The 104,523-nt window shown below is 37.8% G+C and overlaps 3 protein-coding genes across 9 annotated transcripts; 1 reads left to right on the top strand and 2 right to left on the bottom strand.

Annotated features, from left to right (window-relative positions):
* The first annotated feature begins 11,817 nt into the window (after positions 1-11,817).
* Positions 11,818-41,508, top strand: LOC108274105 (CDP-diacylglycerol--glycerol-3-phosphate 3-phosphatidyltransferase, mitochondrial). Of its 4 annotated transcripts, XM_017483975.3 has the most exons (11): positions 18,625-18,780; positions 28,158-28,344; positions 30,323-30,400; positions 30,617-30,713; positions 31,000-31,189; positions 31,834-32,012; positions 33,509-33,921; positions 36,138-36,213; positions 37,988-38,136; positions 39,018-39,182; positions 40,322-41,508. In XM_017483975.3, the coding sequence occupies exons 1-10, from the start codon at positions 18,665-18,667 to the stop codon at positions 39,135-39,137; spliced, it is 1,605 nt and encodes a 534-aa protein (XP_017339464.2). In that variant the 5' UTR covers positions 18,625-18,664; the 3' UTR covers positions 39,138-39,182; positions 40,322-41,508. The 4 variants fall into 4 exon arrangements, with proteins under 4 accessions (XP_047015269.1, XP_053540957.1, XP_053540956.1 ...); XM_047159313.2 differs by lacking the exon at positions 18,625-18,780 and adding an exon at positions 11,818-12,288 and having other exon boundaries at positions 39,018-41,508; XM_053684981.1 differs by having other exon boundaries at positions 18,624-18,780; positions 39,018-41,508.
* Positions 13,538-16,792, bottom strand: socs3b (suppressor of cytokine signaling 3b). Its single transcript, XM_017483973.3, has 2 exons — positions 16,531-16,792; positions 13,538-15,829 (listed from the first exon to the last, which is right to left on the bottom strand). Exon 2 carries the CDS (start codon positions 15,668-15,670, stop codon positions 14,999-15,001), a length of 672 nt encoding a protein of 223 aa, XP_017339462.1. The 5' UTR covers positions 15,671-15,829; positions 16,531-16,792; the 3' UTR covers positions 13,538-14,998.
* A 9,264-nt stretch (positions 41,509-50,772) lies between the features above and the next one.
* cyth1b (cytohesin 1b) lies at positions 50,773-99,779 on the bottom strand. Of its 4 annotated transcripts, none has more exons than XM_017484158.3 (13): positions 99,628-99,779; positions 64,776-64,858; positions 60,962-61,026; positions 59,621-59,687; positions 59,272-59,390; positions 57,880-57,960; positions 57,580-57,692; positions 57,091-57,239; positions 56,789-56,901; positions 53,468-53,546; positions 53,236-53,307; positions 52,989-53,143; positions 50,773-52,101 (listed from the first exon to the last, which is right to left on the bottom strand). In XM_017484158.3, the coding sequence occupies exons 1-13, from the start codon at positions 99,644-99,646 to the stop codon at positions 52,023-52,025; spliced, it is 1,194 nt and encodes a 397-aa protein (XP_017339647.1). In that variant the 5' UTR covers positions 99,647-99,779; the 3' UTR covers positions 50,773-52,022. The 4 variants fall into 4 exon arrangements, with proteins under 4 accessions (XP_017339647.1, XP_017339645.1, XP_017339646.1 ...); XM_017484156.3 differs by lacking the exon at positions 99,628-99,779 and adding an exon at positions 89,374-89,937 and having other exon boundaries at positions 53,468-53,544; positions 56,790-56,901; XM_017484157.3 differs by lacking the exon at positions 99,628-99,779 and adding an exon at positions 72,550-72,811 and having other exon boundaries at positions 53,468-53,544; positions 56,790-56,901.
* Between the last annotated feature and the right edge of the window lie 4,744 nt (positions 99,780-104,523).

The raw sequence follows: 104,523 nt of genomic DNA, 5'->3' as shown, positions 1-104,523 counted from the left end.
GCAATGATTCAGGACCACAGTCAGCCATACAGGTTGCGGTTGTTTGTGTTGAATCATGAATTTTTTTCCCCCTTACAATTTAACTACTTCCATCACTCTGTTAAAGGTTAATCTTCACCATTTCTGTCCAGAAAACTTTGTCCTCACACTCTGCAGGTTCCTTATCTATTTTTAACAAACTGTAACCTGGCTTATTTTTCTTGACACAGTAGTAATAATGGTTTGTAAGCCTAAAAACACACTGGTTTGTTCTGTTCTTTGTGGTAGTCTATGACATTTTGAGTTTTGATTTAAATTAAATGCAGTATTTCAACATACACTACAAATTTTATCTAATTTTAAAACTGAAATTATTATTTAGACTAGACTTGTTCAGTCCAGCCAATAGCCTTTTCAATCGACTATCCCAGCTGTTTGACCTCAGAGTAAACATGTACCGTCCTTTACGAAAATGGTGTCTCAATCCAGTAATGATCTATGACCCCTCACTCAATTTCAACAACAGGATACAGTATTTATACAGAGCTGTAGCTCTAAGATGAAGCAACCAGTAATAATAAACAATACATGCTTACTGAAACTTGGACCACAATCATGTGCAACTTTCAGTCACGGGGTAAGAGACAAAAATATGATTCAAATCATGATTATTTCACAGAACAGTGCATGACATAGAATACATACCATATATATTTTTAGAATAAAGCACAGTTTATGTCATAAAGTATATTTGCTCTCATTAAGACACTTTGGCATTCTCTAGATTCTTCTATATTACAAAAAACTGGTAACTGTAATCCATTACAGTTACGTCAAAAAACAAAGTAAATTTTGTTTAAAAAAAATAAATAAATAAAAAAAAAATTTTCAATGGGATTACTATCAGGATTACATTTTTTTCATTTAAAAGCAAAGAAATGAATCTTTTTACATAACACAATATAGACAGCTGCTTGATTATAGTTCTGGTTCTCTCTTGCCAGTCGTGACTCGCATGAGCAACCTCCTGGTGCATGTGCAAATAAATTTTGCGCAAAGTTAATTTGATAGAAATGAACACAAATTGTTCTCTGAAATGCTTTTTTTAGGGTGACCTTACGTCCTCTTTTTCAGACCTTAAAAAAGGGTCCTGCCGGGATTTCAAAATTTAAGAAAATGTCCAGGATTCGGCTTTAGTTTCATTATGATGTGCTTATGGTCGAATGCTACATCATGTGTGCGCGTGTTTGCATTGCTTTAATCCCTCTCTGTAATTGGTTGATTCTAAAAGGCTTGCAGCAACTATGGGCCAAATTTCTGCCTCTCAATCATTAGCCTACTCTCAGTGAACACACAAAGGTGAAGCGCTGTTGTGTACGACATCAAACAGTTGCTTGACAATAGCAGCTAATGACAGCTGCCCTGAGTCGAAACAATGCCCATGGCCATATAAGGTCATTTTTAATTTCATGATATCACATTGCTTCATATTACATGGCCATTCAAATGGCAGAAGGTACACTCGTGGCATTTAATATTCTATTTTATTCCATGAACATTCAAAAGAATGTAGGAATTTATATATATATATATATATATATATATATATATATATATATATATATATATATATATATATATATATATATATATATATATATATATATATTGTCTTGAATGCTTTTAAGACGGGGGTGGGTGTTTCCAGAATATGGTCATCCTAACTTTTGTGATGTAATGTTACCCACATCAGGTACAGTGACCTTTTCTTTATTCATTTATTTATTTCTTTTCCTAAAACAAATCCAAACATCGAACATTTTTTTAAGATCCAAAATGAGCTCGAAATAAACATATTTTAAATCATATTCCTTTTTTCTTGACTTTATTTACAAATGTGACTTGTAACATATTATATTTTTAAAGTAACCCTCCTATTCCTGCACACACACACACACACACACACACACACACACATATATATATATATATATATATATATATATATATATATATATATATATATATATATATATATATATATAATGTCAAGTCGCCTTGTACACACACAAACATACTTTTCCATAATTATTAACTGGGACTGGTCTGAAATTCCACAGTGATGTTGATGTTGTGAAAGGGTTTTAGTAATGACGCATGGTGTGCGCACATGGCGACTGAGTGTAGCGTGTGAGGACACATCTGCTCCTGAACATGACTCAGACCATTCTTGTTCTCTCCCGTAACCATTTAAAGTCTGCTGAACTTTCACGCAGTCCTGTGCTCATCTTCAAATTGCAAGTACTTTATAATTCTCAGAGAAACATTGCGAGGAAGAAATGGTCTTTCTTTTTTTTTTACTTTGCATACTTTAAGTTTTGTTGTCTTTAGTCTTTCAGCTCCCATTCCAGTAACATAAATAATCACGCTTTAGGCTGGTGGAAATTTTTCCACACTGCGTCAGCCTGCATATCTAAATAAGTGTAGGCAATTAGTTTGTGCGAATGAATAGATCAAATGTTCATTAAGCAAGTGGTTTAACATATTTCTGAGAGTCTTAATGACTATGTTCTTGCTGTTTCCTACTGTAGTGGTTAGTCTGAAGTTGCTCTGTAGGTTTAGATATAATCTGTACTCTACTATGCTTTGCTACAGACTGACTATGAATGTGAAGTTTATAGTGAGGTGCAACTGCTGGATCTCACGTGTGAGAGTGAGTCAGAGGGAGCCTGTGAGTCTGCCCCAAGGCCCCCACACAGTCTTGGCCACAACCTTGTTTCACCTTTGAATTAAAGCCACAATGTAAACTGGAGCCTGGTCACCAGCAAGGTGACAGACAGCCCAGTGTACCTCATACACTGTCCCAGCATTGTAGCTCAGTCAGTCTGGGAGGTGCTAGAGGGTGGAGCTAAAATATACTCAGTCTGAGCTAAAAGTATTAAAGTGAATCCATAGTTTTGCATTTATCTGTATACAATGCAATAGACTAATTCTAAAATTTATATTATAAATACTTTTTATAATTTTTAACTGAAAAGGTACGATTTGAAGACCTAGTTAAATACTTTAATATATTCATGCATGAGAATATTTACTGTAAATTTTAAGGTGCCTTGAAAGCTTTTAAGTAAATGGAGTAACTACTTCATTTACAGGTACAACAGCAAGTAACCAATTTGTCAGCTGAGCTCACTCTGTATGAGATACTGAGAACACATTGTAGGTAAATGATCTAAAACATCACTGGAGGATCCCCAAAGCTGGCCAATGATCTTAGGATAAAGGATTTAAAATTTTAGTTCTAAAGGAAATAGCACATCTACCTTATTCAACAACTAGCTTACAGACTGAACACTTTGAAGATGTGAGGAGAGTCTTAAAATCACCGCTCAACTGCTTCTGACAGAAATAAAATGTTAGATGTGGATGATGCCGTTGCAACTAAACATCCCAGGATTCATTCCTTTTTCTTTCTTTTTTTACTGCAAAGGCATGGATTACGCCCTTGCAGCATAACATCCCAGAATGCAATGCATTCTCTTTTTAATTCATCCAGCCTTACAGTGCGGGAAATCATGCATCATCCTGGAGCTCATTTGTGTTTCCGCTAACCCTGCTGTTGCCATAGAAATCATTGTTTTTTTTTGAAGGCTTCTATACATTTCCAGACAGATGGATTCGCAACTTATTCTTGGCTGTCCTCCTGCTACACTGACACTGAGAATATGGTAGTTTTGGCATTGCAGCAGCTCTCCAAAACCAAATGAGTCATCAGGGCTGTGTCCTGTGGTTTGCAGCTAAAGATGTGTGCCTTGCCTACCAAGGACCTTCACTTCATCCATTCAAAATATAATTAGTCTACCTTAAAAATGTGTTTCCATCAGACAGGAAATCATATAGAGTTATGATAATCCAGTCCAATGCCACAGCATGTGTACAGTAGCATGGCTAGTAGCATGAATGTTCTGTTGGTCCTAACATGACTCATCATCACCAAGGCCGCAGTGACCATTTAGCACAGCCAGGAAAATATGCCCTGTTCACTGAACAAGTCATTTCCAATGTACTTTGTTCTATTTTCCCAACAATGAGCTTCTCATATCTAAACAACTAACACACCCTCACTCCACAGGGAATAATCACTGACCTCTAGTCATTCTGTCCCATAACATCCATAGCATCTGGGAACATGCCTGACTGATAAATGCTGGGTAAACTCAGTATTTCCAGGAAAACTGTCAGAGTATCAAGTACTTACGATTACTAAATAACACATGTAAGACAAAGTTTGTGAACCCTATGGATTTACCTGGATTTCAGCATGAATTCAATGTTAATTATTGCATTAATTGTGATTAATCTTGTTCGTAATAATATTGTTCTTAATTAATCTTCTCTTCATAATACACCCATTTCACCTTTGCAGCATTATCCATAGTCTTGTCCTCAGTTTTCACTCTTATGCTGATAACACACATTTGATTTGATTACATTTTATTTATATACCTTTTTTAAAAAAAAAAAAAAAAAATAGGCATTATTACAAAGAAGATTTAATCCATACATCCGGGCGCATGGTGGCTTAGTGGTTAGCACGTTCACCTCACACCTCCAGGGTCTGGGGTTTGATTCCTGCTGGGGCCGTGTGTGCAGAGTTTGTATGTTCTCCCCGTGTTGTGGGGGTTTCCTCTGGGTACTCCTGTTTCCTCCCCCAGTCTAAAGACATGCATGATTGGTGTGTCTAAAGTGTCTGTTTAGGACACTTTAGGGCCCGATGTGCCCTGGGATTGGCTTCAGGTTCCTCTGTGACCCTGAAGAAGGAGTAAGTGGTAGAAGATGGATGGATAATCCATAAATCCAGGTAATTCCAAAAGGTTCAGACACTTTTTGTTGCAACTGAATAACTATATATTATATTAAGCACTACACTATTGTACACAACAATATACAGTGATTATCCATCAATTCCTAAGAGCCCAGTGTTATCCACAACAGTCTGAGTGCCTTTCTATTTTTATTGCAGTTTTTAGGGTGTATTTAGGAAGGAAGACACATTGTCATACAGTTGTTCCGTTTGCGTCAGTTGCTGCCTACATCCACACCAGCATTCATCAGCACTTTTTTTACACCACTGCAAAAAAAGAGAATATAAATTGTGAAATGTTTCAGAGGAAGCACGTCTGTTTTGTACATTTGGAAATGATTTCATGACAAGCAGTAAGAGATAAATATACTGTGATTTCAACAGTTACTTCTTGTCTAACTTAATGTGTTTGATGGCACATTTCTGATAGACATTGAATAGGCACAGACTTCAATTCAGTGAGCAAGCTCTCCAGTGATCAAATGGTTGGCTTGAATTCTGCTCATGCTAGCTGGACAGTGAAATGATACAAAATCCTAACCTGTTTTTTTTTTTTTTCTCTTTGGGAAATTATACCTATTTTAATGTTAATTCTTCAGATGATAAACCCTCTAAATAAATAAATCCCAGTTAGACTTGGTGTGCATATGCCTCTGAGATCAAATATATTTACTGTGCTTTGTGTAACCTTAAATGCTGTATATGATGCTCAGACCCAGATGAGAAAGTCTGTCTGCCAGAAGTACACCCTAACCATTCAACTCAATTATGGTTTTCAGGATTAAAAAATTCAAATAATACAGCTTATTTATATATAATGGATTGGTCAAACCAATGAGTGTTATGACAACACAATGACTATAGTGTCCTTATCCAAAGAAATGTTTCTGTGGCTAATATTTATACCGCTTTAGATATGCAAAGTCAACTATTCAAATGAATAATAAAGACCAGAATGTTACTTATGTGCAGAGTTCTTCAGTGGCACGAGTGCAGCACTGAGTACAACGGTGGTGTTTCACAGCACAGCCTGCATTGACTATGGCACATTACATCATGCAGCATGATTTAGTAAACGAATCACAAGGTGAAAATACAATTCACTAGAAAACCAGCAATGCTACTTAAGCTGGTTAATTCTAAAGAGAACTGGTATAATCATATGGTGAACAGTGATATTTTAGTTACTGTTTAATAAAGATGCATAAAATGTAGATATCTACAAGTTTCAAACTTCACTGATATGTTATCAATTGTACATTTTCTATGAACAAGGATAGCCATTCAGAGGATACACATAATATTTTTTTCAAGACATTAAGCTGTTTAAACATATCCCATTCCAGCAAACTATCAAGTATTCCTGTAAGGGATCAAGCTCTAGCTAGCCATCACATATATCTAGGAAGCAGCGCAGTGTTGCGGCTTCTCCATTTTCAGGAAATATGGGGGTTCAGATGTGGCCTAAACCAAGTTTTTCTTTAAAGCTGTAAATGGGGGTTGTGGTTACTGTTATATGAATATCTTTGGGAATGGGAGAGGAGAAAAACCGTGTCACATATCAGCTTGAATAGAAAAGCTGTGCACTACTCATTGAGGCAAGTTCTTTGTGTTCCAGTAAGCTGAATCACCCCCACCACAGGAATAAAGGTGAAGCAGATGTCAAACAAAAGTAACAGCTTGAGCACATACCACTTAATCAAGCCCCCTTTTCATTTATTGCCCTCTTTTCTCATACTGTCCTTCTGTTTTTGTCTTTTAAACTCATTTCTGTCTATGCATGTTACTGTGCAGGAATTCTTCGAGCATTATTTCACACACACATGTGCCTTCTGCAAAAAGGTGTGCATGTGTGTTCACTGCATCTGGCATTGTGCTTGTATACACATTTGCACTTGGTTTCTTGGTACAGCCAATGTATGTTGTTTTGATGGTGCTGTAGGTGTATGTGGTGAGTGGTTTTATGTTTATGTGTGAAGAACGTTACTCAAGCATTCAGGTGTTACCTGTTTCTTTTCAACTGAGCAGACAGGAAGCCTCTCTCATCTCTCTGGTTTCCTGTCCGCTCAAGTCTAGAATGCACTGTGTTTGCAGTATCTTTCTTTTTGTCTCTGCCAATTTAGTAACACAGCTTTTCCTGAATCTTGTGCTTTGATATTTTGTTTGCAACCTATAAGTCTGACTCAGGCCTTCTCACGGCTTTATATTGTTATATTGTTATATTTTTGTTAAGCTGTAACATCTCTGTTAGGTTGTTTGATAGCACATCATGGTTTAATATAATGAGCATAGTGTGAACAAAACAGAAATCAGTTTTGTGTTAAAGCAAGAGTATGTGTATGACCCTTTTTTAATCTGTACGTGTTCACAAAATGCACGCTGGACAATTCTGGTGAGTCTCTATGCAGAATCATTAGAGTATGTGACACTAGTTTGTCACTGTCAGAGACTTGATTTGTTTTTCCATCATGTGAAGGTCACAGGATTTTAAAATTTCACCATCATGAGTTCATGTGCTGTAATGCATTTACAGTGTGGAGAGTCTGTGCTGTTCTTCTCTTCATTTAAAAAATTTTTTTTTTTTTTTTTTTACCCACACACACCCGAGACAATAATGTGCATGTCTGTGTCTTCATACCTTGATTAATGATCATATCATTGATTTAGGTAGTCACATTTGATTACATTAATGGATCTAGCAGGGTTACCTTCTTGACAAATAGGAATAATCTTCAAGTGATGATACACACTCTAAAATGAAAACATATCCGTTGTCAGGACATTGTTCAAAACAAAATGAAAAGAAAGCAGGGAGAAAGGAAGAAAAAAAAGTGAGCGGTAAGGAGGGGGAAATGAGTTCTTACAGTAAAGGAACGTGAGTTAGAGCATGAGCTCCCGCTCTGTACCTCCCCTTCCTGCTTGTGTTCTCTCTCTCTCTCTCTCTCTCTCTCTCTCTCTCTCTCTCTCTCTCTCTCTTTCTTTCACACACACACACACACACAAAACACACACATACACATTTAAGTGCTCTCAAACACATATACTTCTTTTATTCTCTCTCTCTTTCTCTCTCGCTTCTTTTTCTTGCTCGCTTGTACAAATACAAATTATGTATACTTTAATCAGCCTCTCTTTCTCACAGGCACACAAACACAATATGCAAGCGGTAAAGAGTCAACTCAATTAAAAAGCCTCTTTCCTGGAAACCAGGCTCTGATGGCACAGGAGGTATGTAGGGAATGGGAACCATGTGTTAGTTGGGGAAGGGTTGGTGTGTGTGCGCGCGCGTGTGTGTGTGTGTGTGTGTGTGTGTCTGTGTGTGTGTGTGTGTCTGTGTGTGTATGCTCGCAAGTGTGCATTGGGGGTTGGGAGAAATTGAGAGACAGGTTACAATTAAGGAACGCCGTGAACGGCATGTAGATGAAGTAGGCAGGGAGTTTAAATGATGAGAAATAGGAGGAGGTAAATCATCCTCACAGTGTATGAGTAACGTGGACTCACTGTCACAGCTCTCTGCTACACGATTACATATAAAGTTGGTGTTCGAGCTATGTTCCTTGTTCCTTATATACTGTATATGTTCCTCCATAATGTGTCGTTTTCCCCGCCACACTCACATAATAGCCCAAAGACATTAATTGTTTGGCCACAGAGTCACTATTGTAAGTCTTTCCCATAAACCATCTTTCATCCCGGCCAGCACATAGTGACCTCCCACAGCACCAGCCCAGTCAACAGCCCTCACACTAGGATATCACAGGCCCCTGGGAATAAAGTGTTAAACAAGCCTGTTTTGGGCACATTAGGTAATTTATGTGTGTATTGGTTGTGTGTAGGTGTGTGAGTGTCTCAGTGCCTGTTTTGTCTGGATGGTGCCACTGAGTGCACCACTGCTTTCATAGCAGTTTCCTGATGCTGATGTCATTGAGTCTGCAGAAATGATGGTGAAGCTGACTTGCTTTGCAGAGTCGTATTAGCCACATTTGCATAAAGAGGTGGAGAGTAGACTAACATGGCTAAGTTTGCTGAATACTGCCTGAACACACTTTGTAATATTTTATGAGGTTCTTCTCACCTTAAGGCCACTGTCAATCTGCTCAGAAGAGAAACTCTAGTCTCTGTCACACCGAAGAAGAAACAAATTATATGGACCACCGATATCCAACCAGTCAAGACAAGGGGCATCTCTAACTACCAATTAAATAAACTCGGCGAAAAAAGAAACGTCGTCTCACATTCAACTGCTTATATTTCCAGCAAATTTCTTAACATGTGTAAATATTTGAATTAACATAAAAAGAGTCAACAACTGAGACATAAACTAAACAAGTTTCACAGCCATTTGATGAACAGAAATGCAATAATGATCAATATCAAAAATACCAGTCAGTATCTGGTGAGACCAACAGCTGCTTTAAATATGACAGTGCATGTCATCCTCATGGACTGCATTAGATTGGTCAGTTCTTGCTGTGAGATGTTACTCCGCTCTTCAACCAAGGCATTTGCAAATACTCGATCACGTCTGGGGGGGCCACATGGTTACATGTAATTTTCCACTGCAAGGACAATCAGCTGTCCTTCCTATCTCCCTGTAGCACTGTCCTAGGTGTCTTACATTACAGACATTGCAGTTTATTGCTCTGGCCACAACTGCAGTCCTCATAACTCCCTGCAGCAGGCCTATGGCATGTTCACGCAGGTGAGCAGGAACTCTAGGCATCTTTCTTCTGGTGTTTTTCAGAGTCAGTAGAAAGGTCTCTTTAGTGTCCTAAGTTATTGTAACTGTGATCTACCGCCTACCGCTTGTAGACTGTTAGTGTCTTAAGGACTGTTCCACAGGTGCATGTGCAATAATTTCTTATGGTTCATTGAGCAAGCATGAAAAACATTGTATAAACCCTTTCCAATAAAGATCTGTAAAACTTATTTGGATTTTACAAAATGATCTTTAAAAAACAGTCTCCTGAAAAAGGGAAATTTCTTCTTCTTTTTTTTTTTTTTTTTTTTTTTTGCTGAGTTTATTTATTTCAGTTCAGAAAGCTTCCTCTCTTGCATTAGCATTCAGATTTTCTAGCCATTGGTCTACCTGGTTGGGTATACCCAACTAGCCCTAACCATTATACTGTATAAATACACATGTTGGCAAAAAGCATGTTTTTCCACAGACTTGCGTTTTCTGCTGAGGCTAATTTTTTCAAGCAACATTTTGGTTTCTCTGACTTTTATTGTAGTTATTCTTTTTTAAATAATAATTGATTTGGATGGCACTGAATCAATTTTCTCTGAGCTTCATCATAATTCAAGAACAAGTCTACTCTAGCACCTTTAATTTACTTAATCATTTCTAACATTGTGAGTCACATGCCATGAGCAATTTAGCTTATTGGCTCAAATTATGTTCCTAGGAAGTAGGCTCTAATAAACCAAAGATGGCACATCCCAGAACCTATATTTACTTGTGAATAATGTTCCAGTGAGCAACCATACTGAAATGAATAGGGGCAAATGCTAACAACTCTCTGTGGTTCCTATAATACCTTCATGGTTCTAGCTTAGACATGTGTTCTGGGGGCATAGGTTTAGAGGGAACACTGAAGGAAGGAGTTGTATTTGTTTGAATATGCTGTTTCAAACTTCTACCAAAATCCCTGACTGTACCTTTAAACCATACAGTGTGGTGCATATACAGTGGATTTCTTCTTCTTTGGTGAACATAAATATGCAACACAAGTAAAGCATTCATGTCCATATACGTTCCACATTTCACACATCCTCTCACACTCTCGCTTATGTACATACAAACACACGCACTCAAAACACAGTCTTCCCTGAGCCTCTGCAGTCGTACAGGATGTATAAAAAACGACCTCACATTCCTTTCCTGTTAGGTCAACCACAATATGGGACTGACACACGAGAGGACTGGACTGTTTCCCAGCACACACCAGCCCTCTGGAGTCCTGTTACTCCCAGTCACTCAGTGAGGCTTCTACACACACACACACACACACACACTTTTGAATACACATGGCAAAAGTGAGAACACTGCTTCTTCAGACTCAAACTCTATGTACCCACAAACTTTGCATTATTCAACATTGAAATATTTCAAATTTTTTAAAAGCATTAACTTAAGCATTAACCTATTAAAATATAAAAATGTGTATATTTTGTACAATTTTAGAGTGATTTTAACAGTTTACATTTGGTTCATCCAAATACTATTGGATTTTTATAGTATATACAATATGTGTAACACATACAATATTCCATATAGAAGTATAGAATTAGACCAGTTTTTATTTCAAATCTAGTGACTAGTTTAAGAAAATCTCACCTTATGCTTTTAGTGCACAGAGTATGTGCACAGTATAAGTCAGTCAGTAGAAGTTAACAGTGATTATTTTGCTTATCTTGCACATTTATTGATACCACGTACAGTAGTACATTAGTAGAATAATATAGTATATCAAGCCTGACAGTGTGAATGTGATTACACTCATTCACATAGAACTTATAAATATGATAAATATCTGCATGAATTTGTGTGTAGCTTCAAGCGTTCTGACTTCAGGAAACGAGCACTGATTGCAGAGAACTTCATAATGCAATCTCTGGAGAGTGCAGTGCACAGCAGTAGTGAACATCTCCTGTCCCACTTACCGTAGGGCCCTCAGAATGGTAGAGAGCAGAAAGAGGTCAGTGAGCTGATTTACAGGAAAGTCCTGATTACACCTTGTGTTGATAGCTGTGCAATGTAAACTTCCTGAATTGCAGTTCTGCACATTTTTCTCTCTCTGCAGTTTCATTCCTGTCTTATATGTGGAGCAAAACTGGCTTCTATGCTTTAATATGTGTGTGTGTGTGTGTGTGTGTGTGTGTGTGTGTGTGTGTGTGCGTGTTGTGTACACAAAAACAATGCTGTATTTGTGAAATGGGGGGGTTGTCGGGAACTCGAAGGCCCTGGGGCTTTGTGTTTGGCGGGCGTTGGCTCTGACTACTTCAGCTGTGGACCCGGTGACTGCAGCTTTTGTTTCTGGACCTTGAAGGAGATGGATGGAGGGAAGGAGGAGCTTAAACGAGTGTATGGAAAAAAAGTAATTTCCCAAATTACATGAAAGGAATACACCAGAGGACAGTGTTGTGAGATGCTGCCATTATGTGGGTCTTCAGGACTGCATGTGAATGCCTCATTGGCCAAGCATTTCCCATAATAATAACCAGTTACTGAATCTACCTCTCATCCCTCTGTAACATCCCCCAGCCCTCTCACACACGCATACAAAAATATAAAACACACAATGGCTCTTGTTTGGATGTCTGGTTTCAAAGAGTATGGAATTTACCCATAATGCTCTGGCACAGACAGAACTGAAGAAGGAGACGAGCATTTCAACTATAGTTTGTGCAGATGGATAAGTGATGGCTCAAGCTCATATTGTGTAAGGACAATTTAAAAATTAGCCTCTGCCCTAATGCATGAATCAGAGAACCTACAGCTCTCTGCATCTAGACAGCAGCTTGTAAACTTGGTCAACACTGACAGAAAAACTGCACGCTTTTTCTACTGGATATACAGTCATGTGAAAAAATAAATACACCCATGGAAATTGTTGGTTTATTTGACATATTTTGACAAGCAAACATTTTGCCCTCTTTGAAACGGTGCCTATTAATAAATTAATAAAATATTAATTTTTTCACATGAATGTATATGTATGTATGTAAATATATTATTCATATTTGAAAACTAAATCTGTCTCTTCAGAGCTATTCACTGTTTCGATATCACACAGAGAGAGTAAAGCCTTGATGACTGAGTGAGTAAGCTGAGACTGTGCAAACACATTACAATTAATTACTCTATTGATTTAATTCTTCAAAAGCCCTCTTCTACGATGACACTGTAATAATAGCAATTGCTATGTGCATTTCACTACTAGGGAATGAATTTACCTTTTCATAAACAAAATAATAATTTGTTTTGCTTAAATTCTAACACTTTCTATGACCAAAGTTTTCAAACATCTGTCTTGATTTGACTATTCATTGTGGATCATTTATTTCATTTTCATTTTAACATTAAGTGGTTTTGCATCTGCTACTTCTTTTATGGTGTGTCAATTACAATAAGAAAAGAAAGAGGTTTAATAACAGCTTTTACTTACAGTGCAAAATAATCAATCAACGAGTTGGTAATCAATGAGACATTAAGAGCCCAGAATTGGAGTCTCATCCTTAGAGCTAATGCTATACAGAATCTCTATGTCCTGTGAACACAGTAAATTAAACCCATTTTATACTCTCATTTCCATGGTAAGCATTATAATAGTCACATTTATATTTGAATATTTTCACATTACACTGAGGCATTACAGCATGTGTGATGCCCAAGTTTTGCTATGATGTGGATTAAGCTATATTATCAGCATGAAAAGATGTAAAGAGCTCAGTTTTGAGCTGAACAGAATGTACAAGGTGACATCCTGACAGCACAGGCATGAAATGTGAAGGAATGAAGTGACCCTCAGTCTTTCGTGTATCATAGAGAGAGGCGATATGGTATATTTATCATTGTGTGTGTCTGTGTTTGTCATGAGTAGTAAATGGGAAGTATGGCAAGTACTTTTGTTTAAATGTGCATGTAATAAACATAGTAACCAACTGAATAAAAGTTAAGCACACAAGATCCATTTTGTAAAAATATTACTCTTTAATATAAATTATCGAAATATTTTATAAATATAAATATGTGCAAAGTTCCTTGCTGCATTTTCTGTTGTAATGCCATTGTTTTCAGGTTTTCTGATTTTCAAGCTTGCACTGTGGGTCATTAGACTAGACCTTAAGATGCCAAATCTTTATAAAAGACAGAGTACAAAAACATGTTGTCCTCTTGTGGTGACACATGTAAACATTGTCTCTATTTGACAAAATACAAAAAAGCGAGAAAGCAATAATAAGTTGAACCATAAAACCTTCCACTGACTTACAATACATTCATTTAATTGTAGACAGCAAGTGCTGTTGAAGAAATACTACGTCATTGTTACTGAATGAGGAATATGAGGCATGACTGATTACTTCTTAGCGCATACAGAAGGAATGCCTCTGGTTTGAGAGGAACACAATCCTCCATGTCAAACTCCAGGATGGGTAAATAATGGTTTTGCATACTGTGCTTGGCTTTGTTTCACAGTATATGAACTGTCAACTCTTGGAAGTTTGTGTTGTATTGTAATATCATCACCAACATGTTGAATGTTCTATTACCATCTGAAGTTTCCCAGCAAAAGAGTGACACTTTTCCTGTCAAAAATAAAGTAACAACAGTCCACTAAGCTTTCCTTCAGAGACTGCTGGAATATCAGAGGCCTCTTTTGTCTATGTTGATCCTTTGTATTGATGCATTTATAAACATCAGTCTTGTGTTGTGACCCCGCATAGTTGCCAGTGTTGACCCAGCGGTGCCAGTAGTGAGTAGCCACCCCGTTTACTTCCCCACACCAACCTATGAGGCAATTATGTTTGGCAGCCTGCAGTGGAAATCTATATATCATTTCACACAGACGACGCTAGCCACTCAATCAAACACAGACGTCCAAAACTCTTCTTTCAACAATCAGTGTGTCAACTGGGGATGAAACTGTGTGAGAGAGCTTTTTATTCATATAGCAAAGACTAAAACTCAGCCATAGCAGCACATTCAACCCTTGTACTGATCACCTATCAACTGTGTTAATATTCAACAGGGTTTCTGTTTTTTCTCCAAACAGACCCAAGAACAGACTCCAAAAGTAGGAGGCTAAAACACAACGCCTCTGATCATCTGCTTTCGGTCCTGGCTGCTCTGCTGTTCATCCCATTGCATGCGAGTCCATACTTTGTGCTGTCCATCAAACAGCAACTCCCTGCCTAAGGTCAAACTATAGCGGGTGAAGGCACAGTAGGCTACAGCTGGCCCGCAATTCTGATAGAGTCAGAGACCTTCTCAGAGCAGATGACTCATACACTTATTTAACTTCAGAGCTTCATAACACTGCACTGCTCTCCATCTTCCTGTGGGCTTTTGCTGGTCAATTCCACCACTACCCAGCATACAGTTCTGTATATCTGGTTCAGTCTCTGTGCTCCAGAACCATGTAATGGTTGTTATATGGGTGCATCATACTCCTCAAGGAACTCTTGGAGCGACTGAGGCAGCTGGTCCCGTTTACTAGACACATCTATATGGCCGTTAAGTGTCTTGCGGCAGAGGTGCTGCAGTGTGGACATGCTGGAGGCCAGAGGGCGCAGCAGCTCCAGTGGGATTTTCTCTCCTCCAGAGTAAATGAAGTATGTACTCCCATCTGCCCCACTGCTGCCACCTTCACTGTCCACTCCAGATGTGACTACAGACACGGCCCCTGCTTCTCTGGCAGAAGGCATATAATGATGTATGAGTTTCAGCACACAATCAAAACGTGGCACAGTTTGCAAGCTGCGTGGGTCTGTTTGCAAAAAGAAGGAGCAGGCGTCACATTGGATGCGCAGGTTCTTGGTGCCCGTGGCCGTTTTCACGCTTAAGGTGAAAAAGTGGTGGTTGTCAGAGCTGTCACGCACCAGGAAAGTGCCGGGTGGCTCAGTGCTCAGCAGAGCGCTGGCCTCCTTCCCACTCACAGCGTCCCAGTAGAAGCCGCTCTCCTGCAGTTTGCGCACAGCCGCCAGAACCATCTGATACTGCGCCCTGGAGCTGAAGGTCTTGTAGCGGTGGGCAGGCAGGCGTACTCCGCCTTGGAAGGGGTTGCTGCTCATGGCGCCGTCGAGCCTGCTGTGCGTTACCATGGCGCTCTGCCCGTGCCCCGTCCCGGCTTGGGGGTCCAGGGCCGCGGGCTCGTCCCAGCCAGGGTGCACAGGCACCACGCAGCACCAACACAATGCCCAGCGCTCCGGCACCTCCTCAACATCCAGAATCAAGGACGGCTCAATGGGTATGGGATGCAGCTGGAAAAAGAAAAGAGCAAAGTGTCAATATTTGCATATCTGATTGATGCCAGCACATCCTTGAGGGTGTCCTTAAGGCTAACAGCCATGGAGACAGATAAACTGGTGTGCAATCGACACTTTATTTTTAGTTAACTGCTGCAATACCGAGCGTGTACATCTGATACAGGCAACACTTCGATCGCACACAGGTTTTTGGAGAGAGATGTGTGAATGGGGTCCTCCAGTTCATTCTGAATGACCCATTTCCTCATTCGTGCCAAGCGGACTCTTTCTCATGTTGCAATGGAGATACTCTGAGCTCGACACAAAAGCAGAGAGGGGACAAGAGAGCCCCTTTTCATGCACTGAACACGAAGCAGCCGTAACGCTCTAGTCTTCCGAACCAATGGTGGTGGGATTTACAAACACGATCGCAGACTATTTCATTGAAGCGGCTTCTTATACCAACAGAGTATCTCCTAATAACACCACATTACATAGATACATGTACATACATACATACATAGTAACCGGTGTTTGTTTATTTATTTATTTAAACCTAATCTAAAAAAAAATCCGACTCTTCCCGAAATGTAGCACAATCTAAACATACAGTACATGCTCTTAAATACCCGCAAATATACAGTCCACCTGTATGATCCGCATACGTTTTTAAAATAGGACACAAAAAAGAGCAAAAAGATCAGCATTATAGTTACCTTGAAAGTCTTATCCGAGCCAATCTTGTAGTGGTGTTTAAACGGACGTCTCTCTCTCTCTATCTCTCTCTCTCACACACACACACACACACACACACACACACACACTTCTGGAGCGCTCCTTTCCCCGCTGTTAAAATGGGTACTGTCGGGAAACGGTTTTATGGCAGACGATGTTGTGTAGTGTGATAACGTTCTCACGTCTCCCCCTGATGAGGGGTTAGTGGAAGTCTTGCTCTCTTCATCGAGTGGGAGCCCACTGTATTTCTGAACGGCTCCACCCACCCCTTCTCTTTCCAGTAAGCAACACACACACACGCACACACACACACACACACACACACGCTTTCTCTCACTCACTTGGCGGATTGCCATAAATAATCAGCATGACCTTTTTCTACGAGACGATTCCTGGTATTCACACTCCTCCCTTCCCCCTCTGCTCTTCCCCGTCAGGCTACAAGGTGAAAAAAGTTGAAGCGCCCTGCAGAATTAAGCTTCACACGACCGCATTGATGTACAGTAACACACCGCTTCTTTTTGCTCTTAGTTCCCCCCACATGAATTTCTGCAATTTCCTTTTATAAATCGGTCGCTCCGATGTTTTATCGCTTGGATTACTGAAAAGCTATCCGATTCCAGGAAAGCAAATATGCAGCCTATTCTACAGACAAATAAATAATACAGCTCTGTGTGTGTGTGGGTGTGTGTGTGTGTGTGTGTAAAGATGATCTGAAGATGTTTTATTGTAAACGTTTGCTTGTCTAAACGCATATGGCTCCCATACCTATAGTCAGATTTAACATGGCAGCTCTGATTCCGTAAAACTGTCCTGTACGCCATCTATAGGATGGACAGCAAGAGGATGCGTCCTAATCCACATACTACAGCACTACATAGTGTGTCTATGTAGTACAGCATGATGCGGTTTCGGACGTAGCCATGGATACAGGGTCTTTAGCTTTTTTTCCTTTTGTACTGGCACACCCTAATATATATATATATATATATATATATATATATATATATATATATATATATATATATATATATGTATATATATATGTATATATATATATATGTATATATATATATATATATATATATATATATATATATATATATATATATATATATATATAATAAACATTGACTAATTTCAATTACTATTACTTATTTCAGCACTCAAAGTCATGAAAGAAAATATTAATCGTCCAAATATGCAGTAATAATAATAATAATAATAATAATAATCCACTACAATACATTTCAGCGTCCATTTTGAGAACTTGTCTCTATCATATATTTTGTTTCTATATATACAAATACAGCTTTCTTTAGTATCTTTATAATCTCTCTTAATCCTCCATTTTATTCTTTCCTTTACAGAGTTATAGGCTACATCTGGGAGTACTGCAGTTCTACAGGATGTTTTCTGTGCACTCTGGGACCTTATCATGTTTTCATAAAAGATAAGATAAAATGGGATTCGCACATGCAGAAATACCTTTTGGGTGGTTCTTAAATTTGAAGCCGTCACGTGGCCATCTTTTACCGTCACCCTCCTGCTATTTTTAATAAGCACCCAGTGTTCCATATTAGCAGTACCTCAGGCACTAACGGCAAGCTGTAATCTACCTTATTCTTGCTACCCAGTAATTGCTGATACGAGAAATACAAGAACTGTTTGTAAACTGTAGCCTTAAGCCAAAAACTGCCCCAAAGTAACAGTTTGTGCTGTACACTTATATTGTCACAGAGGTCTGTATTTCACATATGAAGATCTAAAATATGGATTAGGCATATTTTAGACCTTCATATGTTAAGGCACAGAAGGATAAATTTCAAGTTAATTAATGACTTAATAACCAAGTTATTAGATCATTATCAAGGTAAATTACACATAATTGCAACAATACACGTGGCTCTTAAAATGACCCCAAAATGATACCTTCTTGGTGAAATGCATTTTATTCGCCATGTAGTGTTTAGTGTTTTGTCCAACGCACCAAACACAGACAGGGGGGTTTGTGACTTTAAGCGCTAAGAAATCTACTCTGTACTTGCTGGCTGTTGTACCAAACAATCGTTCACATAAAGTTTCGACTCTTCAAACGGCTTTAGAAAATAAAAAATGGCGGCTCCCATGACATGGAGGAGACTTGTGTACTCTGTTTACCCCCCGGCTCTTTCCGGAATTTTCTCTAAAATTTCGGACAGGTTCTTTAGGACACGTGACAGAAGAAGAGGGTAATTTTAAGTTACTATTATCCAGCGTGTACTAGAAGTGTGTATTAAATGGCAGAATAGTCGTGAAGCTTGTTATTGGTTCTGTGCTGGTGTGTCAGTTTTCCTCGCAGTCAGACATCACACTCTGCTTTAGCTTCCAGAGCTAATTAACGTTTTAGCAGAATATTAGACCAAAAGACAAACAATGTGCGTGCTGGAAAGATCACTTACCTAGCGTAATTAAATAAATTACTTAGTTAGAATGATCAATGTTATTAGTTTGGGTTATTTATATCAAGTTGTTTGTTTTATCTGGATGTTTAATGGCTTATTCACGTTTTTTTATTATTATTATCAAACGTAAACAATTTATGGATTGTTTGTTGCTTTGCCTTAGCTTAGCGTGAATGTCCACTGAGTCTATTACTTATAAGAAGTAATGTATAAGTCTAGCATCTTTCTGAGGGTTATGGTGCTGCTAATAAGGTGGATGCAGTGCTCTTCTGTACTGTAATATGTTGTATAGACTTCTTTTCACTTTATGACCAAACGCGAAAAATAATAATTCAGTGCAGTATGTCATCCGAAATTCACCACGTGTTTAAAAGGGACACTAGTTGTGTTGACATAAAATACTCAGTCAAACGTCACTTGTATGTTTTAGATGCAAATGGTTTAGAAATCAGAATTTGCAAAATAATGTTAGGATAAGTTGGGTAGGGAATGGGGCAGTGGTAGTTCAGTAGTTAAGACACTGGGTTACTGATCGGAAGGTTTTGAGTTCAAACCCCAGCACCACCAGGCTGCCACTGCTGGGCCCATGAGCAAGGCCCTTAACTCTCAACTGCTTAGTTGTATAAATGAGATCAATATAAGTCCTTCTGGATAAGGATGTCTTTTAAAAACCAGATGCTGTTAAAAATGTGCTTTTCATGAGGATTTACATTTTAACACATGCAGTTTGGCTTGTCTATAGGTCTGAAAACATGAAATTGTTGAAAGTTATTGAATTTAAGTGTTTGCCACAGCAACTATTCTTGAAAAGTCTTGAACTTAGGACTATGTTCACCTGGACATGTTTTGGTGTGGAATGCTTACCACATTGAAAGGTGAATAAAGTGCAAGCTAAGGATGGTATAGTAGTACAGGCAGGTTTTAGTTTGAGGCTTTGAATCTTCATAAAGCATGTGGATAATGGAAAACATGCTATAAGCAAATTGTGCCAAGGTGGAAATAGTATTACACAAAAGATTCAAATTGCTGTCATTTGGCAAACAGTATTTTGGCAATCAAAAATCTATTATTGAATATGTTCAAGCAGTTTCTATTGTACAGTTTTATATCTGTCCTCAAACCCAACAGTTGGAAAAAGGAACAGTGATCAGTCACACGTGTCTATGATGGAGCAGAACTGCACTATGTGGCTGTAATGACTGTTTTACCCTACAGTGAATAAGAAGTTTTTTATAGGACACTTTTGTAGGACACTCCATTTAGGGAGCACTGTTATGATTGCATTTTCAAGCATTTGGTAATATTTAAGGATGAGATCCTGCTACAACGACCGGGTGAAATTGAGTGACTCATTTGTAGTGCATACCTGTGTTAGAGTAGTGAAATGGACTCTCAGTTCTTTTTTTGCCGCTAAACACAGGAATCTGTCCTTTCATAGCCACATTGTAAAAGCAACCTACAGTGCCCTCCACTACTATTGGCACCCTTGGTAAATATGAGCAAAGAAGACTCTGAAAAATTGTCTTTATTGTTTAACCTTTTGATATATTAAAAAAAAAAAAAAAAAACAATAAACAAAAATACTCTGCTCTCATGGATATCAAACAATTGCAACACAGGTTTATCAAAAAAAAAAAAACTTTGTTAAATATAGATGTGCAACAATTATTGGTACCCCTGTGAATTGATATCAGAAAAATATATTTGAAGTATATTCCTATTATATTTAAATTTTTTAGTACACCTGGGTGATCAGGAACAGGAAATTGTTCAACCATGACTTCCTATTTCACGGGGTATAAATATGAGGTAACAAATTCCCTTAGTCCTTCATAACAATGGGAAGACCAAAGAATATAGCTGTGATGGTGGCAAAAGGTTGTTGAGCTTCACAAAATGGGAAGCATTGAAAATGGCCATTTCCACCATCAGGGCAATAATTAAGAAGTTCCAGTCAACTGGAAATGTTACGAATCAACCTGGAATTGGACGCGTGTCTATACTGTCTCAACGCACTGTGAAGAGGATGGTTCGAGTGGCCAAAAAATCTCCAAGGATCACAGCTGGAGAATTGCAGAAGTCAGTTGCGTCTTAGGGTCAGAAAGTCTCCAAAACTACAATCCAATGTCACCTACATCAGCACAAGTTGTTTGGAAGGGTTTCAAGAAAAAAAGCTTCTACTCTCATCCAAAAACAAACTCAAGAATCTTCAGTTTGCCAGACACTACTGGAACTTCAAATGTGATTGGGTTCTGTGGTCAGATGAAAACAAAATAGAGCTTTTTGGCAATAAACACCAGAGGTGGTTTTGGCACACACAGAGAGGTATCCATATGGAAAAGTACCTCATGCCCACGGCTAAATATGGTGGTGGCTCTTTAATGTTTTGGGGCTGTTTTTCTGCCAGAGGATCTGGACATTTTGTTAGGATACATGGCATCATGGACTCAAATATCTACAGATATTAAATGAAAACCTGGCTGCCTCTGCCAGAAAGCTTAAAATGGGCCGTGGTTGGATCTTCCAGCAGGACAATGATCCAAAACATACATCAAAATCAACACAAAAGTGATTTACTGACCACCAAATTAAGGTCCTGCCATGACCATCCCAGTCCCCTGACATGAAACCCATAGAAAACCTGTGAGGTGAACTGATGAGAAGAGTCCACCAGCGGGGACCTCGATATTTGAAGCATCTGGAAAGATTTTGTATGGAGGAATGGTCTAGATTCCTTGCCATGTATTCTCCAACCTCATCAGGCATTATAGGAGAAGCCTCAGAGCTGTTATCTTGGCAAAGGGAGGTAGCACAAAGTATTGACTAAAAGGGTGCCAATAATTGTTGCACATCTATATTTAACAAACATTTTTTATAAACCTGTGTTGTGTTTGCAATTGTTTGATATCCATGAGAGCAGAGTATTTTGTGATTATTTTGTGATTATTATTATTTTTTAACAAAAGATCAAAAGGATAAACAATAGACAATTTTTCACAGCCTTCTTTGCTCATATTTACCAAGGGTGCCAATATTAGTGGAGGACACCGTACATCAGTTTTATTCTGCTCTAGACACTTATTTCAGTCCCTCCAGGATTTAGCATTTTTGTGATCGCAGAAATTGATGCAAAATCAAGCAAACTCCGCAATATACACAGGAGCTTGCAACTTTTCAAAATTATCACAGATTTGGGCCAAGACACGTCATGTGACATAATCACAACATGCATTCAGCCAAATCCCTCTTCAATTCACATGCGTTGTTCATGAGTACAGCTCTTCTACTCATTAGGAACATTTTAAATCCTTCTAGAACAAAAGGCAGCTCTGTGTATAACATGGGTTGTGTGTGCATTATGGTTGCACATAATGGAAATGAAGTTACTGTCTACAGTTGTGAACAGGTGAAATAGCTGACAGTCCACTGCCTTCATCCAAGTTCATATTTAAGGATGCTAAAGAACATAATGTGCACATATAATATGAAATTGCTTTTAGTTGATTCATGTGCACTGACACTACTGGCTGACTGAAATGGTTTGTTTAAAGAAATCATTGGCTAGATTTAAAAGGGACGTGTGTCTCATATTCTAACTGTGCCCACACGTTGGGTGTGTACTCTGAAAATTCATTATTATTGATATTTGAATTCACACACCTATTTAAATTACAGCATGTAATTCTGTAATAAACATCTGGAGGTTGCAGTGGACAGCTTTAATCAGACTGAATCTAATCTAATTTGAGGAACTTCTCTGTTTTTGAGTCAGTACAAATAGGCCTACAAAGAAACTATACCTGAATGCTGTAATGAATAAGAACAGGTATGATCACAGTCTCCATTGGTGGGACTAGTTTGTAAGCGAGTGACAGTTATTAGATAATAGAAGGCAGAAGTTAATAGGTGCAGGCAGAGCCAGTGACTCATCCGTGTCTTTTATTTTATTTGATTTTGTCTAGGGTGTTTACAGCACATACAGGGCCATGGTTTCTGGAAACATAAAAGGCACCTCCTTCCTTTTGTTTTGAGAGGAATAATTTGAATATGTGTGGTCGGAGTGGCTTTTGCCGAGAAAAACACGTCTGGGATTGGTTTGTGTGAACTCCAAATGACCTTGGTGTTTGGCAGAAGATCTGAGTATGACTGTAGAGTTAGACTTCAAGCCGTCTATCCCAGGCCATATTGTTGCCTTCTTGTTATGAGTACTGTAGTTTTTGGCACCAGCTCTTGTGCTGTGTTTAGGTAGCTGTACTGTGTTGTGCTGCTCCAGAGTGATATTGAATATACTGAAGGTTTAGTCCTCAGAGCTGATGCACTGAATTGACACTTATTAGCCCAAATAGAAATTCAGGACAAATTAGGACAAACACTGAAACCAAAACCCCAATTTTTTTTTTGTTTGTTTCTTATAGAGCTACAACTAATCGGTAAAATCATTAATAATCGGTTATGAAAATCGTTGTCAACGAATCTCATTATCAATTAATTAGTCTGCTCACGGCACGGGGCAAGTTTACTCACTGTGTTACTTCTGTTCTGAAAACCCACATCGTAGAGTACAGACTAAAGTTGCGTCCCAAATGACATACTAGCACATAGTGTAAGTGTATATGTACTCTACCGTCTAGTGTATGAATTTTAGAAGGGTAGTATTGTCTCAAATGAACACTAGCAGTTTTTACTAACTGGAAGTACAGTCATTTTTGACATATTTGGACAAGCAAACATTTGATCATCTTTGAAACGGTGCCTATTAATAAAGTTGATATACTTAAACGAACTCACGAAAAACCAAAGGAAAATTCACTTTTTCAATCATTTATTCAACAGAAAAACCAATAGATGTGATATTCTTCTGTGAAAAAAGTAAGTACATTCTCTGGCTCAGAAGCTAGTATTGCCCCCTTTAGCAAAAATAATTTCTAGTAGGTATTTTGCATAATTGTCCGTGAGGCTTGCTGGAATATTTAACCACTCTTCCATGCAATATTCTTTCAGTTGCAAGATGTTTGAGGGTTTTCTTGCATGTACTGCCCGTTTCAAATCCCCCACAACATTTCAATGGGATTCAAATTCAGGCTTTGACTGGGCCATTCCATAACCCTCAATTTCTTCTTTTTGAGCAGATCTGTGGTGGATTTGCTAGTGTGCTTAGGATCATTATCCTGTTGAAAGGTCCACTTTCGGTTCAACTTTTGGACAGATGGCCTCACATTATCTTCAAGCACTTTTTGATATGATGCACAATTCATAGTTGAATCAGTGAATGCCAACTGTCCAGTCCCTGTGGCAGTGAAGCAACCCCAAACTATAACATTTCCACTGCCGTGCTTCACAGTTGGTATGAGGTGGTTCTTCTGAAAAGCTGTCTTTGGTCTGTGCCAAACATGCCTGCTTTTACTGTGACCAAACAACTCTTTGTTTGATTCGTCTGCCCAGAGCACATTATTCCAAAAGGCTTGGTCTTTGTCTATATGCTCATTGGCAAACTGTAGTCTTACAAAGGCTTTTTCCTGGCATACCTCCAATGCAGGTCAAATTTGTGCAATCTCTTTCTGATTGTAGAAGCATGTACTTTGACACCAACAGTTGCAAGACATACTAGCATATCCTGTGATGAAATTTTGGGGTTCTTGGAAACTTCTTTTTGCATCAGACGGTCTGCTGTTGGGCACCATTTGTAGATTTTTTTTCCTTACAGTAAAATGATGTATTTCAAATAATTTGGAGATCTTTTTAAATCACTTGTCAGACTCCTAGGCATCCACAACCGTGTATATTATGTATGTATAATTAGTTGCAATCAAAATGATTCAAACCCCATTGCAAATCAGGTTTATTGTTAACATTTACAGACTTTCAGCTGTTTGCAATGAACAAATCAAACAAAAGCTATTGAAATAGTTCAACACAACGAATGCTTCAAGTGGTTTCCTCCAGTATCAATATTATTCAACCCCTTCATGGCAAGCATCTTTAGTACTTAGTAGAGCACCCTTTTGCTGTTATGACCTGATGCAAACGAGATACATAGCCCTAGTTTCTTAATTTTAGTAAACAAAAATGTTCCAAATCAAATGCTAAAGTTAATATCTTGGTGAGGTAAAAACATTAGCCTTAGCTACTAAATCATTTTGAGGCAGAGAACTTGTCTCTGATATCTATTTTGTTTTTATAGATAAAAATACAGCTTTATTTAGCATCTTTTGTGATGCAAGCCAAAGTACATTTGCAAATCACTTCTCTTTGTTTTCATTAGCATTTTCTATACTGTCCCAGTTTTTTCGGAATCGGGGGTTGTACAACTGTGAAACAGTAAATATATATTTTTTAAGTTTTTGTCTTTCATTTTTAATCAGACCAGCTACTCTGTGCACACATCCTTTTTCATCTGAATTACTGGTAATAAGGCAAGTAATTTATCCTCATATACCAACCAATTCTGTCTTCAGTGCAGTGAATGGCAAGTATGTTTGACTGGTGATACTTGGTTTATGGACTGTTTGTGGTGAGGGATCTCTAATGAAAGTGTCAAGGCCAATTCACACCAGAAACGTTTCTCCTACTAAAGCATTTTCACAATGTTTGTCAAGTCGGTAAAGTTAATTTTTCAACAGACACCCATTTTACACCATGGCACTGCTTTCAATACGGCCCTGTGTTAATCAGTGTTGGATTTACACTGCACTTAGCAAGTGTACATTTTCACTTCAGTTCTATCTCTGCTACATGCTGCATGCAGGACAAGTATAGGTTCTAGCTAGAAACTATACAGAATATAATATTCCTGCTACAAAGGCTGGGGGAGTAACGGAAACATGTAACAGCGTTATGTAATCGGGATACAAAAAAAAATTGGTAATCTGTTACAGTTATGTCAAAAAACAGTACTCCGATTACAGGTATATTTAGTAAAAATGGGATTACGATCAGGATTATAAATTTTTACATTTAAAACCAAATAAATTAATCTTTTTACATAACACAATATAGACTGCTGCTTGATTATAGTTCTGGTTCTCTCTTGCCAGTCGTAACTCACATGAGCAATCTCTTGGTGCATGCGCAAATAAATTTTGTGCAACGTTAATTTGGTAGAAATGAACATAAATTTTTCTCTGAAATGCTTTTGTGATGTACTGTTACCCACATGAGGGACAGCAAGCTTTTTAAAAAATTTTATTTTATTTTATTAAAACACATCCAAACATTGAATATGCTTTTAAGCTCTAAATAAACATATTTATATCATATTGCTTTTCTCTTGACTTTATTTACATATGTGACCTTGAAGTAATCAAAAAATAATCAGATTACATTACTTTCATATTGTGCTACTTGGATTACGTTACTGATTACACTTTTTATGAAGTAATTTGTAACGGTACATTTTTAAAGTAACCTTGCCAACCCAGCTACATAATTCCATGTAATTTAAACAGCACAGTGTAACGTAATGGCAGAACGTTGATGAGAGCATTCACATGACCTTCTACAATTTTGCTAATACATAGTAGCAGAGAGAAGAAATACTGTGTGCACAATACTGCAAAGTTTAGGATTTTATACTGGAATACCTCTTAAATCAAAATTCTAGACAAATCTTAAAGAAAATGCTTATTTAGGATAGAAGGCACCAAAATGCATGACAGACATTGCTGGTAACAAAATAAGTGTAAATGATAATTGAGAATGCAGAGCACACTTTTACAATTGAAATTATTTTTAAGGTGTTATATTTTTTTTACATTCTGAGAATCTGGGGGAAAATGGGGAACATAATTTAATGTATCATTTCTTTTCTTGTGGCCAAAATTTGGTGTCCCTACTTCTGAGATGTAATGTTATTTAAGTTTATTCATTTGGTCAATGCTTTCATCCAAAGCTATTTAAAAATGAAGCACAAAGCAGTAGCTTGTAGCTCAAGCATCAACAGTAGAGCTCTAATGTTTTTGAACTCTCACTCTTCCAGTCACTAGTGCAGATCCTTAATGTCTAAACTCCTGCTTCTCCACCAGTAAACACTAGCAGTCTACTCAACAAAAACTTCAAGTATTTACTTTGGGGGATGTGACACAAATCAGTATTGTGTCAGATATTTTGTAATGCTGTAATTTAGGGTGTCTGAGGTTTTCACAATACATGTTCATACTTTGACATTCTTTCTAGCCATTGTCAGCATTAGCCAATGTGGTGTTGAAAGATCTCCATTACATACTCAGGTTTAGGAAACCTTTCCAGAGTACATTCACTCTTTAGCAAGATGCTGACGTCACTCTGTATTTCAGAGTGTGAAGTTTCACTCTTTACTGGAAAAGAGAAGGTGGAAAAAAATGTGTGTAACTAGTTTGTTCTTGTTGATACTTTCACAGCTTTTTTGGTGTGCCCCAACTGAACTTTATCTTTGGTTCCAATGTAGGTCATGTGTAGATTAATATCCATGCATTGGTTTTAAATGGCTTTAATACATTTATAGGAATATTTTATAATCCTAACCAACAATAGAAACTGGTCTGGGGAAAAAAGTAATGGTAGAAATTTCCTAGAAATTAGCTTATTCAATTATGGGTAATATTGACATGTCATAAACTGACAGTTAACAATTCTAGAATTGTATGTATTTTTTTTCTAATAAAAGGTACTTGACAGAACTTACAGAGATAAAACAACCTCTATGTGGCATAATAAAAACTGTCCATTGAAGAACCTGAACAATTGAAGAAGACCCTCATGTGCAAACACTTTGGTGCCTTTAAAAGAACTGTTTCACTATGAAAACAACTAAGTGCATTCACGTTTAAAACTGTTATCTCAAAGTAAAACGAGCAAATCTATTGTTTGTTCCCCTTTTTAAACACTGCTTTCATCAAGATGTTGAAACTGGGGAAAATGGGTCTGAAGAAATGCATTAACCAGAAATTATCTCATTCTGGCTCATTGTCTCATAGGCATTTTTGAGCTTCATCACAATTTCAACACGTCCATGTGTACAGTTTTAGAAGGACGTGCATTTCCTTACACCAAGAGGCATTTTTCTATTTCATATTCTTATTTTTGTCATGACAAATTTACAGACAGTTTCTTTCCCTGTATAGGATTTGTGTTTTTTTAAGTCCATCTTTTCAGAATTATCTGTCCTCCCCACTTTGTTCACCCTGTAGGTCCTCGCTGCTGCTCCTGGCACCACTCCTGGCAGATACAGACCCTCTGGTGTCCAGACCGCCAGGCTCCACTGAGGGCCTCCAAGCTCACTTCCACTGGATTGCTGACCATGTGCCAGCATTCAGGGTTCCAGGGGGACGCATACACATCCTCCAGTCCCCTGATGAGTTCTATCAGGCTATGAAGGTGTGTGAGAGTGGGTTTGGGTTTGTGTGGGTTTGTATTATGGTGTGTGTGTGTGCGTTCTCTGTGCATGAATACATAAGTTGTAAGTTAAACATGTATCTACTATGTCATGCATTAATTTTTTCAAACCATAATTAGTGTATGAAGCCAGTGTGTCAGTTGAACAGTGGACTTTTGAGTGTGAGTTTCACCAAAATTAATGGAAACCAAATGTTAGGCTCTAATGTTGAGGAGTCGATCTTTATCCCTTCTACCTTGTTGGTACAGAGACTTGATACGCTGATTCTGTGAAGTGATTGTGTGACGAGCAGGTCATATTGTGAAAGAGTAGGGTCATTCCATTTCAAGTGGTCCAATGCAGTTTGCTCGACAGTTTTTAATTTTCCTAATTATATTTAGTGATTTATCACTACCTATTAGCTTTGCAAAACCACCAATTTTTTTTTTATAATTTTACTTGGTTTAACTACGTCGGCCATCTTTGTGCCATGGCACGCAACAAGTTTGGTTGTTTACAGAAACCTCAATATCTCTGCTCAGGATGCTCCTTGGAACAACAACTCTCTAGAGCACATTACAAGGTACATGTACATATATAAACATTTTACACATTCTTGTTCCTTAGACTTGGAACTTAAGACCAAATTTAATGCTCAAGATTGCTCACAGTTCCATTTTTAGGGTTAATTTATAATTAGAAGGGTTCATGTCTCAGTTTAAAAATTTATAGGGGTACCTAGGTAAGTATATGGTCAAGCAGAACATATCAGGTTTGAGACTTCTTTTTTATTAGGGGGTGAGAGAGTGCAATTTGTTTAAATAAAAAAAATAATAAAAAGCCCTCTTTCAAGTTGAATATCTCTAGTGGATATAGTGGAACCTGAAATTTTCACAGAAATAAGTCCTCTATAGTAGCATTCTGCTGTAAAACTTGTGAGTTTGAGATTGGAGGTATACTCTGCAGGACAGTGGGCCTCGAGAGCCAGATTTGAAGAACCAGCCTGATCTATCATGTCAGTACAGGTGTACAGTTGGTATGCGTGAATAGATTTGATCCAAATATGGAATTACAGTGTTCATTTGGGTGTTTTACAAACAGTGTCATAAACAGGGCTATGGTGGTGTTTCTCCTCTGATAAAGCTCCAAAGTGGAAAATTAAAAATGGCCACGCAACCAGCTTTGCAATTATTGGACCACTTGAGATGGAATAACCCAGTATGAAACATACAAATTTTATACTAATTAATAACAACTAATTTCATTCTCTAAAAAAAAAAGTATGGAAAATTGAGATCTGAAGCTAGAGATCCAAATAATTAGACTACTATAGAGACGCCAGGCAGACGTACACATAACAGGTGACTTTAAATGCGGGGACTATTAATGCAGCAGTTTGTTTGCTTCTTTACAATTGGTACTAGCTAGCAATCAAGGTAATTAATGTCCAGGCTTAAATAGGAAAGGAGAATGTTTTACAAATTACAAAAAAAGCCATGTCAATTTCTGCGAATTGATTAATATTTTTTTTTAATGGGATGAAATATACTTAAGACACCCAACCATCACACCCACATGTGCTTATTGAACATCCCATTCCAGAATTAATCTCCCTTTGCTGTTCTAATAACCTCCATGCTTCTGTGAAGGCTTTCCACTAGATTTTAGACCATGGATGTGGGGATTTGCTCATTCAGTCACAAGAGGATTAGTGAGGTCAGGCACTGATGTCAGGTGATGAGGCCTTGGGTGCAGTCAGCGTTCCAGTTCATCCCAAAGGGGTTCAGTTAGGTTGAGGTCAGGATTCTGTGCAGGCCACTTGAGTTCTTCCAATCCAACCTTGGCAAAACATGTCTGTATGGACCTCCATTTGTGCACAGGGGCATAGTATATGTAGTGTACTGGAGCACAGTGCCAATGTAACATTAAACACCACTGCCTTTAATATGTTGATCATGTGCATGTCTGTTTTTTATACAGGCACGAATCAAGACAGCCAGAAGTCGAGTGGTGATTGCATCCTTGTATCTTGGCACAGGACCACTAGAGCAAGATCTTGTATGTTTTCTACAAGTATTGTTTGTTTAACTTTAATTGTGTATGACTTGCCGGATTATTGTGAATAAATAATGTATTGGGTTAAACAGCAGTTAACAGCTAATGAATTAGCTTAATGGTGTTTGCAGACAATGGTTAGTTGAAATAATGCAATAAAATATTTCATTATATATTTAACAGGTGGTTAAAGAGTTATGTCTTGCACTTTTCTGGTAGGTTGATTGTATTGAGGAGGCACTCAGATGCTCTCAGGAAGAAGCTGCTGCTGATTTAAAAGTGTCTGTACTACTTGACTACACAAGGGGATCAAGAGGTTTGGAGTACTGGTGTCCCTGATGCTCTTGCTCTTTCCTTGTTCTCTTTATCTTTTAAAAAAACAGATAGTACATAACCAGTTTGACAGCGTGCAATTATTCTTCCTGAAAGAAATTAAGATTGTAGTGAGAAAAAACCCCATTCATCTTCCTACTACTTCTACTTCCTTTTTTGAGGAATGCTTTCAGCTGTCAGTGTGGAATGTGTGTGAGAGTATCTGGGTGGTTTTATTAGTGTAAACTGTACTATTGTATACAATATGTGTGGATTTGTGTTTGTTCTAGGAAAGAATAACTCTCGAACGATGCTATTGCCATTGCTGCAGCATTTTCCAGAGCAGATGAGGGTGTCTTTGTATCACACTCCAGACCTGCGTGGGCTGCTACGCCTCCTAGTGCCTGAACGCTTCAACGAGACTATTGGCGTACAGCATATCAAAGTTTACCTGTTTGACAACAGTCTCATCATCAGTGGGTATGAACTGCTGAACACACTCATATACACATTTGTTGTCAAGTGTTGCAATAAACTACAGCATGCTAAGATTCACTATATGTGAGAATGCACAGAGAGTATCCGAAAGTTGGTTAATGTATGTGAATTGTAATTGCCGTATTGGCCTTCACAAAACTTGTATTGTAGGATCTTGCAATATGCAAATGAACTCTAGGAAAAAATCCCATAATTTTTTGTTCTGTGAGCTATCTGACTTCTCAGTTGTTCCAAATAACCATTCTCTGTGTGTGTGTGTGTGTGTGTGTGTGTGTGTGTGTGTGTGTGTGTGTGTTTTTTAATTATTTGATGAAGCATAGCAATTGTGTGATTTTAAAAACAAATATTTTGGTTAAATTAATGCAGGCCGACCTTTAAGCATGCCACATCATGGGCTTGTCCGGGTGTTTTAATATATTATAAAGATAAGTAAGATGACAGTCACAGTTTGTGTCAAAACATTGGTTCAGGTTATATATTGTTCTTTTGTTATATGTAATAAACACTACTGGGTAGATGGAGTTTTATCAGTTCTATCAGTAAGGGTTGATCATTTGTATTATCTTGTCACCTCTAACCATGAGGCATCAATGGTGTTTGCTCATTCATATAATCTTCTTTCGCAGAGCTAATCTGAGCGACTCATACTTTACTAATCGTCAGGATCGTTATGTGCTGTTGGAGGACTGCCAAGAGGTGGCTGATTTCTTTGCGGAGTTAGTGGGAGCGGTGGGTGACATATCGCTGCAGCTTGCACCTGATGACAGTGTTCACATGATGGAGGGAATGGTGCACCCTTACAAAGGCAAGTGGTACTGTCCACTAAGCTGGATATCATTGAAATATGGCACCACAAAGCTACGTAATAGCTGTGAATTAAGGAAGTGCTTAAGGAAGATTGATGGCAAGAGCACTTGATTGTTCTTTCTAATGAATAATGCTTTGACACACCCACTAACATAGTTGACTGGGATCATCTAAATATAGTGAAAGATATTTCCTTGTAGTCTTTGCACTTTCCATATCACATCCCATTTCTGATCTATAAGGTTCAAGAGAAATGTCGTAGCCTTTCTTTTAGTTGTGTGTCTTGCATTCAGACTGCTCCCCAAGCCCACAGACAAGTGAATGAGTGATTACGCTGACTCCATAAGCTCAGATCTGTAATCCAAGCACCATCACGGAGAAGCCAGCGCCGGACCATGACATAACCACTGCCGAGCGAGACTACAGTTCATCACACATCCCAGATATAGAGTGGTGATGTCATCTTGCTGGTGGTAAACGATCTGCAAATGGAGGGAGGTAGGGAGGGTGGAATGGATAGATGAACGGGAAGGTGAGATCTAGGCCCTGCTGGAGTCTGCCGGGATAATAATAATAATATGAGAGGGATGAGCTGATGTGCTGAGAGTGAAGGAAGAGAGTGATAAAACAATGACTGGAACATCATTAACAAGAATAGCGAAAGATGACCAGTAGCCGCATAGAGTATGTAATTGTATTACTTTTATACCCTCACACATTACTAATAAATTAAATAGAGGAGCGAGAAAGCCTAAGCATACACCCTCCTTCCAGTGAACTGGAGAGATGGCTCATTGAGAACCCCATCTGCTGACTGTGCACTTCATTGCCTGTGTAGCTCCAGTAATCGGATCTTCCTGCCTGTCGGTAAAAGCAGCTGAACTCCACAGCCCTCTTAACTGGATGTGTTTGGTCCTCCGAGGCTTTAGAGGCTTGGGGTTTCTGGTGCACTGCCTGCGGGGAAAGCCCCTGCGTTCACCATTAAAGCGAAGCTTGTTTGCTCCACTCATTTTGTGGCTTTACTTCCTTATTGCATTTATCAAAACAGTCTTCCAATCAGCCTCTCCCTCTTCATTCTTGACATATCATCACTGTGGAGAATGCCACCAAACTGGCCCTGGATCAGTTAGATTTGCCTGTACGTTGAACTTATTCATTATTTACAGATTGCATCTCTTTCTCTGACTCACTGTGCCACATTATGTCTAGCAGAGGCGCCAGGCTTTGACAGAGCGCCTTTCCAGATGGTCAGCAGTTATTGACCTGCGTCTCTGAGGTTTGGATCATGCATTTGCAAGATCCTTATATGAGCAACAGCCTCTCATGGAGGGCCTATCAAATGAAAAAGTCATTTTGGCAGTGCTGTTTAATAAATATCTACATCAGTTTTGAAATAAACTGGACTGCTGAATTTCATGAATACAAAAAAGGGATGGATAAGATTCCTTACCTATTTGTATCTCTGAGATTATCTGTATTATCTCTGATTCTCAGGTAATCGAGTAGATTTCTCAAATTCAGCACAGCAGCGGATTATGGAAGTAATGAATTCAGCCAGGACACGACAGCATATGCTGGAGCTGGATTCCATGTCGAAAGTGGAAAGTGGAGAAGAGCATAGTGACACCTGGGTCTTCCCGCTTGTGCAAATGAAACCTTTGGGCATCCAGTTGGATGAGGTGGTAACACAGAGACTTCTGAGGGAGGCAGATGGGGACTCCACAGTCTACCTAACATCAGGCTACTTTAACCTGACACGAACCTACATGAGACTAGTACTGGGAGCTGCAGCAGATTACCGCATCCTCATGGCCTCACCAGAGGTCAATGGATTTTTTGGGGCCAAAGGGGTGGCAGGTGCCATTCCCGAAGCTTACATTCACCTTGCCCATCAGTTCTATAGTAAGGTGAGCAAATATTCTGTTTAGCTAGGCTTCTGTATTTGTTGCATGGCACATGTTTTCAATACAGTCCCCTCTGAAAGTATTGGAACAGTAAGGCCAATTATTTTGTTTTTGCTGTACACTGAAGACCTCTGGGTTTGATTAAAAAAAAAAAAATGTATATTTAATTTTCTGATATTTAAATTTTTTGGTGCACAAAAGTATAGGAACAGATAGTCTTAAAGTAAATAACATTTCGGTATAATACAGGTGTATCTCAAAAAAAGTACTTTAATTAAAAAAGTGGAACTTTCATATATTCTAGATTCATTACACATAAAGTGAAATGTTTCAAGCCTTTTTTTTTTTTAATCTTGATGATCACGGCTTACAGCTCATGGAAATCAAAAAGCCAGTATCTCAAAATATTAGAGTAAATAATTTCTAAAACAGAAATGTCGACCTTCTGAAGAGTATGTTCATTTATGCACTCAATACTTGGTCCTTTTGCATGAGTTACTGCACCAATGCAGCGTGGCATGGAGGCAATCAGCCTGTGGCACTGCTGAGGTGTTATGGAAGCCCAATTTGCTTTGATAGCGGCCTTCGGCTCGTCTGTATTGTTGGATCTGGTATCTCTCATAGAATCTCTATGGGGTTCAGGTCAGGCGAGTTGGCTGCCAATCAAGCACAGTAATACCATGATCAGCAAACCAGTTATTAGTAGTTTTAGCACTGTTTTTCTTTTCCTTTAGTTTCCTTTTCCTTGTCCTGCTGGAAAAGGAAATCAGCATCTCCATAAAGCTCGTCAGCAGATGGAAGCATGAAGTGCTCTAAAATTTCCTGGTAGACGCTGCATTGACTCTTAACTTGAGAAAACACAGTGAACCAACACCAGCAGATGACATGACACCCCAAATCATCACTGACTGTGGAAACTTCACACTGGACTTCAAGTAATTTGGATTCTGTGCCTCTCCACTCTTCCTCCAGACTCTGGGACCTTGATTTCCAAATGAAATGCAGAATTTACTTTCATCTTCCCAGTGATTGTGGTTATGTACTGAACCAGACTGAGAGATTAAAGGCCCAGGAAAGCTTTGCAGGTGTTTTGAGTTAATTATCTGATTAGAGCTATTCTCAGGTCGGCATTTCTGTATTATAAACTCTATATTCTAATATTTTGAGATACTGAATTTTTTATTTCCATGAGCTATAAGGCGTATTCATCAATGATTTGAATTAAATTACGGAAAAAAAAAAATACTTTTCCACGCTATTCAAATTTTTTTTATATGCACCTGCATTTGTTTGCATATCCCTTGCTTGCAGTAACTGCATCAAGACCCACTGACGTCACCAAACTGTTGCATTCTATGTTAATGATTCTTTTCCAGATTTGTATTGCAGCTTCTTTCAGTTGTTGTTTGTTTCAGGGAGTTTTTCCCTTCAGGAGGTGAAATGTTGCTTGAAGGTCTGGTGACCGACTTGGCCAGCCAACAACGTTCCAGTTTTTTCCCCCTTATGAAGTCCATTGTTGTGTTGGCAGTGTGTTTTGGGTCATCGTCTTGCTGAAAGAAGCAGCTCCTCCCAATAAGATTGGATGCATTTCTCTGTAAATTGGCAGACAGATTGTTTCTATAGACTTCTGAATTCATTCTGCTGTTACCATCAAGAGTTATATCATCAATAAAGATTATTGAGCCTGTTCTACAAGCAGCCATACAAGCCCAAGCCATGACACTACCTCCACCGTGCTTGACTAAAGACCTCATATGTATTCAATCATGAGCAGATCCTTTCTTTCTCCACACTTTGGCCTTTCCATCACTTTGATAGCGGTTAATCTTGGTTTTAGAACTTTAGTCATCTTTTCTATGGCCTCTATACTTTGTCAAACTGTGGAGTATCATACTTTCACCCCTGCCATGTGGAGGTGGTTGTTATATAACTTTACTTGTGGTTGAGATCCACACAAAAGCTAAACATATGTCAGTTCAGGAACTCCTGTTTTGTTTTGTTTTTTCTTCAGAACAAACTGTACGGTAGAAAATGTCACAATTATGCCATGTGATGAGTTTTCCCCAGCTGCCATACCTACCTAGAGACAGTTTAATCAACCATCCACCCAAATCTATGTACCTCAGTTGTGATGATCACAGGGTTGCTGTGAAATAATGGTGTGTTTTTATATCGCACTACAATGTATACAAGCTAATGCTGTAGTAATTTGTATATAGGTGTGTGAGCTGGGTCAACAAGATAGGGTCCACCTGCATGAATACCATCGGCCTGACTGGACATTCCATGCCAAGGGTGAGTGAAATTTATTATTTGCTCTGATTTATATCCTCACGTCACTGTATATTAGAGGCACTGTGGTTAAATAATCCCTGTAATTAGCCCTCTAATGAACACTACAGCCCAAGCCTATAAACTCCTCCCAGGATCTGTTTTCTGATGGAATGGCCTCTGATCTTATCATTCAAATTTACAGACTCGCTGCCAGACCCTTTTTGAGAGTAGGTGTATAACCCCGGTGTCCTGGCGAAATTCCCTCACTAACCTTTCTCCATCATGGCCTCCTAATAATCCCCATCACGAATTGGCTACATCACTCTCTCCTCTCCACTAATAGCTGGTGTGTGGTGGGCGTTCTGGCGCACTTTGTCTGCCGTCGCATCATCAAGGTGGATGCTACACACTAGTGGTGGTTGATGAGATTCCCTCCCCCATGCTATGTAAAGCACTATGAGTTTCTAGAAATAAAAGCGCTATATAAATGTAAGGAATTATTATTATTATTATTATTATTATTATTATTATTATTATTATTATTATTATTATTTTATCAGTAAACTAGAGATCAGATCTTTAACTTTTACTGACTCCTAAAGTAGTTCAGAATTTTAAATGCAATTCGGTAACATGGTGAAGGACAAAACCATTATTTAACCCTCCCTCCTGCTACTGATTTTGTATAGTTACTTATGTGTTTCACTACATATTTTAATACGTATTCAAAGTGTATGAAATGGCTTTAAACACTCCTAGGCTTGGAGAGATAGGAAGGAGAGAAACAAGAAAAGAGTGAGAGACTCCGAGTTCAGTAAATATGTGCAGCATCAGTGCAATTCAATTTCATTCTCCCGTTGAGAAGTCCCGCTTATTAGATAAAGCCTTGTCAATGCCGTCATTTCTAGTAAACATAGGAGCAGAAGTGGGAATAGACGGGGTGCAGAGGTCTTCTTGGTCAAGCAGGAAAAGAATCAATGACCATTAACTGGCATTCTGGCCCTCTGCCTACAATAGACCTATTCACCCCAGGCAGGGGCCAATGAGCTGGAATAAGTGATTAAGTGAGAGATGAACAGAAGCAGGGAGAGAGAGGAGAGAGAGGTTATGCGTGTGAGGTAGTAACTCCCTTAACTAGACTGTTTTCAAATTGAGTGATTTAGTTCAGGCACAGAGTAGGATCAAATTACCTCAAAGCCATTTGGGGTACATAATTAATAGTTTGTACATACAAGGAAATCCTGAGTAATATGATTTGAGTAGCTTCCCGTCGGTGGCGTTACCTGATATTCAACTACCTTAGGATAAACTGGTTCTCTGTGGTATTTCATGTAGAATTTTGTAGTGCAGTGATTTACATCATAGTTTGTTTAGCATTGTAAAATGTTGAAAATTTTGACATTTTGGATTGTTGACTGTTTCTATGTCTTTGCACTGAAGGCACAGAAGAATCTATTTGTTCTGAAATGCAAACGTATCATATTTCATGTTCAGAGTTTCCTGCAAGGGCTGAATAGAGGCCGTGTTTGTTGTTGAACTCACAAATCCAGTGCCAGCAATGAAACGTTGCCAAATTGAAATAGGGCAGTTTTAATCTGGATAATGTTCACACACATGCTGGTAGCTATATAGGCTTGTGATTTCTTAAGGGAAAACATAAACTGGCTTGAGTGAACACTGCATATGTCTAAATGTTTCTTTTAAAATTTGCTGCCTACTAATTCAGCTGCTTAGGTGTGTGTATGTGCCTGTGTGATGGTGATTAAGCTTCAGGTTACCTTCTCTGCCATTACAGGACTGTGGTACTACCTGGAAGGAAACGACCGTCCCTGTCTGACTCTTATAGGCTCCCCCAATTTTGGTTACCGCTCTGTGCACAGAGACATAGAGGCTCAGATAGCCATAGTAACAGAAAATGATGAACTCCAGACTCAACTGCAACAGGTCAGTGTCACTCATACATAAAGATATTTTGGTCGTTATATAATGGATAATAACTATTTATGTGCATTGTGTCTTATATAATCATACAACTGATAGGATCATATTACAGTACATCAGAAAAGCCTTTGCATTCCCTGCAGTTTACCCATAATATACGGTTAGACCATGTGAGCCATGTGAGCCTTCTGGGAAACCTGTATGTGAGTGGTAATAAAGCTTGAGTAACCATAAATGGGGTCAGATGCTCTTTAACTCTTTGGACAAGCTGAGGTTCCTGTCAGTCCTTATCGGATGGAAGTTATATAAGCTTATAGCTACAGCACTCTCAGCACTCCCCACACAAACCCCGTCACTGGATAACAAATGTGATAAATTCAGTCAGTGTAGACTAAAGTCCAATTTAACCTCCCAATTTGTTTGCTCTTCTATGCCAAATTCAATGCCAGTAATTTTGCTGCCAAATTATCCAAACCACCATAACCATGCAATTCTCTCCAGCTGTGGCTTCTTTGGGAAATGTTTTAATTGAAGAAGCAAATATAAATAAAACATTTGGCTATATCATGTCTGAAATGTCAGTTACTCCATATTAATTTCTTGTTTATAGAAGAGTTGTAAAAAAGCAATGTCACACTCAAAATCATGATGTTTTACTGAATATCAGCATGGCTGTAATTAGCTGTAGTCTATTCACAGTCGTACCGAACTTCAGTACAACAGCACTCTTGCTTGTGCTATATCACTTAATTAAACCACCATGAGACCTGAGTGTTTGTTTACTACTTTTAATGCATGGTATTTATTTATTCAATGCTGCCAGATTGGTTCAAGGTTCAATATTAATACAAAACCCTTCACACTGACATTTCTTTGTCCTTCAGGAGCAAGACATGTTGTACCAGAGGTCCACAGAAGTGTCAGGCTCCACCTTTAAGCAACCTAACCGTTATGTGAAGTTATGGGTGAAGCTGGTCACTCCTCTAATTAAGAACTTCTTCTGAGATACCGCATGCCTAAGTTGGTAGACTTCTTACAGTCCATACCAGGTTGGTTCATTTCTGACTGGGTGTGCTCACTACACTACTGAGGAGCCTATTCTCTTTACAAAAAAACAAAAAACAGCAACCTTGATTCAGTTCATGTGGTGATTAGCTAATGAATTGAATCTAATGGAAAACAGGCGTACTGTGTTCAACAGTCAATACTGTGCTCTGTTTACATCAATACCTCAATGGCCTATACTTTAAAGAGACCATGAATAGCTTTTGTGTACGAGAAGGCACAAAAACAGGAATCAGCATTTTTGTTGTGATTTTGGTTTGTCTGAACTGTTGTTCCGTTTTACTTAGCACATGCAAAGTTTCCGTAAATATAAATGCACACAAAGCCCAAGATGGCAGACAGTGGGTTCTTAAGAATCCGCAATGTCACTGCAGTGGTTCCCCAAGCCCAAATCCCGTCACATAGCCGAGTGTAGAGTAGTGTGGCCAGACCACAGCACAAACTTGGCTATATGCTATTCCAGTACTGTCAGTCTTTAGGTGCTGCCAGTGACCTCTTTTAGCCCTCTGCCGGTAACATCTGTGGCTGTTTTGTGCATGGTTTACGTATTTTAATCAGACATGGCCTATATTTACGATGTAGATATTGAGAATATCCAGATCCAAAAAGCACTCCATTACAGAAGGGATATTTTCTGAAATAAGTAATATTAAATATAAATCAAAGCAACACAACGCATAAAACGGGTAAATACTAATGAAATGCCTATAGTTTTTTTGTTTGTTTTTTTTCTTACTGAAATGCTTTTACACTGCCCCCTTGTGATTGTGTTGAAAAACTGAAACGTAACCATACCACAGGTTTGATATGTTGATAAGGTTTTTATTCAAAACAATGAAGGCATAAAACCAAATAGCAAATTAATTTTACTTGAAAGGGCACAAAAAATAAACAATTAAATAACAGAATTATGGATTAAATAAAATCACAAAATGTTTCTTCTCTAAGTTCTGTTGCAGTAGACACTGAGAAGCAGTTATACAGAAGCTAACACCCACTTAGTTGGTTTCTCTTTAGATTAAAGGTCCAAACATAGGTGGGCCCACGCATACGTGTTTTGTACACAGGACACTCATATATGTTCTTTGTCTCCTGGTGGTCCACGGGAATGGCATTAATGAAGATTACCAGCATGGAAGGTGTCAACTCCTTTAAAAGGGCATCAGCTATTGCACCAGAATGGATGTCCCAGCGAGCTCCGGTGAAAATGTTTCAAACATTAATGCTCATATTGTTTTATTTCAAAAGGACACCGATGTAATCCATGCCTGTGGATGGCAACCCTGAATTTATTATTAACTGTGTGCTGTTTGTACTCATGATCTGTTTCATAATTAGCTTGTGGATTGACCATGATGCACAGTCCAAATTTTAGAAAAAAGATATGAGAATGGGGTGATGTAGAAAGTGAAGATGTGAAGTGCAGTCTAAGAATTTGGGACATTTGGGGAACCTGAGAAAGTGGATGGGCTAAAAATTGAAGGTATTCTTACAAGCCAATGACAAGAAATTACCAAGACCATGTGATTGACAAACAACTGATGTCACCATTTCTTTGCTGTGCAGTTGATGTTGAATTTATAGTGCAATGTCTAATGTTGTTAGCAGCTTCATGTCTAAGACTACAAACTGCAGTCCTAATCTTAATTTAAAACATGAGTTCATTTTCTAAACATGAGCTGGATTAAAGTTAAGTTTAGTGTTACTGATTATGCTGCAGTTTATAGCAGGGAATACAGTTAGTTCCTTCTATTAGATCATGTGAATCTTAAGATTTTTAACTAAATATTTGCTTCATTGAACAATACCCTTCATATAGGAAAACACAAAATATCACAGATAGCCTTTAACATGTTGATAGGACATTTGATTTCATACATGGAGGGCTGGTGAATTTACTACACCTCAGTTAAAAAATGTATGAACTTTCATGTGTAAATGAAGAGTTGAGCAAATTTAACACAGGCTAAAGTTTGTAGCATGTGGGGAAGCAATTTCAGTGTTAGAGTCTGCAAGGTGTCATTTCAATAGCAATTTATAAATGATTATAAATGTCACATTGTTGAAGTTTAGCTTGTTTGAAAGAGAGCAATATGCAAGTTATGGAAGTGTTTGAAAGCCATATTTTGCCATTGCTTTTAGCTTTCAATGTTGATGTTATGATTTTCAGTCTGAGAATCCTTGATTTTGCACCAGTTCATCTAAACAGCCTTAAAGGTCTGTTATTTATATATTCTCCATGCAATCTAGCCTAATGTTTTTTGATTTATAGATGGTGTATTTAAAATAAAGGCTTGGATGTGTGTTTAATCTATGTTCCAGTATTGAGGTCATAAAACATGCGTCATTTCAAAGACTTTTCTCTTCCAAGAAAAGACCATAGATAAAAGCACCATCTCTCCGTGCGCTGGTCATGTCCTCCCTATACTTTTTGGTCACCCCTACAGTCATACACAACTTGTCGAAAGGCATTCATTTTTCCTGGCTGTGGACTGCATGATGGCAGTGAGGAAAGATTGGGGGTTGAAAAAGCCTGCAGCAGGCATGGCAAAGTCTCCTGTTCCTATAGATATAGTAAAGTATAACAGGAGAACTTGGATACAAATACTTATATGAGGTCAGTAACTTAATATTTGGGCTGAATGTGTAGCATGTACTGCACATGACTCTGCAAGTGTGGGGGTTTGGTACAACTGGTACAATATGCTGGGCCATTTTGGTAATGCAATGGTAGAAGCTTTCAAATGACAATTTATATGCTATGGGCTTAAAGTGCCCATGAAATGAAATATGGGCCCAAGTAAGCTATATATATAACAATGGAAATTATTTTGATGTCCTACCCATCCAATCTGTGCCTTATCAAATATTTTATAAAATGCTTGTCCCATTCCCATAAGCAAACTGTAGTCATGGCTCTACAGTAGCAGCAATTAGCCTAAAACATGGGTCATTCGTGTAGATTTGGTTGGGCAGCTTACCATTAATTCCTCTATCAATCAATCCCTTGTGTATTTAAAAAATTGTTGGCGTTTGTATCTATGTGCTTATTCCCTCTACAAAATCACAGGCTGCAAATGTGATGATCTGTGTGCTACACTGCAGTTGGTATACACCTACAGTCATGTGAAAAAAATAAGTACACCCCATGAAAAGTGTATATATATATATATTTTTTTTTGTTCGTTTGTTTTGTTTGACATATTTGGACGGACAAACAAAAATTTGATCCCCTTTGAAACAGTGCCAATTAATAAAGCTGTTACACTTACATGATAATCAAATGACATTTTGTAGTCATTTTCACAATTTAAATTAACAAAAAACAGATCAGTTATATGTAAAAAGTAAGTATACCCCTACATTGATCACAACTTCAAATCCATATAATTTGAATCAGGTGTTCAAGATCGGGTACCAGTGATCAGAAACTGCTTAGGGAGTGCAGGTGGAACCTGTCTTATTTATAAGTCTTGCAACTGTTGGTGTCAGTACATGCATCTACAATCAGAAAGAGATTTGACCTGCATGGGAGGCGTGCCAGGAAAAAGCCTTTGCAAGTCTACAGTTTGCCAATGAGCATACAGACAAAGATCAGGCCTTTTGGAATAATGTTCCCTGGACAGACAAATCTAAGATAGAGTTGTTTGGCCACAGTAACAGCAGACAGCTTTTCAGGAGAACCACCTCATACCAACTGTGAAGCACGGCAGTGGAAATGTTATGGTTTGAGGTTGTTTTCTGCCTCAGAAACCGGAAAACTTGCCTTCATTGATTCAACTATGAATTCTGTATCATATCGGAGTGTTTGAAGATAATGTGAGGCCATCTGTCTGAAAATTGAAGTTGAACCAAAAGTGGACCTTTCAACAGGATAATGATCCTAAGCACACAAGCAAATCCACCACAGAATGGCTCAAAGTCTCCTTACCTTACCCAGAAAAGTTTCCTTACCCAGATTCACATTGGTAAGCTTATAATAGTGATTTATAATTTGAGCTGTCTGGTTGGATTTTGCGGGAAACAGCAGTTTGACATCATTCATGTGTGGGGCGCTGAGGATGGTGGAGTGTTTGTAGCTTGTTTTTAGACTAGTTGCTTAGAATTAAAACTAGTCATCTAGATTGCTGTTTTTAATCTGGACAGTCGTAAACAGCAATCATTGTTGACATCTGGGGCATCAGTTGTTGTCAAAACCAAGAAACCTTGAACTGCAGCGAGCCTGCAGTCAAAAAGGGAAAGCGACAGAGCCCGTGCTAAAATGAGAATAAATATCGGCATGGCTTTTGAGAGGTGGTGACAACTATAAAGATCTGAAGGGCTTGAAGATTGACGCAGAGATGGCTTTTTTCCCTGCCGAACAGGTAAGACATTTCAGTGGCTCAATATGTAGCTAGCTAACATTAGCGCATTTGTTTGTTTGATTCATCTAGGTATCGAGGTTCCTATGGGTTTTTTTGTTAGTTTTGCTATGGTCAGTTTGGTAAATTGCACTTATCTTTTGCTAAGTATGAGAGAGAGAGCAACTCACCTCTACTCCAAGAAAACCATATCCGCTGCCACCTCTATTGTCAAGTACTGGAGCTAATGTACAATTCATGTGAATACCTCAAACAGTCAGATTCCTCCATGCAGAGGAGCAGTGCTGAAGCACAAAAAATAACTCCACAAGTAACTTGCAGTTATGTTTCAAACAGAGATGGTGATAGAGAGGCAAAAGTTCAGTATTGCAGCTTTAAATTTTACTGGAATTTTTATTATAATGTCCGAAATAATAAATAAATAGTCACAACATCCTTTTGATCAGTGTTTCTGCTCATACTGCAAGGGCACAGTTATAACAAAATGTGTAGGAGTAAAAGGAGTATAGTTTTAATCCTGTCCCTAACTCAACAGCCTATACAGACCTAGTGCCTCTACATCCATGGTTAATGGGTCAATTCCAGGAGAGAGAACGAAGAACATAGGAGTGGATGAGCTGCTCTCTTCAAACGCCACAGCAAACTCCACACTGCAGCCATCCACATACTTGGTCCCTAGCTTTGCTTCAACCAAGTTTCTGCAGGGTCCAGGCAGCATGTTACAGTAAATTTGCATTTACAAACATAATTCCTGAATCTTAATGAATTAAAATTCAATCTTAATTATGTCATTAAATAACACACTGAGATGCAATTATGTAATTATTTTACACAGTACTTGAAAATATGCAGGGTGTCACCATAGCACTGAACCACAAACACCCCCAACCAATTCTCAAAATGTTCCACATTTTTCCACAAGGACTTCCATATCACAAAGTCATTCCTAAGCATAAAAAGCTACACATAGATTCAAATTGAAGACCTCAAAGTAGCCCATCAGCAGCTGGCTTTCTATCTCAGTTTTTGGGGTCCTTCTAGTGTAAAGCCATTGAGGGTATGGTCATTTTCACGTGTTTGTGGGTATAATGGGCTTTGGGCTATATACTAGATGTACTGTAACAGACTTGGGACTGGATCCATTCAGAAGAGGTTTTATTACAAAACATCAGTCCACAATCCAATATTAAAAATGCAAAAAAAAAAAAAAAAAAAACAACAGTCATACAAAAAGCTAGCAAGGCTCGAAAGACAACACAATATATACTAAGAAATGGCTCAATGTACACATCAAGGTGTTATTGGTAAGGCTTTGATACTGTATGAGTGTGTGGCTATGTTCGTAATTATGTACTGTGACTGTATCTGCTGTATTCGATTCAGTACCTATTGCTCAGTCGTTGAAACGATATGTACTGATCAGTATAAGTGTGCAGCATGAATACTATCTGGATGTACTACATCTGCCATGTTGGCATTGTCATGTGACCTACAAGTTAAAAAGAGGCAACGCACTGCCTTCCGCCATTTTTGGTTCTGACCGCTCTTCTGCGCCAGTCCTGTTGCCTTATGGGATAGTGCAGTGTCCGTTGGTTCTACACTGGAGAATCTCACCGGAAGCAGTAGGTCATCCAGGTATTTCTCACATACTGTTTTATGAATACTGAGAATTCGTACATACTACTCCTTTGGCATACTGCTTTTCACCTACTGTATAGTAGGGTAGTAGGGATATTCGGATGCAGCCTGTGTCTTATATAGTCCATGAACAGGTAATGAGTGGAATAATCAAAGAAGTGTCCTAGAACTCAGGGGAGGGTGAACTCTAGTGGTGTGGTGGTGAAATATCCCTGACTGGTGTGATATACCTTGTTTAGTGTGTTCAAATCTTCTTGTGCAGCAAGCAGAGCAGGCTCAGCTTTGGCTACGTCCTCCCCACAAGACTTCTGCTTCTTACCTACCTTCTACAAATAAACAAAATGTAGTTTAAAGCATAATTAGAACTTAAGTCCTGTTCCCAACAGATTCATTAAAATTGATAAAAACCTTGCTGAAATATGTACCACTGATAATTGTGTTATTGAAAATTATTCATACCCCCCCCAAGTTACTGGGTTTTTAAAAAATATTATAGGCCACAGTTTTACCTTGGCAATAGCTTGAACTTTCAGCTCCTCCTCATCAGCAATGGCTTTCCCCTTGGATACCTTCTGTGTTTCTGTTGTTACAACTTGAATAAATTTGCCAGCATCTTCATTTTTCTGTTTAAGCTCTACTTTTTTAACTGCCAGCTTAACATTCAGGTCATTTACCTATGTTTATACATTCATAAATTCATGTATGTCCATGTAATAGACAAGTTGAAAATTATTTTTGAATCATTAGTAGTTATTTCTAACCTGTGCAGAGATAATTTTACCAATCCCTTCACTATTCTATCCATTTTTGATGGTAGTTGTGTCCTTTTTACACTAAGCAGATTCTGATAGAGCTTAATCGGTTCCAGAAAGGTTTTTGGGGTGGTGTAATTATAGCGGCGGTCTAATAGAAGGTAGCATTTTAACATGTCATTCACTGTGATGTGAACATGGGCCATAAACTGACTTAGGGAGTCTTTTTGATTTCAGGCTAGAAAAAAAGGTGGCAAAAAGCGATAACAGTAATTTACTTAAATGCCAAGTCCTGCTGCAACTTATTTTCTCTAAAGCAGAGAAAACATTTTCAGTAAAGTACATACAGTAGATTGAATACTTTCTTGACCTTTACCTTAATGCCTTCTTTCTCAGACAGGAAGCGCACCAAAGCTTCTTTTGGCCACTCATGGAACTGGTCTGTAGAGGGTATTGACGTCACTTTCCTGCCGGAACACGCCCCCCTAGACTGAGTGGCAAAACATCCAGCAAAATGGCTGGTTGTAATCAGGGAAGCTGCAAAAGCACTCATATAACTAACAATTATCAGCTTAAAGGCAGTTGGACTCGACAGTGACCCTTAAAACTTGCCCAAGAACCTGTGGTCCATGGACATTGGCATGTGGCCAGAAATTTTTCCCCACATTTATATGTAATTGATTTTAAGCAAATCCTGAATGCATACAAAAGCCCTCACACTTAGTCCTACTACAAGGTGGGATTTGTTGGAGAAATTAAACTGATAAGAACACCATTAAACTTTCTTGTTGTATGTGGACAGGTATTTACAAATATTTATATTTTATTCTATAATTTTATCTGGTAAACCATAAGCTAGCTAGTCCTAGTTTGTTTGTAGCTAACACTGCTTCCATTTACTAACGTTATATATTTATGAATATTTGTGCTGCTATTATTATTATTATTATTATTATTATTATTATTATTATCTGTTATAAATATATCATTCTTAAATAAAAAAACAAAAATCAAACCTGTACTGCTATGACAGATAACACTTCTACAGATATCCGATTGAACTCATCAAAGCAGCCCCAAGCTCCAGTCTGGGCCAAACCTTTGTAAATATCGCCACAAGACTTAAAAAAAATTAAAATATTCATTTGTATTAATTAATGTGACAATTATCCAAGAATATGTATACTATATTTTCATTTCTCATACCTTTTGTCATAATCCATTTGTTCAGAGCAATTGAACACATACACCATAATACCCAGGGCTCTCCCCAAATCTTTGGTTGTCTCTGTCTTTCCAGTTCCAGCAGGGCATATTGGTGCCCCTCCCATAATGAGGTGGAGAGATTGGGTGAGAGTAATGTTGCACCTGTTACAAAACAAAGCAAAAATCATCCAGATGGCAAAAGTGCATAGACAGGCTTTTCCTACATACAATATCATAATTGAGGTATACCTATCAGTTAACAGTGTGATAAAAAATTGAGGGGTGTTTCCTAAATATTCATATGAGTTTTGGATCTAGGCATAACCGATATTGGCAAAGCAGTGCTTTCTATCATTATTATTAGTTTTCATCAACAAACCTAACCTAAGATAAAACTATCATCTATCACACTTTTTCCATCTAATTATACTTTGCCATCTTTAGTTTGGATTAATTCGAACCTGTTATCTAATCACAAAGCTGCTTTTTGAAGAAATCTTTCATGGCATTTTCATACCCCTCTTCAAGTCTTGCAAAAGCATTACCCACCTCATTGGTCCACCAAATTTGAGTGCAAGCTAACGTGATCTAAATATAAAACAGCAATAATCCTGTAAAAACAACATGTAAAGGGTAGACATAGTACCAAAAGTTATATATGAATCTAAGTGGGAAGAATATACAGTACAGTTCTGTGTAAACCTGTGCAGCGGGGTCAAAGAGCCACTGTTCTCTGGGCTTCAATTCAGAGGTTGGGACAGCCTCTCTAAATTTAACTCCTAATGTTTCCACCATTCTTTCCAACACTCTGTTTAACCATGTCTCTACCTGAGAATAAAAATTTGTACAGGCAATACAGGTTATTCTTCAAAATTACTACAAATTATGACCATCAGTGTGCCTGTTTTTAATGAGTATTTACCTGTCCTGAACAGTCACATTCCTTATCAAATTTTAAATATTCATTTTCATTACTGTACATTCCAACACCATATATACCGCTAGCAATTATTACTTTCATATACCTCAAATTGGTGGCACATCTCTTTAAATTTTATTGCCTTCCTGCACTTAAAGTATAAATTATATTTAAACCAGTTATTAATATTTCTTATTATATAACGTGTCATTTAATTAAATATGGTATAGTGACAATGACTATTTTGCCTGTAATTGCAAATGGACTTCATCGGGAAGCTTCTCTCCATACTCTTTCAGGAATTCAATGGTGTCAATTCACTCACACAACTGTTACCATGTGATAATAAACTGCCCCTACAGATGTGGCCTTTAAGGATGTGCGTTTTTTACGCGGTATCACGCAATTCGTCACATGTGATCATGTGATCATACAGCAGGCACGGCTCTAAGAATTTAAATTCATCTGTTGTGCTTCACACAATAAAATATTAGGTTTCTCATCAAAACTTGTGATTAACCTAATTTAAACAAGTATCTAATTACAAGATTATGTAAAATATAAAGTGAGTGTGATCGAGTTTCATAGTTCAGGTACAATAGCTATAGTATTTAAGTTAAGGAGGTTTTGTGTTTGTGCTAGGATAGTGCAGAGGTAACATGCCGGTTTTCTGTACCTGTGAACGGGTTCGAGCCTCAGCTCAACTGACTGTTTTTTTAAAATGAACGGGGGTTTTTTCACTGTAGAAAGTTCATCGAGGTAACACTGAATGAATTCCGCGTGAACACTGACTGGAGGGCCATGCCAATTAGAAGCTTCAGGTGATGGACTATTAGCAAGTTATCGTCATTCATTCCTATAATCCCAACAATTGTTTTTTTTTTTTTTTTTTTTTTTTTTCAATATTTAGCTGTCTTTTTATTTTAAGGATCTAATAAACTGCATATATAAAATTACTTTCACATGTTTGTGATTTTTAGATTATTCACCATAGTACAGCTTCTGACCATTAAATCAAAACAGACCTGTGGTTTGATGACATAATGCTTATTTATTCAGAAATAGAAGTAACTAAATACAAAAATGCTACTTTAAATTTTAACTCTGACAGCGTGCTTTCAGTTGATGGACGCCCCATTTACATTTTTGATGATATTAAAAATATATATTTTACAATGACAGAATATTACATTAATATTTTACAAATGACAAAATCACTGACTATTCCATATGCAGTTTGACTTTTTCCATCTTCAGAACATTGAACAAATATTGTTCATGCTAGGGGAAAAATGTTACTATATTGTTTGCAATTTTATAATGAGTCTTATTGAGCAATTGATAATTTCTTACTGACCTATTTCACTGGCTCACCAGTTACAATTGTGACCAATATATTTTTTTATTATTATTTTAAGTTAGTGAAAGTACCATTAACTTTTTAAAACCTTTTTTAAGAAAAAGAATGCTGTTTGTTTAATTGCACAATTCAGGGAGTAAAATGCATATGCTGTAGTTTCAATAGCTTTGGATTTACATGCAAATGTACTGGGCAATTAATAAGCAATGATCATCTTTAAGAAATCTTATCTTTTGGCTCATCAAGTTGAAGGGGAGGAGCAGAAGCATAAAACTTGGAGATTCACATAAATTCAATCCAGGTCAAGTAATTTGTACGTATTTGCAGTCTATGACCTCGCAATAGAGGCAAACGCATTTTACTCAAAGAGAAGTGCTGCTGAGAGGTGATAATAGTTGGGGGGAAGGGGAGATCCACTTGTCAATAAGTAACTGGCAAAAAAAAGTTGCAGGATTCAACCTCTTCAAAAACAAAGAATATCTTTGTTGCTAAACCCAATCCTACGGAAGCCCTAAGCGGCCATGTATTCTTCTTCTTCTTCTTCGCTTTTATCCTTCCCGTAGTGAGTGTCCCACAACTTGTATACATGGTATAATTTTGGGGTATAAAAAGAGTATCTTAGAGAGGCAGAGTCTCTCAGAAGTAACGATGGGCAGAGGTTCACCCATTTTTTTTTTCGACATTAGAGATAGGACTTGTTTAGAAACAAGTTCGCAAGCAGTGCTTTTTTGGTATTGTTGTTACCATGTACCATGTCTGTTGTAAGGTTGATATTAGAATAGGGAAATGAGGATTGTGAAGGGTGCTAGACGATGACAAAAAGGCTTACTATAGATATAGCAAATAAAAAAAAGTTCCCACACTTCTCACGCAAATGTGAAAGTGCTTCTCAATTTGCAGTAACCAGATGTTTTGCGTGGACACGCGGTTTTTCGGTTTTTGAAATTTATCTGAGACCTGGCAACCCTGCGAAATGCTGCTTTCGCAGACCAGGTGCTGAAACAGGCCGTGGTTTATATTCAAATAAACTAAATTGAAAGTTATAGTGACTAAATAAATATATTTTTAACGATTTACAGGGAAAAGCCCTTCCTTAAAGACAGAATTTCCTATATTTTCAAAACACATTAAAAACCTAGCTAATGATGAACCAAGTATGCAACACAACACCAGATGTCCAACAAATTCAGTTTTTAGCTTCCCCCCTTTGTGTATGAATTTGTGACATGATAAAAATGTTTGCAATGGATGCGTTTTATTTTAGCTCAAGATTACATGACAACAGTGTGAGATCAAACTGATGAAGGTCGTCTCAAACCCATTTTTTATACAAACACATTCAGACAAAAAATACAATTTTTATTTTTAAATATATACAGAATTGATAAATTAACAATCGCCTTTTCTCATAGTTATCAGTGCACTTCAACAAAGAAACATGTTAAACACTGAAATATCTTGCACTAAAATTGCTAACCAATCATCGTTATTTATCACTATTAATAATAATAATAATTATAATAATAATAATAATAATAATAATATTATTATTATTATTATTATTTCACTTTAGTTTAGAATGCAACATTGTTATCCCAGATAAGTAAGGAATAACGTATGATAGACCGTGCTTTTGTATGAAAATAATGCTTTTCGGAGCCGAGAGAGCCGAAAATGCAAATCCATCTTTAAGTGTATCACTGGATGATGTCAAACAAAAACGCCAAGTAGATAAGCAGTCCCAAGTTTAGAGGAAAAAAAAAAAAAGAAATGGTGTCTTGTTTATACTGTAAATTACAGGATGTAAGGCCACTGTTAGAACGGGACATTTCATCTTTGTGAACGATAGTCTGGACAAACCAGTATAAAAACAATCCACTGCATTAGTCATGAAGGCATATAAAAATAGCTTTGGCAGATGACAAATGCAAATATCTTCAGTTGAATGAGCTTTAAAATATCACATCGGACAATACAAAGCAAATTATTACAAGCAAGCAAAAAGTCACTTGAATGTCATTAGGGAAGATGATGGAGAAACATGACTTATGAAATATTGAGGAGGATGTGTAGATAATTTACTTATCCTACTGTCTGTACACGTATCAAACAAAAACAAACAAATCTGACAAGTATGTCAGTAGCTTTTAATTCAGTTGCCTAGTACAGTCAGACCTGCTGATTTAAGATATACATAGAGTGATACAGGCTATACATAATGAATTTACACGCTATTATTTTGTAACATTTGTGATTTGAGAACCTCTGTTGTGCAATGCTATGAACCGTCAGTACATACAAATCCCTGACTTAGGATTTACGCATGTTTTTATGTTTACTCAAGAAGCATAAAGTCAGTCCTAAAGCAGTGTCACTTAAGGCTCACACAAACTCCCAGTGCAGTTAACCAGTTCCCCCCTTAAAACGCCAGGGCATTCCTGAGTAGGACTGATCCAGTCCACAGTTATGGCTTCTAGTTTTTATTTGTCCACTTGCCAAATCACAGGCCAGTTCTTACTTGGGCGTTCCTCACTTAAACTTGCAGTTATATACATGTGGACCCCAAAGATTCAAGGTGACGGGAAGATCTACTGCCTCTTTACAGATGACACCTTCTTCTTCCTGGCTGCGAGCATTTCATAGAAGGGGTCCCTGCTGATGGCAGCTCTGGAGACAGGAGAAAGTTCATTCTGTTACTTTGCCCCTTTTATAATCATTACTCCCAAGCTGACCTGCTTAAATTACTAAATCATAGTTTATCTGTTAAATTTCACTGCCACATCATTTACTCTAAACAGTACTGTACATTGTAGCAAACAAATGATTTCCAATTATTTCTCAACTTTACTTTTTCCAGTAAATCAAAATTCACATGATAAAGTGTACATATAAATCAATAAACTTATAGATAACAGCTCAGATTTGCAGTCTTTTGTTTTTGACCTCACAATACTCAAACTGCAACAGTTATCAATTTATGCAAGCTCACTGATAAAGTGTATACATTAACCCTTTAAAACTGGCATTTAACATATGTGAATATGAACTAATCGGGAAAATATACAATAGAGGTAAAGGGCAGGACTTTTTAAAATCCCATTCACGTATGCTCCTGCGGGAATTTTAAACAATTTCACATGCTCCCACGGATTTTTCCTAAACAAACCCACATGCTGCATTTTCTAACAAAGTATGCTGGTTCTGTTTACCAAGATATAAACAAATTACTAATTTAAACCTACATAAAACACTGAAAATTTATAAATTAAAACGGTTAATAAGTGGAAATGCACATATGTGCAGTGCAGCAGGAAGACCTAATACACTCCAATGATAACGAATGTGGCCTTCCTTCGTCCCTCAAGCTTCTGACCACCTGTCCGCAAAGTAAAAACCACCATAACTGTGATGAGTTTTGTCCCGTCTCTCTACTATGAATCCTTTACTATACAACGTAATGATTCGGGTATAAAACCTTAAGGGCCTTGAGCAGATTTACTCACACTGAGAAACCATACATAAATCCAATATGTGTGTTGAGGAAGACCACTCACTTGATACTGCTGATCCATTCGTCTTTTTCTTCAGTGGTTGGGGCTGAGATTCTGTAAAATGTGTGGTTTCCCTCCACCACCCGACCATCTGCCTCAGTCTTGCAGGCCTTGATTACTTGATCCTTATTGTCTGGGATGAAGAGCTCGAAACAGTTCTGTGAAGACAGTTATTCAAACAATTAAAGGAAATAGTAAAATATGTTCAAAGGCAGAAATGGGATTTGCTGTGGACAAACCAAGGACATACTGGTTTCTTTGAATCCTCCACTTCTCTTATGCTTAGATTTTCCAGGGGTATAATCCCTCTTGGCTCTTTATCCTAAAATAAAAGTTAATAATGAATCCAAAATAAAACATGCTCAACCATCTGCATGTTTATATTACATTAGTGCACGGGCATATAAGTGGTTTACTCATCACCCAAAAAAGTTCTAAGAATTGGAAATAAACAAAAACTCCCTAAATTATGGTTTACTTACAGTTGTGTATTCAAAGTAATAAAGGCAGTTATCGGTCAAGATAAACCATCTTCTTTTCCATGTTTTTACTCGTCCCCCTGTAAAATGTAAAAACGGTCCAGTTAAGAAAGCTGTATCCCACTGCTGATACTAAGAACTGGGTTAATGTTCAAGAGACGGCAACAGAGAAAAGCAGGATGAGATTTGGAGCACTGCAGCGGACAGACATATGCATGGTTAAGTTAAGTTAGTGCATGGGCGTATAACTGGTTTACTCATTACCAAAAAGTTAAAAGAATCCCACCAAAGGCAATAAAAGCAAATAATCAGAAGTAAATGAGCAAGGAAATATGGAGAGGGATGACTCGATTAAATTATTCTATAAAATACAACCTCTCATATACATATGTTGTTCACAAAACAATTTAAAACTTATTCTTATTTTGCTTCCAATCTTAAAATAATAATGAAACATCAATTCTATACTCACTTCTAAAGAGCATGCTTTAAATAGATTTTTTTTAAATGTAGTAGGTAATGTAGTTATACAAGGAGAATGCAAGCATGGAGTTTTTCTTTTACTTGATAGCCACAAAAGTCACACACCAGAATGTCAATCATAATGGACACATGTAAACATGGCAGAAGAAAACAACAAGTAATTCTGGGACTCAGCAGAGCTGTGTTAGACTGGAAGAATGAGACAGATCTGTCCTTTCAAGATCTGTTGCAGCTAAACAAAATAAACTGTAGAACATGTAAGGCCTTAATGCAGTTTTTGTCAAACCCTCTCTGATGTACATGTTTGAGCTTTCATTATGTTACAGAAATTGCACTCATGAGCAAAGACAATAAAGAAACCTGCAGCTTCCAGAGTTAAGGTTTATGGCTAATCTCCAAGGTCACAGCGATAGCATTATTATGGGGCTTCACACATTGTGAGCGAAATGTGCAGGAAATGCCACATTCCAGCATAGCGCAGTGTTATGGAACTAATAAGAAGCATAAAACATTTCATTTTTAAAAAAATGAAATATTGGTTCAAAAAAAAAAAAAAAAGTAGATAATGATAGCAAAGCACACCACATAAAGCACCCATTATGCAGAGCATATTGGCTAATGGGAAGAACCAGTGTACATACCTCCTGAAGAAAGAGAACATGAAAAAAATAAAGTGGAAAAAAGAAAAATAAATATGAAAATTATAATAAATAAAAATTTTATATTTGGGTGATGAAGCATTTCACAGCATTACAAAATTGACTGAATTACTGTAATTACGACACTTTCACTTCTATAGCTGTCCACCAGATGGCGACCGAAACAAATAGAAATACAGTACCCTCCACTAATATTGGCACCCTTGGTAAATATGAGCAAAGAAGGCTGTAAAAGTTGAATTTATTGTTGAAACTTTTGGTCTTTTGCTCAATAAATTCACAAAAATACTCTGCTCTCATGGATCTCTCATTTGGTTTATCCAAAAAATATATGTGCAACAATTATTGGCAACCTTTTAGTCAATATTTTGTGCTACCTCCCTTTGCCAAGACAACAGCTCTGAGTCTTCTCCTATAATGCCTGATGAGGTTGGAGAATACATGGCAAGGGATCGGAGACCATTTCTCCATACTGAATCTCCCCAGATCCTTCAAATATTGAGGTCGACGCTGGTGGACTCTCTTCTTCAGTTCACCCCACAGGTTTTCCATGGGTTTCAAGTCAGGGGACTCGGATGGCCATGGCAGGACCTTGATTCTGTGGTCAGTAAACCATTTTCTTGTTGATTTTGATGTATGTTTTGGATCATGGTCTTGCTGGAAGATCCAACCACGGACCATTTTGAGCTTTCTGTCAGAGGGGTAGTCAGGTTTTCATTTAATATCTGTTGATATTTGATAGAGCCCATAATGCCATGTATCCTAACAAAATGTCCTGGTCCTCTGGTAGAAAAACAGCTCAAAAACATTAAAGAGCCACCACCATATTTAACTGTGGGCATGAGGTACTTTTCCATATGGCTACTTCTCTGTGTGTGCCAAAACCACCTCTGGTGTTTATTGCCAAAAAGCTCAATTTTGGTTTCATCTGACCATAGAACTCGATCCCATTTGAAGTTCCAGTAGTGTCTGGGAAACTGAAGATGCTTGAGTTCGTTTTTGGATGAGAGTTGAGGCTTTTTTTATTGAAACCCTTCCAAACAACTTTTGGTGATGTAGGATTGTAGTTTTGGAGACTTTCTGACCCCAAGACGCAACTGACTTCAGCAATTCTCCAGCTGTGATCCTTGAAGATTTTTCTGGCCACTCGAACCATCCTCTTCAAAGTGGGTTGAGACAATATAGACACATGTCCAAATAAAGGTTGATTCATAACATTTCCAGTTGACTGGAACTTCTTAATTATTGACCTGATGGTGGAAATACGCATTTTCAATTCTTGTGCTATTTTCTTATATTTTCCCATTTTGTGAAGCTCCGCAACCTTTTGCCGCCATCACAGCTATATACCTTGATCTTACCCATTGTTATGAATGACTAAAGGAATTTGGCCTGTGTGTTACTGCATTTATACCCCTGTGAAACAGGAAGGCATGGTTGAACAATTTCCTGTTCCTAGTCACCAGGTGTACTAAATGGTTTTTATATCAATGGGAATATACTTCAAATATATATTTCTCATATGAATTCATAGGGGTGCCAATAATTGTTGCACACCTATATTTAAAGATTGTTTTAAATAAACTGGTGTTGTGTTTGCAATTGTTTGGCATCCATGAGAGCAGAATTAATTTTTTTAAACAAAAAGGTCAAAATGTTACAGTAAAAACAATTTTTCACAGCCGTCTTTGCTCATATTTACCAAGGGTGCCAATATCAGTGGAGGACACTGTAACTAGCCAATGCTCAAAGTCCATTGTGGCGTTATGTTCATATTCCTTATTTTCTTGATACTCTAAAGAAATTGTGTAGAATCACTGGTGATTTGTGGCTTCACTGTGGTGATTTGGGCTTGAGACACAGGCTGATACAACACTACCATGTACATCAGTAGCGTGATTGTGTCAACTATTTCAGAACTGTTGTAAAATAACGATAGAGCATCAGTGTGGTTTTCAGTGAAAATTGAATTGCATAATTAACAGATGTAATAAATTAAAACCTTATTAACAGCAAATATGTGATGTTTTTTAGTCTGTGATAAGAAGTTACACATAAGCTACCGGACTATTACTGAGAACCATGAAGACAGTTTATACAGACAATTATACTACACAAGGAATATATAATTTGCCCCCCCCCGACCCCCCCTTATCCAAAAAAGAGCAACATTTGCCACTCACCCAATTTCAGCAACCAACCCTCACGGTCTGGATTAAAGAATGTATGTGTTAGGTCATTGCCATCATCTTCTGGTATCTTAAAGGGCTCATTCTTGATACTTTCATACAGGTTCTGTTGATTTGGACATGCATTAAAGAGTCAATTAACACACTATAAGGTGAAAGCAAATGCATGCACTTAACAGCAGAGAATATCTGACAATGTGCGTGTGTGTGCGCGCAAAAAACATTATTATAAGTTGCAGAGTTCTGACTAATGATAGTGTTTGAATATTCTGGTAAATAAACCAAAAAATGTGACCCTGAGCAAGTCCTCTGGTAGGTCTCCTCCATCATTGATGCCTCTGTTCATGGCTATGAATCGCTCGGCTGAAGGCTTGTCCTTTACATTAGGGTTGTGCAGGCTTGTATTCAACATGATGACAGCAAATGAAAGAACATAGCAGGTATCTGCAGAGAAAATTAGAGGGCCATCTTTAATCTTGTGGTATTCTTTCCTTTGAAATGGAGATGACTGTGCATATATTAACAATTTAAAAGCAAAATGACCATAATGGATGTATAAAAATAGACCAAAGCCAGTGACACTTTCAGATATGTAAGCACTTCAGTCTCACTAAGTGCATGGTGCTTATGGAAGGTGAGCAAAAAGCTCATGTATGACTAACTGTGAGTAGGGGTAAAAAGAGTGCAGAGGGAGGTATGGGGTGTACTACTTAGGCAAGAAAAGGTTAAATTAGCTTTTGCAGAATTAAATATTACAATTGCTATGAAACAAGCTTAGACTTACCTGTGGACTGAAAAACACCAGGGTTGCACTGACAGTAACGCTGTGCAAAAGCTTCCATCATACGGTCTATTTTCTGGGCTTCACCAGGTAACCGGAAACTCCACAAGAATTGTCTTCATGGTCCAAGGACGGAAAATACACATAACGATACAGTAGCAAAGCAACAAAAATGGCAGTTTATTCATCACGTGTATCCAATTAACATCCTAATTCTAAGGCCTCATGTTTGATGCTTTACACATAACAATAATAACAACAATAATAATCAATTATTATTACTCCTACGTTTTCATATTTTACCTGAGTGCCTGGACCAGGTTGAGATCTGTGAATTCATGAAGCTCCACAAAAGCATGAAGAACCTCAATATTGAAGTCATCTCTGCAAGCAAGAGGATGAAGAATATGATTTAAATAATTACTCCAATAATGGATGTTGACTAAATATAAGATGACTGCACTAGGCACCACTAGCCAACATGAAATAAAAAGTTCAAGATCTGTTTTAGGTCATTTCTATACATGTCCTCAAAATATTTAACTGTATACTACAAAAATGAACAGCAATAAACTAGCAAGTTGTTTTTTATGCAATTATCTTAATGCTGCTCACAGATGGATTTCTTATTTTAATTTTTAAAAAATAATAAAAAAACAATAATAATAATAAAAAAGAAGATATCTGTATGTACCCAACACCTTCCCAGATGTCCCTCCAAGTAGGTCAATACTGACGATATGTCAAATGAACACATTAAGTCTACATGGAGAGAATGCTTCCATTTAACAGCGCATACCCCCCCATCTTCTTCATCGTATCTCCACAGGTCAGGATTATAGCGTAACTATGGTGTGTGCGCGCTCGCTCACCAATACCCATGGGAACAGAAAGAGAAATGGAAGTAATGGATGAAAAGAGGGGGGTGGACTTCAGAGAGTTTCCAGCGTACTAACTGGGGGTTAAAAAGTCTCAACTGCTGTGACTCCAGCTTCATTAACCTGGTGCTGATTACAGATTTACATCCATATCACTATACATATATCCAATAGATACACATGACTGTGCGGTATGTGCATGTGCTATCCTGAATAAAATAGATCATTACTTTTGCCGGACTGCAGGGTGTTTAGCGTGGATATACATAAGACAGATGATGTCATTCTCCATTGGGCACAGAGTCCAGGAACTGCAGAGCTGATATCACCACCAATCAATGAATATAGTATCTGCTCTCTTGGTCTGCACCCATAAAATACATTTTTATTTTCCCACCAGTAACTATGCAAATAGGAACAGACCAATAGAATTTCATGATTAAATGTTTTCATAAACCAAATGATAAAGTTTATGGATTGCAGACCAGCTGATAATGTAGCTTTTTTGTGTTTAGCATTGTATGTCTGTCTTTAAAAACATGTTAATTTAACTCACCTGTGCTTGACATAGAAAGCAAGGTTAATATAATTAATTTTGATGCTACGATATCAAGGAGCACATATCTAATGAAGAATGACGCACTATGACACGCTGACTACATTCACAGCGGTTAGAGTGAGACACTGTACACTGAGATGGTGGTTCTGTTCAATTTTGTTGTAAAGCTGAAAGAAAGACTAACACTTGGGGGAGACTGACAGCACTGCTGTATTTCACAACCAGATCAATTCAGTTGAGAAATCATGTCATTCTTACCTTTCGCCTAGATAATCTCCAATGGCAGTCTTGTTGAGGCCCTCACCCTTATAAAGGAACTGAGCGATATCCTCACAGGTGTTCTTCAGCAGGTCATTCTCTATGAGGAACTGGATCCCCTGTGAAGAGACAGCTCAGTAACATTTATGGATGTCCTGCTCCATTTCTTAACTCTATTGAGGTTTGCATGTGAGGTTATGTATGTGAATGTAGAATGAAAAAAAAAGTACAATTTCAACACACATACACACACACAAAATCATATGGAAAGGCAATTACTATAGACCTTAAATTCAAAATGACCATCACAAGGTCCAAGGAAAATAACAATAACAGACATGCTGTATACCTTTTTGGGATCCATGTTGAATTTCTTTCGGCCCATGGCCACCTGTTTATTCCTTTGCATGTTTTTCCTGTGAAAATAAAATGTGTTGGAGTTTTATCAGAGACACATTCCTAAAACTCATTCTATTAGTTATTGAGAAAATCAGTAAAGAGCAGAGAGGCATGGTAGCATGAACCTGTTAAAGAATGCACCTTCCTAACACACTATTTATGTAACAGCACCCTAATTACATCATTAATAACCTTAAGATCTCAGTGCATTAGCAGATTAGGAGTATTCCCCCTGAGCAGTGGGCAATACATTATATATTAAGAGAGGTTTCTTCCTCAATGCATCAGCTACTATATTACTATAATAAAATACTTCATAGAGAAAAGGGAAATGGGGAAGGAGTAATGAGATTAAAAGCCAGAACTGAAGCAGGGATTCAGGAAAATTAAATCATTACATTTCTTAAAATACTTCTTTTCCACCCTTCATATAAACCAGTCCTTGGTATTTATATTCACTATTACAATTCTGGCTTAAATTCAGTAAAAGTAGTAGTTAAACTAAATAAGTGCCGATTAAACCACATGAACTCTAAGTTCCTACTGTGAAAATAAATCATAAGAACGTCTTAAAAAAAAAAAAAAACAGAACAATGCTCATTATAAGATTGGTAAATAAAATGTGAAAATATCTATATTGAATATAATCTGAATTACACACTGGACCTACAAATATTAAAATATACAAACTACAGAATCAGCAGCCAAATATAACAAAGTCTCAGGAACCATATATTAACCTACACATCTCCAAAACTCTATAAGCAGACATTATGATTCAGTCTCATATTTCTATATATACTAAATCCTGTGGGATCATATTTCACTTATACCCTACTGACCAGATGAGCCATTGTAGCATGCAATGTGTGTATATAAATGTGTTCACATTACAATGCTAAATTTACGACATGATGTATAGAGTATATTCAGTGAAACAGTAAATCCTGGACTCTAATGGTCTTATGACTGAGACGGGTGGTGTGTGTTTCAGGAGACTTTTAAATACAGTAAGACTAATCATTAACGTTTACGCATTAAAGGTAACTGTTGTCATCATTCATCTCTGTTGTTTATCCAGACCTTTGTAACTAAAGAATTCTACGTAACTGGATGCTCATAAATTTTAGTTGAATACCTGATTTAATGCTTAAATGCAGGTGTGTGTTTAACAGAGTGCTATCTCTGTATGCAAGCGTATGTATTTTCAGTTTCAGAGGATCTCTTCTTGTGCTTTAGTTTGTTAATTAATGTCCATCAGACCCATTGTTTTAAGGAAAGACAGACAAACCTTTCTTCAGTGGAGCCCAGATTCTCAATCTCATTCGTCACTTCTGCTATCTCATCCTTGAGCCGCTAAAAGTGAAAGAGGAGAGAAAGAAGAGAGTGAAGCGAGTGATTAGCCAAACATGGAGCAGTCAATAAGATTCTTGCCTTCTCATGTTTTTAATTTGACAAGGAAAGCTGGAAAGGTATCAGTCCATTGCAACAATGATTTCAATATTATTCAGACATTTCACCATATGCGCCCCAGTCTGGCCCAAGCATGCAACAGGAATGGTATGAACACATAAGCTAGGGGAGGACAAAAAGGACTGGAAAGAAAAATGAGGTGCATGAGAAAGAATGTTCAAATGAGTAATGCTTTCATCTCTAATGAGTAGCTTGTGATACAGTATCTGATGAGAAGGGCAGCAGGCTCAGAGTCATGCTGCAGCCCCTCCATTTGCAAGTCACCCACTTACATAAATGCGGGAAAATATCACCTGAATGTGCGCTTGTGTACAGCTTGTAGGTGTGGGAAATTGTAAGCATGTGTCTGTGGCTACTATCATATAACCGTACTGCATTAGCAATTCATCATCTTCCAGCAGCTCAGACATAGATCAATACTACTCGTACAACAAAGCCATCCAGGACACACACACACACACACACACACACACACACACACACGCATTTGCCCGTCCACTTTCCACTCCTTTCTGTGCGTGCATTCGTGTGTGTCCTTCCAGACAACCTTACTTCACGGTCATGTGCAGTAGGTCATGTCTATAGCTATGTGCAGTCCTTATGTGCAGTACCATAAAGTATATGATACATGTGAATTATAAAGGCTTCCTGTTTGAAAGGACAAAGACCACACACACACACACACACCATTGTGGAGGGAGTGCAATTAGAAAATAAGGTATCTTAAGCTGATTTTATTAATAATGTTACAACCCATATTTACATACCAACAGTCAAAAAAGACCAAATAACACAAAAACAAGCTTTACAAATTGGTGAAACACCACATGCATCATGAACCCCACATCTCATACAATCAGTGATGAATTGGACAGGGTCAGTTGACCGCTGAACATTTCAGCCTGTTTTGCTCTGGAGGGAGAAGATAAGTAGATGTAACTGCTGAAGGAAAGGTCTAGTGTTGCTGAGACAGAACAAAAGAGAGCAGGTTAACAATGTTCTGTGTCAGAGTTTCTAGGCAATGAGTGTCTCAGAATGGCAATGATGAGCTGTCCATTTTCCATTTGCATTTGTCCATCTGTCTTCACCACTTTATGCTCAGATTTCCTTCTATAATGCTCACCCTTCAGATTGTCTATGCCACAGAAATGCTGACAGAGACAAACACAGAGACAGAGACAAACTGGGTAAATTCCACTGCTCTGTCTTCCTAATAAAAACACTGCATAAGAGACATGTTCAGTTTTATAGCGCTTTTATTAATAGGCCATCAAAAAGCAGCTTAACAGAAGTCCAGATGTAGAGTTAGATCCCTGATGAGCAAGTCAGAGGCGACAGTGGCAAAGAAAAACTCCCCGAGATGACGTGATGAAGCAACCTGAGAGGAACCAGACTCAGAAGATAACTCACCCTCTTCTTGGTGACACTGAATAGTGGGATTATAAATCATTACAGTAAACAGTTGTAGAAGAACAAAGTCAAACAGTACTAAGTGTGTTGAAATGATGTTCAGTATGAGGATATTGTGAAGAGGAGTCGTGAGATTAGTCAGGGACAGTCTTTATGATTACGGACCAAATACACATAATATATTACAAATCCTATCAGCTTTGCTGTATGAAAAGAAAAAAAAAAAAAAAATTACAGTGCTGAGTGTGTAGAGATGACTGAAGCTCGTCCCATCTGATCTGAGCTTTTAACTGTTGCTGAATAGAACACAGTAATACCTTAAATGATGGATGTGTCTATATTTTTAAATATTCGAGTTTTAAAAGTTGAATAGGATATTTGAGTACTATTTAATAGTAATGACAATAGTTGGATGCCCAGCATGGTCCATCAGTTAGGACTGCAAGTTATGAGCATTTTGATGTAGTTGACATGCTGCATCATCAAGACACACTCACAGTGGAACAGCTGCAGAGCTAATGCTCATTCATGTCTTATTTCTAACACTGTGTTGAAGTAAACGTGGAGATGACGTTCCCATGACTTAGCCGAACAAGATCACATCACAAGGCTTATCAGTTAAGCGCATGTAAAGTTCTAGCAGTAGTCTGGAAAAGCTCAGCCTGAAGGTCTGACTTCACTCTATTGCTCTGACCTGTTTTTTACCTTACAATACACCATTTAAATGCCAGAGCAACATACACAGAGCTGACACTGTTCTACTGAACAATATCTCTGACAATACTAGGATACAATCTAACCATATATAGCTCATCACAAGACTTCATGTGATTCCCAGAGAGTTGTTATAAATAACACAATATTAAAAAAAATGTATCAGCTGTTACACCAGTACAATTCCTCAAATATTTCCGTGATGTTGCCCAATGATGCCGGGAACACAGACATGTGAGCAGTGATATGAGGGCAATGTTGTGGTAACAATAAAACAATGTGAAACCAAGGAAAACAGAGTAAAGTGGAAAGAGGTGACCAGAAGAGGTGAACAGGGCAGTGGTAGTTTCAGTGGTTAACATGTTAGGCTACTGATCGGAAGGTCGTGAGTTCAAACCCCAGCACTACCAAGCTACCACTGCAAGGCCCTTAATCAACTGCTCAAATGTATAAATGAGAAATGTAAGTCACTCTGGATAATGGTGTCTGCCAAAATGCCATAAATGTAACAAAAAAAATACAATCAATCTTACTCTCTAAAGGAAAAAGAGTTTTCCCATTAATGGGTGCATTAAAGTATAATGTGACGCTCCAGAAAGCACATTTATCATTTGAGATGTTGCTGTCCTATTCAGCATGCATATGGAAGAATAGCATTCAGTGCAAAGGGGCATTCAAATGTAAAATAACTGCAAATGGAACAGAGGACAGCCAGCATGCAAGCATAAAGGATAAACAAACAAAATTGTATTAACATGTTCCTCATCTGATCAGGTTAAATGATCTACACATATGAAGGATTAATGATGAGCATTGTCAGTGAGTAATACAGTCAGTGTAACTGAATTTGAAACACCATCTGCTCCATAGTACACATTCCTCTCAAGATCTCACCTCATACTGTCGTCTTCTGAGTGATGGAAGTGTGTCCCACCCACTTTTCACTGGAAGTGCCACTTTCTTTTGCACCACTTGCCAAAAGCACACATTTGCCGCAATGGGATTTGTGATATTAACTCGGAAACTTTAAACTGGCATCTGATATTTGAATACAGAGCAAAATCTCCCTAAACGAACCTTCATCCACACACCCTAATCACATTTCCTAATTTGGCTGACAAATAAATGTCATCCAACAAATAAGACTTTCAGAGAGTTTTGATTGATTTGTAACAGGAACATTAAAATATTTAAAACAAGATGTAGTCCTAAGCTAGGTCACTACTTACTGTTGACATGATATAGATAAGAAAAAAAATATATGACTTCTGATTAGCAACACAAGCTGCAAAAAAAAAAATCAATGGAAATGTGTCCACTGGAGCTGGGAAAAGAGACAAAAAACTCTATATGGCTTGGGTTTTAAATAGTACAGATACAAGGGTAGAGAAAGCTGCTAAGAGAGAACTGAGGTGAAAATAAGGTCATAAGAGCATACTGCTTCTGTCAGTGTACATAAAGCTTCCTGCTGCAGAGGATATTTTAGAACAGGTAAAGAGAATCCCCACCTGGATGTCCTCAAGCAGCTCCTGCTTTCGGCGCCGTATATTCTCCAGCTCCTGCTTCTCCTCTGGCGTCAGGTCATCTGGCACTGGGTGAAGGGATAAGAGAATTATGAGTGTGTTGATTACGAGAGAATTATGGTAGGAACCAAACAAACAGTGTAACTGGCTCCAAGCTTGACTTTTGAAATGTGGACAAGAATGTGCATCGCAAAGCCTGTATTTGTTTTAGATACACAGTAAATGGACACGTGCACACAGTCATACACTAGTTATAAAACCTTTTAAAAGACCATACAGACAGAGTAACTAAAGGAAAGCTAGATAGAAAAAGAAAAATATAGGTAATCTTCCTGGGGCCCAGCTCACATACTCAGTGTCTTCTTTCTCAGGCAATCAATACCACAAAGAAACGGTGACATCATAAGGTAGGTGTTTGATGAACACCAAATTTTTCTTATACAGCACAAATGGAAATGTATCCTGTTTCATGAAAATCATAGGCTATGTTTTGGAACTGAGGCATTCTTAGACTGAAAAAGAATTAAATTCACATATTTTAGGGAAATCAAAGTAAATAAAGATGGCTTGCCATTCTTATTCGAGCCAATTACAACGATCAAGAGTTCTGAACTATTGTACTGACTACTGAGGGATGCAACTGTACAATCCATAAAGGCATAAGCAGGCTGTAGCCATCCACCTAAACTGCTCTGTTGATAAGGTATTATCCAGTACTGGGCTTAGTGCCAGCACCTCCGAATATAGCCAGAAAAATGGCAAAAAGACATTAAGTGTTACGACAATGGCAAATGTACAGTCACGATGTAACATTTGTCATATCTTGTCTTGTACAACAGTTAGTTCTGGTCCAGTGCAGTGGTCGTGCAGCATTCCATGCATATTTAGTGCAACCACACTGTGATGTTTCACTCTGTACATCACTCCACGTGTCTGCTCGCCACATAAAATTCCATTTCCTAGTTCGAAATTGTTACTACAGTAGCGTTAGTGACATCAGGAGACAACTTTTGAATTAAAAATCTGAAAACTAGGAATCCAAGTTCAATTGAAGCACCTTTAATGGTTGTAATGTACAAATCAATGTGAGCTAACTAGCCAGCTAGCTGGCGGGCTATAAAGTGAGTGCAGCTTATATAAAAAAAAAAAAAACAATACATTTGCCCATTTTGTATCCAAACTGTCAGTTACTCAATATTCATTTCTTGTTTATAGAACTGTAGTATAAAAACAAATATCGCACCAGCAATTGTGAGGTTATACTGAACATCAGCATGCCTGTGATTACCAATGGCAATCAGCCTTATTATTCAGTATAACTGATATTGCTAAAATATTCTGGCTCATACTACGGAAGCTAAACCCATGCATGCAAATTCATGTAAATCATGATTGTTCTGATGGGGAACAAGACTAATTGATTCTTTTTACACTCAGAACAGAAATATAAGGTGTCTCAGAATTTCAGTCATCCATGCCAACCATGTATGTGGGATTCATCATTTATAATTCATCTTTAAAAATTCCTGAGTCAGCCTTCATGGCCCCCTTTAACAAAATACCAGTTTACTATTCACACAAGCACATTCCTCCACAACTTGGTGCTAATCACCATGGTAACACACTAGCTAACATTGCCTTACAAGTCAGTGAAGAAAGAACTAGAGAAACTCACATACCATCCAACCCTACCCCCAACATCTCACAACTACCCCACTAAACTAATCTATGGAGCACAGAGATAACTGAAATTATATGCATCCATTACACAGCAAAGATGTCTTATTGTACAACAATAACTGCTTGCCATGACAGAACCTGCTGATACTACCCTATTTAAAACTTATTTCATCTCCACAAGCTTGGAGCATTACAATGTACAAAAAAAAATCATTATGAAAATTATAATTCTATACATTTTGTACATAACTTGAGTAACAGGATTATCATGGAAACTAAAAAAAATTGATAAGAATGATTTCTTCCTACTATAGAACAAAAAATACTCTCTCATGATGTTTGAGAAGAAAATGTTAAGATTGTCTGTAGTGTTTATTTAAACATAAGAAGAGTTGTTTTACTGAAAAGTTTTCAATAATTCTTGAAGACACTGTATTTCAGAACCTCATCTACCAAGGGCTTTTCTTGTTTTCGAAGACATTCTGAATCTGATACCACACAGAAAATGCAGCTAAAATAGCATGAAATAGGCTTTACACATGAAGCACATAAAATGCAATTTTATGCTGTTATTTATGCAATTACTAAGCTAACAGATCCTAAAATCTGGGTATGGATGAATACCAGCTTTGCCTGGGCATAGAACACCATGTGCCCATCTAAAGCAACACCAACTGTAGCAGAATGTCACATATCAGCCTGTTTGTGAGTGTGATGGACCGTGAAATAGACTACCAGATCAACTAGTGTTCTGCTTCAAGAATTTAAATATCAGTAATTGTGGGATTTGGAATTCAGACTCTCCAGTTTTCTAACTTCCATTGATTAACCTCAGACCGAAAATTTAGCCAAAACCAGATTACTCTAGGCCCCATTCCCACACAGATGCTGTTGTGTTCCAGAGAATCAACAGAATCTGTGAACACATGGTGTGTGAGGACCTATGTAAGCCACATTTCTGAGTATTTTTAGCAGGGGAAAGCTGTGCTCATGCATCAGTGTATTGAATGCAGTCTGGGTGCTACAAGAAGGAGATTCAGAAGCAGTTCAATTCCATGTCTATAAGGGAAAAGTTTACAATTTTGCTCATCTTCAGATTTTGGCTAAAAAAGTGATGTGGATCCCAAACAAAAAACACCCCCCCACTTAGTTTGATTAAATACCCAATACAGGTATATACAAATATTATCTAAGTGTTTTTATTTACTTTCATTTAATGCATGCGAATTGTATTCCACTGGCAACCCCAGATCTAAATACAGTCGATATGAAAGTATTGGAACAGCAAGGCCAAATGCTTGTGCAATGGTTCGGTTAGATTTTCCCTTTGTTCTCAGCTTCAAAATGGCTTACATTTCTCCCATAGACAGCTCTCTGGTCTTCATGTTGGTTTATTTTTCTTAACAACAAATGCAGTCTTCAGAGGTGAAACTGAAGTCTAAAACCAAGAGTAGACATTCAGAGCAATTCATTGTTGAATCAATCTATCTAACAGGGCACACCTGGACAATGTCAGTCATGTGTTCCAATATTTTTGTTCACTTGACAAATGGGTAGGTTCAAACAAATGTTGCCATGTTCTAAGCTGTTTAACATATTTAGGTGTAAATATCTAGAATAAATATCACACCTCGTCTTGCCCATCTTATACATTACCTTGATGACTAGGCCTAGACATGAAACTGGTGTGCTCAGAAAAGCAATGACACATACACTGCTAAAAGTCACCACAGCAGTACCTCTCCAGACAGTACCAGCAGTGTACTGTGCAGCCGTAGTCCTAAACAGTCAACAATATGCTACAGCTTGTTTGAACTTGCTGTGATTATAGTGGTCCTAAGGATTCATGCCATTATACATGGATAAGTAGAAGTGTTTGTGAGCCGAACTTGGCCAGTGCAACAAGACTAAAATAAATAGAGAAGACTGTATTCTCACTGAAAACGTAACATGTTAAAAGACTAACCATGCTGCAATGATGCATATCTTGACTTTGGCCTATTTGGTCTATAAATGACACCTTTATAAATGACACCTAAATTGTACATATCTTCAGTTATGATGTACAAACGTGTAGCAAGATATTAATGTCTTTAATTCCCTAAACAAAAGCAGCATTTATCGCTACCATAATGACCAAAGTCTCCCGTTCAGCCTATTCTTTACAAACATATACAAAAGTACTGTACAGTACGAGGCCTACTGCATACATTACTAATTTAACACAGTATACAGTCAATAAACCAGCCAATGTCCCTGGGAATATAATTATCTATAAAAACCTTTGATGTTTTAGTCTTATGGAATCATTTTATAGTTAAAAGGAAAATAAAATTTAAATACCAACAATGAACTAGTCAGAACTGTGATGTGTCAAATTTCACACTAAAGAAACTACTTCTCTGATTTTAGTGAAAACCAAATATGCGAACAACCTGCTGTTGTTGAACATAGGACAGAGAAGCCAGGGTCCCTGCACATACACTGATAAGAGAAAAGCCAACAAACAGTAGAAATGAACCAACAAACCACAATTGAGATACACACACAAAAGCCTTATCAAAGCACAAAATGTGCTTGGGTTTGACCCCAGAGCCCAATGTAATGTTACCATTCAACTAATGCACATGGAGGAAGTATGCACATATGTGCGGGTCTATAAGTGAAAAATAAAATGTATTTACATCTTAAAATGTCTTCAAGTATTCAGTAAATATTGTCCACAATGAACATCCACCTAAGTCCTTCTGCTTAGAGTGAGGACTGCAGTGAACACTTACTTTACTTCTTTATGGTAAGCTTTGGTCCAATCAGCCTTTCCACTCGGATCTGAGGGTCAGGATTAGCATCCCCCTACACAACCACGACCTCCCAACGTCTTTTAGTAATCCCTACTGAGCCATTCAATCTTTCAGAAGCTGATGCTAGAACAAACCGCTGCCCCAATCCCAGAGGGAGGAGGATGATGGGAAGGAGATGCTGGAGGAGAGTACAGGAAGTTGGCACTGCAGGCAATAAAGCTGTACTACAGCTAGTCTCTTTACTCTCTGTAATATATATGCAAAACTACTCATTGGTATAAATCCTCCTCTAGTCTCCTCCCTCCTCTCCTCCAGAGGAAACACACAGACAGGAGTGCGCTCGGCTCCACCTAGTGGTAATGCTGCATACTTACCGTGAAATGTTTTTGGAAGGGAGAGCTGAAATGAGAGAAGCTGCTCAGGGTGAGGCACACAGGAGAAGACAAGAAAGAAAGGAAATGTGTCAGTACCAGAGTTGTATAGATAGGGTGGGTCCATTGCAGATTTCTTTTTATCTCTTCTGTTTCAGTTAAAAACAGAGCAAACAAGCCTGTCCTTTATAGATGTATTTGTGTTCAGACAGATGTATTATCTCCTCTTATCCAATTCACTCTTTATGCCTGAAAATGCAAACAGACAGCATCAGACATGTACAATCTGCATACTGTTTGTGCCCTGACCCTGCACTAGAAATCAGTGCACATTAATAAAATAATACCTAAAATTAAACAAGATGCTTACATGACAAATGACAACTGTTATTCCGCATTCGGAAAAATAGTAGTGAACAAATATTCTCAGTTATAATAAAGACATAATTGAGAGGAGATTTTCTTGAACTCATTGGTTTGCAACCAAACTAACTATAGAATCAAGGTTAAAGAAGTCATTTTATAAACAGAACATGGCTCCGTCATGTATTATTCTGTACACTAGACTATATTTAATGTCATTTGTTACTTCCGCTTTGGGTATAATCTACCCCTAGAATAAAACTGCAGCCCATCTGTTTTTACATAGCTGACCAGTGCTCCTTTTAGTAGGATACAATTTAAATTTCAATGATACTGGCCTTTTGAAACAAGTTTGTTTACTTGCCATTAAATGGTTTTGGTCATTATCTAATAAACAGCAGCCATTGAAAGACATGCCACATGCACTCAGGTGACAGAAAAAGAGGAGAAAAAACAACCTATAATATCTTAGTAAGTGGTGGAGCCAGCATCAGGAAAAAAAATCAGGTTTCTGTCAAATGTGATGTGGTGAACAGCTAAATAGTTTGTTGTGTGTAAATGTTGACTGAGGAACAGAAAAAGTGCCTTGCCACAGCAAAACAGTAATAATAAGAAGTTCCTCTATAAAGATGTGACCCCAACCCTGCACTCAATTCTTAATGGGCCATGCTTCTGAGATTAGTAGATTAGTGGGGTCAAAGTTAATCAAGATAAGCACAACGTGAAATCAAAGCAAGTGGATATAAAATTAACTGTTGCTAGAGGTGAATCCCTATTTAATGAACCATGTCTTCTTCCACTCAAGTGAACAAGCTTTTTCACTAGGAGGATTTTATTCTCATATGGATCAAGTGACAGCAAAATGCTCGTAAAGCCTAATTTAATGTAAACCCCAGCTGGCCTGAAATAAATAAGTACTAAAGGATACTGAACAGAAATAGCATTGATCTCCTCCACATAATTCTTCAACATCTTCTGTTTTGGTCTCTCACTGAACCTTTTCTAAATACAGAATGTAGGTGAAGCAAGTGATAAGCCAAGTGACTAATAGCTGCTATATCAAATCAAGGAACTGATAATTTGCTGAATAATACTGGTTAAATAATGTGGAATCTTTGACACAGTCTTTCCTTCATACTAAACTGGTTAGTAAAAAACATTGCCCCTATTGAACTTCTATATAGAGGAGTATACATTATGCAAACATTTCAGATATACTATAAAACAGTAGTTGTACCATTTCTATTCAGCATTGTCTAGGCTTCTGGCAGTAAATTTGTCAATAGTGTATCTGCTGACACCAGAAGGGTATAAAGTTTGTGTGATATTGCACTGAACAGCTTCTGTCTCAACACATTCACAGCACAGATCACTAAAAGAGGGATGGAGGACTAGAGGGAAAAAGACTAAAAGCAGCAGCATTTGTTTACACTGTGTGATGGCAACTGAGAGTGAATCACCCAACCACTGAACTAAACCACATTTTCATTTCAGTTCCAGTGTGCCAGCAGAAGACAATGAACAAGAAATCACTTTAAAGGACACAGTTTATAATTTATCAGGTTGTTCACATATTCACACATTGAACTAAATTTGCTAGATAAGTTTCAATCACCCAGCCATCCTACTAGAGGGAAAGAAAATGGGAAAATGTTTTCACTCTCCCCCGACACACCATAGCAACCCTTTTAGCAGAACGCCTATGGGTTAGCTAGAAAGATCCGAGTGCACACTTAAAAATAGCAAATTCACAAGTGGGCGCATTACATGTGATGGTGTCAACCATCCCAACCGATGAACTAGATATCTTAATATACCACACGAAATAGATAGTAAAACAATCATGGATCTTTATTCATACAGACCTTTTTAGGGGCATTATTGGACTGGAACCTTTTCTACAATCTGAAGTACTTTGGCAACTCTTTCCACAGATTAAAACATTGTTGAAAACTTTTTAATACAGCCAAAACAGAAAACATGGCAAGCAAAATAGCAGAAAACTAAAATACAACTGGTAAGATTTATTTTAAGTAAAGAAAGCCAACCAACTGGTATGACCTCAATATTAAACACGGTGACTGAAAATGTGAATATACAGTCTAAGCTGCTGTATTTATCACTGCAATGCATTCTGTACCAGAGATCAGCCTAAGGTCATTCACATCAATAAACTTATCTAACATCTGCTCAGTGTGAGTCAAGAGGCTGAGTGTGTGTGTGGACTTTTATTGAAGTTTAGCTAATATCAATTGGTGTGATAACGAAAAGAAAGAAAGAACCGTTGTGCGGCAGTGGCAGTCAGCTGGCTCCATTAATCCCGTCCACTGTCTAACCAGCTCAAGCACATTTGCATTAGAAAACAACACGGACTTGTTGCATGTTCAGAGATGTTCACACAGCCGAGCCATGACAAAAATACAGCTAGGAAATCATGTGATCTAAGACATGAACTGCTAACACCTTTCCTCAAAAAAAGCTTAAAAGCAAACAATGCTGAAGGAAAAAAAAAACCCTAATAAACTGAAAGACTCTCTCACTTACCGACTCCATCTTCCGATTTCAGCACCATTGTTTACACTCCTTCAAACTTGTACTTTATATGGTATAAGTACCGGTGAGAACTCTCAGAAACCTGAGGTGGTTACAATCTACACTGTTCTCCCTACACTCACTTCTAACCGAAAGAACAATACAATCTCTTCAATCGCAGCTTCAGAATACCACTTCAAAACGTCCACAAGTTCACACGACATATAGGTGCTAACATGCCATGCTTCACAGGCGAGGCGGGGCGGGGCTTACCAGCCCTTCATTTTGAGTAGCCAATCCCTGACTTTAGTTATAGAAGCCCCTCCCCCTCTGGGTTCTCCTGTGCACCTCACACTCACGCAATGGAACGTAACTCCTCCCCCATTCGCAACTCACTTACGCTTCACTATCGTCACGTGCCTCCCCACGTGTCCACGGGCTGAAGTAAAGTATTTCAACGTTTCCTTAAAGAAAGGCACCAGTTTTCACTAATGACTATTTAGGCACCTGTAGGCCTTTATACAAGAAATGGAAAGATACGGATAGCAATCAACACTCTTTTAAATATTATACCTAAAAATAAAAAAATTAAATGTAAATAGATTTAGTTACAAATTTATGGTGGCTTAGGGGTTAGCATGTTCGCCTCACACCTCCAGAGTCCGGGGTTCGATTCCCGCCAGAGCCATGTGTGTGCGAGTTTGCATGTTCTCCCCGTGCTAGGGGTTTCCCCTGGGTACTCCGGTTTCCTCCCCCAGTCCAAAGACATGCATAGGCTGATTGGCGTGTCTAAAGTGTCCGTAGTGTATGAATGGGTGTGTGTGTGATTGTGCCCTGCGATGGACTGGCAAACTGTCCAGGGTGTACCCCGCCTTGTGCCCAATGCTCCCTGGGATAGGCTCCAGTTCCCCTGCGACCCTGAAGAAGGAGTAAGCGGTAGAAGATGGATGGATGGATGGCTCTACCATTCTACCCTGGTAGTAGTATGTAGAAGATATGGTTGCTGCTGTTACTATTATTATTACTGTGATGATGATTATGATCTAGAACTCTCATTCATTCATCTTCAGCACCTACTTTATCCCAGTCAGCATTCTGGTGGATCTGGAGCCAATCCTAGCAACACTGGGCACAGGGTGGGAGTATCAGTGTACCATGCACAAACACAGTGACAGGGTTGGTAAGTAGCCAATCCATCTATCTGGATGCTACTGGACAGTAGGAGGAAACTGGAGAACCCAGCGGAAACCCACACAAACACAGGGGAACATGCAAAACTACACACCAACAGTAACCTGAGCTCAGCATCAAACTAGGGACCCTAGAGCTATGAGACAGCAAAGCTACCCATTGCACCATTACCATGCTGCCTAGTATCTAGAACATCTAGAAAGTAAATAACTCTACTCTTAAACAAATATCTTGTGACAAAAATGACTAATGTTGAATTCTTAGCACAAATGAAAACAGAGACTTTTAAGGGAAAACATTTATGGGATAACAAAGAGCATATTTGTAAAGAGACAGAATTTTAAAGACCTACATGAAACTAAAATGATTACCCTTCAACTACTGACACAAGTACATAAGTTCTCTCTTCCGTCTTCTCTGGCTGTTATAAAATAAAATTTCTATTAGATATATCACAATGACTGATATCTGAATTTAAGTAGCACAACTATAAATATATATATATCTTGCATAAGTCCCTCTTGCATAATTCCCCCTTTAGCATCAATAAAAGGTCAAGTTTGACACAAATCTGAGAGATGATAATCAGTGCCATATCTTTCAGGCATGGAGCAGAGAGACTCTTCACAGCATAAATTAGACTACACAGAAAGCTCATTATAGACAGTCGAGAATATGCAGTACCCGAAAAGGTCAGTAGATGTCAGACTCTATAACGTTTTACATTTCTTGACTTTTGCACCGGGGATTATGAAACTCTTGAGAGTGTGTGGCATACAAATGACTGTGGAGCAAAATGCCCTATAAGGTGTTCATTTCATGTCTTAATAGTGACATTCCTTTCTATATTTGTGATTTATTTTAGGCTTGCAAGACACTTATGAAGAATTACAAACACTTTTTCCCAACACATACTGTTTCTAACTGGGATGACAACTGTAGTTCTGCTACTAAAATAAATGTACTAATTGCAACCTTTCACAGCAAGCCTGCATTTTGGGTTTTAGCTTTGGTTTCTGTCCATCTAACAAGCCTCAAAAATCACCAGCAGTTGAAATATTAAAGAGTTAAAGATTTCTAAATGTCATACACACTGCATGCAGTCAAACACATAAGAAAAAAAAATGTTTGCTTTCTCAGCTGTGGTATGAGACTGTTGTCATGGCAATAAATGCTTCCCTGTTCTATCCTAAAACTAGAATTTAATTAAAATGAATAAAGTTTGTGTGTAGCTGTGTTGACCAACACTCACTCACTCACTGCTCACTGCTTAAAGTTAAACAAAAAAGAAATATGCCCAAATATATTAAATGGCCATGTTGGCATTGTGGCAGTTGGAGCCGAAATTATGCTATAAATAATCTCCATTATTTATTACAACTATTTACCAGTTATTCCACTACATTCATTACATTTTCAAATTAAAAGTTCTGAATCGAAATCAAGAATAGATGACCCTTTCACAATGTGCCTTTTTTATCTTTCAAATATTTCACTTAAATTATCACTTCAATGAACTAAGTAGATCTTTCAAAAGGTGAAATATTAACAAATTTGACAGAATTAAAAGGTAAGTACAATTAATTGTGAAGTCATATACATTTACATATGATGCTCTCCAGGATTATTGGCACCCTTCAGAAAAACAAGCAAAAATCATTGTATAAAATAAACATTGCACATAACAATTCAAATATTCTCTCAGTCACATGCATGCCAAAATTCAAGATGCAACTTTTTAATTTTTTTTTATTAGGAATTTTTTTAATTCAAGAAAAATAACTGTCATTGGCAAAAACAACTTAATGCATTTGGTCTCATTCCCAGAAAATCTTTACTGCTTTTAACCATGTCCTGATTCCTGGGGCATAAATATGAGGTTGCACATATGTAACATCACTTTGTCATGTATTACCATGGGAAAAACAAAAGAACTGTTAACCAAAAAAAAAAAAAAAAAAAAAAAAAAGACAGACAGTTATTGACCTGCACAAATCAGATAATGTATATTAAAAAACATAAGCAGTTAAAAATAACATCAAGCACAATTAGGTCCATAACAAAATTGGACCCAGGAGTTTACTCTCTCCTGACACAGCGAGGAGGATGGTAAAGAAGGCAAAGGTTTACAAAGTTTAGATGATTCTTGTGGTTGTCAAGTTTCAAAATCAATAAGCATTGCAAGAAAGAAGCCTTTCCTGAGAGCATATCATACAATGTGAGCTTCAGCAAGCCACATTAGGGCTACAGCTGGCATTGTGTGTGGTCAGATGTGTTTTCTGACATACAAACCTGATACCCTCTGTAATTGGGTCATTGGGGCTGTTTTAGGACTGGTGGTTTGGGTGGTTTAATTTATGAAACTATAGAATGTCTCTGTATGTTTTGCACAAAATATTGTTTATTGCACGTGTTATTCTTTTAATATTAAGAACATCCCTCTTAGGATGATAGGAAATTGGTTCAGACTCTCCATCAAACTAGACTTGAATATTCTGCCATTTATAGCACCAGGACGAAATCAAGTGACATTGGCATAATGACAAAGAGGGTAAAAACAGCAGCTCATCATGTCTGATCAATGAAATCATTTTCTAAACAATTACAATGTTAAATCTGGCTACTGCTGTTCACAAGTAAACAACTTTTTTATGCTGGTTGTTTACTGGTTATGCTGTAAACAACATAAACCAAGTTTCACATGTTTTGTTTTTTTTTGTTTTTGCAAGGAAAGTCTACAGAATTTGTCCTAGTGATATGCAAACTTTTGGACTGAACTGTACTCTCGACTTTATCTCATACTTTACACTACCTCAAACTTAATACTCCCAAAGCAGAGAAAGCTAGATGACACCCTGCCACGAGCCCTATAAAAGGCAAAACAGGAGCCAGCATGTGCCTGAACATCTGCTAAATTTCCTCTGAAACACAGGAAAGTGCAAAGAACTCAACTACAGCCCATTAACTCAGAATAGAAACATTAATATCCTCTCTCACTTCACCTCCAGTTTCAGTAACACTGAGTAAGTATCTGAGCAATCTTTCCCTCAGGTCAAGAGTGCTGATTCCAGACATAAAAACAACAGAATTCATTCAGCAAAAAAAAGAATAAAATACCCTCAATACCAAAATAAAACAGTAACATTTAAGCCTGTTGGGTTAAATTTTTTAGACCATACATTTTCAAGCAATTCTTCAGCCACATCACAACTGTTAAAACACATTTTTTTTTGTCTACAATGACTGTCCAATTTATCTAAGTGAATTTGTGGTTCTCTTGTGTTGGGCAAGTAGATGACACTCTCTCCAGACTTCAGAGCTGTGATATTAACAACACACCCGCCACAATTAAGGCAGTCAATAATTAATAACCATCAGAATTAGAAGTCTTGTTAAAGATTTGTTTGGGCAACATTGTTAAAATGTGTGAAACTTTTTCAAGGAATTATCCATAAACAACAAAATAAGAGGGCAAAACAAGCTTTAGATATAATGCACTGTTTTGATGAACAATATGAGAAGGAAATATTATGAATGTCTTTGTGACAGTAAGCTACATACATATCAGCAACATACCATGCATGAATTAAAAGAAGATACGCACTGTGTGTGTGTGTGTGTGTGTGTGTGTGTGTGTGTGTGTGTGTGTGTGTGTGTGTTTACCTAATACACTGGGCTTTCTGTTTCAGTGTTCTGTGGCTAAACAGATGTGTGCATGTGAATGAGAAGCATATCTGCATTCATTTAAATGTCAATGTCACTGCACTTTATATTTGGACTGCAAAAGTCATAGAACTATATTTACTGTTCTTGTCCTGATCATACCGTCATTTCTGTTTCCTTAAAACAGACCCTCTCTGATGTTATCAGAAATTAACAGTGAATTTGAGGGGAAAATATGGTGAAATATACTACTATGCCTACTAATTTCTTACAAATGAAAACATTGTACTGACTGTAATATGACACTCAAGATCTACAGATCACTATAACCACATGGACTTGCAGTTGTAAAGACTTGAAGAAATTCACAATACCCTGAGCATGACTCCTGAAGGCAAATATGTGTCCTTGGAATAGGTTCTACTGAGCATTCAGTGTTGTGAAAAAGTATTTGCTGAAATAGCTGGCCAATGTATAATCAATTACCTACCACACACAATGCCTCTACAATGCTACTACAAAAAAAGTATTTTCCCCCATCCTGATTTCTTGGTTTTGTGCATATCTCATGCTAAATAGTTTTAGATCTTCACATGAAATACAACATAAAACAAAGGCAACCTGAGTAAACACACCATACACAATTTGTATTTATTTATTTTTACTTTAAACAAAATAAAGTTATCCAACACCTATCACCAGTGTGAAAAACTAATTGCCCCTAAAACATAAAATCTGGTTGTGTCACCTTTAGCAGCAATAACTGCAACCATACACTTCCGAGATCAGATTTTCACTTACTTCTAGGACTAGAACCTGATCCTATGCTTTGGATCATTGTCTTGCAGAATATTCGAGTTACGATTGAGTTTCAACTTACAGACTGAAGACCGGACATTCTACTTTAGGATTCTCTGGTAGAGAGCAGAATTCATTTACTGAGATACTGCAAGTTGCCCAGACCCTGAAGCAGCAAAGCATCCCCACACCATCACACTTCCACCCCCATCCTTGACCATAGGTATGATGTTCTTTTTGTGGAATTCAGTGTTTGGTTTATGCCAGATGTAACAGGACCCTGTCTTCCAAACAGTTCCACATTCGACTTATCAATCCACAGAACATTCTCCCAAAAGGTTTGAGGATCATCAAGATGTGTTTTGGCAAAATTCAGACAAGCAACAATTCCATGGATGCCATTTAATGGAGTCATGAACAGTGACCTTTATTGATTCGAGAGACCTGTAGGTCTTTTTATGTTGTTCTTGGGTCTTTTGTGACTTCCTGGATGAGTAATTGCTGTGCTCTTGGAGGAATTTTGGAAGGTTGGACACTTCTGGAAAGGTTCATTACTGTGCTGAGTTTTTTCCATTTGGAGATAATGGCTCACACTGTGCTCCTTTGAGGTCCCAGAGCCTTTGAAATAGCTTTGTGACCCTTCCCAGACTGATGTATTTCAATCACCTTCTTCTTCATCATTAATGGAATTTCTTTCAATTTTGGCATAGTGTGTTACTGGGTAAGACCTTTTAACCAACTTCATGCTGTTGAAAAGGTTCTATTTAAGTGCTGATATGATTGAACAGGGTTTGCAGTAATCAGGCCTGGATGTGTCTAGCTCAGCTGAACCCCATTATGAATGCATTTCATAGATTTGGGGAATTAGAAACTAAGGGGGCAAATACCTTTTCACACAGGCCCAGCTGGTATTGGATAACTTTTTGCTACAATAAATAACACTATCACTTAAAAACTGTATTTTGTGTTTACTCTGGTTGCCTTTGTTTTATCCTTGATTTTGTGTTAATTTCTGAATCTATTTTTTTTTATTATTGTGAAGTGACCAAGAAGTGAAAAATAAAACTGAAAATATCATTGGTATAGCATATTCAGCATAATTATGACAATTCATTTTTCAGTTAATTATACATACCTAACCAAGGTTAGCATGACCATACTCTCCTGTTATTCTGGGCTTCTTTCATTCACATTTTGAAGCAGGTATAAAGTGCCAATAGGTTGACAATAGGTTGACAGTGTAATAGCATTGTAGAGGCATTGTGTGTGATAGGTAATTGATTATAAATTGGCCAGCTATTGCTAGGGGAGAAAATATCTCCATGTGAAGATATGCAGATTTATGATTGGTGACACAGCTCCACCACAATATTCTGAGAGGATTTCAAATGTAATAAAAATGCGTGGGAGTCGGCGTCTGAGGTGGAGACTCTATTAAATGGCTGTGGTAACTATGGTGATCGAGAAATGTACCCACCTCCTGTGTAGAAGGTAAAATTCTAAGCCTCTACAACTAAATAAACTCAGAAAACTGACAAACTAAGTGCAGGACACACTGTTCTCACTCAAATCCCTTACTCTGAGTACAGACATTGGTAGTGGAGCCATATTTTATAAATATACAGTCGTCCAGTATTAGTTTGAAAAATACTATTTGCTAGGGGAAGTTTATTCTTTAAGTGTACTTTTCACACATGAAGATTAGAGCTAGGTAACAATATAAACATTATGCTACTTTATATAAACATAAACAATATAAACATGCTACTTTATATAAAATGCATAAGAACAAGCAGGAAAATTTTGAAATCTGATTGTTTTGGATTGAGTTCGCCATCATCACACTAGCACTATCGCTCCCTCTCTCTACTTCTTGCCTAACAAAAAAAAAACACTCAATATAGAAGCCATGCTGAAATGAGAGAGGAGAGAGGCCAGAGTGGGGTGAATAAGAAATGGTGAGACCACAGTAGAAGAAAACAAAGCAGAGAGAAGGAATGAGTGCTGCCATGCATTCAAACAGCCATGTGAATAATCTTCCAATTAAAGTTGATTTGGTCCATCCCTCTTTCTCATACTAAATGTGAAAAGGCAGCAAAAGTACTTCATCCAAACATTTTGCTCTCTGTAACATGAAGCACAAGGAGGTGTGATTGAATTTATATTAAATGCAGTGAAAGTGATTTCTAAGTGGAACACAAATATATTTGTGACATCTTGTTCTGGGTTAACTGAATCTGGTGAACTAGGAGGATATAATAATGCAAACAATGCTAAAATCATACGCTAGCACCAGATCTCTTCACCATTCTGCTCCCATGCTGTGCTGCAAGGAAGAAAGCAGTGAAGGTGAAGACCCCAAACAGATGTTACAGGTTAAATTAGGTCAGTCATGAGAAGCATTTCTCACTTCTCTCTGAAACTTCTAGAGTAGGAGTCTTTTAGAAAGACTAAGAGTGTTGTCCTTAACTCCCACAGTTTACAGTACAGGAATGCTTTTATTATGTTAAAGCAATTCCGAAAAGCATCTGCAGTGCTCATCGGTCGTACTGTACATATACTAGGTTTAGGATATTTGTTCTAGACAAAATAAACCACTAGGTTACCTGCTGCATCTCTACTTTTGCGGGACTTATATACATGTGCCTAAAAATTGATAGGTTTCTGCATTCAAAAATTCAAAAAGTGTAGAATAGGAGCCTTTTTTTCGCTACGTGATTCTTTCAATGCAGCATATCCAAATGAGGAGCAACATAAATTCAAGACAAGCCAATACACACTCATACATTCGCGTGCAAAACCAGAAATCTGTGAAAGTTTTAGAAATCCGGTATCATTCTAATAAAGCAAGTATACTTGATTATCATTATTATTATCATTAGAAGATTTTTGCGAACTTTGTTGAGAGCAGAGAACAAGGGTGATTTCATATGTCATGGAAATATTCTGTTCAGCTTCATTTGGACCAAAATAGTATTATTATGCAAAAATAATACTGAAACAGCCTGTAGTGTATTACTACCACAAAGTAGAATACACAAGAATGAAATAATGAAAGAAAGAATGGCTGTGACTGTGGAAGGTAACCAGCAGTGATATACCGTGAGAAGTAGTGAAAGAGAAAATTAAATGGGGCCTAAGAATCAGAATCAGACTGAGACATCAAATCCTTCTGCATTCCACTGGGAATCTGACTGCATTGCAATATTGCATGAACAATATACTAGTGATGGCTTTATACTCCCTTGAACCTTACTAGCATGAGAAACACCTGCCACATGTGATGAACAGAGTTTGGTTTGCAGCAAAGTTTGAGATTGTCTGATACAAGAAGGAAGAAGGAAACAAACACCCTCATTTAATTCCGAATAAAACAGCATCCGAAGCAGCACCAGGATGCTCCCCTATACCACCTCCCCTACAGTTTGGAAAGGAGCATGAGGCAGAAACAGAGCTCCAGAGGCTGTGTGTTTATGAGCTTATTGTTCAGTGCTTTGGCAGGTGCAAGCACAAATTCTGACCAACTATTTCACGTATAAGGACACCAATGCTCCACTTGTCGTCATCACAAAAAAAAAAAAAAAAAAAAAAACAGCCAGGGAGGATTTGAGAGCGACTGTGGCATGTATATAATTTATAAAGAAGAGATAAAGTCAGATGAAATGGCAGTCTAGTGTGAATCATTCATTCAGGCACAAGCGGGTAAGATGCAGAATAGGTCATGGATCTCAGAATAAAGCGAAAGAACAGAGACTCTGAAACCATCTATAGGAACTTAATTCAGTTAAAGCATGAGGTCAGTATAACACCAGCACAAGTTGTGAACTCTCGGTATGCAGTAATACTTCAAAACTGTGCAGTGTAAAAATGAAGTTAGCCACAGAGAGTGAGAATGAGTTGCTGATTTAACATTAAACCTGGTTGTTTTAAGATGCTTATTGACAGGTATCAGTTTTGTTTAAAAGAAAATATTCACCCTGAATGACATGCAAATTAATCTTTATAAAGAACATGTGATCTTCAGTGGCAAGCAAAATTTATTTTGTATTGAAATTCTGAGATTTTTTTTTTGTGTCAGTTAATTTTATCAAAACATTGATCTGTTTTCACAGTTAGCAATTTCCTACAAGCAGAATGGCATTCTACTACCTGCTGATAGTGGTGCCAGTGTGACTTAGCCCTTGCTTTATCTCTACCGAAAGAGAATGATGCAGCAGTGCTTTAGTCCTTTATTTTCTCCAGCTCTCACAGTTCTTCATCTCCTCATCTCCACAGTGTTAAAACAGATAAGGTTCCTAAGCTTCCAAAACTTTCATGCTAATACCACCACCAGCTCGTACACAACATACTACTCCAACTGAGTCTGAACCATACATTATTGAAAAAGTGTGTCATATTGCATTCAACTACTTCTACATCAGACTTCTCATTAACTGGACAGGGAACATTGCTGGAAAATGGTTATTGAGGAAAAAAGCTCTGATTGTTATTACTTATGTCTGTGGTTGTTTTTCTCCTTTTAAACACCATTGTAACTGTGATAGCACTATTCCTCTGTGATGTCAGCGCAACATACTCTTCTCACAAGAACTTCTCACAGGATTAACGGAAATACAGCACCAACCAATATATTAGTACCAAAATCACTAAGCACATCAACAATCTTTAAATACAAACATAGTTAATGTGTTTCAGGGAGGTTTCTTTTAATGCCCTCTGACACAAAGAGCAAAGGACTGAGAGTTCAGAACCTAGCACCAGTAAGCTGCTACCATTTGGGACGTTGACAAGACTCTAAACTGCAACTGCTAAGTTCATCTGTATGTCACTTTTCCTAATGAGTAAGTGTTAAGGTCTAAAAGTAACTTAACACAGTGTAAAATATACAGTATTACATAACTGAACTGATAATAGAAGAAAGGCTACAATGAGAAATAAATAAATAAACACACATGAGTAAGTACACATGAAACAGAGAGCATACATTGGTAAATGATAGATACTGACAAAAAATATTCATCAGACTCAAAAGGTGCAATACCTTTATCCATGCAATTCAATGCGTTTTGATGGAACAAGACTTTGATGTACAAACACATACGCAATTATTTTATTAAAAAGATACAGATCCAGTAAAGAAAATCACCATCTTTATTTTGCCTGCAGCTTTAGTCATTGAGTCTGTTGTTATTTTACTGTGAAATATGACTTTAAAATAATCTATAAAAATGTATAACAATTAATACCCATGAATACAGTCTTTCTGAGAGTGTGGTGTTTCTGAGAAAGAACAACAGGTCAGCTGAGCAGACACTGAACAGAAATCAAAGGAGAAAAGAAAAATATATATAATAAATATGATGCCAAATGTGATGGTGAGATTTGGCATGTACTTTTTCTTGTCACAGAATGTAACTCCCTCAGATGGACATGTTTCTCAGCAGGCCACCACGCAGACATCACAGGAGATCCATAATGACTAGTCAGCAGCAAGAAAACTGCGGCTTACGCTACGTGTCCCTTCAATCACTTGTGTTTTCTCTTCCTCATCAGCTCCCTCTGATATTGTTTTTTTATACTAATATGCACTATTCACAGCTAGAAATCTTTAAGCAACAAATGTTCATTGAGATGATCTTGATCATGGCATAGATTGATTTTGCTTTTGGGTTAACACAAGAATACTAGTGGCAAATCAACGCATTGATCAGTTATTCACTATTCCAATAAACTACTTTTAAGAGCTATGATTATGCACTTATTCATCTCGACTTGGCAAGACTTAGCATGCAGCTAGTATTCCGTGTGTTTGTGTACTGTAGAAAAGAAACATAAAGCTGTTTTTCCTTCTTGTCACCAGAGCTTTAAAACTAATGTACAAAACTGTACACTATAATCACGCCTTAGTCCTCTGGTGAGCAATGATGCATGTACTTACAGCACACGTGGAGGGAAAACAAGGAGAGTGGGAGTGAAGTGGAAGACATGACTGTGCTGTAGCATGCAATTAGCATGCTGAGGAAAAACAACAGCACCCTCCATCACACAAATTCAACAGAGCGAGCATGGAAAATATAATGTTCAGAGTTTTGAATTAGCAACTGACCCTTATGACTTTTCTTGTGTAAATAAAGCAGAAAATAATAATAATCAGTCCATATAGAATTTTGCAATTTTATGATGGTGGAAATAAACACAAAATCAATGCAATTTTTCAAAATTACTGCAGATTTTCCGTAGATTTGGATGCGACATCTTCAGAATGCGTATTCGGCCAAAGCCCTCTTCGATTCACATGCATCGAACATGAGTACAACCAGAAAACATCACTATGAAAGACTGTGCAATTGAAATTATGCCAATTCAAGTAGTTTTCCACAAAAAAGCACTAAAAAACTCTTTTTGAAAAAACTAATTTTGAAAAAAGGCACAGCAAAATCAAGCATGTTTGGCCACAACAATCACAAAAAAACTATACTATAGCAAAATCCTATAGTGAATAAGGAGGATTTGAAAAAAATTTTCCTCTGGTCAAAAAAAATCTTGGGATACATCTTTAATTATGGGAACAAATGCACACAGTCTATTCAATTAACAAATAAAACTGCTTGTTCATTCACTCATTTTTAGTAAGCAATTTATCCTGGTCATTGCAGATCCAGAGTCTATCCTGGGAACACCGTGTGTAAGGTTACACTCCCTGGATGGGACACCAGTCACACATTCGCACAATTTAGGTTAGCCAATCCATGCGTGTTTTTAGGAGGTACGAGGAAATCAGAGAACCCAAAAGGAAACCCACCTGGACATGGGGAGAACATACAAAACTATACACAGACAGTTACCGGAGATCAGTATCGAACCAGGGCACCCAGTGGGTCAGCAAAGCTATCTGCTACATCACCACACCACCCTAAAACAGCTCAAGCTCCACTAACTGTTCACTCCGAACAAACCATGCCTCTGTGTTTATACAAATATGTGTAGTAGATAAATGATATTGATAGTTCAAAATACTGTATATGAAAAGCTTGCTAAAGCACCTAAGTGTTTTGATAAATAAACAGCAATGAGGTTCCATACAAAGAAACGGTGCACATTTAAATGAATGCTGAATAAGAGACAAGTCAAGTCTAAAGGATCAGGTAGGGGTCTCATACCCACATTCATTTTTACATGACCACACATAGGTCAGTCATAGTGTGAGATGTTTCTACTCCTATTTTCTTAAACCTCTCTCTCTCTCTCACACACACACACACACACACACACACACACACACACAGGAATAACAAGATCATTATAACCGCCATCCGCCCCTTTTATAGACTCATCATCATTGGTATTAGCAATTTCTGCTTATGAGAGCTTGCTAGCCCACTGCCTCTGAATCACAATCAGCTTGCTTGTGTGTGTGTGTGTGTGTGTGTGTGTGTGTGTGTGTGTGTGTGTGTGTGTGTGTGTCTGAGAGAGAGAGATAGAGAGAGAGCCTCTACAGACCTTTACATCCTACACCTCTCTTGCTATTTGCTCCTCTGTTCTCTATTATCATGTTTCTTTTATTCTTTTCTTTTTTCTTATGTGCATGTTTGTCAGTATTCCTTCAGGCTTTACAACTATAATGGAGAACAAGCATTAGAGGTCAAGGTACATATAAGAGAGGTGAATTAGTAGAGGTAAAGGTTTCTTTTTCACACACACACACACACACACACACACACACACACACACACACACACACACACACACTGTAATTCAGAAGCAACAGGACTGAATACTGCTGGTCATGGCGTGCTGTCTCTCTCATTAAGCCCTGTTAATCTGTTTTTGTCATTTTTGTTGATCACAGATTCAGGAAGTCAGGAAGTACAGTGCACCAGATGATATGCTGCAACATATGAAACTGAAATCCTTTTTGAGCAGAAATCTGAAATTTTAGTCTCAATTGCTCAAATCTTACCATCTAAAACTGCCAGTTCACACAGTCCCCAAGTCAGGCATGATATGAAGAGCAACTGACATAAAGCTAGCCAATTGAGTGCTGTAAGAGAGGCCCACAGAGCAGGTGGCTACCATGTGCATCATCCAGCCCTCATTTGGTATGGATATGATTTTAAAATGCTGCCCACAAACACTGACTCAATGCTGTGATGACCAATGTAGCAGCCATATGTAAAGTTTGGGTTACTTCAAGAGATACTGTGAGCTTCAGTAAAATCTAGTACTTAATTCCAAGTTCCTTCATCAGAATACTACGGCAAGAGAGGCCAAAAATGTCTGCAAGAAAATGTCCCCATCCCTAAATTCACCAAGAATAAGACCAGCTTCATTACTGTATTAATAAATACTATCAATCAATGCTAATTACCTCTTTTGACTGACCAATGAATTTTACAAAATGTTTCTTTTTGACAGATATAATGTTTCATGATTAAAGTGCCCCTATTATACTATATAAACGTGCCTAATTTTGTTTTTGAGGTCTCATACAATAGTTTTACATGCATCCAAGGTCAAAAAATACTTTAATTTTCTCATAATTTACACTGCAGCATTACCGTTTTCTCAGGGTCACAAACGACTCGCTCAATGATCCGTTCACTCTAAACTCCTCCTTTCAGAGAGTCTACTCTGCTCTGATTGGTCAGATGTCCCAGTCTGTTGTGATTGGTCTACCGCTTACAGTATGTGTCAGAAAGGAAACGCCCACTACCATATCTGAATTTCAGATCAGTAATAATGTCGGTTTTACGTTATCAATTTGAGCCCGAGTCCAATACTGATACATCGGAAGATCAACCCGAACCACCATCGCAAGCACGACGAGAACACGATTTTCTGGTAAGTTTATATGTAGTTTGACAATAACGTGAGTTAGCCGGTTAGCAGAGGCTAACAGGTAACAGGCTAACAGCTATTCACTGGCTGTACACGTATACAACACAAAACCACACATTTGGAACACTCGGTAGAAAATATCTACATAAATAATTAATCATACCTGTAGGTTGTGATCCAGATGTGCAAGATGGTCCAAATAAGTGGGTATGGTGCCATGTTTAATGAATAATCGTTTGACTTCAGCTAGATTTGAGAAGCAGACTTCAGTGAAATGATGGGAACACAAACGAAGGTCGGAGTTGAACTGCTGTGGTATCGTCTTAAAATGAATTCTGAAAACTGACGTGTTACATCTTCATCCTTTGGGAGTTCACACAAAGTGGTTTTGTTTTTGCAGCGCAGAAAACAACGTCTTCTAGACATGAAACTAACTCTTTCAAGACGCAACCTCAACTGTAGTGTTTGAGGCTGGGTCAAAGTACACATTGTTCACGAGCAGCCAATGAAGACCTGAGGTGGGTTTTCTGTTACAAACCTATGCCGGTTTGTACAGGAAGTAAGTCTAGAATTACTGACTACTCGTTTCAGCTGTTCAAAATCGGTTCTTTCTTTTGGGAGTCAATAACTCCATTTGTCACACGCGATGATTTTTTTTTAACTTTGCAAACTATTTACATTCACAAACAGCTATGTAACACACTACATGAAAGGTAATATCTGAAAAAGCATAATAAGAGTGTTTTAATTTCATTCTGCCTCAGCAAAACCTATGGTCATGAGCAGCTACTGCTCCTGGGTTACAACAACTAATCATATGACTTGATGTGCAACAGTAAAACACCTCTTTCCAGTTCCTTGGGATGAATGCAGCAGTAAGCAGAACCCAAGCAAAAACGAGAATGAAAACTTGCAGCAAGCAGTAAAAGGTTCCTCTCTTTACATAGACTATAAACAAAACAAGCTTACTCAGTAGTTACAACAACAGATCATATGACAAGCAACAGCTTATTACATACAGAAGCCAATACATGACATATTCTGAAAGTTTTCACTTCACATTTGATATATAATGATATATAACAAGGCTACGAGTGATACCCATGGGTCATAGAATTCAGTTACAAAATTGTTTCTAATATTATGTCTAGGAGGTCAACATTTAAGAGAGCCATAGTGCATTCAGAGATGTCAAAATGCCTACTATCACTGCATGTCAGGGTGAGTGTACGGATAAATGCAGTGTGTGTTTAAACTGAAGACGGCATGTGGGATGATAACATTGGCTAGACAACAAAAGCTTACTGCTTTGATCAATTGAGCAGTAATTACTTAATCCTGATCAGGGTCACAGTAGCTCCAGAGCCTATCCTGGGAACATTGGGTGCGAGGTGGGAATACATCATGGATGGGATGGCAGGAAGTAACCCTCCCCCCAGCCAAAACACACACACACACACACACACACACACACACAGGAGAAACCGGAGAAACCCAGATAGACACTAGAAGAATTTTTGGTGTGGTTCATTACTACAAAAATCATCAAATAAGACTGACTATTTCATCACTTAGGACCATTGAAGATGACACTGACTTCCATGATGCATTTCCATGATTTACCATAGTGGAGTCTCCAACATATTACTCCATCACAGCTTCAATAAAAGTGAAACTCTAAAGTATATTCCCATCAAAAGTAAATAAATATGAAAGAAGCTTCTGCAGGTAATCAGCAGTAAACCTCTTACAGGGTGAGTCTGGTGTTTCTCGTGTATCTTACAGCTTCCCAAATAACTAAAACACAGGATTTATTCATACTATTTAAACCAAACCATAATCCAGATTCAATCACATAGCTTAGCTCAGTTAGCTCTGACAATTTACGTTCAAATCTTTCAAAATACATGGATTTAAAAAAAAACATTAAACTGTAGCGGGACACCAAATGGAGTATTTTTTTCCAGGATTATAGCTGGCTCAATTCAGCTCAGGTAATATCACTACATCTTTAAAGCACTGATTTAATATACTACATGCTCACACGAAACCTTTTCTCTTTCTCTATCTCTCTCACACACACACACACACACACACACACACACACACACACACACACACACACACACCCCTAAAATACTTCCACACTCTGCAGAGACTATCACCACGGTAACAACATTAGGCTGATCTAATGCAGAGTGATTCATGTGTGGATCTATTTGTGGACTATTCAATAATTTTCTCACTATGAAACGTTTATGATCTTAAACAGAGTCTGAGATAACCATTGGACAAAAACTGGCAGATCACATAATAAACATACAGTCATGCTAAGTGCAGACCCACCTGCTGGTGCAGCAGGGCACACAGTGGGACACATGAACGCCTGGAAGCTGGAAGCACAAAGTTCGCTCACCGTCCCCATCTCAGTTTAAATCACTCTGACTCAATGCACACACCGATCTCACTTCACAGAGCACAGCAGTGAATGGCTCTGAGAGAATGGTCTGCTTTGGAACAAAGACTGCCAAAGTGAAAGATAGTTTGCTTCCCTTTTTAGTCCTTGTAGCAGAAGAGGGAACTTGCGCAGATATTTATTCCTCTTGAGTTAGCGATTCCAAATGAAAACATTTATAAAGATAGGTGGACCCAAACAGCGTGGAGCTCAGCACAAAGCTCCCTCACACCGGTGTGTGCTGTCTGTCAGTCTCTCACTCGGTCTGTCTGAGTCTCCGTGTGTCTCCTCTCCTCCCACTCAATAAATCCATTCTTTGCTTTCTTCTGATCACTGACACTATTGCTCTTTGCCCATTTTGTTGCACTTCGCTCACAGCGAATCAGTGTCTCCCCTCCACTCTGTGTGTTTATATTCGTCCTGTGTGATACTGTTGCCTGCCTGCTCTTGCACTGAAATAGTCTTGGAGCCAATAGGTTTCATACACATACGCACAAACATATTAACACTTCACACCACACATCTTCACTTACACCCACACATTGCACAGAGGCCAGTTTAGTCAGCATGTAACAGCATCATAATTCCGAGCATCTAAGTCATGCAAGGCTGTATGTGTGTGTATGTGTGTGTGTGTGTGTTTATAAAAATAAAGTCACATACATGAGACTGGTAACGAGATAAGAATTCTTTTTCTGTTTTATTCTCTCTCCTTTCATAAATGTGAAAATATAGATTAAAGTAAACGACTCAATTTTTAAATAGATAAATCTTCTTCAATCTTCACAAAGCAAATCAGTAATAACACCTAATACAACTGAGTGCAAATTTGCACCTCCCTGTAGTTTACTGATGATAAAAGACAAATGTAAGTCTGAAATGATATCAAAGAAGATGAAAATGAAATCAGGTAGCATAGTGGCGCAGAGTGCAACACTGCCGCCATATCAGTCCAGGTTCCCTGATTCAGTTCTGTGCTTGGGTTACTTTCTGTGGGGAGTTTTGCATTTTCTCCCCGTGTCCATGTCACTTTCTTCCCATCTTCCAAAAAAATGCCAGAAGGTGGATTAGCTAAGATAAATAGCCCCTAGATGTGAATGTGTGTGTTCAAGGTGCCCTACGACGGGCTCCGGTGGACTTGATCTTCAGCAGTTACTGAAAACGAATGAATAGAAATGAAATTTAGGAATACTCTGGGAAAAAAGTCCACACCTATACAGCAAAATCAGTTAAAAAATAAATAAAATCAATAAATAAAACGATTAAAAAGACTTTTTGCCATGATACTGCCGGTCTATAGTCCTGATTTGAAGAAGGCAGTGTGTGGCATCTGGCAGAGTTACAACAGATTTGTCAAACACAGTGAACAAAGACTGACCAATCAATCTGGCAGTTAGAGCAGAGACATCATGAAGAATAGAGGCGAACATTACACACCATACGATACACAAAACATTTCGTGCAGTTACATAGACAAAGGGATAAATTAGAGAATATTCTCACCCAGAAAGATAAACACACTTGGATTCTTTTATTATAATACAGTGCTGGGAAAAATTATCTGATTTCTAATGTTTTTGTGTATATCTGATACTAAATAATTTTAGATTTTCAAGCGAAATACAACATAAATCAAGGGCAACCTGTGTAAACATACAATGAAGTTTTTTGTTTTCTTTTATTGAAAAAGTTATCCATCACCTATCACCAATGTGAAACAGAAATTTCCCCCTTAAACTTAAAATCTGGTTGTGACACCTTTAGCAGCAAAAAAAAGGCTTCCAATAACTGGAGATCAGTCATTCACTTACTTTTAGGACTAGGATTTACTCCTATGCTTTGGATCATTGTCTTACTGCATAATTCAGTTGTGCTTGAGTTTCAACTTACGAACTGACGACCAGACATTCTCCTTTAGGATTTTCTGGTAGAGAGCAGAATTCAAGTTTCCCTTAATTACTGCAAGTTGCCCAGGCCCTGAAGCAGCAAAGCATCCCACACCATCACACTTCCACCCCCATGCGTGACCATAGGTATTATGCTTTTTGTTTGGTTTATACCAGATGTAACGGGACGCCTGTCTTCCAAACGGTTCCACTTTAGACTCATCAATCCACAAAACATTCTCCCAAAAGGTTTGAGGATCATCAAGGTGTGTTTTGGCAAAATTCAGACGAGCCTTCATGTTCTTCTGGGTTAGCAGTGTTTTTTTCCACGCCACTCTTCCATGGATGCCATTTTTGCCCAGTGTCTTTCTGATAGTGGAGTCATGAACAGTGACTTTTACTGATGCAAGAGAGGCCTGTAGTTCCTTTGATGTTGTCCTTGGAGAAATTTTGGAAGGTTGGCCACTTCTGGGAAGGTTCACTACTGTGCCGAGTTTTTCCATTTGGAGATAATGGCTCTCAGTGTGGTCCGTTGGAGTCCCAGAGCCTTTGAAATAGTTTTTAAACCCTTCCCAGACTGATGTATTTCAACCACCTTCTTCTTCAGCGTTTCTGGAATTTCTTTCAATTTTGGCATAGTGTGTTACAGGGTAAGACCTTTTAACCAAATCCATGCTGATGAAAAGGTTCTATTTAAGTGTTGATATGATTGAACAGGGTTTGCAGTAATCAGTCCTGGTTGTGTCTAGCCCAACTGAAACCATTATGAATGCAGTTTCATAGATTTGGAGAATTAGTAACTACAGGGCAAGTCACTGTGCATGATGGGAAAATACACCTGTGTCCTCTCCCAGGCAGGTTGCCCAAATCTGTTCCAGCATGACAAAGCCCTTGTGCACAAAGCAAGGTACATAAAGACATGATTTGCCAAGGTTGGGGTGGAAAAACTCGAGTAGCCTGAACAAAACCCTCAACCCCACTGAACACCTTTGGAATGAATTGGAATGCCGATTACATGCCAGGCCTCATCGCCCAACATCAGTGGCTGAATGGGCACAATGCACAAAGCATTTTTTTTTAGTTTTCTTATTACTTCAATAAAAGGTTAGATTTCGCTCATATTTTCACCATGAGATTAAGCAAATTAACAACTGGAGCTGATTGTAAGAATGGCAACCATTTCAACCATTAAAGTTGTAGTAAAGAATTTTATTTATTCTTTATTTGATTTCAGTGTCACTGTAAATGTTTTAAACGATTATTTTATTAGTCTAAGCTTGAAACATTACTCCCTATAGTGTTTAGTTAGGAAGCTCTGAGGATGACATTTGAGATCATGCAGGAAAAGCCACCCAGAACTTTCCAAATCCCTCCTAAACTTTCCTTATTTTATCTCCTATTACTCATGCACTGGGTCACTCCCTTCCTTCTCTTTTATCCCACAGTCTTATTACAAACCTATTACATCATTCATGTCTAGTTCTCTTTAAGTGCCCTTTTAACAATATTTTTGTTATAAAAATAATTCTAACAAACTAGTATATAAAACTAGTATATAAGCAACACTGCACTCCTGACCAGGCAGCTACTGTATTAAGGATGCTGCAAATGAATCACACAGTGCCACACGTTTGTCCCGCAAGCTTTGATATCTGACACTCATGCCTGCATAAAAATAAAAACTTCTTGCTTGCAACATTTTTGCTGTGTACCATATGATCCCAGCTCTAGTCGCAAGTAGAAGCCCTGTGAATCAACGTAAAACAGAATCTTTCTGGTAAGTTTACTAAAAAAAATAGCGCACCTCCTAGTCATATCTTTATTTGTATCCATTTAGAACACATTGTTCATTTCGATGAATGTATTTGTACTCAGTCACATCCATAAGAACTACCATATACATTAATATTCAACATTAAAATTCAGTCATCAAAAAAACCTCTGCATCCTATGCAGTAGTTATGAAAGGACAGAGTAAAATGCAGTGTCAGGATTTGAAAATTAATATAGCATCACTGCTGAGGAACCAAAGGGCCAATAAAACTCCTCTCAGTCAGTAAACTCCTCTCAGTGTTCTATTTAATTTTGTTTTACTTTCTTCATGATATGCCAAAATATGAGCTTGCTAGATATGTTCATCTAAAACAGAATACAGAAAGTATTTCTATAAGTATATTTTTTTTTTCCATAAAACACATACGTGAAGATTAATGGGTCATGGTTTCACATAAAAACAAAAGCCTTAGAAGATAATCAATAAGTTATCATCAAATCTGACCAGCAGGAGGCGGTCCACACTGTTTACTGTATACATAAAGATTTTACGTAGTCTACCCGTCAGTAAGTCATTGGGTTAAAAAAATATTCATCAATATGATCAACACAGTTTAGCCAAGTTATAAATCAGCCCTCATTCAAACAAGAATATCTTGTGTATCCTGAATAGTATACTAGTACCTACACAGTGAGTGCAATGTTGTTGTTTTTAATCATACTATCATCATGCTGACTGGCTTCCTCATGCAAGTCTGCTTTGAAAGAACCTTACAACTAGGTTTATGTGGCAAGTTTGTAATGTTATTATAAAAAGCAACTGAGAGCAACATTAGGAAAGTTGAAATGTTACTAATTTAAAAAATCAGCACCAAGTATTCATAAACACTAGTACTCAAGCCAACCTGCTCTACAAAATAAAATAAAAAAAGAATAGTTTTTTTTTAATAGCTCACAGTTTCAATAAACTAAAACTATCTGAGAACTAGAAAGTGGAACCAGTATCCCAAATTAAGTGGTAATTATATAAACAGGAAATTGCAATATATGTAAGGTGAAAATCTGATTTGTGTCTTTAGTACCACTTGATGATTTTATTAAAAAAAATTTTTTAGAAATTAATTTTGCTTTTGTTATAACTTAGGGTTTTACATGCAATTTCAAGGGTATTATAATAGTGGTTTAATGGGTTATTTCTATTAATTTTCCATGAACAGTTCATGAGCAGTCAGTTACATTTACTGTATATTCTAAAGCCTATGGGCTGTGTAACCTATAGACCGGATTGTCTCCTTTGTTAAATGCAATATGTCTGATGCAATTTTAATTCTACACGTTGTCTTCATTCTATCAACAACAGCCTACACAATGCAGACACAATGCAAATCAACATCTGACATGTTTAATGTATTTATAAACTGTTTGTATTATTTCTTTGTTCCATCTGAACTTCTGTTATTTAAATCAGCTATATATATATATATATATATATATATATATATATATATATATACTGATTGTTAGCAGTATGTACAGTGTCTATTAGTCTGAACATGGCACTGAAGATCTGTTTTCTCCGTTATTTATATTCTATCAGCTAAAACTACTGATTGTTCCCAGCCTGGTATTTTTTGAGCTACAGTCTCTAAGTGCTGAAAGCTGCTGTTTCAACTCTTGGCATGTTTGCTTTTATAATGCAGTGTGTCAGTGTTTACCTCTTGCCAAGAGCAAATAGCACTGCAAGCATTCAGCGTTAAAATTCTTTAGTTAACATCTGTACACACAAGAATGTCCAGAGATTCCACTAGTAGAGATTCTTAGCATGGTCAGTGCTACTATGGCAATGAAGATGTGAAAATGAGGAGGAAAATTGTCTAGTGATGCATCACTCTCAGCTAGCTGTTTATATATGATGTAGTGTTATCATTTCATCTATTCACACAGCAGGGAGTAACAGCAGCTCGACAACCTTTCCACTCGCAGAGCATACAAAATAAAGACATTTCAACATTATGTCAGTGTTTCCTTCACTACAAATCCTTCACCTAATAATATGAAATGTACAGAACACAGGATTTCTGTCTCTCAATTCTCCCTGTCCTTCTCACACTGCTAATGAGAGTACAATTACTTGTATGTACAGTGTGTATTCATTATGAGAGGCTCTTAAATTGTGAGGGCACTCACTGACCCTGTCCCAACGATACCTGACAATTTACCACCAGAGGCCATTTCCTGAATACCCACTTGTTACCATGGTTACACTGTTATTTCTAATTAGCACTTGTTAGTATTCTGCATATACTGTATAATCAGCTTCACCTCAAACCTGCTGGGAAGTTTTGCTCTTAGTACTATGACCAGTTTGTCTAATCCTGAAGGGTTTTTTTTTTTTTTTTTGCAGCTCATTTGTCCCTAGCCTAAAATGTTAACAGTACTCTTTTTTTTTCTCACTCTCTCTCTCTTTTTCTTACCCAATGCCTGTGACTGTGGCTGGTTATAATGGTAAAGGTGTGTGGATCTTTAACAAACAGGTAGCACAGCGGAGGTATGATTCATGTGCAGGGTCTTACTTTTTTCTTTTTTTTTTTTTTTTTTTTTTTTTTACTTTTAATTACATATCAGAATCAAAATACCATGACATGCTTGTTTTAATTCTAGTGTCTCCTTCTAAACCTGCATTTATACTACATATGCTACACATATTTGCCATGATACCCCATTTGTTACCTATACTCCTTGCCACGGATGAGTGCTCCAAATCTCAAATACCTTCCTTTCATTCCATGTGTTTCTTTATCTGTTTATCTGTTCCTATGCCTGTAGTATCGTTCATATTGAGATAGGTAGTAGATCGTGTATCCATAGCAAAGTTGAGAAGTCTCAAGACTTGGGCACAACTAAAGTCGCCAATCACATCATGTCAGGACCTCACCAAATGTAATGCCATGCCAATATTTACCACAAGCAAATTGAGGCATATTAAATATGAATGCTTAAAGTGGCACAGCGTTGCAGAGGGTAGTGTTGCTCCCTCACAGCTCCAAGGTTCAATCCTGAGCTCAGGTTACTGTTTTTGTGGAGCTTCACATTTTCTAACCATGTTCCTCAGGGTTCTCCAGTTTCCTCCTACCTCCCAAAAAGATGCCTGTAGGTTGATTGGCTGTTCTACACTGCCTCTAGTGTAGGTGTGAGTGTGCGTGTGCACTAGTGTTGTTGGGACAGACTCCCGATCCACTGTGACCCTGACCAGGATAAAGCAGTCACTGATGTTGGAAGAATGATTAATAAATGCATGTTTATTAACAACTGATACGCATTACATAACTTCACCACTCTTTCACCATATTTTCCGGATATTTCTCATGTTTGTTTATGCAGTACAAATTGCTTAACTGTACTCCACCACTAAATCATTGAAAGTTACGTATTTTTGCTCTACTTCATTAAAAAAAACTGAGCCCACCACCTCACCAAATGTAGTTAACCTAACAGCTTTTTACTTATAGGTTACTGCTAAGTGCTGTCAGCATATGAATGACATATGCCATTGTCAGTTTCCTTTTGTCAGTTTGGCATTACCTTTCCAGCTATGGTTTGTCTAATCATTATTGGGATCGTATTTCAAGCCGGCTCTCTCTATCTTTATTTAAACTCTGAGTCTTTTTTTCATTTTGTTTAAGTCATAGCTCATAGCTCTGACTCATGTCCACAGTATGAATATGATGTGCATTTCAATATACAGTATTTAGTTCCACTGCACTTTGGAGTAGATCGCCCTCTACTGATATTTCTAAGCAAGTGCAAGATTTGTCAATGAATCTACACTTTTCTACAAAGTGCAGATCAAGAAAACCCAGCATAAAACACTGCCCAATTCAAACACACTGATCAAAATACTTGAGGAAAATGTACCGTAAACTGGGATCAGTTGTGTTTATGAATGACCTAAAGAGAAAGTTTGTGTGACAGTGTAGATGTGTAAGTGTCATAGACCAAAAGAGGAGAAGAAAAACCACCAAATGCTGCACTTATTCACTGCAGCTGTCCCTGTAAAGCTTCTAACCAATCTCTTAGAATAATGAAATCAAAGGACACTGCTGTGCACAAGCATAAGCAGGAGGAGTTAAAGGAGCTAACAGACAGTTGGATGAGGTGAAATAAGGACAGGCTTAGAGGTTTGCTGTGCAGCCCTTGCTTCTTCCTGGATGTGACACATTGCCACGTCTGCAGCTGCAACTGTGGCAGTGCTGAGAGATCACTGTCACCTGTATGTGCAAATTCATAATTACAAAATTACATAGTGGGGTAGCCAAATTAATTATAGTTTGCATTCAGCAGCTATTTTCAGCTGAAAGACATTATAATAGTGTCAGTTTTTTTTTCTGGGTTAATGAATATGCATATCAACATATAGCAATCATTCTGTAGGTTCCTGTGCATCCTATGATAATATGCCACCATAACCACAAGGTTGCAGTGCACAAGGTTGGGTACACCAAAGAACAACAACAAAAAATCTAACCTAACCTAATATTCAATGTCCTTTCTTACTCCAATACAATGGAAAAAGCATTCACCATTTTAGTGTCTGTAAGTCAAGCAAATGATAGTTTTCCATCTTTAAATTTGAGTGTAGTGTGCATTATGACCTTAATATTTCATCTTTGCCCCAATAAATAGCATCACAATACAATGTTACAAATGCGTTCAGTTAAAAAAAAACACACACACATTTATTAGCATTCTCACATTGTTGTATACAAAAACTTTGTATATGTTAGAAAATGTCTTCAGAAATGTTCCACTATTTGTCAAAACTTAAAATAAGATGTTCATAACCAAGAGAATAATAACAGTCACAGATCTTAGTTGTGAAATATGAATGCAAAACACACTGTACAGTGGTATCAGGTGTTGCTGGCATGTGTGAATTGGAAGTAGGTGGAGTACTTCTGAGTTCCTGTCGTTGATGTATTTTTTTCTTATTTCCTGTCTATCTGGCTCATACCAAAACTGATTCTTTTCTTCATTTTGTCTTGTTAAAACTTGCAAATAAATATAGCTATCACTTTAAGCAAGTAACCATTAAAGGTCTCCACAGTATTTCCAATATTTATACAATCACAAACAGATATTCACACACATGCAGTGGTGTTCTGTCTTAGTTAAGAATTCAGACAGGAAATCCTGTTACACCATTTCTGCTTGTCTGACGCTTCATGAAGCACCACATAACACAAAGAAACAGGTCAGACTAAACAATAGTTACAAATCAAGATACTATACTGATTCTGGAAAGGTTCTTTTTGTCTGATCTGACTTAAAGTGTGTCTGACTTAGTGTAAAGCACAACACTGCACAAATTCCTAGTACTTGTATGTAAACACATATTGCATATAAAGAAACGACTCAGAAAAATATACTCAGAAGGCATAAACCACATTCTCTGCACTAGACAGTATATTAAAATGTATGTAACGGTCTATAGGAACTACTGTTCTATCCTGTCCTATCTCACAAACACAGATGGAGAATTACTGAAGTGAATTAGGGCACAATAAAGATCTTGTCTTCCAATTATATTAGTGAAATGAGTAGTATGAGCTAATAAAACACAATGATGTTAAAGGTACTGAATAAAAGAAGACTGTGTGACTTTGGTGGCTGTGTAGTTGTAGCACTACTGACAAGTAACAAATCACAACACTGTTGGCATTGTATCATAACCATCAAAGCATTTGGAAATTATACTCTACTATTATATTAGCCGTCCTAATGTTTTGTTGAAGCATGTACCTATAGTAAAGTAACACCTATGTGATCTACACTCTGAGAAAAGGGAAGGGATAGTAAACTTTACCGTTCCTCTTTTTTTTTTTTTTTTTTTGCAGTTTTACACTCAGGGGTGCATCTTTCACACCCTTGAGTGTGTCTTTTACATGGAAGTGTGCATGTAGTGTACCTCTAAAACAAAAAGTGCACCTTTGCTCTAAAAAGGCTGATCTAGTTGTGTACCTCAAATCACAGCACAGTATATCCAAGTTTCCAGGTGAAAGGTACCCATTCAAGTTACAAAACAGGTCCACTGGGGAATCACCTCCATGACAAGGAAATGTTTAGTACTTGTGTATTTGAGAGTGTATCATAAACCCAGTGTTTATATTTCAGCTGGCAGACATATTAAATGAACACCCTAATGAACTTGACTGTTTATGTACCAGGTATTCTTTGCAACAAATTTAGATGAAAGTAAATTTAAGGAAAAGTTTTAAAACTACAGCGCAACAGAGTTTCAAGCCACTAACAACACGTATCATTTACAGTACACTGAGGTTAAACTGCTGGGATTTCAGTCATTTAGTTGTCTATAGAGAGACTGTAGACTGATGAACATGCTGTATATCATCCTGCTTCAAACTAAGCCACACTTTCATAACGGCTTGTTTCTGAAATGTTACGCCTCAAAAAATGTACGTGATTTACCGTAAATGTCTGTCTCCATCCTCCCGCTTTATTTCACTGTGTAATGTATCGTTACTTCTCCGGTTATTTAGTCCCCCTTGATCTGAACATCAGCTCCTGTACCGTACCCTTTGCTCTCTCACTGCCTCCAGCCCACCCACTACCACGTGGCCGCGCACATCCACTCAGCCAGCTGCATGTGCACGTGCGCTTCTACAGTAGGAAGTGTTGCCAAATGCCAAGTATTGTGAATCTCCCTCTGGGATTAATAAAGTGTCCTATCACATGTCTGTCTCTGAAATATGTTTTAGGAGGTGGGACTTATATGGACAGTAAATCTATCGTGGACTTGTACACACTGACACACGAACTGTTATGGCACTGGTGCAGGTTTAGCTCTGATTTGGATTCTCCAGCAGAGGGCGCACTTCTAATACTAATCTGCATAGCTAAATATCTGTAAGCGAGCCCTATAGTGGTGAAGTCAGGATTCTGTTTTTATGTACGGTGTTATATAGAGGACGACAAAAAAAATAAATAAATAAAAATAAATAAAAAAATTTAAGGGTGAGGTAAGACAGAAACACATAAGAAAGAAAGTAGCTCCTCGACTTCACTCCTTGCTTCAGCCACCAGGTGTCAGTCTACAACTAACTTTGATTTACATGTAAGTAGAGTCACGCACTATTTGTATTTGGATGGGATTCGGAGTGATCTCCGAAGCATGAAGATGAAACAAATATCAGGCTCAAAGACTCGATGGGTTCATAGTATGTTCATAGTGTTTATTGTGGTAATACAGCTTATTTTCTACATTAATTAATACATAAATACATACAATTAATTTTCTGGTCTGTAAAAAAAAATATAAATAAAATACAGAAGACAAATGTCCAATTAATGAAATAATCAGATCACTGAACAGAGTTTATTTTCACTAAACTAAAGGTGGTGTTTATTTATTTATTGTTATTTTTATACATACTGGATCATAATAGTTCATCACGTGCATCAAGACTCTGTGCTTCTGTACTCTACTGCTGGCTGTCCAGACAGCTGAGTCACTAACTGCCTTCAAACAAGGCCTGAACTCTTCACCAAGCACTTAAAATGAACAAAAATGAAATGAAGAAAAAAATAATCCCCAGACGCATCTCTCTCTCTCTCTCTCTCTCTCTCTCTCTCTCTCTCTCTCTCTCTCTCTCTCTCTCTCTCTCTAACAACGTTTCAGCTTGATAGCATTCCTATACCCTGACTTATTTATACTAGCATGAGGACATGTTTTTGATGGAGACTATAGCACTATAAATGCATGTAAATGCAGCACAAACACACTGTACCTTTATGTCATTAACTATTATTGTAAAGTTAACATTTAGAAATGTATATATATATATATATATATATATATATATATATATATATATATATATATATATATATATATATATATATATATAAATTTTTAAAATAATAATAATATTTTTTTTTAAGCATTAAGTGATTTCAAATTGACTCGGGACAGCCATGTTACCCTGTTTGAAATTAATCCTTCATTTTCATTTTTTTCTCAAGCGACACAGAAGCATCCCTCCTAGGCACCGACTCTGCATTTTTGTCATAGTATCCTTGCTGAGCATCTGCACAGACATTAAATTTTTTTTGTATGTCACACACTCAGTAACACTTAGCATAACAGGCCTATGGACGCTCATAAGTTCAGTGACACACTATATAACACAGACTCTTTGAAGCCACAGTCATGGCTCGGAACCAGAAATCAATATCCTTAAGGTAAAAAGGAAAGGGTCAGGGAGATTTGTTTTTGTTTCTTATTATGATTATATGGAACACCTGCCAATTTGAGAAAGCACAAGGGAGTATTTAAGTATTTTGTCCTTAGCAAATGTAGCATCTTAAGGGTAAAAAGATTTGTTTGAACTTTGAGCATGGTCATATTTTACATACATGATAGGAACAACAATCTTATCTTTAATATTGTTGGGAATATGATAGGAAATATCATACACCTGAATACAATAAAGTCATATAAACACCCCTAAGATAGAGATGTATAAATCCCTCAACAAAGAAGTGTATTACTGAAGCTAGAGAGTGTGTGTAGCTATAGCCAGAGAGATGATGTCAGGAGCCTAATGCTGTAAAGAGCACAAGCCTTGCCACAAGATTTTCCAACCCCTGTATCTCTCTGTATCGCTCTCTCTCTTCTTTCTCTCTCTCTCTCTCTCTCTCTCTCTCTCTCACCTCACCAAAGCACAGATTTTGATTTTTTGTGCTCCTGCTCATGTCAAAGTGGAAATAATGAGAGCAGGCCAGCCTAGTTGGCAAGCTTAGCAGCAGTGGGAGCTTTTTTTTTTTTTTTACCTCTCCTCTGAGTGGGAAATCATACAATAAAATGAATTTCAGTATGTTTATGACTGAGAAGGCACATTCCTCATTGATGTGATCATTGATACTATTACCAATCCCATGTCTCTGATGTGCTTTTTTGCATTTATGTGATTAGGAACTATAATCTTTAACAGAACAATTTGAACTCATGTTAAGGGTCAAATAGTTTTCAATAGAAACGGTCTATTTTTCACATACCCTTTCATTTTGTTCAATGGGTCATTGGAGTAATAAGTCCATCAAAATTTTCCCTGAATTATTACAGTTATAGTCTGCTGACAGTCATTAATATTACAATACTGTTCTTGACTGAGCTTTTTAACCCATGAGGAATTATAAATAATAAAATGTAGTGATTTACTGTCTAATGGAATGTGTTGTGTTACTAGTTTTCTGCTTCTTTGTCACTGTCGTTTGAATTCAGACTGATTAGTCAGTAAATTCCACACAGCAGCCTAATCTGTGATGTTTATGACATTTTTGAGTTCAAGATGTAAATGTTTAGTTTGACAGCTCTCTCATAACCTTTTCTCTCATAACAATTAAGTAGCCTTAAATAATATGTCTGTTTTAGATTGTGGATTAGTTTGGGTGGCGCAGTCTATAGCATTGCTGCCTCAAAGCTCCAGGGTCCTTGGTTTGATCTTGCATTTGTGTTACTGTCTGTGTGTGTAGTTCACATATTTGACCTGTGTTCACATAGGTTATTTTTTCCAGATTCTCTGGTTTCTTTCCACTAGCCAAAACATTCAGGTATAAGGATTTGCTCTGCTAAATTGACTGGTGTCCTGTCTAGATAATGATGTTAACCGCTACAAAGATATCAAAACATTACATGATAGACTCCATGTCTATTCCATCATTGTGAGTTTCCAACCACAGTATGGCTGTTGGCTGGATATTTTTGTTTGGTGGACTGTTTCTCAACCCAACAGTGACATTGAAGTTTTGTTGTTGTTTAAAAAAATTTTTTTTTGAAACGTCAGACATACTATTGCACCTGATACCGGCAACTACACATAATCATACTACTATCATGTCAGTGTTAATGTTGCACTGTAAATGGGGCAAATTATAACTGCCTCACAAACTGGGCTAGGAATACAATCAGGATATGGATCTCTCTCTCTCTCTCTCTCTCTCTCTCTCTCTCTCTCTCATTACTCTGGTCACAATTGTTGATGACTTTGGGATTATTTCATCCTCTAAAGTAAACTGTCTTAAAAATAATGCATTGGCTGTTGGGAAACGGGAGGAGGGTCTAATGTCATTACCGGGCGAGTTGACTTGGAAAAATGGAAGGCTCAGATACCTGGGAGTATTTATTGGGGATGCTGTCACACAAGAGAAAAACTGGGAAGGGGTAATTGAAAAATTGGAGAGTTAATTAAGAAAGTGGAAGTGGATTCATTTGAAACTGTCCTATAGAGGGAGGGTTTTAATAACAAATAATTTGATTGCCTTGGCATTGTGTCATAAACTGTCATGTGTGGATCCACCTGCTGGCCTTCTTTCCAGGCTGCAAGCAATTTTAGTAGACTTTTTTAGGAATGTTGTCATTGGGTTCCCCAAAGTGTACTCTTTCTACCAAAAGAAGAAGGAGGTCAAGGACTAGTGCACTTGTCAAGCAGGCTGGCAACTTTTCACTTACAGTTCATCCAGAGACTCTTAACAGGACCTGCAGACGTGGTATGGAAGAAGGTGGCCCGAGTCATCCAGCATAGGGTTGATGGACTTGGACTGGACAGCATTTTGTTTCTTTTGGATTATAAACAGTTGCATCTAAAGGAAATACCTCCTTTCTACAGTGGACTTTTTAAAATGTGGGGACTTTTTAACTCCACCAGGACACAAAGGACAGAATCTTTCTTTTGGCTGCTTGAGGAGCTTTTGGTGAAGGGAGCTTGCTTGGACTTATTGTGTGAGTATACACCAGGCCTTGCAACGAGGCTGTGTGGTTCTGGAATGGTAAAACTGAGACATATGACTGAGGTGGCAGGGCCTGACCTAAGCAATGCAACTACAGTAGCTGCTGCATTAGGCCAGAGGTCAACATGTCAAGCCTTTGACAAAACATTTGATTAAATTGTGGAAAAAAGACTGATTGAAGAGTAGGTGTAGGTAACAATGCTACAGAACTATGGTAATGGATCGTTAGTGCCTAGTTTGAGAGACCCCTTTCCAAAACTTGTTATTTCACTGGACTTAAAAGCTATGTCTTGCTGCTTGCTGGACCCAGAGGAGCTGTGAGAGTTGGACTCGGACTTGGTTGGAGGCAACGTGATATATAAATGTTTTGTCAAAGTATTCAATAAAGTAGCTCTAAATGGGAAAAGAGATATGGTGTGGTGGGAAAAACTTGGGTTAAGGAATGAAGTGAAGCCAGTTTGGAGGGTGATTTACAAACCACGACTGAATAAACAATCGGGTGACTTGGAATGGAGAATACTACATGGGGCTATAGCTGTTAATGCTTTTGTTGCTGTTATAAATCCAAATGTTGAT

This window comes from Ictalurus punctatus, chromosome 13 (assembly GCF_001660625.3).
Source record: "Ictalurus punctatus breed USDA103 chromosome 13, Coco_2.0, whole genome shotgun sequence".
NCBI lineage: Eukaryota > Metazoa > Chordata > Actinopteri > Siluriformes > Ictaluridae > Ictalurus > Ictalurus punctatus.
This window is presented reverse-complemented; position numbering and strand designations above follow the sequence as displayed.

Coding starts and splice junctions, on each gene's coding strand:
- socs3b (XM_017483973.3), bottom strand. CDS start 15,670: ATGGTAACGCACAGCAGGCTCGACGGCGCCATGAGCAGCAACCCCTTC.
- cyth1b (XM_017484156.3), bottom strand. CDS start 89,452: ATGGGGACGGTGAGCGAACTTTGTGCTTCCAGCTTCCAGGCGTTCATG. Junction 59,391..59,620: donor TCAACATGGATCCCAAAAAG/GTATACAGCATG, acceptor GTCTCTTCACAG/GGGATCCAGTTCCTCATAGA. Junction 53,545..56,789: donor GGGTTGGTTGCTGAAATTGG/GTGAGTGGCAAA, acceptor TACATTTTACAG/GGGGACGAGTAAAAACATGG.
- LOC108274105 (XM_053684981.1), top strand. CDS start 18,665: ATGGCGGCTCCCATGACATGGAGGAGACTTGTGTACTCTGTTTACCCC. Junction 31,190..31,833: donor AACAGTCTCATCATCAGTGG/GTATGAACTGCT, acceptor CTTCTTTCGCAG/AGCTAATCTGAGCGACTCAT. Junction 32,013..33,508: donor AATGGTGCACCCTTACAAAG/GCAAGTGGTACT, acceptor TCTGATTCTCAG/GTAATCGAGTAGATTTCTCA.